At 39.9% G+C, this 121896-nt stretch overlaps 3 protein-coding genes across 7 annotated transcripts in view; 2 read left to right on the plus strand and 1 right to left on the minus strand.

Moving 5' to 3' along the window:
• Positions 1-23979, plus strand: part of pak1 (p21 protein (Cdc42/Rac)-activated kinase 1) — a 59221-nt gene extending 35242 nt beyond the window's left edge. The window contains exons 1-15 of one of the 4 annotated variants that reach the window (XM_070905223.1): positions 314-506; positions 4770-4864; positions 5756-5903; positions 6005-6042; positions 8020-8133; positions 11091-11325; positions 14673-14696; positions 15517-15580; positions 16514-16562; positions 18072-18184; positions 19985-20102; positions 20350-20449; positions 21266-21462; positions 22145-22282; positions 23893-23979. In XM_070905223.1, the coding sequence (XP_070761324.1) occupies positions 314-506; positions 4770-4864; positions 5756-5903; positions 6005-6042; positions 8020-8133; positions 11091-11325; positions 14673-14696; positions 15517-15580; positions 16514-16562; positions 18072-18184; positions 19985-20102; positions 20350-20449; positions 21266-21462; positions 22145-22282; positions 23893-23979 (1713 nt within the window). Of the gene's footprint in view, positions 1-286; positions 507-4769; positions 4880-5755; positions 5904-6004; positions 6043-8019; positions 8134-11090; positions 11326-14672; positions 14697-15516; positions 15581-16513; positions 16563-18071; positions 18185-19984; positions 20103-20349; positions 20450-21265; positions 21463-22144; positions 22283-23892 lie in introns of those variants that run through there. The other 3 variants (XM_070905226.1, XM_070905224.1, XM_070905225.1) reach the window with 3 other exon arrangements.
• Positions 23980-52126: 28147 nt separating this feature from the next.
• gdpd4a (glycerophosphodiester phosphodiesterase domain containing 4a) lies at positions 52127-69624 on the plus strand. Its single transcript, XM_070906335.1, has 16 exons — positions 52127-52188; positions 53459-53564; positions 54107-54210; positions 54465-54558; positions 55036-55095; positions 55199-55297; positions 55525-55618; positions 57700-57845; positions 58096-58178; positions 59974-60124; positions 60650-60868; positions 61574-61731; positions 64890-65037; positions 66540-66622; positions 67882-67961; positions 69518-69624. The coding sequence occupies exons 1-16, from the start codon at positions 52127-52129 to the stop codon at positions 69622-69624; spliced, it is 1794 nt and encodes a 597-aa protein (XP_070762436.1).
• An 8612-nt stretch (positions 69625-78236) lies between these two features.
• Positions 78237-119228, minus strand: myo7aa (myosin VIIAa). Of its 2 annotated transcripts, XM_070905219.1 has the most exons (51): positions 119124-119228; positions 115966-116079; positions 115632-115784; positions 114852-114869; positions 113781-113965; positions 113071-113192; positions 111408-111550; positions 110407-110520; positions 109918-109986; positions 109626-109710; positions 108480-108556; positions 108094-108213; positions 107423-107565; positions 106862-107072; positions 105991-106126; positions 105606-105712; positions 104984-105043; positions 102380-102517; positions 101183-101341; positions 100112-100204; positions 96744-96838; positions 96477-96561; positions 96034-96252; positions 95570-95677; positions 94204-94413; positions 93111-93317; positions 92621-92797; positions 92046-92135; positions 91814-91941; positions 91483-91609; positions 91073-91192; positions 90097-90270; positions 89633-89860; positions 88907-89074; positions 88037-88154; positions 87269-87395; positions 86506-86675; positions 86174-86364; positions 85354-85478; positions 84725-84882; positions 83859-84012; positions 83240-83395; positions 82218-82323; positions 82020-82133; positions 81418-81505; positions 80625-80731; positions 80283-80468; positions 79572-79688; positions 78961-79044; positions 78578-78697; positions 78237-78329 (listed from the first exon to the last, which is right to left on the minus strand). In XM_070905219.1, the coding sequence occupies exons 1-51, from the start codon at positions 119226-119228 to the stop codon at positions 78237-78239; spliced, it is 6702 nt and encodes a 2233-aa protein (XP_070761320.1). The 2 variants fall into 2 exon arrangements, with proteins under 2 accessions (XP_070761320.1, XP_070761321.1); XM_070905220.1 differs by lacking the exons at positions 104984-105043; positions 114852-114869.
• Between the last annotated feature and the right edge of the window lie 2668 nt (positions 119229-121896).

Raw genomic sequence — 121896 nt, forward strand, 5'->3', positions numbered from 1 at the left:
ACAGTTGTTGACAGGCATTTCATTTCATGCTGAGCTGGAGAATTAATAAATAGGCAGGTTTATTTGTACAGCACCTTTCAGCAGAGAGGCAATTTAAAGTGCTTTACATAAGACATAAAAGACATTAAGACAAGATATAAACGAAACGCAGGACAATATAAAAAGACACCATTAAATAGGATTTTACGAGTATCAATTTCAACTGCTGAATGCTCGTCTGTGATTGGTTGGTTTTGCTGGCGCTCACTCAGCCTGCCTCTTCTGTGATTGGTGTGTTTTTGTGTAGGAGCGGCCGGCCGCAGCCTAGCTGAAGATGTCTGATAATGGGGAGGTCGAGGACAAGCCCCCAGCTCCGCCCATGAGGAACACCAGCACCATGATTGGCTCCAGCAACAAGGATCCCGCCCCCCTCAACCACGGCTCCAAGCCCCTCCCACCGAACCCGGAAGACAAGAAGAAGAAAGACCGTTCGATCCGATTCATCCTGACCGGAGGAGGCGATAAGAGTGAGTACTGAGATCACGGTGTGAACTATGGGATTGTTTTCTCTTTTTGTTTTGGAATATGTTTAATGAAAAGACTGGATAGGAAACTTGGGGGAAACAAAATCAGCAAAATATCCCATAATGATGATTGTGAGATAATAAACTATTGTATCTCTTCTTTGTAAAGTATTTCTGGTATATTTAACATCTAGCTAGGAGGAATAAAATGTAATTCAGCTACAAAATAACCTTGAAAATCCCTCATTTTAGTGGAAACTCGGATTGCTCACATTTTTGCATTTTGTAGCAGAAGAAACTGAAACTGAAACCAGAACCTGAACTAGTGAACTCAGAAATGATGCAGGAGTTTTCAATGTCGAACTCTGTGGGCCCCCCTCAGAGACCTCACTACCTTATGAATGTTTCCTCAGTGGTGTGGGTCTGTCCTGCCTCTGGAACTTGGTATGAGGCCTCGGTTGCCTTCAGATTCACCTTACTGAGCTCCTCCACCACTCTCCTCTCTCCTTCAAACGCATATAATACCCGTGTGAAACAATCCGGAGATTTACATCCTGACTCGCACCTCACAGTTTTGCTCTAATGGTACTGTATAGTTACTATATAACTGATACATTGTTTTATCTTTTTAGTGCATATTAGCACCAACTTGTTGCCTCCTGAGCCATGAATAATGTTCTGAATTGCACAGAAACCTACACAAAGTTTAAAATATCAATTGTTGCATTAACTGTGAGGTGAGGTAAGGTGAGCAAAAGACAAAAAACTGAAGTTTTAATAGCAGCGTTAGATCAACAACAAGTACAGGCACACATGTGAACCCGAATCAAGCAAACCATTTTAGGCCAGCCATCCAAATGCGTCATCTTCATCACATTTCAGAATCGCACCAGCTACAACCTCTCATTTTTAAAACGGCACTAGAATTCATAATTTCTCCAGGTTTTATTAAAAATCACACCAGTGGCTGAGAAATGGTCATGTTTTTATTATCAGACAGCTCGATCAATCGTCAGTAAACACTTTCAAACCTCCTCAGTGTGTCTGCTTCCACTTCTCACAGCCTTCCCTGTGTGTGTTAGAGCAGTCTGGCCTTATTGTACCAAAGCTGCGATCCGACTTGGCAGCAGTATTCAGCTCAGTGCTCCTTCTCGGAGGCTCTTTGAAGTCTGTTTAGGAAACCACTGTCTACGTCAACCATTATAAGTATAGGGAAGTGCAGAAATCCTGTGTGCTGGTAAGAAATGAGGAGCCTGTTAATATGGCTATGTTAACAGTGAAGGTGTGTTAACAGACACGCCTTTGTTAGCATGCTAAAGTCAAAGTTCAGTTGAGTCTAAAGCCAAGGATGACAGAGTAGCCTGATGAAAACTGAGGCCAGTCAATGTAGATCTGAGCCTGAGATGTCCTAAACTGGCCACCGTACTAGCAGTAGTATAACAAAGAAAAGAAAAGCAGAACATAGTAAAAATTGTAACTGTGAAGCAGGACGAAGATGAGGAAGCGAGGGCCTGGATGAAATGAGGTAAAAGATAAATATCGTAATTGTAGGTTAAAGTGTGACATCTGCTCCCAGCTTCCCAGTGTATCCAGTGTGTTTCATCTCGGCCTTATTGTGTCAGTGCTGGTGGTAGACAAACTCTCTTCCACAATGTCTAATAATAATGAACAAAATGTATTTCAAATGCACAACCAAAGCCCCTGTGTAAACGTACAATAGCCTAGAATCTAGATTTCTTGATTTCTTTAACTGATTACAACCAAAATTTCTTTAAATGGAAGATATTTTTATAACTGAACCAACGCCCAAAAATGGGCGTGTCTGTACTTTTCCAGTTTGCTTGATGCTCCATTTTTGTCTTTATATATTTTAAAATATTGAACAATCTAATGCACACCTGTAAGACAAGTGCATAGGAGAATAAAATCCAAATGAATGAAAACGCTGTGAAGACCTGAACACTGTCACATAGAGGCCTCTGACGGAAACAGAGCTTTAGTTTAAGGAATGCTCTGTAAGCTGCTGCTTTTCCATGTGCATTGTTGTTTTGGTCCAGTGTTACAGAGGTGATTGGACACTTAAAGGAGGAGGTTGATGTATCACACCAACACTTTAAGATCACAAACATGTCAGTATCACTGAATTACAGTTATTAATAGGGGAAACAAAATCTCAATGTACAATTATTTACGCTTAAGGAGCAGACCGCTACAGACAACAAAGTATGTACCACTGATAGCAGGCCTCTAGTCTGCTATCAGCAAAGTGTTTAATGAGTAGAATTCAAATTAAATTATCAGTCCACTCAGTCCACTGGTCCAGTTGGAAAAGCCAGAACAGTCAACAAAGCGTGCAGTGTTTCCAGCAGACATTATATACAAAATCATAATCATGTTTACAGTTATTGTTATTCTGCTCATGGAGACAGATGAGTTGGCCTTGTTGTGTCAGTACTGAGAGCAGGTACACTCACTCATAATCTCCTAATAACCACAGCCACAGATGTCATGTTGTAAGTAACCACAATCTGATTTCCGGCTGCACACAACGCAAGTCGTTTTCCAGACAACGGCGGGACACAGTAAAAGGAGTTGTTGTGTTGCTGAGGAGCTGGAGGTGTGCAACCTGTCGCCTGCTGCTCCTCCTCTGACAGCTCACTGGGGCTGCTCCTCACTCCTCCTTACTCCCTGACGTATTTCAAAATGATGTTAAAAATGTCTGGTTTTGTAGACGCACTTTGGATGAAGGATGGCTGTCAGTGCTAACCTTATTGACAAATATATTTGTGTTTTCTGTGACTGCTTCACAATAAAAGCTATTTGGTGTTTTGCCCGTTGAATGTTTTTGTTGTGAAGCAGCAGCAGTAGGACATGTGGGGTTAGCATTAGCAGTAACTTAATGCAGCTCTGAAAGGGCTGAAGGAGAGTGAACAGCAAACAACGAGGCTGATATCAGTGAGATTTGATTACAAACAGTAACACTGATTACAGAAATGCGTGTGAAGGTAGGCAATCTGTGAACTCTACAAAATAAAACAGTGCTGGAGTGTTAATTCACCCGTGTGTTGTTAGTCTGTTTTAGCGGACCTTCGATCTGTTTTACATGTCTCACATCACATGGCTGGCCTACTTTAGACAAAACATACATGCATGTACTCACACACAGTTTCTATTGTCGAATAAACAAATTTCAAACTATCGCTTTAAGTATTTAATTTGTATAATTTACTAGTGTACTTTGTTTTATACTCCAAGGTTTTTTTCTCAGTGTTTTTTGTTGTTATATTTGTTCTTGTTCTGCTTTTATGTTTTGGTGACCTAAAGTGACTGGTGCTATATTTCATTCTATCTGAAATCAAAGATTCTGTCTGTTCTTAGTTAAAACCACTGAATCTTCTGAGCAGCTCTTGACCAGGACGCCGACACCTCCTACCAGCTGCAGGGAAACTCGCTCTTTATTAAAACATTCTTCAGTCTGTTCTGGAGGAACAAACAAAAGACACCCATTTTTGTTGACAAACTACCTCACTGTACGCTTCCACGCGCAGGAACAGATTACCCATGATGCTTTGCGAGAAGCTGGTGGTCCTGTATCGTTGTTAGTCTTCCCAGGGGAATCTGCTGTCTGTGATTCTCAGTGGAGTTATGATTTTCACAGAGGATAAGCTTGCATGGTTTCCAACATATGGTGTCTCCTCTGTCGTGTTTTCTCTGATTCTATCTCCTTCTTTTTCATCACTTTGTCTGTATTTTTCTATCCATTTTCTTTCCATTCTCATTTTCCTCTTTCTCACTTCTATTTCCTTGAGCTTTCCCTCTCTGTCTGCCTCTGTATTTCTTCCTCTTTTCCTTCGTACTATTTCTCTCTGGATTTAAGACCTTACCAGGAATTTTAATGAACCTGGATCTCATTGTACCTTCTCTTCAAGGGCTTTTTTAATTTTTTTTTAAAGATGTTGCATTTAGGAGTTTCTGTGAGTGTCAGTTTAATTATTGCAGTTGTGCAACAAACATCTCAGCTACTTGTTGCAACCAAGTTAGGACTCTAAATGTTATGCTCTTTTCCACTCACAAACCTTTAATATAAAGGGTCATTAATTATTGGATAATCCTGTGTCCTTATGGCTGAAAACTAGAAGTATAATTAAAGTAGTATAGGTACAGTATAGTAGTAGTATAGTAGTATAAGAAGTATAATCTGGTTTGTAAACACCACATCATGTTTGTTACCTTGTTCACTTTTCTCTTCTTTGTTTTTTCTTTCAGCCTATAAGAAGAAGGAGCGTCCAGAGATTTCTCTGCCGTCTGATTTTGAACACACCATCCATGTCGGCTTTGATGCTGTTACTGGAGAGTTTACTGTAAGTGTGTGTGGTGTTGTGTGTCTGTTCCCTTGTGAGTAGTAACAGTCCTATATTTACTGAAAGCAACCGCAGTGTGCATCTGTGGTGTGTATTTGTGTGTCTGGTACGTTTACATCACTTTTTAATTGCTTACCAAAGGACCAATGTTCATTGTTGCATGCAAGTGTGTATGTGTGTGTTTCGTACACACACACTTGGCAAATGAACCTTTTTAAATAATCACATTAGACAAAGACGCCTTGTTTAGCTGACTCACTTGATCCGCCTGACCAAGCTCTTTTAGCTGGGAGTTAAACTGTGTGTGTGTGTGTGTGTGTGTGTGTGTGTGTGTGTGTGCGCTCACTGAACGACTCCTTCCTTTTCTGTAATCTGGGACATACTTCCTGCTTCTCACTTATACACACATCTATATGCACATACACATTTGTCATTTTTGCTCAAATCAATACAACATAAATATAATTCAGTGAGTAAACGACAGTCAAGCAGCGTGATGTTAAACCATCATTTCATCCATCGTTTAACATCACGGCAAGATGAGAACTGAGTAGAGTGGATGGATGGAGTGATGGAGCAGGAAGTGGAGGAGTGTATGTGATGGACTGACCCAGACAGCTGAGTAGAGAGAGAGCTGGGAAACATTGGAGATGTGACCCAGTTATGTGGGTATAAATATGACAAGACTGGCTTGTTAGGACTCCCGTGTGTGTGTGTACAGTATGTATGTATCTCTTCCTTACTACCAGATCTTGTTGTCGTATTGTCTTAAACTTATTGTTCATCATAAAGCGATGGAAATTTGTCTTTGACACGGCCCATAAATAAAAAAAATTAATTCAAGATGCACATGAAAAAAGAAATGTGATGTGTGTGTGTGTGTGTGTGTAGGGCATGCCGGAGCAGTGGGCCCGTCTCCTGCAGACGTCCAACATCACCAAGCTTGAGCAGAAGAAGAATCCGCAGGCCGTCCTCGATGTTTTAAAGTTCTACGACTCAAAAGAAACGGCCAACAGCCAGAAATACATGAGCTTCACAGGTACACACACACACACACACACACACACACACACACACACACACATCTTGCTTTTCCTTCTTGTTTTTTCTTAGAATTTCTCATCTTGTTTGTCCCTGCAGATAAAAATACAGATGCCTACAGCTCCTCCACCACAACGGTAAGATGTGTTCCGTCAACACACAGTCTCAACTGCTTCAGTGTCCTCTGTCCCTCCATAGAGACGGACCTGTGATGTAGGCTTCATTACATATTTCTGATGCAATGATCAGCTGCAACCATCAGCCGTACTGAGAGTGATCAGACTTCAGTGGAACAAGCTAATTATACAATAGTTTCCCAAATTACATTTAGTTGTCTGTATATCTACTGCCCAAGATGGGAACAGTCTCCCTTAAATCAATGCCATATCATAATTTCTGGAAGGAGGAAATACTTTGCTGTGAGGTGCTGGATATTTCTCTTGATTATCAGACTGAATTGCATTTGCGTTTCACTTGAGTCACTCAGCCTTACATCGTACATCGAGAGAGCTTTTGGATTTTTCTCAAAGGACAAACTAAAAATGCAAGATTAAGATTCAAACATCTTAAAACTGAATCAACTCTAAAAGTGACAGTAATCAAATGATTAAAGTGTGACTAAATTGAACAGGAAATCATATCTGGAGCCTAGCAGGGGAATCATTGTTGCTGATGTTCACAGAGTGCTTCAAATAACAAGCATCAGTACTTCATCAACATGATAATGTTGGACAGGGCTGCATTTTCGGAGAAGAGGCCTAAAGGCAAGTTTGAGGGTAAACAAAGTCGAGGGGAGACTATCTTGAAGGGGACTGGAGCCTGGCTGTAGTCTGTCAGGGTAACAAGAAATGACAGGATTAAGAGAGGAAGGAGGGAGAGCTGCAGAGTGAGAAGAAGATGAGGAGATTAAAAGAAGGAGTGGAGATGAGGTTTAATCTTCCGTTTGACAAGACAGACCGGAGAGCACGAAAGGAGATGCAGTGTCGGCGGGGAGCGAGAGTAACTGATGGGGTGAGAGGAGAATACATTTGAAGGAGAGCAGAGTGTTAGTGGACGAGGTTGAAGACATTGTGTTGAGGTGCAGGATTGTGTTTCCTCTGAAATTGCTTTGCGTATGTGGTGATTTAGGGTCGATGCTGATGTTCTGTGTGTGTCAGACCTCTAATTTGATTGTAGCACAACTTGGCTCTGAATCATTACTTATTATTTGGGTGATTTATTAGAATATGATTACTATTTATTAACACTAGGTCATGCTCTTCAAAGGAAAAAACGACAAATACTAGGTTATACATGATGAAGGGGTATGTTTTATATCAACGAATATGTATGACGAATTAAATGGGAGAGTATTAAATAATAATTTATTTGCAAAACACCCTGTTTTCATTTAGATATTAATATTAAGGGAGTCCATATATGTACTTATACAGTAGCTAGCTTCAAAGGACACAGGTCCAGGTTTATTGCTGGAAGACTTGTAACACACACACACACACACACACAGACACACAGCTCCAAACTCATTAGCTCTTATTGAAATAGATGAAGAAGCTTTGTTTTGCTGCAGCGTTGTCTGAAAGGTGCCTTTTAAACAAAACTATGAAGGTGAGAATAAAGAGGAGGGAGGAGGAAGCGATGATGATGCCACTACTTGAGATGCCCTCCTCTTCCTCTCTCTCTCGCTCTCTCTGCATTGTGAATCAGCATCTTTTCCTCCGTTCACCATTTCCCTGTCTCTGCAGCTTGGCCACCAGCCGAGCATTGGGCTGTCAGAGAGAGATAGAGCAGAGAAGAAGAGAGGGATGGAGAGGAGGATGTGTGACTAGTGGCATCAGAAGCCAGACATGACCAGAGCTTTCAGATGCCAACAGTGATGACGAGAGGAGGGCGAGAGAAGGGAGAGAAAAGAGGGTGGAAAGATAGAGAGGGAAGCGAGAAGGAAAGAAGAGCTTAAGACGGGAAGGAGAACTTCTCTGCATGATGAGATGATGAAGCAGTAGAGGAAGTGACAGTAACAGAAGGAAGCAATGATGGGTCTGGTATCGCTGTTGGCTCATGTGACAATGATGTCACTGAAGCTCCGCCCTCTCTCCCCCTGTGACACCACGCAGATCTCCAAGGCCGTGTCGGAGACGCCCGCCATAGCAACTGTATCCGAGGACGACGATGAAGACGAGGCCGAGCCCCCGCCGGTGATCGCCCCCCGACCAGAACACACCAAATCAGTAAGGACACACACGCTCTTTCTATTCTTGTGAAGACCCTCATTGATAAACTGCACCCACTAACCCCAACCTTACCTGAACCTGAACCTTAAAACGTCTTAACCTTCAAACAGGCCTTTGAAGTAGTGAGGACCGGCCAAAATGTCCTCACAATGCTAAAATGTCCTCACTATGGTGGTTTAGAACTGAAATTGGTCACAAAGATAGCAATACAAGCTCACACACACACACTACAACTACTGACGCTTAGTATGAGGCTGAGACATTTGTCCATCAAGGTAAACACACTCTCCTGTTTGAGGCTTTATATAATTGTTGTGGAACAACTACAACAAATGAAATTTTGTGTGCTCACTTGAAAAACTACTTAATATGTATATGCATTTTTAAAAATAGAAACAGCTTATAAGTCTTACAGAGAATTGTTTGTTTATATGAGTTAAAGTTGAGGTTATAAAATATAGAGAAGTTGAAGTGGCGGCTGAAGTTGAAACAGTTAAACATTTTTTTCCTCCTCAAAAGTGTCACTTGAAGTGAAACTAAGTCTAATGAAATGTGAAACGTGAGGTGCACAGGAAGGACAGGCAGGAAACAATGGTGCTAATACATTTTAATAATCAGTCGAAGAAAAGAAGAATGAAAGAAGGTTACAAACAAAATTAAAGCAGAAAGAAGAAATATTGGATAAAGGAAAGAGACAAAGAGAAAGAAAGATCTAAAGCCCCATTCGGACTGGATTCATTTTTCTAGGGAAGGATGAGTGATTTCAACATTACCTCCACTAGCCAGTGATTTTAATCCTGTCTGGAGCTTATATGCCCCTGATCCCAGTAATAATAACAGCCCCATTTACCTAGTTTTTTAGCTGAATTGCTTGTCCTCCTGTAATTTAAGAGACCATTTGCAGTTTAAAAATGTATCTTTAATGTTTTATCTATAGGGCTCCATTTACATACTATAATCAGCTCAGCTCAGTGTGACAACTGAAGAAGTAGAAACCCGACCGAGACCTTGCAAGCTCATCAAATGGGCTGGAATGTTCCAGGTGTCTTTGCTGATGACAAACAAACTACTTTTGATATGTTTTCTGGATATATTGATTTTCAATGGTAGAGAAGAATTATCTTGCATCATGTTTAACATTAGAAATATCACAAACATTCAATCAAACAGACATGAAAAGACTTAATATATTAGATAAAACATAGTACAGTGACACTGTGACCCTCACACACACACACACACACACACACACACACACACACACACGTACACACTGTGTCGTTCTCTATACCCACTGTGCACTAAACGGTCCCAGATGAGTCATTTACTGATGTCCAGGTAGCAGTCATTCATTAGATTTCTCACACCTATTAATCTTTAAATGGACCTGTCTCCTGCCTCACTTCAACTCTCTAATAAGACCACGAGGACCTGTGTGTGTGTGTCTGTGTGTGTCTGTGTGTGTCTGTGTGTGTGTGTGAGACGGTCACAAGGGAAGCAGAGGTTTTTCATTTAGAAACTGTTTTTCAAAAGCTCTCTGTTCTCTGCTCCGTCAAGTCAGGAGAACACACACACACACACACACACACACAGATTTACTAATCTGACTAGAGGCCTCACTCTCTGCATCCACAGTGAACTTTTTTCTTCATAGATATACACTCAGCTACTGCAGTCTAATACAACAGACTGCTGAGTGTAATTGAAATTGCAGCATTCAATTCTTATGAAAAGAAATAAATTAGACTTCAGTCATACGATTGAAAACAAAACAAACATGTTCAGGTTTGCTACAAAATATTATTTTCATCATTGATTAATCTGGTGTTTTATTTTTTTCTCATAACTGATTAATTGTTCTGTCTACAAAATGTCAGAAGATAGTGCAAAAATGTCAAAGGTGGCATCTTCAAAGGTCGTTTTGTCCAGAATCCAAAGATATTCAGTTTACCGTCATACGAGACAAAGAAAAGCTGCAAAGCTGCAACTGTTTATCAAAATAGTCCTCACATGAAAAACAATTACAAAACAAAAGAACAAATGTTATATTACTGTTATTTAACTTTTAAACTAATATTTATGATAAACTGTTGTATTACTGTTCCTGATCTTCTCGTCTTTATGTCCTTCATCCCTTCCACACACACAGACTCACTCAAAACACACACACACACACACACACACACACACACACACACACCCACACACACACACACACACACACACACACACACACACAGTTTCTCACTTTAGCAAACAACTTCACAAATTCTTTTTTATGTCCTCTCTCTCACTCACACACACACACACACACACACACACACACACACACACACACACACACACAGTTTCTCACATTAGCAAACAACTCCACAAATTCCTTTTTTATGTCCTCTCTCTCACACACACACACACACACACACACACACACACATTGTTGCTCCTCTGTCAGACAGGTTGGCGGTTGAGAGGCTGCTTCCATGGCGCCATTGCCGTTTCCACGGTGATGAGTCTAGTGCACCTGACTGGAGCTCCCACCATCACATACATACACACACGCACGCACGCACGCACAGACACACACACACACACACACACACACACACACACACACACACACACACACACACACAATCCGGTCTCTCTGTTGTTTTTTGTCTTTTCATCCCGACAGTCTGAAAGCGGAGCCGGACTCAAATGTCTCACAGCTCAGTTACAACACTTACTTTTACTTAATCTGCACTTAAACATCAGCGTTTTCATTACTTACTGAATGCTGACAGGCTGTTCTTACAGTTAGAGCTGCAATTGAATAATTAATTATATATTAAGATAAGAATATATATACATATGTATTTATGACTGATTGTCAAGCAATTAATCAATTAATATCTCAGGTTTTGATTTTTACACATTGTCTTAATTTCACATAGTGTAATTTGTTATTCCTTCAGATATACACTCGCTCAGTGATCGAGCCTCTCCCTCCTCCTCCGACCAAAGATGCTGCGACCTCCCCCATCTCCCCACCGACGGCCGCAGCCGCAGCCATCACCCCCGCCCCCCCTGCAGAAGGAGCTCCCAGCAGCCCTCCCAGTGCAAGCCCAGCCCCTGGGCCTTCTGTCCCCCGCCCCCAAGACAAAACCAGGAAGAAGAAGATGTCGGACGAGGAGATCCTGGAGAAACTACGTAAGGCTCATTCGTACACTCAAATGCACACGCAAACATGAAAAACGAAACGAAAAGCTGACCATGTTCCTTTAACACACTCCAGATGATCTTTATATAGATAGGCTTTGTTGTTTTAATATCATTTATATTCTATATTGTACATATTTATATCACAGAAGTGATTGTTGAAGTCATTTGCCCTTCATAAAATCAATAGATTATATTACATACACGCACTGGCTAAACTGAGCAACAACCACACTATATGGCCGAAAGTATGCGGACACATCTTTGTGGACTCTGGGCAACAGTTTGTGTTAATCTCTTTCCTGTTTCAACATGACATCGTCCTCATGCACAAAGCCAGCTCCATAAAGAAATTGTTGTCCCAGCTTCGACTAGTCTGCACAGAGCCCTGACCTCAACCCCATGCAACACCTTTTGGATGAACTGGAACACTGACTGTGAGCCAGACCTGATCACCCAACATCACCGTTGGACCTCACTAGTGCTCTTGTGTCTGAATGGGAGCAAATCCCTGCAGCCAGGTTCAGAAATCTGGTGCAAAGCCTGATACCAGAAGAGATAAATGTGCAACTGTTGCATATGGATGTAATGTTTGGGTGTCCACATATTTTTGGCCATATAGTGTATGTAATGATGCATGAAACATACATACAGATTCATTCATAACAATGCGTGGTCAGCAGTGAGAATGAATGTGATGATGATCATCCATACTGGGGAATTAGTTAGCACCAGTTACCTTTTAGTTTCAGAGAACAATTCAGTGAGAGGCCGTGAAACTCCTTTTGTGAAACTATGCATGTGCTAAAAAAAAAAGGGGAAAGTGCTGTTCGGATTTTATTTATAGAAATAATATCTGCAAGTCCTCTCTGGAAAAAATCTGTGAAAGATCAGCAGAAGAGAAGCAGCGGCTCCACCTGGTTAAAGGTTAAACTGCCCTCTATAAGACTGAAGTCAATCAGTCCAAGATGCTCCACTGATTTGAAAGCCTTTCTGAGGACATGGGGAGATTACAATCAATGAGCTGCGACCACTTAGGAATCCATCAGGGTCGTTATGAAAGTGGTTTTAATCTTACAGGGTATTTTGTATTAATAAGACGGAGCCTTTTATTTTCTTTTAAAAGACGTCCTTTTCTTTAGCAAAGTGACGCACAAGTCTTAATTTCACAGGCCTAATGTTTATATATTGATATTATATAATATTGTATATCCTGTGATTTGTAATTATTTTGTCTATAAATAGAAATCGTTATCCCATGTACGTACTCTGTGAAGTGGAAATTCAGATGCCATTTTTACCTGCTGTAGTTCAGTGAGGACAGAGTCTCCGGGTGCTAATTTTAGTCTCATTTACACTCTTATTTTTGACAGGCTGTTTCATCACATTCTCTTTATATGCACACACAGTTTCTCTCACAGAGCAGTGTTAGTTTATTTTAGGCTTAAGTCAGGTCGTGGTGATTTCAATAGGTTCAGAAGTATTTTATTAATATTTTATTATATTTTTTAAGTACAACATTGTTCATAGTTGGCCGTGTATTTTACACGCCCATTATTACTTTAGGCTTCCATTTGATGAAAATAATGGTGATAATAATTATAGCCCACACAGGTCTATAGTGTGGTGTGTTTGCGAATGTTTGTGAGGCGCTATGAAAGACGTTACATAACTTTATCACTTCCCACTAACAAAAGAAGCTGCCTGCAGTGTCTCACTGTGTTCAAATGATCCTGTTAAAAAGTTTGTTTTAGTGAAGCGTTAATTGTGAGTGGCCTGACAGCTGCCCAGACCACTCAATGACAGAGCTGTGTTGACTTACACTGCCACAGCTAACAGATGCTAACAGGAAGGTGGATTTGTTTTCTCCACAAATATAAAAGTATTTGAATTGTCCTCAGTGGTTTGTTGCACAGACCTCCAGAAACCCACATCCCTTCTTCTTAAATCTTTCATCCACTAACTGTAGCAGTTAACATGAGCCAGTGTGAATATTTATAAGTCAAAGTTACACACACAGAGGTTTTGTGTTTGAAAGTAACCCTAACCCTTTTTGCCTTGATTTAATGCTTTCAGATCACCCGGGTAATACTCCTTATTTCAAATCATAATGAAGTAAAAACATTTATTGGTATGAAGTTGGACCGAATACAGAAAGCAGATGGGCATGAACACTAAAGAACTAAATTAAGTTAAACTGTGTTTTGTAGTCATCCAACGTGTCTTATAATGAAAGTATATATATATATATATATATATATATATATATATATATATATTAATACGTATGCTGTGAGGTTACATACAGAGCTGTAGTCTGTTATTGTACAAAATACATTTTACACTCTTTCTCCTGATGATGTTTAAAACAATGTAAAGTATGTGTAGTTTTAAACCATGCAACACATTTCACAACAACTCTATATTTAAACGTTAAGAGCGCAGTGATATCCAAATTTGTATTTCTAAAAGAAACCACAAAGAACTTTCATTTTGTGTTGTGATTTTGGCGGCCCCTGTGGACTAAAGGGGTAGTGTTTCACTGCCTTGTGTTTTGGCTTTGGAAGCGAGTGAAAGAAAGAAGCAACACAACCCTTGCGTTAGATTCTGCATGTCTACTTTACAACAGCAAAAATGCAATATCCAATCAATGTGAACGTAGAAATTAGTTGTTAATCAATATATATCAACAATCAATCAATATATCAAAAAGAAAAAAAAGATTTCTTAAGGCACTTTGTATGAGACACACAAGGACATGAGGGAGACATATATATATATACAATCAATCAAAATATATATACATACGCGTCTTGGAGGAAATGGGCCAGTTCAGGATCAGTTTTGAATCCTTTCAAATCTGTAACCCTCTCCATCTGTTGAATGAGCGACCGAGGTTGACTATCATGTTTGCGCCTGCCCCCAGTATCAGCCATAACCACAAAATAAAAAACTTGTATAAATAAGTCAATGATGACACATTACATCCATATTTTAAAACCAAACCCTCGACTAAAAAACTTTTTGTAGAAGAAATATCTACATAAATAAATCTTGAGACCCTTCAGATTTATCTTGTGACTTTTATTTTCCAAAACTGTTTTCCAAATCCTGTATTTTTAACTCAAATCAAGTAATCATTAATTCCCCATAATTAAAGCGTGATATTGTATTTTTAAACCTATGGTGTGTATAGTTTAAAAATCATGCCCCAGCTCTTCAGAATTAAAGCACATATTTAAAAAACATCCTCCCCATATTGAAATGTGTTGTTGTGTTTCTGTAACTGGTGAATAAAAGCCTGTATATTTTTTAAACCATGCCCCACGCCTGTCCAGATGTGCTCAGATCTCCCTCTGCTGGTAAGACCAGGATACTGCCTGTCTGTCTGTCTGTCTCTCTGATTGACAGACCTGATATCCACTGTCCCTGCCCCCACTGTCCAATCCTCACGTCTGATTGGTCGTCCTCTCTCTTTCCATCATCCAGTCTCCTGCGGTTACAGAGTGATTTCAAGTTTTGTCCTCTAATCACTTTCCTACTGTGGACTCTGATTACTGAACTGCAGACAGAGCTTTCTTTCTTTCTTTCTTTCTTTCTTTCTTTCTTTCTTTCTTTCTTTCTTTCTGTAGGTCTTTCGGTCTTTCTTTCTTTCTTTCATCCGTTCTTTCTTGATTCCTTCCCTCCATCATGTCTTTCTTTCTGTTCAGTCTTACTGTCCCAGCTATCTGTCAGTTTTTGGTTTTTTTTTTCTCATCTTTATCTTTTTCCTCACTGAATTGACTATTGTTTTTAAACATTTTCATGACTTCCTTTACACCTTCCATGTAGTTTTTTTTCCAACCTGTTTAGTTTTTGTCTCATCCTCGTTTCTTCTCTCCATCTTCTTATCTCTCTGTTGTTCCTCTCTTCTGTCTGCTCTTTCTCCCAGTCAGCATGCTGCATTGACCTGAGTGTGATGAACATAGAGTAGAATTTGGATGGATAGAAAGACACCTGACTATTCTATCCATTCAAATTCAGTGGTACTGTAAAATCTACTTAATGAATACCATTCGGCTGTGGATTATAGGGCCTGGTGTTCTTTTTCTTTCTCTCTTGCAGATCCGTATACGATGCTGTTTGTTTTCATCAATCATTAAGTGTGTTTTTGCTTCTTTTTCTTCTCTTTCTTTAACTCAGGGACGATCGTAAGTGTGGGAGACCCCAAGAAGAAATACACGCGCTTTGAGAAGATCGGACAGGGGTAAGTCATAAATCTACTGTGGCTGAGTTGACATGTTAAGTCTCCTGTGATTGGTTCACACAATCAACATGAATGTGCATTATTTAAGTGTTGCATCACATTACGTACGTACAATCTGGGGATTTCTTTTGTTCACACTAGCAAAGACAGAATTCAGGGAATCTCTCAAATAACATTTCTGAAATATTGACTCCAGACTCTTCTCGACATAAAAAGTGAAACCGCATGTGTGAAAACAACTGATGTCTGTGCAGGTCAGGCCTCCATGCATCACTGTCAAGTGTTTGTTTCATCCTACAAACAAAACATTAATATTCTACAATTCTGCTAAACCCACAAGTACATTTGCTTGTTTTTCACTGTTCACTCAAGTCTTTTAGATCAACGTCTAAAACAGTTCTTCTAGTCTATCAATGCTTAGCACAAGTAATTTAAGTTAATATTTATATATATTTTATGTTGCAAAAAAAAAACCCTGACGAGTTTCTATTTGTTTGAAACTGAATTGTAGAATTGTAGAGTTTCTATATATAACTACTGCTTGTGTAACGTGGGGCATCGTCCATATATGCAGAGTGCTCAATGAACCACTAACCCAAACTTAATCTAAAATTTCAGACAGGTACAGATTCAAAAGGATTTAGATGTACGAGGAGAGAAAGTAATATGAGACTTTGACTTTAGTGATTTGTTATTAATATAACAAAGATTAGTTTAAATCAGTGGGAACAGAGGGGGGGGGGGGTGTCACATAAAAATCCTTTAGGTAAAGAAAGCCCTGAAAGGCATCTTGTAATTGGTTGGATGCTCACACAGTCTCCTGGTTGTTTGAATACTTCTGACCAGGCTGGTGTGCTTCATTATTTTGTGAGAACGTTTTTGCTGCCACTTGAGGGTGTGAAACCTGCAAATATTCGTGCTGTTACCTTTCAGGGCGTCTGGGACGGTGTACACAGCTATAGACATCGCTACAGGACAGGAGGTCAGTTTCCATCGTCATCCATTTTTTTCACATTTTTCATCATCTTCCTACATCCCCCTGTTCTCTATCCTTCTTCAGCTTATAGCTAGCGGCACCCCTTGGTTACAAAGAGAACACTATGTTGGTAAAACTAGAGGATAATGGTTAATAACAAGAAAAGAGTCTGCTGCCATGCTAGCAGCTCTGTGAGGCTGTACTTACAGACATTCACGTCCTGTAATTTCATGGCAACAAAGAAAGTGGACCGGCCAACAGACAGACCGGCATCTCCAGAGCTTTGCTGCTAAAATGGCAAAAAAAATCCCACAAAAGGATACAGTTTTTGTAAAGACTAAAATTCAAAGATTCTTCTTAACATCCATGATGAATTTACCAACCCAGGAAAGCACTAATGTCTGTTTTTTTACTCAAACTTAAGGATCCCACACAGAAACACACACGTTATATTAACGTACACCACCCTGTCCCCCCTGCATTACATTAATGGACGCACCCCCTACTGGTCAATACTGGACACTTAACATGTACACTTTATTTTGGTCTCTGCACTGTTTGTTATTTATCTTATGTTATTCTTTTACCTTTATATTTTTACATGCTTATTGTCTGTCAGATTATATGTTATATGTTAAAAAAAAATTGTAGCACCATCAGACCACGGCAAATTCCTTGTAATGTATGTTACTTGGCAATAAATAGTTTCTGATTCTGATCTGATTCTGATTCTGATTCTGAAGTCAGTACCTGGACAATGAAGATGACTCTATAGAGACAAAACGTTCAGCCAGTTTAAATGTTAGCTGAAAGGCCTGAGTCTGTTCTGTTTAAAGTATGTCAGTGAAACCATGATGCTGAAGTGAGTTCAAATTAAGTAAAGGGTTTAAATTGCAAATTTATGGAGAAATTAAGTTCAAACTAAATACCTTTTTATTTAAAGTTAGCAGGGGTTAGTGAAGACACTAGATGTTAAAGGCTCAACAGGAAGTTTAAAGGAAACGTAGGTTCATCCAGAGTGTCAGCCTTTAATCAGGTAAAATAAAGCGAAGAAGAAGAGAAGAGACTTTAAAGGAAGAGAAAGGTACGTTCAGATGGAGTTTGCACAGTAGCACAATAGCTGTGACTTCCAGGTTAATTTTAAAGGAGCTCAGCTCGTCTGTCATGCTAATCCTCCTCAGTTTCACTTTCTGAGGATTAGTCTGTCTCGTTTTTAATGTCTATCAGGCTGCGCTGTCTAACAACCTTTTACTGCCTTTAGATTTAGACATTTCTCCCTCTTTAGTGTTTAGTTTCTTACTATTTTCCATTTCATCCTCTTTTCTTCTTTTATTCCCCGTCACATGATCTTTTTCTTTTAATAAACCTGTCCGTCTGTCTTTTATTGTACTCCTCCTCACGTTCTCCAACCTCTCTGCTCTCAGTTTGTCTTTTCATTTCCGTGTGATTTACTGACATGAATATGAGTCCTAACTGCAGTGAAAAGTCAAAGATTTGTATTATTGTATTTCTCAGGTTGCCATCAAACAGATGAACCTGCAGCAGCAGCCGAAGAAGGAACTGATCATCAATGAGATTCTGGTGATGAGGGAAAATAAGAACCCAAACATAGTCAACTACCTGGACAGGTTAGACACAACATCCCGCTCCATCGCTCCACAGCGTCTCCTTTAAATTCATTCACTATTTATCGGCTTTTATTTATTGATATGTAGGTGAGAAAACAGAAGATGACATTAGAATGAAACCCTTTTTCCCCTCCAAATTAATGTAATGTATAGCTGCTTTCTTGGCTTCGGTGTCAGTGTGTGTACGTAAAAGAAAACATCACATGTAAACAATGCACGTTTCTGTATTCTTGGTTGATTTGGCGACACCTGCAGTTCCTGGTGGTAACAGCTAGTGATGTTTAAAACTACAGCAACCATTAATCGACATTTTCATGACTGTTTATAACCACGTCATAGTGTTTTGGTGACCTAAAAACTGTTTTCAACCAATAAGTTGGAACGTCATGTTTTCACTTCTGTTGTTTTACTCAGTATATTGTATTAAGAAAATATTTATCAATACACAGGAATACACAGGCAAGGAACAAATTAATGGATGGATGGATAGATAGATAGATGGATGATAGATCCTGTAGCAGTCCTGCTGGCTGCTGAACAGCGCTATCAGCAGACAAACCTTTGTGGAGGCTGCTTTGAAAGTTGGAGGATTATATTTAGTTTTGGCAGGCTCACACTCGGCTGAGATCCTTCTGTTGCTGTTCTGACAAAAAAATATTGAATACAGCAGATAAAAACACAATCTGCTGTAAAATAAGGCAAATGTGAAGTTCCCCAACCCTTCCCTGGAAACCTGGAAAAGACCTCTGTGACGTTCCAGATGTTTCAGGAGCTGTGGAAACACCACTGAGCTGTGAAGACTGAGCCGTAATGAGGTTATTCAGTTCAGTGTTGCTGTCACCATGCCAACCCACTGGACATGTAGGAGGGTGTCTGGTTGCCATAGTTACCCGTTTGTCTTGAGAGACATTGAGAAGCACATGCAAGACTGGTGTTAATGCTGTCATCCCCATGGAAACAGCATTTCACTGTCGCTGATTTACTGTGTGTGTGTATGTGTGTGCGTGTTTTGTATCTGTTTATTTATTACATATTAGGTTCATTAGTCCAGAGTTAACTGGGAATTAAATGTCAGTTGGTACATGAAAGGATTGAAGAATAAAAACAGCCAGCAAAGGGTATTTTTCAGGTTTTCAGCCAATATATTTTACCAATGGTACCTCTACTACTACTAATAATAAACTTTGTTTAGAAAAGTCCTCTATAGATAAGGTTTACAACGTGTTTTTCAACATAAAATCAATAGCAATGTCAAGCTATATTAGAAGCAAAATTACAAAGTGTTTTACAGCATAAAGCCAAGAACAGTCAACGCCTGAACCAACAAAAAAAACACAAACCAAAACAAGAATACAAAAACGAAAAGGACATAAGACTGAATCAAATAAACTAAAATCAGAGTAAACTATACGATAAAAGTGTGACTTGACAAGTGATGTAAAGAGGAATCAGACTCAAATAAACGAATCCTCTCAGGCTGATTGTTCCAAATCTTCGGGGCTGACCAGTAAAACTGACTCAACTGTAGAAGAGAATAATTATATTAGAAAATCTGAGGACAAATTCAAAAATAGAAACATTACAATAGCAGAAATATTTTGGAACTTTCTGACCTCTTGAACCTAAATTTCCCTCCATTGAATTTCGAGCACAGCAGCTGTTTAAAATATCTTTAGAAGTTGAATATAGCGAGTCCCCTCTGTTTCTGGAACACATCCTACCTTTCTTAATGTCTGAGTTCGTTAAAACACAAGTCATATGGTTAATATAAATACCTGCATGTATTGATGTTTTCCCTAGTTACCTGGTGGGTGACGAGCTGTGGGTGGTGATGGAGTACCTGGCCGGAGGTTCGTTGACTGACGTCGTCACGGAAACCTGCATGGATGAAGCCCAGATAGCTGCTGTGTGCAGAGAGGTAAGGGACGTGAGACCCCACAAATGATGACGGCCCCTTTCTAATATTGAATATTATCCCTGAGCTTAAAGACTATTTGAAGGGTGTTAATAGAAGACAATAGGATACAATAAAACATTCTGTGGAGTTTGACGCTGAAACTATTCTCATCAGGATGGTGAAAGACTACAAGTTGATTACAATTATTATAGTTTGATTAATGATAAATCATCTGTCTCTCTCTCTGTCTGTCTGTCTGTCCCCCCAGTGTCTCCAGGCGTTGGAGTTCCTCCACTCGAACCAGGTCATCCATCGAGACATCAAGAGCGACAACATCCTGCTGGGCATGGACGGCTCCGTCAAACTCAGTCAGTCAACAGCTGACATTTTGTCATTTCATCCTTTCAGTTATTCATTCAGTGGATTTATCACTTTTTGATTTATACTGCTGTATGGCTTCTTGCTTTGTAGTTGTATCAACAGCACAACGCTGAGGATTGTTGTTGTAGTTGCTTGTTGTGACCAATGGGGGGGGCGCTCTGATTCACTCTGTACACCACTGTGGACAGAGTGACCGTAGAGGAAATGTTTACATCTGTCAAGCATCTACACTTCAACCATGTGCCAGTGTTTGTTCAGCGTTGTTCAGTGGGGGAGAAAACATTTTACGTGGGTGTTCGGTGTTGAACGACTGAAGATGTAATTGATAGGTTATCCGCACAATCACCTGCTTCATTTATGGCTGAGTGAAAGTACTAGTCTTGTTGCCTCATAAACAATGATCAGTTATTAGCGCTTCATTTCTGTTAGACTGCCACCTATTTGTGTTTAAGATCATTGATAGTAGATACGTAGGATTTGCCTGAGCTTCTCTGTAGTTCATGTCAACCTTTTATATTGGTATCTACAGTAGATTTCTGAAACTTCATGTAAAGGTTTGATGCAAACAATAACAGGAAAAACTTTAGCTTTTGTCAGGGGGCCAATTATTTCTGGTGGAGGGCCAGTTTTTCTATATTTAACTCTGTGTGGTCATTAATGCGCTGAAAAGTGAGCAGCCTTGTAAATAGATCACAGATTTTTACAGATTGATGATGTTGCTTGATTTACTTCTGTTCATCTGAAGAGAGAATTTCAAACGTTGTGAATACTTGGACTCATTTTGTCCTCTCTCCTCCTTCCAGCTGACTTTGGGTTCTGCGCCCAGATCACTCCGGAGCAGAGTAAACGCAGCACCATGGTCGGGACTCCGTACTGGATGGCTCCAGAGGTCGTGACCCGTAAAGCCTACGGCCCCAAAGTGGACATATGGTCCCTGGGCATCATGGCCATAGAGATGGTGGAGGGGGAGCCGCCGTACCTGAATGAAAATCCACTCAGGGTGAGACTGTAGGCCAAATGAGGGAGAGACACTTACTCTTTTGAACTTGATGTGAGGAGCTATAAAAGCTGATCAGCACAGCAAAAAGAATTGCTATTTTTTCTTATTTAATGTAAAAATAGTTTGACAGTAAATACAAACACAAGTGCATTTGTTAAATATTGTATTGACCCGAATCATTTTTTTGGTTTTATTTTTGAGGATCGGACAATTATGTATTCACAAAATCTGATTTTTAATGGAGAAAGTACAGCTGTAGCACCAGAACCTACAGAGAGTGCTGCATTATGGGTTCTCTGTAGCCTAATGTTGCTACACGGTTCTTTATTCTGCCATCTCTTTCTTGTAGCTTAAATCGATTGGACTTTCCCAACAGATCAAGTCTGAAAGTGTTTGTGATCTCTAAAAAGTATTTTCCACAAACAAATGGGAGTCTTATTATGAGGCTTGTGATATATTCGGGTCAGTATGGTACATATTATTATAGCAGTGTTTCTCTCTTAACGTCCACAGTACATTAAGTTGTAAGCACTGCTCATGGCTGCCTCAGTGTCATTTTTAAAACCACCACTGGATGGCACAAAAGTAAAGGACTTCTACACATAGTGGTTTTAAGCATGTGTTAGCACACTTACATGTGCACCATGGGAGGTAGACTATGTTGCTTGTGTATGTTGCCTAGGCGCTGTATCTCATAGCAACTAACGGGACGCCGGAGCTGCAGAACCCGGAGAAACTGTCGACTACATTCAGAGACTTCCTGAACCGATGTCTGGAGATGGACGTGGAGAAGAGAGGGTCAGCTAAAGAGCTACTGCAGGTACAGCAGCTGTGTGTGTGTGTGTGTGTGTGTGTGTGTGTGTGTGTGTGTGTGTGTGTGTGTGTGTGTGTGTGTGTGTGTGTGTGTGTGTGTGTGTGTGTGTGTGTGTGGTATTCTCATCTCCATACACATAATATATAACAAAATCAGAAGAGGGTGAAACTGACAGGGAGGTGAATCCAGAAAGAAATTGGGAAGTTCTTTAAATCTCTTTATTGAATTTTTCAAGTTATAGAAATTATTATTCAAATATACAATGAAGAAAACTATGAATATCATACACAGAATATTTCTACCTTTATTTATCTGGGAAATAACACACTTGGTCCATGCGTTTTCTTCACCTGTTTATTCATTTTAGCTGGATATTATGTATATCCTCTTTTAATCTTGTTTATGTTGTTTGTATTTATTGATGTAACAGTGTTTTCTCTTGGAAACGAGATTTTAATTATTAAGAAGACATTCACCTAAAAGAAAACATTAAAACAGATTAGCAGGCAAAATAATTGATATAATAATAATAATAATAATAATGACAATGGCAACATGAATTACTCAGAAGTACACATAAATAATATGCCAAGCTTCCTCACCAAACAGCAGCTAATAAAACAAAAGTCAAGTTATTCACTTCAAGAGAAATAACATTCTCATTTTAAACGACACCTTCTACCTTCTTGGCTGGGTTTTTAATAATACTCTGTACATACAGTACAGTATCTATCTAATACTGTAGTATAAAAATGCTCCTTTGAAAATAAAAGTCCTGCATAGCTAAGTAATATTAGCTAAATGTCCCCTTTAATTGTAATAGCAGTGTTTCTTTTGAGGTGCAGCTGCCCGCTCACAGACGGACAGACGGTTGTGTAGGAGTAGAGACAGGGAGGTGGAGGTGTAACTGAGCAGCAAAACGTGTTGTGTAACTGTTCGATGACTCAGAGCTCTGAGGTGAAACTGGGACTTTATAATGTTTCAGAAGGAGGTCTGTTAAACATGTAATTCAATTTAATGGCCCCTTTGTATGCGAGAGTAGAGAGTCCTTGTTCCCTAAGGTAACTGTTAAAAGGTTGATTCAGTTGTGTGTGTGTGTGTGTGTGTGTGTGTGTGAGCGAGCATTAAAAAAGAGGTCTTATCCGGGATTACTTAGGCCTGCGCATACTAAAAAGTTTTGATTCAGGCCTGTGTGTTATTAACAGAGTCTAGCGTAGCTGCATTAAAGGGGAGATCCACTGCTTTAAACCAGTTGTATCACGACTGAGTTCCACTATGTGATGAACTGCAGAGGGGACATAAACATACAGGAGAGAGGAGCAACAGTGATTGAAGGAAAGATACAGAGATACAATAATTATATTATAAAGGCATTCATATTAATAAATATGTATTTACACACTCGCATATATATACACACTCGTTTTAAAATCAACCTGTTTTTGTACAGTGAACTGAAATGTTTCTCTCTTTCTCTCCCTTTTCTCCTCCCTCCCTCTCCCACTCTTCCTTTCCTTCCCTTCCTCCTCCTCCCCGTTTCTCTCCCTCCTCCTCTTCCTTTCCCACCCTCTCATCTCCTCCCTGGACCTCTCCTCTCCCCTCTCTTCCTCTCTCAGCATCAGTTTCTGAAGATGGCGAAGCCTCTCTCCAGTCTGACCCCTCTCATTGTGGCTGCCAAGGAGGCTGCCAAGAACAACCGCTAGCTAGCTTTGCACTCACTATTCTCTCTGTACATCTCTCTCTCTCTCTCTCTCTCTCTCTCTCTCTCTCTCTCTCTCTCTCTCTCTCTCTCTGTGTACCATCCCTCCATCCTCTTCTTTCTTCTCTTCTTATTTTTTGCTTCAAACAGTCTCTCTCTCCCTTTTTCTTTTTTTCTTTTATAGCCTACACCGACTGCTCCCTCACTCCTTGACCTTTGACCCCAAGTTTGACCTCCCTAACCCCCCCCCCCCATCCCCCCCACCCTCACAGGGAGAAAGAAGGGTTTCTTCCTGTAACTTCTTACTTCTTTTTTGGCACTCCATTGGACTCGGACAGGAAGCCGGGGGCTGACTGAATGATCATTGGCCAAGCTGTGATCAAGTGATGTCATCGCTGACATCACTTCAGCCAGTACGAACAACCCAATATGAGAGAGAAAGTGTTTCAACAGAGCCCAAAGACTCATGGGAGGTTTTTTTTTTTTATCAATGTTTGTTTAGTTTTTTTTCTACCTTGTCTGTAAAAGCCCCGGACCACAACAGCCAACCAGCACCCTCTGCTGCAGACTGTGTGTGAGTGTGTGTTTGTGCGAGCAAGTGTGCGTGCGTGCATGTGTGTGTGTATCTGTGTGTGTGTGTGTGTTAGCTAAGGTCCTAGCTTCCTGTCATGCATCTATGGGTTTTTTAGTCGGACATATTTCATTTTTCAAAGTGCATTTGTTGGTTTTCATTTTATCACTGTTTTTTTTTAATCAACTTTTGTGTGTGTGTATGTATGTGTGTGTGTGTGTGTGTGTGTGTGTGTATTTTTAGTCACTGGGGGATGTTGGTATATTGATTAATTTGATTGTAGCATTACCTTCTGTAGTTTTTGACACGGAGCAGGTGAGCTTTGGTACTTGTTGTGTCTGCAGTGTGAGCTGTGAGTTAGAGATTATTAATATTAATTGTAATTAAGGAAATAATGGCACGCCCAGAGCCATCGATGGACTGAGTTTGGACATGAGAGTTTTCCCTTCAAAATATCCATGATATCTTTCCAGGTGGACCAGTGAACCAGTGAACTGTACTGTCATGTGACAAAGAAAACTTAGTTGCTTACCCATAATCCACTCTGCCAAACTCGCTCCATCTGCAGCTCTGGGACTTCACTGTCTGCGGGCTCGACGCTGAGACTGTGAGTGAGAGAAAGTGCATGTTAACAACCTTTTTTTATACGGTACATTTAAGATGGAGAGAAAAAGTGATAATAAATGAGTTGTGATACTGCTGAAACGTAAAGTGGCGATACATGAAGGATGCTTGTGTATGATAGGAAAGATCATATCTTAATCCTATTTTCAGAAGAATGAGACAAATACATGCTACAATGGTACAATGCTGTTTTTTTCTGCCTGGTGGACTGTTGGATCCCCAGGAACCCTCTGAACATAAGGTGTATATTTTATGTGCAAAAAGAAAAAAAAAAAAAAGCTGCGTTGACAAAAAAAAGATGACAACAATCTGTTTCAGCGTTTGTTTACAGACTCTGTTTTTTATAATTGACCAATGTCAGGAAATGAGTTCACCACCTGTTTTTCATTTGGATATCAAGATTTGAGTATTTGTTTTGGATTTTTTTTTCTGCTGAATTAAAGAAACGCAGTTTTCCTTGTCTGCAAAAAACAACGTCCTGTAACTGACGGGTCACAGGTTCAAATCCTGCAAGAGCCAAAGTTTCCATCAACAGCTGCGTTTGTTCGCTCTGCCTGCGAGCGTCAGATAAAGAAAACACCTGAAATGTAAAAATCCACCAAACATTTCCAAAACATCTATTCAAAACTTTCACTTTGATTTCAGCTCTCTCTTGTTTTTATTGTTTTTTTTATGTAGTGTTGATGTACCTCTGGCCTTAAACTGTTTCAAAGGTGCAAGACTATTTTAGTACCAGTCTCATGGCAACACACAACGGCAACATTTTGAGGCAACAGTGAATATTGTTGTCAACACCTGTTACTAATGATTATTTTGATTATTGATTAATCTGCTTTTTATTTTCTTTGTTAATCGCTTAATGTTCAAATTGGTGAAATATCAAAAAATTGTGAAAACATCTTCATCACAATTTCCCAGAGCCCAAGGTGATGTCTTCAATGTCCTGTTCTGTGCAACCAACACTCCAAAAACCCACACCCAATGGTCTGCATGTTTGTTTCAAAAGGTAATTAATTAATTGATTATAAAAGTATTTGCAGATTCATTTTCTAATCAACTAACAAAATCACATGTTCATGATCATTGTGGTCACAGATTTGAACTAGAAGCTGCAGCATTCAGTGTGAACAATGACTGCTGACGTGCCTTTGAGCAAGGCACTAAAGCACACAGCTGTTTGCACTGGCTGCAGTACGGAGGGTGAAAGCTGTAAAACTCCGAAACTGTTGCCACTGTGTGTTTGTGTGTCCTGGTCTGAACCCCCGGCACAGAGCTGGACTTAAAGGACTATTCTGTGGTTTTCCATTTGATTCTCTCTGAGGTCACTCTGTGGCACACTCATCAAAAGAAAAAAAGAACACTAAACAATCAGAGCTGTCTGTCAATGAAAAACCACAAGAATGCTACTTTAAATGATCCTTTAAACCTTGGGTCACTTTTACCAGTTTATGGTATTTTGATGGGGTCATATTAATCTGACCATGAAAATGTTGTCTACCTACCAAGATGGATCAGACCAAACAGCATTTCTGATTAATTCTCCTGCAGTGTACCAGAGTTTCACAATGTTATGTTGGATAAACTGTCAGTTAAATAAGGAATAACTAGGGAACTTTAGGAAACATCATAGAACAATCATATAGCATAAGATCGATCCATTTCACTATCATTGAATTCGATTCATTTCCTTATTTAATCCATATAAAGTCAGTTGTGTTCAGTGTATAAATCCATTAGCTTTTGGTTCGATGAGGAAATATTTTCAATACCGCAGAGTTTCAGAGTAGAGGCTGATCCATGATTAGCAGGAACATAATGATGAACATTGCATACTCAAGACTCTTGGTGCAAACAGCCGTCTTATGTTCAGCAATCCTCAGTTTTAGAGCTTGTGTAGTTTGGCCGACATACACATAAAATAATACATAAGAGTTCTGCCTCACCTGCAAAGTGTCACTGAAAGAGACACAAATTGACTACAAACAACATGTTTGGAGGTTGCTCTCATTAAAGAGGGGTGGGGTCCTGCATGTCTGGGACCACGGGCCCATTGTCTCATGATCCATCCATGATCATTTTTGTGACCATTTTATATCTACCAAGAGAAATTACTGTTCCCGAAATAATATCACAACAAAAATGTACTGACCATCACTTTCAGCCTGACCTGATGATATATAAATACCACTGGACCTTAGAACAAGTTGAATACTATCAATTACTTTGGTAAAAATAATAATTTTACTGTATGTAACCATCAGCAAGCAGGACACAGTTCTTTTAGCAGCTTAAAGGGGGATTCAGTACAGTCCAAGGTCTAAAGGGGGACTTGGTTCAGTCCAGGATGAGACGGTCAATGAAGTCTTCACTGCCCAGTGTATCAGAGCCATAATTTATCTGTTTATAAGTCATTTTGATGATTTCAAACAACTCTGAAAAATGAAAAAAATAAAACTGTACAAAAACTGGAAATCTGGTCGGGTCTTTGTTTTTTTCAACTTCAAATGAATGATACAGTCTCCATATTTGCTGGATGTGTAAATAAGCAGCTGTTTAATAGGTGGCCTTATCAACTTAAAAGGGATGATGTTTCATGAACTTTATCAGGCTCTCAGAGGTCTGAGACTTATGATTAATTTATTGATGACATTTTTGTCTTTATTGGATGGTGGACGGTATAGAAGCAGACAGGAAAGGAGGGGGCAGAGAGAGAGAGAGAGTGGTATAACATACAATAGACAATACAACAATCACACACATTCTATGTAATTTCTCTAATATATATATTCATAATTAGGCTTAGCCTTTCCTAAACAAAGCTAAGCTTTGTTAAAATGTCTCAGAGCAAAATCGGTGCTGAATGCACAGAACTGTTTCAGGGAATGGTGAATCCCATTACTCCATTCTGGCATTTGGGTCCAAGCGGGCACTGTAATGTTCAAAATATTTATTAAATCATGCCAAAACATGAATGATTCGTCTTCATTCAGAAGAAAGACGTTTGTTCTCTGGTATCTCAGGTGTCAGACTGCTCCGTTTGGGTTTGTCCAGCTACATGAGATCTTATCCACTGCTCAAAACTGCACAGATAAGTCCAAGTAGGACCGGTCACAGCTTTAAATGGTGAAGTATCAGTGCACTAGTACACATTCACTATTGCCTTGTTTATGAGCATTTGTCCTGAATTTATCGTCTTTTAAAGACCAGAGTGCTGTTAGCCGAGTAGACTGAATGACCACTGTTAAATAATAACACCACAGCATTTTTATTTATAACGAGATTTCCTAATACTCCTGAAAACTCTAAAGCCTTTCTGTAAATCAATTATGTAATCTACTGTTCTTTGCCTGAGTCTGGGGCAGAAATGAGCTTAAATCCGTCCGGCTGTGACTGCTGCCCGCAGCCTCCCTCCCGCCGTCCGTCTGGCTGTGAAATTGGATCCCACCTCTTTTTTTTTCTTTCTCTTTCTAATTAAAAGTGGTAATTACTGATTGCCTGCTTCCTAAGCTCCCCTTTCATCTGCAGGCTAATGGGGAATGAATTTTGTGGTGGAAGTGAGGTTGTATTGCAGAGTGTGAATCAGTGTAAAGGGGCACAGTTATAATGTATTGTATTTCACTCACATTTTTCTTATCCTCTTTCCTTGTGTCTGCATCCCTTTATCCTCTCATCTTCTGGCTTGTTCTTCAGATCTCCTCATCTCGCCTCCATCCCTTCGTCCCTTCAGCCAGATCCTTTCAGTTATATGTGAAATTTTTCCTATTAATAATTTTCTGTTTTGTGGCTCAAATTCACAGTTAAATTCAAACTATATCGAGCTAGCATGCACACCCTGACCTCACCCATCGTCTCTCCCTCACCTCTGCCCTCCATCTCCTAATGTCTCTATCTGGACAGTAAGTGGACAGGCTGTCTGTGGCAGTAATCCTCCTTAACTCCTTCACACACACACTGCTGTCCCCACCTAAATACTCGTTGTGACAAACCAATATGATGTGATGAACTTTGCTCTTCTTCTTTGCTCTTAAACCATTCATCTCTATTTTGATCAGATTTTAGAAATGTATTACTATGGTTCCAGGGTCTCAGGATTATTTGCAGTCTTAACTGTTGGATGCCAATGATTTTAGAAACTGAAGCATTGATTTGATAAAAAAAAAAAAAGAAAATAGGGTAATATGAAATATTAGAAAAATACTTTAATATTTGAAATTAGGGGTTGTTGCATCAATCACCACCAGGCTAATCCACAAAATGGGACTTCAGTGTGCATTTAGTGGATATCATGCTAACCTAGCACCGCAAGGGTAAAACATTAGTTGAAAGCATATATTTTTTCATGGCAAAAGTTAGTTAGTAACTATAGTGAGGAACTGTATTGTCCAGATTGTTGGAAATACTTTTTGGCTTAAAAATAAAACAGTACAATACATAATCTGTGGAGGAAAAAATATTATGTCTGTTGCACCGAAAGAATTGTTTAGGTAACCGGAAATTATAATTCTCCTCGCTCCTTTAAAACGCAAGAAAAATAGTGACTCATTATTTTGTATGAAATATAAAATTCTGGGGAGAAACATCTGTAAATACCAATATAACTGATGATAATATTTAAAAATTTTGGTTCAAGTCGAGCATGGAGACACTGCCTACCATCTTTGTTCAGCTCAGTCTCCATTGTTGCCATGGAGACTGAGCTCTCGTTTACCAACTCTAATTATCCTGCAGGGACTGAAACAGTGACGCAGGATTTCTGCTCGGTTTCTTTTTCATGGTAGAAACTCTCTCTTTCTCTCTGATCCACTCTGTCTCCCTGCTTCTGTCCTCAGCCTCTTCTCCCTTGTGCATGAAATATTTGGTCTCTCTCACACAAACTCCTCTATCTTCCTCTGCCGGTGAAGTGTGCAGAGTAATGAGGCTGGTTTCTGCTGAGGTGGCAGAGAGAGGAGGAGTGACAGAGTGTGACGCATCAATGACAAGGACAAACAACCACAGAGGACAAGACAGTGGAGAGAAAAGAGTGTGAAATGACAAAAAAGAGAAATTAGAGGGAGCAAAACAGGTTTAGAAAGGGCTGAGAGTGACGGGATGGAGGAAAGAAGTAAGTTAAACAGGCTGAAAAAAGACAGTAAGGCTGGGATTGACAGAAAGACAAGAAAATCATTTAATACATGAAACAATCGTAAATGTCATATTTCCATCACGTTTTCCACATTGTTTTTGTTTGTTTGAGGTTTAACTGTTTTTTTCAAGTAGGTCTATCTGCGGGTGCACAGTAGGAGGACAAGCCTACTTCATGACGTGTCCTCAAAACGGTCGCAGATTGGTTAGGTTTAGGCTATTGTTTTGGGTCAAAATAAGTACATTAATCCAGGAAGTTATCTCAGGGGGTGTGTCGTGTAGTGCAGTGTTTGTGTCGTGTAGTGACGTGGGTGTGTCGTGTAGTGTAGTGTTTGTGTCGTGTAGTGGTGTGGGTGTGTCGTGTAGTGCAGTGTTTGTGTCGTGTAGTGACGTGGGTGTGTCGTGTAGTGGTGTGGGTGTGTCGTGTAGTGCAGTGTTTGTGTCGTGTAGTGGTGTGGGTGTGTCGTGTAGTGTAGTGTTTGTGTCGTGTAGTGGTGTGGGTGTGTCGTGTAGTGCAGGGTTTGTGTCGTGTAGTGACGTGGGTGTGTCGTGTAGTGGTGTGGGTGTGTCGTGTAGTGCAGTGTTTGTGTCGTGTAGTGGTGTGGGTGTGTCGTGTAGTGGTGTGGGTGTGTCGTGTAGTGCAGTGTTTGTGTCGTGTAGTGACGTGGGTGTGTCGTGTAGTGCAGTGTTTGTGTCGTGTAGTGACGTGGGTGTGTCGTGTAGTGGTGTGGGTGTGTCGTGTAGTGCAGTGTTTGTGTCGTGTAGTGGTGTGGGTGTGTCGTGTAGTGTAGTGTTTGTGTCGTGTAGTGACGTGGGTGTGTCGTGTAGTGCAGTGTTTGTGTCGTGTAGTGACGTGGGTGTGTTGTGTAGTGCAGTGTGTGTGTCGTGTAGTGCAGTGTTTTTGTCGTGTAGTGAGGTGTTGTGTAGTTCTCCTTTATTTCTTTTAGTCACGTCATCTTGTTGCGGCCTCTTCTTCTGTAATGATTCAATGGCACCCAACTGGAGAATTAGCGCCGCCAACTGTTTAAATCTTAATGTGCCCAACTCCTGATATTTGCATAACAGCAGAAGATGAAAACACGCATTAATTTGCATTTTCTTTGGCAGCTTTTCTGGAATTTCGGTTCAAATGTTCACTAAATTTGGATGGAAACTTGACTTTTGTCATGTTGAAACAGGAAAAGAGCTACTAAAGAAAATTGACATCAGCTCAGAGATATTTCAAATGTTGACTTAAACTCTAAATTAGAGTGTTTTCTTTTCTGTGTTTTCTTCATTGTGTTATTATTATGTCTTGAACACAAACGTACATCCTGGCTTCTCAGGGGAGAGAGTGCGTTGTCTAGAAGCAAGAAACAAGAAACAAGAGAGACAGCAAAGGTTAGACTCAACATTAGGTGGTGATTGATTACCATGTTCTCTCTGTGTGTCTGTCTGTGTGTGTGTGTGTGTGAAGAGGGAGACATCGAGAGATGAACTGAAAGTGTGGGAAAGAAAGTGTGTGTGAATATGCATAAGTGAGCGAGTGTGTATGTGTGTGTGCAGTTAAAAAGTAATAATGGGTGTTATAGTCAGCCTGTCTGTTTTTGGATCTCCTTAAGTGTGTATGCGCGCGCGCGTGTGTGTGTGTGTGTGTGTGTGTGTTTGTGTGTGCATGCGTGTAAGTGTGTGTTTATGTGTGTTCACTGATGTCCTTTGGTGTTGCAGTGGAGCCCCCCCCCCCGCCCCCCCTTTCTTTATTGCTCCCTATTACATAACGTCCTCCACTGCAGAGGAAGAGCACTGCAGAGGATTCCTGACACACACACACACACACACACATACACATGCTCATTTTCACTCCTCGGGTAAGCATTTCAAATTTGTGTCTGTTTACATTTTAATAATTGATGCTTTGATCGTTGCAAAGAAAACATGGTGAGCTCTATTTCTTTAATATCACAATCAAACACTCTCAGTGTTCAGAGGATTACAGTGAATTCAGCTTATTCTTATTTACAGCTTGGGTTTTATTTTCATACTTTTGGTCAAATGCTTAGACACAGCAACAACCTTAGACACAGATTTGCAATGCAGAAAATGTCCATCTTAACATGTCGTTCACCACCTGGAGATTGGATAACAACTTAAACATTCAAGTTCAAAACTTGTCTCATCACTTGTAATTGTTGCTCTGTTGAATGTTGTTGTAAAGATGTTCCCTGTGTCCTTGGACGTCTAAAATGACCTCTGCAGTAAAATGTCATTATAACAGGTAGTGAGATCCAGGTTGTAAAAAGGTTCTTTGTTGTGATACACACAAAACACTCAACCATTCATTCCTCAATAGGAAAACAAATGTTTTCAGAACTGAATGAGAAGATGAAGCTCCTGCCAAGGTGCATCTTCATCTCAACCAAGTGTGACAGTGATACAGCAATAATGGGAAATTACTGTGTGATTGTGGAGTGTCTGTGTACAAAACAAATTCACCTTGAATAATCACTGAACCTCAGTAAACAGGAAAAGAAAGTTTTGCTCATTTTGGATGTGACTTTACTTAACAAGGCTTAATGATGAAGTGCACATTACTAAACCTAAATATACAAGATTAACATTTGAAGTGTCTCTGGTGGAAAATAACAGTATGAAGAATGATTCTGAGCCTGGTATTCCCAGTGAATTTGCCCTGGAGGTTTAAAGTAGTTTCCACATTACACTTGTTTAAGTTGCATACTGGACCGTGATATGATTGATTTTCAAAACTGGTTGTGATGACACAAAATCATCTTGTATGTACATGTGTTAAACAAGATGAGGTCCCCTTCAAACAGATGAATGTGAAAACAGACTTCTAGTGTCAACCTCTGCACAGACATCACTCTGCACAGAGAACCTGGAAAAATCTTTGGATCAAAAACAAAGCTGAAGGCAAAAGTCAAACAAAAGATCTGAACACTACTGATTATCAGCCCCCAGCTATTTTGATTTAATAGAGCAACATTTCCATCTAACAGAGGCCGTCATCAGGCATTGTCAAGTGCAGCGTCAAGGAACAATAACCAGAACACATTCCTGAGTGGCATTTTGAATGGTCTGAAATCACGTACTGTGAAATGCCCAGCACATGCATCTAAATCCCTGTGTAATGAACTGAACAGCTCATCCTAGCCTTCCTGTTCTTGTTGTGTATCTCATGTCATGTATCAAATATTTCTCATGAAAGATATGCATTAACTTCTCTAATTCTTTCATACAGCTCAAGGCAAAATAATACAAACTGAGGCTGAGGACTCCTAATCCCCCCCTAAGAATAAATAACACTGCAGTCTGTTACATGTGAGCTCGATTTAATTTAGTTTTCTGTGAGGAAATGTGTTGAGCAGCAGAGCACTGAGTGCTGCAGGCCAAACGTATGTATGTCTCAGCTTAATGCTCCTCATGTGGCCAGCAGGGATCCTAATGGGCTGTTCGATCACTCTGCATGACTGCGAGGGAGGGAGGTGAGGAAGCATGAAGACAGGGATTTAACAGAGGAGAAGGTTGGGGAGTGTGCAGAGAATAATAAACATGAGGATACAAAGAGATTTCACTTTTCGTTTGAACCTGTGGATGAAAGAAACCCTGACGAGTGGGGAGGTACTGAGAGATGAAGAGTTTTCAGTCCGCCTCTTCCTTTTTCTTCTGTGCACAGAATGAAGTATCATTTCATCTGAATGGTGGATTGAGAGCAAGAGAGGAATGTCATTTGATAGGGCACGACATTATGATCACTACATGCTGACTCACTGTAATCATCATGCATCAGTTGAAATCTAAAATGTCCAGAGCCCAGAAGTAGCTGCAGGAGGAAAACAGCACAAGTTGTGTCTTGCAGATTGTTCATATCCACTCTACAAAAGGCAATTAGCTCTATGGGTCTATGTTGGTCAGTCGGTCTACCTCTTTGGTCCAGACTGAAATATGAGTCTCCTCTCCTGAGTTCTTCTTCTCAATGATATTGTTTTTTTATGTTTCCCTAACATAAGAAATTGACAGTATCAAGCTGTTCTGACAGGCTCATTCTGGTTGGCAGGTAGAGTGAAATTGATGGCTAAAAACGTCAGTGTGGACACAATAACATGAACACCGTCACAGTCCAAATAATACAATCAAAATAATTACAACCAAAGTCTGAAACTGACAGGTGTTTCCTGGTGAGAGCTGGTGAGAGATGCAGGACGAGTTGGGCCCTGCTGTCATCAGTATACAGACTACAGGGAGGTTAGAGACTTGCTTAGGATGGATTATGATGCTCAACATTCAGAACTGTCCTGTTCAAAGTCTCTTATCTTTGTTGTTTAGTTTGAAGGAAATGTTTGTTACCTTTGGTCACGTATGAGATGAAGAGATGTAGAAGGTGATGGAAGTTTTGTGTGTGTCCATTATTCTCTTCGTTTGCTCAGTGAACAGATGTCTTTTACTGATTATCACTGTAATAAAGCTGTGTGTGTGTGTGTGTGTGTGTGTGTGTGTGTGTGTGTGTGTGTGTGTGTGTGTGTGTGTGGGGGGGGGGGGGGGCGTCTCCTTCATAAAGGTTGCTGTTGTAATGGTTCTGTTACCGTGGCGACCCATGCCTTGTTGACCAGATTCAACGCATTATGATTAAAGGTGCACCGAGTCACCATGGCAACGCTCTGCGTAGGAGTTACATAAGCAGAGAGAGGGGACCCCAGTGACTGTGTGTGTGTGTGTGTTACAGATTTGCGCTCTTGACCTGAAGCTAAAGGAGATTTTATTATTTCGTCATTTCTTTCTACTTTCGCTCTCTTGAGAAACATTTAACGAACACTTGAACTTGCTGTCTGCTACTCTTTTAACCTTTATTCATCTGGGGAAATTTAACAGAGTGAGTGTTTTCCGACAGAGCCCTGCTTCACATTCATACACTTACTCACATTTACAGCTGGGAGCTGCCCAGTTCATCCACTGTCTGCTGCTGTTGGGCTTTGAGCTGCTCAAATGGAGTTTTCCCAGTTGTTGTTCAGATTTCTATTTTATTGAGCACTTACAGGAAAGGACTTCTCATCCACGTTGGCTTCAAAAATGTGCTTTAAGTTCATTTTTGACCATAGAAACAACAGTTGATAAAACTGGATAAAACCTCAAGATCAGTTTTAAAGCTTACTTTCTTTCTGGACCAGTTTTGTTTACAAATTTTAACCAGTCCCAAGGCTCCTTCTATAATTAGGTAAACATTTGAATTTCTTAATTTAAAAAAATATATACTATAGACTTAGTTTTATGTAAAAACAAACCCATCCTCAAATTTTACATTATACAAGTGATTTTACAACAGAGCCTCCTGTCCCATGTCATTGAAAAGCAAGCAGACAGAGCATTCATCTTGCACATATCTGCAAAATCTTCAGTGCCAGCATTTTACAGTTGTTTTTGCAAACTACAGTATGGCTTAGGTCTGGTTAATGTAAACCAGGTTTTGAAATGATCGTGATCGTGGTTATACTTTACAAAGTTCAATACTGACTTCTGGTATCAGGCAGGCATTTGAAGGCAAAATCCACCTGTTCACTTTTTGATCCACTAAATGAATGTTGCTCTGCTCACTGAATTGGTGGTAAATGTTCCCATTAAACTTGTTGCACATAATAGACATCTGAGAAGAAGTCAACTTTCTATTGAGCTTGTTTTGTATTTCAGTTTGACACAATGATACTTAAAATTTGCCTTTCAAATATTTGATTTATATAAACAGAATAAACTGGATTGTTTGGTTCGACGGTTTGTTTAAAAATCATCTTGTATTGCTTCTCCTCGAGTCCTGTCTGTATAATGAAGCAGTATAGTACACAGTAATGTTATTAATAGCCAGGAAGAATGGTGACCCAAACTACTAAAATATGACTGGGATAGTGTTGATAGAAAAATGTATAATATATTATGCATTGAACTGTGTTATGAACATGTTTGTGTAATCTTGAGCCCTGTCAAGCCACAGGCCTCCCTCTTGTCCCTGTGTGCAGATGTGCTGTTTCATGCACAGGCCTCCGGATTTATATTATTTAAATAGCTCATTACTTTTGTTTTGTTTTGAGTCACTCCTTCCACTTACAAGTTGGAGATATTTCCTCCAGAAATAACTTCTATCTCTTATTGTCTGTGCTCCATATAATGTTCATGTTTGTATGGATGTGTGTACTCCCTCAAACAGATCTTCCAGATAAGTTGAGTTTGTGAGAGTGGTTGAAATTTGGGTCAGGTCGGGCCTGTCTGTGGTTATGTAATAACAACTGTAGCCTGACATTTCCCTGTGTTTGTTCTGTTGTAATAGATTTACTACCACAGCATCTCCACTGATGTAAAACAGAGACACACATATTCACCAGCACCCATTTAATGATGTTTGTTCATTCATTATGCACAGCTGTGTTGGTCTGTCTGTGGTTAAATCCTGTTTTGATGCTGTCTTGCATAGAAAGGGTTTGCCATTACATAACAGAACCGATGTCGAAGTGAGAGACAGCGAGAGATAAATAGAGGAAAGACAGACAGTCACACTGTAATTTATCTACAAGGAAAAATAGGTATTTTATTTAACTTTTCCTTGAGGTACAGTATTATATTTTAATATTATCTTGGCTACAGGCTACAATCTTTCTACAATACTTGCCACAGTTGGCTTCATTCCTGCAGCTTTTGATATGAAGAAACATTAAATCTAAAAAGAACAAGATATGTAGATCAGTGTGTCAGGAACATGTCAGCATAAATCTTTTGCATATTCAGGGATTTATTTTTCACCATCCGAAGTTAAATCAGTCATAAGAAGCATTTTCAACACAATATCAGAGCCTAAACCAGGAACGCATTTCATATCTTTTACACAGAGTTTTTTTTAGATTGACTATGTAATGTTAAAATATTTTCTGTAAACAGAAGTGTTTCAACTTTCTGTAAGCACAAGAAAATATAAAAATGTATCTTATATTATATCTTAACATGATATGCACTGGAACCTAAAAGCCTAAAAAAGAGAAAAGGAATGAAAGGAGAACTGTACCTGTTTTTCTTCATGTAGACTAAATATGAACAGATAAATCTTACTCTACATTAAGAACTGCCTTGGATAGACTACTACGACTTGGACTAGATGGACACTGAGATCCCAAAGATGTTTGAAACTCTGTTTTGTGAACACTTGTTTTCTATAAATAACAGAAAAGGGCGAATCAGAAGCCAACGAAGTTTTAAAACATCTTCATGGAAACTAATTGTAAACTTGAAATACAGTAGCATGTATGCATGTATAAAAACAAAAAAGAAAAATAGTGCCAGGAAATTAAAATAGAACTACTCAAACAAGCATTAGGTATAAGGTTCATTCAATAGAAATACATCAATATATATAGAGAGGAGAAAAGAGGTATGTACATTCAAGAAATTTCAGTTAATAATCTTATAGGTTAGATTTAATTTTTTTTTTAATTTGCAGAGTGACTTAAGAGTTGAGACATACCTGAATAACATTAAGAAAGTGAGTAAAGTTAGTTTTCAGTTATCTATTGTGTTATTTTCAAAATAAATTAAAATATCACTACTATACAGTGTGATCATTTGTTTTAGACATCATTGCAAAAATGCTTTCCAACAAAATTCCAAAAAAAAGTCCAACAAACCCATGACGCATAAACAATAAAAAAAATGAAAAGAAAAGAAAGGGGAGACATAAACATTTGAACTTAAAAAGAGGCTTGTTGAAAACCACATTCCTGATGGCTTTCTGATTTGTTTGTCCATGCAGTCCTTCAATGTAATACATCATCTCAGTTTGTATGCTGGGTTTTCTTTAGAGACCATCTGCATTTATGGATATAAAACTCGGCATTTAGAACAAGAATATTTAAAACACGTTTACTTCACTAACAACAATAGTTTTCATTACAAAATACATCTCTTTTCTGGAGATTAATCTTAGTCTCACACAACATATCGAAGAGATGTTCCACTAGCAATCAAAAATAAATTCAATACATTCATAAAAATAAATGTATAGTTGCGTCTTAGTTGGGTCATTTGAGTATAATTGAGAGAGTGTGCGCTGTGGTGACGTAAGCAACAGGTTGGTTGGAGCCCCTCGCGGACGCCTCGTGCCTGCAGTTCTCCTCCTCTCCTCACCCAGCCGGAGCGCGTGCTGGCACTGTGCATCCCCGTGTCCCCGCACAGGCAGCAACACACGGAGCTCGAGAGGCTGCACTGCTGCACGAGACTACTGCAGTGATTCGGCTCGTGCTCCAGAACGCATTTTAAAAATGAACGGTCGATAAAAGAAGTAAAGATAAAGAGACGGAGAAAACAGACAGTCGAGCAGCAAACAGACGTCCTTTAGGTAAGAAAATGTTCATTTCTCTCGTACATGATGGCTTTTCATTGTATATGGTCAGCACATGAACGACCTTTACATGGCATATTGTAAAGAGCAGTTAGTGTTGAATGGACTGAAGAGAATACTGTCGGTTTTAAAGGGAAATCAATCATTGTAAAACACTAGCAACGTCTCAGTCTCATGGAGCTACTTTAGGTTATAGCCATCTGAACGGCATTACGCTGATTCAGGACAATACAGAATGTGTTTTCTTCTTCTGGTTAACCCTAGTTTCCTTTAGCTAGACATTTCTTGTGCATTTGTGCTTTGTGCTCTGTCATAGAAATATCGTCAACGTCAGGTGTTATCAATGTCTCTCTAGACCTAGGAGTTGTGATTTGCATACTGGTGTTTATGTTTTACCTCTTGACTTAAGTTGCTGGTAGCTAACGTGTTTTTCCTCAAAGTACTGGGAAGTAAGTGTGACATTACAAATTAGAGTGAAACAAAACAATTCGCGCCAGAGTAGGCTGTGAGTTTTTAATTGTGGTAATTCGTGTACCTTGTTCGTTTATTTGTATTTGTATTTGAATTTGCATTGTTTGCCAGATTATAGTTCGCTGCTGTCAATATTACTGCACTTTCTGAGGGCTGGAGTCGCAAAACGTGTATTTGTTTATTAGGTTTTCAAGCAGTTTGTCTGTTTGATCACGACTGTCGGCTGGTCATTGACAGCATGTTTAGTCCTTCTCTTCCTACCACAGAGGCTGAGGCAGTAGTGGCTCAGCAGCTAATTTTTAATTGGTCTGTCAGTGTTGAGCTCAAATGGCATTTCTTCTGCAGATGGTTGATTTAGTGACAATGTTGTGATTGATTGCGTTAGCTGCGGCTGTTTAACCCTCGGCTGAACTGTGAATCATGTTTCTGTCGGGCTGCCTTATTGTTATCCCATAGGTTAATACAGGTCAATGCAAATCAATGCATGACACTCTAACAGAATCTCTGTCTAAGTTCAAGATGACCAGTTATTCTATAACCTACACATTTAAATATTTATCACCCAGCCAAGGTCAGTTCCTAGACCTACAGCTGTGTGAGGAATAATGGATGTGAATGGGGTATGACAAGGTACGCTCTTGTTTTTATCTTCACCATGGGGGGCAGAGATCAAGTAAAACTTGTTAGAAATCTCTGAAAATCCTATCTTCACATCAGGACAGATACTCACAGAAATACTGTACGTGATATCTATGCACATCCCACTCAGAATCTGCATATGCCACTAAAACAGAGCAGCACACCATCAGCCAGTTTTTGATCTCAACGCTGTTGTCTGCCTAAGCAACCATCAATCACAAAATGAAATGACAGATGAAAATGAAAAGAAGATATATAACATAACTAGCTTGATTTTGCATTTGATAAGAGATAAGAGGCACAGAGATGATACTTAAACCGCTACTAGGTAAAATCACAGGATGTAAGTGTTTGAAATATTTCTGAAATGATTTGTTTTGGATTTGCAACCTAGTCTGCCTCGTGATCCTCTTAAGTCCCAAAATTCTTAGGGTTTTGTAAATATTTTTGTGTTTGGTGCCTGGTTTTATGTTACCATTCACATTTATGACCATAAGCCACATAGTTCATGTTTCACTTGAGAGCAACCAACTGTGATATGTTTCAAACACACACATATACACAGAGAAGTACCATTCAGGAGCTGCACACCTGGAGCAGACGTCATGTAAACACTCACACAGACAGCAGGGAGGCAGAGAGCGTCATGATGCAACAGCTCCTCTAAAGCTCTCCAGCACAGCCGTCTGACTGACACTAGATCTCTTCAAAACTTGTCAGAGATAGTAGTGTTCACTTCTGCTGCGCCTCCCTGTGTTTCTGTATGACGTCATCACATGATTTAAGGGTACAGCACAGAAGACAGTGGTGTCCAGGGATGCTTAAGTTTCCTCCTTTTTAAAGACACCATCAGTAATCCAAATGTAGACAAAGGGGTCACCCTCACAATTAAAAAGAGAAATGCAGATTTAGTATATGCAGTCTAGTATAATTAAACTATCAATCATATTTGTAGTATCTGCTGTTTATATGTTCAGAAACTACAGATTGAGTCTTAAAATATGAGTCATCTGACATTGTTCTCATTGTCTGTATGTTTTAAAAAGAAGAAAAAGTCCTGACATTATTTTCATTTGCACCTGTCATTCGTGCTCACCACTAGAGCTGCACCCGAGTGAAACATTTCAACTCAGAGTCGCTGATGCTTCTGTGTACAATGACACAGTGGGATATGACTGACTGCAAGGGGTTTGAATCGGGGGCTCCTCGGCTGTCGCTGATTTGAATCATCAGCGTTTAGGTGAATCCTTTTGTTGCTCTTTGGTTTTATACGGTTATAGCAGACGTGGAAGGCAACAAGTACAGCAGTGACTTTAGACTCTATACACAAAGATTGTAAATCCTGCTAATGATGAACTGTCTGTATTAGTGTTGATGCTGTCTGGGTTTATTGCTTTGGGAAATATAGCATATAACCTTAATGTCATCAAACACATTCGAAAGAGAAAGATTAGCATCAGTTGGGTTTCTGTCTTTCTTGTGTGCAGCACATCAGCATGAGTTGATTGTCTTCCCTGAAGGCACCACACTTCCCAGCATGTCTGACCGCCTTCCAGGCCCAACCAACTCTCTGAACTTTCAGCTTCTGACATGTCTACAAAGGTTTAGTAGTACTAAAAGACAAGAGTAAGAAACAGTAAGAAACAAAAATAAACAAATCTTTAATACCACACTAATCATAGGCAGAGTTTGAGTCATACAGTTGGACTTAAAAGTTCTCAGAATCAGAATTACCATGTGCATTGTTTTTGTAAGGTGCTTACTAAGCCTTTTTTAAATTTTCTGTACAAGTTAATTAAATTGGTTTTATTACAGTGAATGAATATTCCCACAGGCTGACAGAGATCCCAGTCTAGCAGTAAAAGCAATTAAATCATCCTCTGATATGGGTTATTTCCTTTGCACTGAGGGTGTGACTATGACAACATGTAACGAGCAGTTTAATGAATAAATCAATATGTTGGTTGGCTTATCATTAATCTGCCATGACTCATTAACATCATTACTGATACATGCTTCTTCGTAACGTGTGTGTGTGTGTGTGTGTGTGTGTGTGTGTGTGTGTGTGTGGTCTCTGCTGTCTGGTTTGTGTTCAGACAGAGAATGTCTCAGTAATGAACAGCTTGTCCTCTTCTGGCATCTGTTTTTCAGACTGGGCTGTGAAAAGAAAAATATGAGAAGTCTGTGTGTCAATTCTGTTTTTAGTTGGGTTTCTGTTTTTTAGAGAGTAAATCAGCGCTATATCGAATTAGCCGATAACAGGCTGTCATTAATGCTGTTTGGATGTATGTTGAGATTTAGAAGCTAAGCAGCAGCCACCATGGCTCTGTGGTGAAGTCAGTGGGCAAGTGATTTAACCTGTAGTTCCTTGAATAACTGCTACATGCAACAAGGAAACTCAGAGTTGATGTCTATGCATACGCTCTTACCTTTCCTCTCAAAAAAGTCATTAATTCTTTTTCAGAAGCACTTAGGTTACTTTCATGTTTAACTTGTGTCCTGGTGGTCATTTTGCAACTCACTTACCAGAGAGAACATTAATATTCTGCATAGCCTGAATTATGTTCAGTGACAATGTTTTTGAAAAATCAATGCCAACATTGCATTAATTATTCCTGCAATTATAGCAATATCATGGCAACTTATAGTTTGATTAATCATGGTTAAGTTTAGCTATGTGCTTTTTATTATTACTTTCCACTTAAAATTGATTTCTCATATTTTTTTTAAGAGTAATTAGCACCATTGTGTACAGAAAGCATGATTGTACTACAGAACAACAAAAGCACATGCTTGGCAGTTGATGGTTTTGATGTGTTGTTGCGCTGTTAGCTAGGGTGTGATGTGTTTGGACAGTGAGTTAACAGCAAAGAGCTGATTGGACTGGATACAGAGGGCTACATTGTTTTATGCGTACTGTCTCCACTGCTCTCTATCCATCCATCGATCTATCTGTATCCATCCATCTATCTATCCATCTCTTTTGCCTCCATGTTGTCTGCACATTCAGTAGCAAAATCTTTTCTCCTCCAGTGTTGTGTGTTGTGCTGCATCATTTTTAAACTGAAAAACAGATGAACTTACACAGATGAAACCACGCGTGCACTGTACAGGCAGCCTCCAGCATTGTGTATTCAGTATTCAGCTCTGTGATTGCTTTTTTCGTCACCATCAGCCCTCTCCTACTTTTAGCCAGGCGGTCTGGGACCAATCACATTGAGCTCCAGGATCTGCTGCTGGGTATCTCAGGCAAAAAGAGCTGCATGTTGGGATCACAGTAACTCATTGTTTTGTCAACTTCTAGCTTGTGTCATTTCACATGCCAAGCAAATAAGCTGACGAGCTCTCTTGTGTTCATTTATCCTCTGTGGTCCTGCTAAGATGCCAGAATTTCCCTGTTTTCCATTCTAAACAATGTATTTTAAATGTTTTTGACATTCACATATATCATTCTCAGCTCAGACCTGCTTCACATTCATACATCTAATACTCCCCGAGGGGATCATTAAAGTTTAATCTAATCTTGTGCATAATCACATCCTGAAACCACAGTTGCGCAGCTCCACAGGAGCAGTGGAATTAAGTGCCTGGTTTAGAGGGCACTCCACAAACTCTCTGGGGGTTCAAACCTGCAGTTACAAGCTGCCGCTGTAAGAAAACCTGGTTTTCAGACCAAACAGAAGTTGCAAAAGGGCTTGTTAGCTGACGGACCGTATTGTGTTCTTTACATCAGACGTTTTCTGTCAGTCCGCTGCCAAGGTAATCTTGTTTGCTTGATTTACCTTGTGTTGTTTGTGTCAACATTGTTGTTGTCCTGAGATGAATGCAATGAGACTGAGGCAAACACATTAGATATGGCTATTGTTGTAACATTACTCTCATTCAAACACACAGGCACAGGCACATAAACACACATCACTGAAGACACATGCATTGTCATTGTCAGTTACTGTAATTTATTCCACATGGGCCAATTAAATTAAATAGACACAACTCTCTTTCTATTACACACACATAGACTTTTCCTTTCTTTGCCATCCATATTTACACACGAAACAGGCAGAATATTAGAAACACCTCTCAATATAATGCAGTCCAGTACAGCTCCATCACTAACTGTGACCTCTATACTAAAATATATAATTTAATAAACTCCATCTGTGACAGAATCAAAAGAAAAAAACTGAACATCATCATAACGGCATCATAAAAGTAGACTTTGTGGCATTTCATTCGACTGTAATGGTGTACCTAATAAAGAGGGCACTGAGTGTAGAATCGGCCACATACTTGTGTGCAGTGGCTGTCCTGGACGCTCATTTTGGGCACTGAGTTGGAGTGTTGTCATGGAGACGAATTAGATGTAGCCCCATTTCTTTAGCTTATTATTTCTTTACATTTTGGCAAATCTGCACCAGGAACCCTGCTAAATCCCCTGCTAACTATTTCTGTTTGCTCTGTAACCATAGATGTATGACTACAATCTCTGGATTACTTTTAATACTGAAAAAAACATCTAAACATGATGATTATGAGCTAGATTTGAAGTTATAAGGACGCCTTTTTTCTATGATTTCTAAGCGGTGAGATATCTCTTCTCTTACAGGTTTCAAGAGAAGATGAACATGTCTGAGTGTTACAATAATCTAACTCTGGGTTAACCTTTTGGGTCCCTGGATGCTGTAAGAGAACGGTTCGTGTGAATAGGTGCCATATTTCCAATTGTACTCAGTCCTGTCAGGTTATAATTTAATTCTTGGCGTGGACAAGAGGCAGTTGGAAATCCTGTCAGATGTAATGGAGCAGAGCAGGCGAGTGAAACATGACAGATTGCTAACCTGTTCTCTACCCGGCTGCCTCAGTTCCCCACATCAGCCAGAGATGAAGATGTAAGACTGCTCAGCTACAGCTCCCGTGACGTTTTGATGGCATGTGTATGGTGTTCAGACCCACAACAGCAGAGTTGTTTTGGTATGGCAGGGTTGCTACAGATACCATTTAGAAGACAAAATATATAAGTTTTTAATATTTAGATAAAAAATCTTGAAAAACTGACTTATCATGGGTTTGTGGTAGTCCTTATGATATCCCAGCCTGCAGTTGGTGTATTGCGGTTTTTGAATTGCTGAGTGGGCTGTCTGAGACCAAAAAGCTGCTTCTAATGTTAAAATATAAGCTGGCACTCAGGATCAGCTTTCAATATCTCAAAAGAAAAACCAATGATGGAAATTATTTCCAGACTGACTTAAAGTAGTGATAAATCAGGCCTCTTGAAAGGTTGAATGGTTCCTTACTTCATGATGAATTCTCCTTAACTGCTGCTGTCAAACGGTTTGTTAATCTACCGTGTGTGTGTGCGTGTGTGTGTGTGTGTGTGTGTGTGTGTGTGTGTGTGTGTGTGTGTCCTTAGAAAATGAACCAGGAGTCTCAGACCACAGTCCTCTGTTTAGCCTGAAGGAACCTTTAAGTGTCCTTACTGGCCCCACGTGTCAGCAGACCTCCCTACCTTTCCATGTTGTAGTGTGCTTTCTGCAGGGAGATGCCAGACCGACCTGTACAAGCAGAGCAGCACATTTGATGGCTTCAATGGCCATATCACACCTGGATAGAGCCAGAGTACCTGCAGAGAAACTCTTTATTCTCCATACTGATTCAAGATATCACCAACTACAGGTTTTCCATTTTTTGAAGGTTGAGTCAAATTTAAAGACACAGACAAGTCAGCAAAGCTCTGGAGTCGACTGAATGTGTGGAGTAATTTGTGTGCAGTATGTTTGACTCTGATCGGGCTTTGTTTAATTGCTTCCCATTATATATGATATGGCGATAATACTTAAAAGTTGAAACCTGAGTAAAAAGTCTGTTAACCTAACATGATAGATGGATAGATTGATCGGTTGAGTTGAGCGCTGAGTGTAGGATCCCACAATGATGAATTCCCTTTTTGTGTTTGACCTAAATGTTGTCAAGTCCTCTGTCTCAGCAGCAGAGAAAGGCATACTTTGTTCGCTGAACACTTTCTCAGTCCTTTAGGAAAAATAGAACAAGGCTTTTGGAAACTGGAGCAGTCATAAAAAACTCCCTTTTGTTGTTTTCCAAGGTCAGTAGCAGAAAATCTAGACCTATGTTGCACCATGTAACTAAAATATGCATCTACCAGTGATTATTTTGCATTTTGTTCGTTGTTGTGGACGATGCCACACTGTTGCTTCTGCAAGCCTTGCACACTGACTCTCCCTCAGAAAGATATAAGATTTTGTTTTGTCTTGTATTGATATTCTGCTCCACATTAAAGTTGTACTTGCAGTGATGAGATAAAAAATATGTTATTAATGAATTGGATTGAAGTCACAGGTTAGTTTGGCTTGTTAGTCCCTCAGAAAGATGCACATACTGTATGGCAGGGTTCCCACCTTTCCTTCTGTTTGTTTCCTGTCGGTGTGATGTACCAGAGGACATCCCACACTTGGATCAGAGCAGAGCTGCCTGTCTGACTCTGTGTCAAACATTGACTCTTACCTCCGTCATGTCCCTCCTGTGGTGCTGCAGTGGCTCAGTGGTTACAGCTTCAAGGACCTGCATTATGTTTCTCATGCTCTGGGTGTTTGCTTGAGTTTTCTCCCACCACTCAAACTGTGGTTATGCACAGTTGTGAATGTAATTGTCAGTCTGTCTGTTTTAGTTCTTTTATGCAGTTTCCCACAACGTATTATAGCAGAGGCAGGTCGCCTCGTTTGAAATAAAGACTACCACCACTAATTTTAAATAGATGATTACACTTTCATGAAATATAATGTTGACTTTCACAGAGAAAAGACATGAGTCCTTATATCACACAGCCAAGGCCACATATTTAAAGAGTGAGGTGTCATCTAGTTACCAAAACAACCACAAGATGAGATGCGTCAGGATCTTTCAGACAGACAGTTTAGCAGATTACAGTGAGGGATCGATCACAATGTCGGTCTACTTCACTGTTCATCATAGCAGCATGTTGCATTGTTGGGAAAAAGGTTTTTAGAAGTTGGGAGAAGTAGAGGCGAATGACTCAGTCAGTCATTATCATGAACTCTGTCCTGGTCTTTCCAGCACAGTGTTTACAGGCTGGCAGATAGTTTGCACTCTATTCTTCTGTGAATAAATGAAACTCTGCAGAGGCCTATTAGTTCAGAGGTAATGACATGTTAATGATTACTACAGAACAGAACAGAACATGAATACCGCTCTGCTGCCTCATTATACCATCTAACACTGTCCATCTGTAATGGATGGTGACGTGTTTTCTTGCCATCTCGTCATGCATAATGGGTTATGTTGCGGCCCCCAATCACTGTGAAAAATAAAATGTTGGTAAAAATAAATGGTGCTTGGTTAATGTCTGTCAGCAGGTATTCATAATTGATGCCCTTTCCATGGAGGTCAGAGGTAGCAGAGCAGGAGCTGATGGGGAGAACTGAAAAATTTGAATAAGCTGTTAGGTCACTCAGAACATACACCCATAGAAGAAGAAATGCAGCTGCAAGAGCTGCTGATGCTTCAAATCTGCTGCAATAGTTTTCACCATAGACTATCAACCTAGGAACATTAACTACTGCGAGACATTTAGCACATTCAGTAGGCAGCAAATGTCTTGATATGCAGCCAATACATAACAGCTGAAAAGTCTTTCTTTTAAATGTAGATAGATGGATAGACGGCTGGATAGATGTGAAACACTGCTTATTAATTACATTATTATGAACATTTATTTAGGTAATTCATTATTGAATAGGTCATCAAGTAAGTACTTACTTTCAGATTAGGTGACCAGTTTACAGGCTTGTGATTGACCTCTGGTGTAAATTAAATGTTTTAGCTGACTATGGAACATTTCTGCAGTGTCATTGTTGATTTAATGTTCAGTGTCTCCTATAAATACTCACATATATAAATGGAAAAGTGTGAGGACAGCTGACCTTAGCTGACTTGCTTTCTTTGTAAAGAGCTGGCTGAATCAAGTGCTGTCCAGTCATGTAGTTTGATGTCAAGCTGCTAAAGTACTGGACAGTGTCCAAAGGCTATTCAGAGAGAAAGAGGAACTCTGACAGATGGACAGGGGAGGAGGATGGAAGAAAAACTGAGGATAACACAGTTAGTTGAGAGAGACAAAGTGAAATAGTGAAAAGCGAAGTAGAGAAAATAGACAAATGGATGGAGAGAGAATGAGAGATAGAAGGACTTCTATAGCATCATAACACGTTTTAAACTTCAGCATGAGGTCCACCTCTTTTTCGGCGGTCTTCTCCTCTATTTCTCCTTTCCTGCCTTTCCTCCTTCCTCTCTGTGCTATCTTTGTCTATGTCCTCCCTTCATGGGCAGCAGGGGTTTTGAAACTTTCTCAACCTAAATTTAAGAAGTGTACTCTCCTGGTACCTCAGGAGCTCAGAGAGTCCTTAAAGTGTGTCACTGCTCTCTCGATGTCACCACCTGTCATACATCTGACCCATTTAGGGTCCAGACCCATACTTTGCAAGGCAGTGAAAGTGAAAAGGTACACTAGTATTGACAGGAAAAAACAAACGCTCTCATCAGCTGACCAGAAGTGGTCTGGCAGGTTGAGAGACATTTGAGTTTGGTGCTAAAACACATATTGGATCTGTTGTATAAAAACTGACTTCAGGGTGAAAGGAGACATTTACAATATCTACCACAATTATCACCATACACAAGACAAAGAACTTTGCACTTTCAGAGCTGAAATACTCTCATCCATAATTCAGAAGCCCCTTTTGTCCAGTTGTCCACCAACCAGCTTGGCATTTTGTCAACTTAAGCATCAATGAGGAAGTAAGTGTTAAAACATGCTAGAAAACAGTGCAAGGGTCTCTAACAGCCTGAGCTGACCTCCGATGACCTTGTCTATACACTTTATGACACCTGCACCTGCTCAGTGACAAAACGGTTGTCAAGATTAAAAATCAGGTAAACAACTTTCTCTGAGGTGACTTTTAATGTCGCATCGTGACACGCTCTATTTATTAAATGGTCAGAAGGAGCAGGTAGAAGATGTGTTCTGTAAATAGACTATTGGAAACTGGTAAATCAATTACAAATCATCCAAGTAGACAAAACACTGCGTTTTAACATCCAAGTAAATAGAATGGAGACTGTCATTCCAAAATGATATATCCACTAGATATATCCATTAGAGATTAAACAAACGCTGTTAACTTGAATGTCAGTATACGAGTGCTGATCTCACTCAGCCCATATCATTTTGTTTTTCTCTGTTTTTGTGTATTTCTCTCTTTCTGTAATCTATGTGTCTCTCATATTACTTTATTCTGCTGTGTGCTCACTCTAAGATGCATTATTCACTATGAGTGTGTGGTGGACAGTGTAAAGAGAGTGCTCTGCGTCTTACCCCGCAGAATATGAGTGGTTTTGTGTCTAGCACATAAAAGCTTTGATGACTCCTGATGGTAATATCTCTCTCACATTTTGATTCTGTCGTTTCCTTCGATCTCCCCCTTTTATTACTCCATCTGGTTCCTTCATGTTTACCCCACCTCCCTCCTTCCTTTTCACAGCAGTAATAATAACAGATCTGATGTCATAGTTGCCATGGCAGCCGTGTGATGACTTGGCTGGTTGAACCTGCCTGGTCGTCTAGTGCCCGACTTCAGTCGCAGAGACAAAATAGAACTAAATGGAACAAAAATGTATTGTACAGTATATATTAGACTAGAGTCAAATAGAATACAGTTAATACAAATTACATAGCATAGTGTAGAATTTAATTGAAACGAATAAATGGATTATTATATACCAGAATAGAAAAGAATGTTATTGATCTGAATAGATTATATTTACATCAATTTGAATCAAACTATAAGCTATGCAAACTACCCTAAAGCATGACAGTAAAGTTTTTCAAAACTAAATGTTAAGGTTACAGAATAATACATGCATAGTAGAGTTGTAGTGGTACTGTCAGTAGCAGAGTTGATGCTGTTAATGGGTGACATGTCATTACACTTCACGAATTGCCAACTTGATTATCTATCATATAAATGAGTCAGTTATAAATTAAACCACAATGTTTTTAGGGGTCTTCACTGGTTAAAAAAGACCTGTGAAAAGGACCTGTGACTGTCTTTCGTGACACAAGAACCATTATAAAAATAAGAATAAAAAACAAACAAACCTATTGACTCTAGAAAAGTATGAGTATGCTGATTCACTGCCTCTGATTTGTTTTGAGTCTTTGTTTTTAAAAAAAAAAAAAATTTCTTTATGTGAGGTGACCCAAAAAGCTACTTTCAGACACTGTGTGTGTCCCCACGGATCTGTCATCAATCTGTTCTTAGTTGTATATTATGTTCACAGAGAAGTTTCTATTGTAAACTGTGGTTATCAGGTTGTTGGTGATTAAAGAGACAAACAACATGCATCTATTATTCAGTCCTAATGTGCTGGAGCAACACAGCCAGTGTGTTTGGGATCAACACAACACTGTACTTACTATCTGTCAGCCTCAAACACCAGTTTGACCCATACAACTATATCTGGTCAATGGAGCATTTATAATGGAGAGTGTGTGTTAAGCTGTTAAGCTGACCTCTTGGTTCTTAACTCAGGCACACTGTTGTTGGACCTACATGAAGCAGATTTAGGGCACCTATTTGGGTCTTGAACACATCAGGATCACCATTAGTAGAACAACAGAAACGAGGAAGCTGTAATCTGGGATAAAGTGAAATTTTAATTTTAACAATTGAAACAATTAATTGATTGATCATTTAGTCGATCAACACAATTTGATTGGCATCCCTTTTGATTATGGATTAGTTGTTTTAAATCACGTATAAAGCAAAAGTGCCAAACATTATCTTGCCCCAACTTCTGATTTGCTGCTTCTCTCTGTGTTATATCATTTTAAATTGGATACTTTTGGGTTTTGGACTCTTGGTCGGACAAAACAAGCAATCTAAAGACGTCCTAGTCTAATTAATTTAACATTTCAATTTGTTTGTTAAACTCGTAAATTAGCTAAATTCTAATTTTATCAAACTTGTGATCATCTTGATGAGATGATAGTGAAAATGTTGAGTGTGACAGCTAAATTTGTTTGGGAATATATTTGTTGTACACATTACAAACTTACTGTTGGTTCTTGATGTGACGGGGTTAGGGTTAGGGGACCTGTAAGCCAAGGGGTCTGACTTAAATTGGATGAATGACTGATTGATTGGCCTGCTTCACTAGTTGGCTAATTGTTCATTGACATGTGGCTGTGGTATTTGGTTCAGTGGAGCAGGGGATGTAGAGCTGTTGCATAACTATTAAACCACACTGTTGTTGTTGTTCAGGTGTTAAAGGGACAAGAAAAGAAAAACAAGAAAACTACCTACATCCTTTTTGGAGAAATATTATTACCTCCTATATAAGTCTCTCTGTGTGTGATTAATCATTTGGTCCTTAAAATGTAAAATAATAGTGAAAAATGTCCATCACAATTTCCAAAAGTCAGTATAGGATTCAAATTGCTTGTTTAGTCCAACCAATATTCCTATTAGAATTGAATATTGAACAATGACTGGTTTGCTGGGTGACTTGCTTTGGGATTTGTTAAAACCCTCACTGACGGGTTTAATTATAGTATTACTGGAGTCAGTCAAAGGTCAGGCAGCTGTGGATGTGGAATGATGGATTAGTATAAATAAACAGGTCATGTAGGACAGGTAGCTGTGTGTGTGTGTGAATCTGACTTAGACTACTTTGGGGGGCACATTTCAAACTAAAGACCAGTTAATTTAGGATGTTTTGTCCAGTTGGGGACAAAATCAGATTTTTGGGTTAGTGGTTCAGGTTAGGGTTAGTTTAAGGTCAGTGTTAGGCATGTAGTGGTAAGAGTAAGTCTCCAGGAAATGAATGTAAGTCTATATAATGTCCCCAAAAGTGACTTAAGTCAACCTGTGTGTGTGTGTGTGCGCGCACACAGTCATAAATCACCTGAGCAGACATGTCAGACACAACTTGTGTATACACACTTATATCAGATACAGGTCAGTGTGTATTTCTGTGAGAGTATCTGTATCCTCTAGGTTAGTTTAAGCAGGCCACAGGAATAAAACCAGGACTCAAACACATACACAGTGTGAGCAGAGTCCTGCTGAGTCTAGTTTTCCTATAAATACATTTTAAATTGATTCAAACTTTCTTCTCTCCCTCTAGGTGAAGGTGGTTTGGTGGCCAACAGTCCTGCCTTTTTTTCCTCCATCCTCTCTCTCTCTCCTGTGCCTTTTTCATCTTCCTCATCTCTCTCTCTCTCTCTCTCTCTCTCTCTCTCTGTGATGCCGGGCTGTGGGTGAGTGTATGCCCGTGACCAGACTGAAGCTGGGGAAGCTAAAGGTGGTGCGGCGGCAGCTGCTGCAAAGGTACAGAACAACACACATCACCATCATCACCGACCAGTGATGACGCTTACACCTCAATGTAAAGAAAAGTTTATTCTCTAACATGTGTCTGATTTCTCTATAATACCCTTTAAAGCCATTTTGAACTCAAAATGAGTGACTTTGCTTGCATTATTGGTTGTTGTGGAAACTGTTGCAGTAACTATGGAGACAGGTAGCAGTCCTTAGTTTTTGTATGCATTCACAATGCTTTGAAGACAGCACTTGTGTTTAAAATGGTCTGCAATTTGTAGTAATAAGTGGAGTGACCATCTGTCACAAAATAAAACAAACAAACAAATGTTTTAGAGATCTTCTGCCAGCACCCTAATACAATGTAGCTGAATATAATTTCATTTTTTAAAGCACTAGAAAATGACAAACAAAACAAAAAAACAGTTGGCAGCAATATCTCTGTTACTCAGGATGATCTACAAACTTTGCTGTGTTCTCTTTTCATGGAGAACTGTCTGTGTCTGCACAGAAGGATGAGTCACAGTACTCCTTTCTGTACAGAGATAGCCTGAATGCATCATCTACAGAGGGCTATTTTTATGACAAATTGGTATGACTTCTGTATGTTTATGAAACACAGTGGTAGAGTTGGGTTTGGTACCATTTTGTTAAATCTGAATCCAGTATCAATCAGTATCTTTTGCACACTTTATTCTTCACAAGCTACTTGCTTGAAATACTGGAGGTCCTGATTCAGAACTCAATTGGCAGCTCAATTGGTTCACTAGTGAGGCATCTTTACTCTGTTGGCCTTGTTGAATGGCAAAAAACATTTCAGATCAAACCCAACCACACTCATCATTGATGCCTGACAGTCAGCACCTGCTAAAACTTAGAAAATGCTGTCTGAATGTTTTGCACATTGTAAATTAAAAAGCGTAAGGAGAGATGAAAGGTTTGATATGAGGTTCGTTAGCCTTAGAGCTTAGTGAATCTGGGTATTTTATCAACCCGGAACCAGATCCAAAATAGAACCTGCTATTGGAACAGAAATATTACACCCGGTTGCTCAGTTTCATCAGAATTTATTTTGTTTCCAGTGCTCCACAGCCAGCTTAAATAAAATAGGCTCCTCTAGAAGACAAATTGTTTTTCAGAATACTGTATCTTTAAAATATTTTTTAAAGTAATAATTTCATTAATCATGTAATATACTGCTCAGTGTCTTTTAAAATATACCACATTTTAGTCCTTATCTGGGTTAGTTCTTTGGTTAATTCCTAATTGACTTTACTAGGTATGAACACCAGCCATTTGTCTCCTGCCTGGCCGGCCTCTATGGGTGCCAATGGAGACGATACCAAAGAGCCCGGGCGCAGCCAGGAGAGTGCTGCTGCAGCAAGGTAAACACACAAAACCACACATGCACACACACATACACACACACACACACACACATACACACACACACACACACACACACACACAGCACCATCTATAAGCAGTGAGTTGAGTTTGGTTAGTTTGCTGATCATGCAGAGAGTATTGATTCCCCAGCCAGTTTTCCTCCGTCTGACTTGCTGACTCCTACAGTCAGTTACTGCTTTTCTGTGAAAAATTATCAGCACATATTTACTCTGTCAGCTTATAACAAAATATACTGCTTCCATATGCACTTGCTAATATGATTGACTTCCTCTGTATCTGCCAGATTGAGTAGCATCAGGGAGTTGCTGTTTTGCCTCCAATTATGATTATACATCCTGTTAACATGGGAAAGCCTTTGACCTTTTGAAACATTAAAGGGTTAAAAACTAAAACATTTGATCAAAGTGCACTTGAAAGATTTAGTAGTTAATCATTCAAATAACTGTTTCATGACTTTATTTAGGTAGAAGTTGGTAGTTTGATGAGACAAAAAATGACATCTGTGTGTGCGTTACAGGTGGAGTGTGGCAGTTTTGGCCTCCTGATCCTCACCTTCTTCCTGAGTTTTTTATTCCTCTATTTCTGGACTGAAGCTCAGAACGACTACATAGACTTTGACTGGTGGGTCACACAGCGCACATACTCTACATACTTGTTGGCAGGAGCACACACATTCATATTAGTTACAGTATGTTTTTTGTTATGATTTGTTGTCATCATGATGGGGTAAGGGTTAATTGTCTTGAATAAACAAATAACGTAAAAGAATGAGTGAATTGATCATCCTAATAATGAATAAACGAATGCATAAAAATCTTGAAAACATGAAGCACACTATCTCATATCTCTCAATGGTTTTTCTTGGGCCTCTTCAGGTTTAACTTTGGGACTCTGGGTTTCTGGTTTCCCTGGTCTCTGGTCCTGCTGGTCGTTGCTGCTGGTCTCTTCACGTACATCGCCCTACTGCTGGTACACACACTGATATTACTTCAACCTGTCTAGTTTAATCACTTGCACCAAGATGAAATATAGTATAGACTCAACAAATCAAAAAGAAGCAAACAAAAAACACCTAGTATTCAGAGGTCTGATTATACACTCTATGCACCTGTGTCGATTGAAGGTTTCCAGATCAAATCCCTCGATATGCTGAGAAAACCTTTGTGTAGATGGGAAAACCCATCCCTTTTACAGCTACTGTGGTGTTCTTGAGCAAGACATTTGACTTCACTGCTTCTATTCTATCCACAGATTAACAGTAGTGACCAGAACCTGAGTCACTTCATTTTATTTTTTTCTCACTGTCCAGAACCGACATGGTTTGAAACACATTGTTTCAAGCACTCTGGTTTAGTCAGTTTCAAAAGAAGCAAAACCCATGTAGGAGAGTGTTACCTGAAGCAGCTTTATGTAACAATTTTTAATAGATGTCTAAACATTGTTCAGGTGCTGGCGGTGTGTCTGCTTTCTGAGGGTCAGAGGCTGTACCTTCACTGGAGCCACAAGGTATCACACTCACAGAGAATAAATAAACACAAACACTGACAGACAGTTATTTGTATTTTTATTTTATACGTTGTGTTTTCTCGTCCTCCTGTGTTTGTGTCAGACTGGCATCGTGGTGTCATTGGCGTTCTCCGTCACAGCCACCGCCATCCTGTCTGACCTCTGGAGCAAAGAGTGGAAGACTCTCCTTCTCTCCCTGCAAGTTAGTCAATCCTGACACAACAGCCAATCAGTGGAGAGAATTTCATAATTTTAATTTTAAACATTTTATTAGTGACAGCAAATACTATTGCTATTTATATTGTGTTCATACAAACTGTCATTTGTGCTTTATATTTTGAGTGAAATATTTTAGACTGTGCTGACATCTTGGCCAATCCCTTAACTTTCTCTCTGTCTTCTGTCATTCTTTTCCTTTTTCATCTTTAGGTGACAGCACCTTTCCTCCATGTGGCTGCAGTCTCACTAATGGCGATTCTCTCCTGGCCAATAGCATTGCACTTCTTCCGCATGAACAAGAAAGGTAAGCAAGTGAGTCTTTGTGAGCTTTGAAGCTAACAGCGGAAGGTAAATAATTGTTGTAATGGGTAGCAACTTTAAATGTGCAGATCTGTATCAAAATGAAACAGTACAAAATGTAAACAGTGGTCAGCGGTTGCTGGAAAAATAAAAGTACTTTTTGGAGTAAATATTGTAACCTAAACACTTAAACTTGTTCACCCTCGCTGAGTATTTTAAACTGATTGATTTACTTTCCCCTTGCCTCAATTCAACCCCCCTAACAGCTTAGCCAGTCCCTTCGGGACCCTTTGTTCATCAAAATACTCAATGTTTGGCAATGTTACAGAGAAGGAGAGACAGAAGAGTAGAAATCTAGTGACAAGCACAACCAATCTCTCATCGACGTGACTGCAGTAACTGGAGGGAAGAAAGGGCTGAAGGACCTTGTTGAGATTACATATTGGCTGATCGCTGGCAGACAATGAACAGTTTTGGGTCTAAAAGCTTCAGTTGTTGTAGTACTGAGCTGCTCCGCCCGCCAGGAATAGAGCTATTCTGAAATCAAACATACCCTTCAGCATTGTGACGCACTTATCTGGCAGGTATTATACAGCTGTAAACCTCCCTGCCCTCCCCATCCCTCGTTCTCTCTCTCCACTTCCTTGTAACAGAAAATCAATGTCACAATTTTGCTCTCTTCACTTTGTCTCTCTGATGCTTTCTGTCTTTTTTCATTCATTCTTTCTCTTGTTTTTTGTTCTCTTGATCATTCTGACCTCCTTTCTTACCTGCTCTGCCCCTTTTGCTGCTATCTGTTTCTTTTTTACTTCTCTTTGGTTCACTCTGTCTGTCTTGCATTGTTTCTGACTGCCTTGTCCTCTCCACTGAATGGCTTTGACCTCTATGTCTCTCTGCGTCTCTCTTTGGTCTCCATGGGTACTGTCTCTGGTTGCCATGGTGAGTCAGCGGGTAGAGTGATGCTGAGTCATGTCGGGGGTCTCTCCTGGCAAAAGATAAGGGAGCCAAAGCACAGGATGTAATATAGCTCTCCCCTGTAATACGGTATTGAGATGAACACCCACCCAAGCTTGGATTTTAGTGAATTCAAGCACTAATGGAACTTTAGATGTGAGAAGGGAAGGATGCTGGGTTAAGCTGGAAGCAGACCTTTAAGATTATTAAAACTTGCAAAAACTAGACATGCCACATGCAGTGACTTATGTCCACCAACATAGAGATTGTTTGTAGTCTTGACAGCCAGAAAAAAGCACACATTGGAGCGAATACAGAGGAAAACACGCTGAATGACGATGACGCGGCTGTCGCAAGGCAATGTCAGATTTGCTTCCTAACCAGACGGCCGTCATTGTGCCTGTTGCCCATATGGCTGCTGCTCAGCACCAGACCACCATGTTGATCCTATCAGGAAAGATTTACTGTATATAATCCTGATTAAGTTCTAATTTCTACACCAGCACACTCCTATAACCCTTAATTGGACCATTTTTAAAGGCTTGAAAACAGATACACAGAATGGTTTTTGGTTTTGTTTGTGTGTGTATGGCACAGTGTACTGCAGATGGACTCCGTGTGTGTGTTTTTTTGCAGAGTTAATATCAACCATGATGTAATGTGCAGATTTCATATGAAGCCTTTGTGTAGCTAATAAATCAGTGTACTGGTACTTAAGAAATGACACTTTATGCTGACAAACTTTATACAAACACGCATATAAACAGACTCTCACTAATGTTGGCTGAAAACTGTGGGTCAGGACCCTAAATGCGTTTTTTGGTATACCTCCGGAGCGGTGGTTCCCAAAGTTAATCAATGGATTTTTTTCTCATGGCACCCAGAGCCACCCAACCCCCAATATAACATGCATATATATATACAGATACTTATCTGTCTGTTAGATTTAATATTATATTGTATATAAAAAAGTGGGCACCCACTTTGGGAACCCCTGTTCACTGTTCCAGAGATGACGACTTCTGTTTGAATTCATCTGCAATAAAGTAAACTAGTAGGAGTTCTGGATTTAACAAAAGATGAATACGTTTTTACATCAACAATATCTTTGTGTTGTTGTGTGTTCTTCAGTGCGTCAGGTGGCTGTCCTGGGACTCTACCTGTCTGTGCTGTTCTCTCTCTACCTGGTCCCTCTGGGAATGTACTCACCCTGCATTAAAGAGACAGGAACGCTAGGACCCGCCCCAACACTCATCGGACACAGAGGAGCTCCAATGGTGAGACTGAAGTGAACCATGAGAGCTGGATCTCTCGTAAAGTCTGTGTTTTACTGACTTTGTTTAGTTTAGTTTATTGAACGGGGGCCTTGCACAACACAACTGTTGAGCCAGATAGGCTATATATCTAACTTATATCTGCAGTCCCCAGGAATGTTTTTGTCTCATTGTATGTGTGTGTGTGTGTGTGTGTGTGTGTGTGTGTGTGTGTGTGTGTTGTGTGTGTGCGTGTGTGTGTGTGTGTGTGTAGCTTGCTCCAGAGAACACTGTGATGTCGTTTGAGAAGGCAGTGGAAGCTGGAGGAGACGGACTGGAGACTGACGTCACCATCAGGTATTACCTGCTCTCACCTGTGTGTGTGTGTGTGTGTGTGTGTGTGTGTGTGTGTGTGTGTGTGTGTGTGTGTGTGTGTGTGTGTGTGTGTGTGTGTGTGTGTGTGTGTGGAACATGTACTCTTGTGTTCTGTCCTGCATCTTTTCTGGATCAGTCTTGTAACAACACTGTTATCACTGCAGTGGCCATTGCGGCTTCTTCATTCGTCTGACGTCAAAACTGGAGAAGCCAACTTTCTCAGGTTTCCTGATCATTCCTTGTGCCGTGTGGGAATTGAAAACAAAAAACCCCGAAAACAAACACGAAACACTTTTGCTAACTTCACGGTGCTCTGTGGAGCTTCTGACCACTAGTAGGGCTATAGAACAATGTTTTGCTGAACAACTCGCTGTTTTATTTGTTTCTTGTTTTGGTGAGAAACTGAATGTTAATGTAACAAGAAAAGTGCACAGGGTGCCTTTTTAAAATGGTGCTGGTGGTGATTCTGGTTTTGTGTGCATGTATTCGAGAACCACCCGATAACAAGAAGTGGTTTGTCATCTTTAAGAAAAAGTCCATGAGTGGATCATCCTGCTTATACTGTACCACGTGCCATATGGCATGACAATAATAGCACCACTTTCATTTACTTAAATTATTTCTAATAATAACTTTCAATATCATTTCTTTATTCTAAAGATCATGAAATTTATTTACTGTCCCTATTAAGCAACATGTATTATAAAAGCCAAACAGCTAATCGCAGGAAAAGGTTTTTAGAAATACAGCTAAACTCAGATTACAGGAGTTTAAAACTCTAATATTGAAATTGGTGCAGCCTGTGACAATGAATGTCCATTGATTAGTGACTTCCTGATTAATTGAACAAATTATTAAAATGTACATTCATAATTGTGTCAAGGTGACACAATTATCTTTTTCAGTGCAATTATTAAATCATTAACAGTGTTTAATAACACAAAAGATCACAACATGTTTTCTTACTGCTAAAATTATCAGCGCTGTAGTCCCTCAACAGTGAACTGATGCTGAGTCTGTGCCTTGGTGGTAATTGCACAGATCAGATGCTAGCGTGCTACCCTCAGCGCTAAGGTGATTACTGCCATTCTAATCCAGTTAGCTGTTAGCCTTCCCATTTGCCCACGGCTGGTGGGTTACACACTATTTTACAGCCCGAAAACAGGAAGATTAGCAACACGGCATGACTCAGCGTTAGCGGGATAGCTTAATCCAATGCTGCTGTTGAGTCTGGTGAGTCTGGTATTTCCTGTGTGTGTACGAAGGATGTGTGTGGTCTGCATGAATGATTGTGGCTACTTGGCAATTCCTGTATTAAACTGTCAAGGGTTTCGTGAGGCAATCTATTAGTGTGTGTGTGTGTGTGTGTGTGTGTGAATCTGTCTGTCTGTCTGTATTTATGGGCATGTACATAACTGATATCACTTGTGGGATTAATTGAGATGAGAGGCTCACTGAGATTGCTTGTGTTTGTGGGTTCACGAAAGACAGATGGCTTTGTGAAAGCCAGACATAATGTGATTGCTGGTGTTTTGAACAGAGTTTAGGAGAATTAAATGCTTTTTGGTGAATTTAATCGTCCTCTTCTCCCCTTAATTCCTCTCCTTTCCTTGTTTCTTTTCCTTTCCTTTTCACTCCTCATCCCTGCTCTCCTTTACTTTTGTTCATATTCCCTTGTCACCACTTACCTCTCATTTTTGTGTCCTTCACTTTCCCTGTTTACATCCTGATTCTTCACTTTGTCACTCTTTATATTTCCATATATCCATCTCTGTAGTTATGATGGCGTTCCCTTCCTGATGCATGACTCCACTCTGAGGAGAACCACTAATGTCGCTGAGGTTTTCCCAAATCGAACACACCTCGATGCCTCCATGTTTACCTGGGCTGAGCTGCAGCAGCTGAATGCTGGCGACTGGTTCTTATCGGTGAGACTGAGACAGACTGTAAAAATACATCTCCAAATTTCATCTTTACAGCAACTTTGCAAATGTGGTCTTTATTTTATTTCATAAAAGTAAGAGGCTGAATTATTCACTGAGCCTTGAGAGAAGGAAATTCATGTAAAAACATGGAAATTTACCAAATTGGAGTCCAGATTTATATAAAAATGGCTACATGTGAATAACATGGATGTTGTGGCCTGTAATGTTGAAAACTGCAAAGAGTGAATTAGAAATAGAGCACATCCTTTCGGTGCACTGTACATTAGACAGAGTTTCCAAAGGTAATTTGAGGTCCCCCATGCATCTAAATATTGTATTTCCTGTTGGAAGGGAACACTGACCAGGTCCTAGTTAACCAGTAACCACTAGGACTTCTTATGATGAGCACAGTGCTAGTTCTATCGAGTAAATAAACCTGATTCTTATATTACTGGTATTTTTCCATCAATATTTTTTCTTGATGATGATCTTCTTTTCAACATAACTGCAACGCACTCTCTCTTACAGAGGGATCCCTTTGGTACCGTGTCGTCCCTATCTGAGGCGGACTGCTCCCAGGCCCAGAACCAATCTGTCCCCTCATTGGCCCAGTTCCTGGAGGTAGCGGCCGTTAGCAGCAGACTAGTGCTGTTTGACCTGCACAGGCCACCACACGGACATCCCTACAGTCAGTCATACATCAACACCACTTTGCAGGTGGTGCAGGCCCACATCAACTCCTCACAGGTAACTGTGGAGGGTGGATGTATGTAAAAGGTTTTTCACATCCAGTTGAAATCTGACTTAAAATTGTATTATGTAATATATTTGTTAGGTTTGTTTCTCTCTGGCTACCATTGCTCTGCAAACATATCCATAGCATGTACTTTAATTAGGGTCCCGATTAAGTTTTTTGGTCTCAAACAGAGTCCTTTAATATGGAATATCTGCTGATACTGAGTCCAATCTGATACTATATACTATATTTACATAGCAGCAGAATATGTAATGTTTATTAAATATGTATCTGGCGCACTGAAATAACAGGTGTAACCTACTGAATTTGGAAAACCTTATTTTTCGCAAGCTTCTTAATCCAAATACGGAAGGTCTTTGTTCAAAACTATTACTTTGATCATCTGAAAATTGTTGGTATGATGTGAATGAAAATTTAATTTGACAGGTTCCAACTCCTGAAATTGACGTGACGCAATCCGCTAGAGAGAAGATGTCTTACTGTCAGAGTTGTTGCAACTACAGAAACACAAAGTCCACTCTGATTGTACAGCAGTATTCCAGAGTGAAGGACATCTCTGATTTGAATATCTTCAAGAGTAGTTTTTCCTCTGTCATTTATTGATTGTTGCAAGTGGTGTCATCGTATTTTGTGCATTTGTGGATGTGTGTATGTTTATGTGCATCTGTACATTGTGCCTATGTGTTTGTGTGTAGGTGCTGTGGCTGCCATCTGAGGACAGGGAGCTGGTCCAGGCTGTGGACCCAGAGCTGCAGCAGACCTCTGGAGAAAAGGCTTCTATTCAGGAACTGACAGACGGCCACATCACCCGACTAAACCTGCACTACAGCACCATGTCACAACAACAGATCAGGTACACACTGCTGCAAGAAGACACTGATCAGCACCGTGTGCAGGAAACAAAGTCCTCTTGCAATGATCACCACTCCACAAATACAAATTCTAAAATACAATTTAAATGTGGATGTTTGCATTTATTTGCATTGTTAATTTCTGATGAATTCACAGATTTAAAATGAAAATAGATATACACATACATTACATTCAAGCACTCGATTATGTTACGCAATCGTATCCATCTACCCGTAAAACACCCCTGTGTGTGTGTGTGTGTGTGTGTGTGTGTGTGTGTGCGCGCGCACATGTGTCTAGTTATGTAACTCAAGGTACAGATGGCCACCACATCCTCAGTGACTCCATGTCATTGCTTGTTGAACAGCCTCAGGTGAGGGGGGGGGGGGGGGGGGGGGGGGGGGGGGGGGGGGTTGAAGGGTAGGTAGATGAGAAGTTCATGGCAGGAGTGAGAAGGAGAGATGGAAGAGAAATAGAGGAAAGGAAAACATGGGTAAAAAGGAGCTTATTCAGTAGAGGAGAGAATTGGTTGGAGTGATATGAAGGAGGAGGAGAAAGAGGTGAGGAGAAGCAGTGGAAGAGGTACAGGCAGGCTGGAGATGGGAGTTCAAATAAGAGGAGGTGGTTTAGAAGAGAACAGGGTAAGAGAGGCTGATAAGTAGTACAAGAGAAACAAGTGGGAGGTACTTTTACATAAACAGAAGCTGTGGGAGAACAATCTGGAAAGAAAGAGGCTAGAAAGATGGTTGAGTGACTCACACATTGATGGTTTTCAACACAACTCACCTGGTCCACTGAAATAGTTTTCCCTTGTTGCTGTTTATTCATCTTCACTGTAACATCTCATGGAAATATCAGCTTTGATGGCACCGTATTCGTCACCTACTAGAGATGCCTGATTGGATGAATCATTTTGCTACATTGTGTGGTAACAGTTGTCTCAAAGACATCGTAAGCATTTTGCATGTGTGATTATTATAATCAGAGCATCATTAAAAAGATATGGTCAAACCTTACATGCTGATTCTTTTATAGTGCAACTGTACAGGGATTTACTGATGATTAGAAGGGAATAAGAGTTCTTCTCCATCTCTAATGGACAAACTGTAGAATATCACTACCAGGATTGGGTCATTTTCCAAGTATAGTTAACAATACTTTCACTTAGATATCAGTTCATCAACAATACTTAATCTTTTTGGTATCTTTGTAATACAGAATGCCTCAAGTAAGTCCACCCACTCTTAATTAAAATGAAATGTTTAAATTGAAATTAGGGATGCACTGCCGATCTACATCCAATGCTGTTTCTTTGAAAATGTCATGATAAAATAAAAATTTTCCACTATCCGTTATCAGGTGCCAACTCAGTTTGTAGTGCCACTGTAGGCCCAGGCCTCATTACTTTACATAAAAAAAGATAAGTTCCACAGAGTTAGGCAAATAGATTTTAAGTAAGGAGAAATATAATGCACTGGTATTAATTAGGTACTCGGTACCCTCATGTCCCTCATGATGTTTCCCCCCATTGTGGAGTTGGTGACTTAATTAAAACAAATTTTAGTGACCGCAATGATTGTAAAGATCATATATCACATGTTCATATTTTTTTACTTTTCATAGCATTCACAAGCAGTCCGTGAAAGTGGATGGTAAAAGAAGTTCCACTTCAGTTTTTTCAGCACCAATGATTAAGCACAAAGTGTTCATTGATTGCAGTGCAAAACAGAGTTGGATTGTTTCTGTTGCGTACTGCTGGTTGTGTTACCTTTTAAATAAGAGGTGTTTAGTTTTAGGGTGAATTTTGCAGTCAGAAGTTATTAAGTGCTGATAAAGTATGAAGCTGGTACTCCTCACTGTTTCAACATCTTTTTAATAAGATGGAATCGCACCATCGGAACAAACTGTTTTGAACTGACCCTCCAGTGTGATGTCACAACCAGAAATAATAACGATATTATACAACTCCGGGACATTATACAACTCCAGGTTGTATAACCTGCCAACCTGGCAAAGAATAACTTCCTTTCAGCTCTGATCTTCCTCTTAATAGAAAATCTCTCTCTCTCTCTCTCTCTCTCTCTCTCTCTCTGTTCTCTCCCTCATCCTGTGTCTGTTTTTCTGTATTTCTGTTTACCTTACCAGATGATCATTAGACTTTCAAAGGACACTTTCATCCTAACAAACAGTCAGGGATAAGAGAGAGATACCTGTTTGTTTGTGTGTGAGTGAGAGAGAGGTGACTTTAATACCGCCATTGTGATAAATTACACCACTCTCTTCCTCCTTCTCCATCTTTCATTTCTTTCTAATCCAAACCCTCCTCCAAACACTCTCCTTCTCTGTCTGTCTGTACTTTCTTTCTGTCCTCTCATTAACCTCCCTTCATTCTTTCCCCTCCATCTTGTAAACACCAACCCCATCGTTCATGCCGTACTTCCTCCTCTCCTGTTACCTTCCCTTCTTTCTATCTCTCTTTTCTCTCAAGTCAAATCAAATCCAATAAGCTTTACTGGCATGAATGTTGATTGTTACATTATTGCCAATGCCAAATTATATGTAATTGAATAGTACATGTCAATAAGAAAACAAAATAAAGTAGATTAATAATCACAAGACAACAAAAATGTTAAAGTACAATCCTTGAATAGATAAATAAATATAAGGGTAGAGCAAGGGGGAATGAAGAAGGCGATTGTTTTATATTTGGTTACAGTAAGCAAATACATAGAAGATGTAAGGAAGGTTACCCTTGTGTTTGTGGTGATTTCTGGACATATGATGCTAGCTTTCTGATCAGTATATTTTGTGCTCTCATTGAGCAAGTGAAGCTCTGTCTTCACAGTGAGAAGGCAGCCTGTCGTCACTTGGTAGTCATGTTTGTCTGTGCTTCCTGTTTCCAAGGTTGTGGTCACTGAGTCTGTAAACCATCAGTGTTTTCTTCAGCTTTTTATTAGCTATAGTGGTGAGATATGGGCTATTGTGTTGGTGCATTTTAAGTTTTTGTAATTTCAGTTGTGTATAATTTGATTGGGTTGGATGATTTGTGCTAATGTATTGTTTTTGTAATCGTACAGGGTGTTGAGTCACTTGTGTCCCTCTTTGTGTTTCTCCTGGATTTTTTAAACAACAATTTTTCATTTCTCTCTCTCTCTACAGTAAGTACCAGTCAGTGAACATCAGTACTAACCTGTATGTGATCAGCCAGCCGTGGCTCTACACTCTGGCCTGGTGTGCCGGAGCTCAGTCCGTAACCACCAACTCCATCCACATCCTGTCCAACATCAACAAGCCACTCTTCCTCATGGTGAGCAGATTCAACTCTGTTATCAGATGTTATGATCTGTGATGTGAAGGTTAATTAAGGTTGGCCGTGAAGCAAAAGACAAATAGTTGAATTTGAACAAGTACTCCAGTGATTCAGTGTTGTACTTCCATGAAGTTTGGGGATCCACAAGAGACAGATTAAAAAAGAATGGGTGAAGTGCCAAAAACACTGGATCTTACATTTCCCATTAATCAACTCAATAATATCACTCATAACCCTGGGTTGTTTTTGCTTTAGAAAAGCCCCCTTCAGAGCCACAGAAGACATTATAACTGATGAAAACTGATCAATGGAGTGTCCCTTTGAACAATAACACTGCTACAGAGAGCTGAAGTCCCACTCCACTTGAGGTTATTTTCTGTAGTGCTCGCCGTCTGTACTCATTACCCACATAGTTTTGACAACATTTCTGTGATGAAGACTCATGAGATACATTGTTGATAAATGCTAACAAAGTAATTACTGTTCAATCGTTTTATTTTAGATTATGAGAATATTAAAATGACTGAAAACACAGTATGATGTTGCAACTTTTCAAAAAGACACAATAAGTGAAACAGGTTATCGTTTAAAAAGTGGCTCTACATGGTGACTATTATAAACTTTCAACATTTGCTGTCAGAAACAACAAAAAACAAAATATAGTAATGGCACATAGCTAGCCTACCAAAATGTTGAGGCACTTTGCATCTGTTTTTTGTGCTTTGAGTCCATGTTTGTGCTACTTAACAGATGGTCAGATTTGTCCAAGGTTTGTCTGCTAGAAATAGAAAGATATTCCAACAAATCTTTCTGATGGCAAGGCAGCTTTGTTTTGTCAACACATTTCATACACAGAAGCAATTCAATGCATTAGAGCAACATTTTAAAAACAAAAAAACAATAAAAAGTAAAATTTGTCAAATGTATTTTGGCTTCTCTGTGATTTATAAACCAACAGCAACATTTTCAAATCTATTGTTCTGCCTCTAACTTCTCACAGACTTAGGAGCTACTTGTAGTACTAAATGCTTTGTGAATTGCTCTTAGACCAAAAATTTAGGAGGTTTATGTTAAGACTGACACTGCCCTTATTTTTTCTTTCTCCTAACTTGGGCACTTAGGAGCTACTTTTAACCTTAGGCTGTTTTGGGACGATGGCTCCAGACTTGTACATTTATATTTTAGACATCTGGAATTTGCTCTTATCAACTGTGACTTTCACTGAGCAGGCAGGAGGTTCTGTTTGAAAATCTCTTCAGCAGGTATTGTGGATGTTTGAAGATTGAGCCTGTGACCTTTTGGTTACATAAACCTTTTCCCTCATTGCCTACAAGTCTGTGTAAAATCAAATGAGTTAGATTACGTTTTTAATACGAGTTTTCAATACTTTATGGTCACTAAATGAAATAATGATATTCATGTTCATGCTCCCAACAGATCTGAGGAGCATTTTGTTTCAGAAAATGTAATCAACGCTTCCTCTCTCTGTCTCTCTCCAGACTCCGGAGGAATATAGTTTAATGTGGATTATGACTGATGCTGTGTCTGCCTTCCTCATCATTGCAGTTTTCATATTCCATTGGTGCGTAGACACACACATACGCGCACACACTGCTAATATATAATATGTAATGATCCTCCTCTGCTAATTGGAACATCTTGTGTTGGGGTGGTGAAGCTGTGCAGGGCTGAGTCATCCTGTCTGCTGATGAGGTTTTATTATTAATATGTAATCTGAGATGTCAGTGTGGCCATATGATGTGAAGAGAATGAAGACAAATGTGTTTTTGATCAATGTAATGATGTGGAGAATGTGTGAGTGAAACATGACTACAGAGATGACACAGAGAGACAAGACAACACCAAAATGCTACCTGCGACATGCTGATTAATCTTGTATTGGCATCATTTATCATTTATATCAGTTATAATATTTGTTTTGCAATCTTAATACCAGAGATACTGTGGAGTCCATCACAACACAAGTGATCAGACAAGTTAAAAAGTACAGATTAACCCAAAAGAAGTGAACACATCCATCCTGCTCATTATATCATTCAGAGTCAGAAATATTGGTGTGAATCTTTTTTATTTAAACACTGTGTCTGATTTTTTTGTTGAGTTTGGTTTCCATTAAGTCAGCACATTGGGAATTCTTGTCAACAGCTGTCCCAGTGTGTAAGGAAATCGGATTAGATAATTTGGCTTGTGTAATGCCCAGATCCAGAATAAGACCTTAAACGAACATCAAATTTCAAACATTATTGTGCGTGTATACACACTATGAATGCCTTCCAAGAGAGATCATATTCAAGCAATTGTCGTGTCTCGCCTCTCTCTATGACACTTTTGCCCTCTGACATGGTTGGACAGCTTGTTGTACAAACTAGTTCCTTTTGAGCTTAGCCTGGCCCTTAGACTGAGGATATGAAAAGATTGGTGTGAGAATGTGAATGTCACTGAGATTCATCCCTTCCTGTCAGCCAGATGAGGCTCCTCACCACAAAGGGCTGGATATTTTTTCATGGCCTCTTTCATCATCATCAGACCCTCTCTTGCCCCTATTTATACCTGGGCTTTAGTCAACACTCACCTGGACCCCCTCACACACACACACACAGACACACACACACACACACACACACACACACACACACACACACGTCCTCATGCATGCTACACATCAAAGCAGTTACAGTGGTACATGTGGCAGTCTCAAAGCACTTTGGGAAACACAGAAACACACTTGGTTATTCTCTGCTGCTCTGATCTCTCTCTTTGGGGTGTTGTGTGTGTGTGTGTGTGTGTGTGTGTGTGTGTGTGTGTGTGTGTGTGTCACAGGTGGAGAGAGAGAGGCCTGCCCTTCTGGTCCGGCAGCCGTCAGACTCACGAGAATGGACAGTACAGCAAGTTCAGGACAGGCATGAAAACATTTTTCTTATTTCACTGTTTGATGAAGCTTGTGTTTCTACACTGTGTCAGTATGGATACATGTAGCTGTTCCATTTCTGTTTTTACTAATGTCTCCACCCTGGCTGATATTACCTGTGTTTACTATAATTTGAGGTCTTTACTGATGAGGCAGTTAGACAGACATCTTGTGTCATTGCTTGAATGAAAGAATGACAAAAGGGATATTAACTAACAATCATCAAAAGATTGACAATGGAGACTCACAGAGAGTGTCTTGGCCAGGCTGTTGTAGGAATACTCTGTTGATCAGTACAGAGTTAGGTTTACACTTTAATGGAGCAGCTAGTCTTCATTAAAAGAGGAAAAACACTTTTCAACACGTTTGAAGTCTTGATTACATGTTGTATCTCGTCATCGAGCAAACTAGCCACCAACACAAGAATCACCAGACTTTTATTCAGAGTCGCAAAAGACAAAGACAAACGTGCCCTTTAGCTAACCCTAATCCTCTGTACTGAACACACAGAGATGTAGTTGATATTGATCTTAGCAAACAATCATATTTCCCAAAATGTCAGAGTATTCATTTAAATGTAGGATGGCTCAAGCTGTTGCTCGTCCAGCAGAGACAAGACATTATTTTATGATTACTTTCACTGCATGCAGTGATCTCCTGCTGTGTGTGTTGTGTGTGTCGGTCTGTGTGTCTGTCTGTGTGTGTGTGTGTGTGTGTGTGTGTGTGTATTAGACTCTTCAGAGGTCATCTGTGTTCGTTGGAGCCCCCTCCACTCTGACCCCCCAGCAGGAGCCCTCGTCTCCCTCCCCTTGGTCTTCAACCCATGACCCCCTGCATGTCAGCCCTGCATGTCAGCCCTTCAGGAACCTTGTATGAACCCAGAACCCTGTTTGAACTGTACAAGCTTCTATGTTTCCTGTAGAGAAGAAAAGCATGAAGCCCATAGAGAGACATTTGTGTGATTTAAATTGATTTTTTAAAATTTTATTTGACAGGGACAGTGCATGTTAATAACATGACACCTAAAGCAAAAATGCTGTTAGTGTAGATTGCCCTTTACCTCAATGTTGTACCTATTATCAGACAAAATAAGGCTTCTCAAGTGTAGTTGACACAATGACACCTTATCTGAGTGCTGTACAAGCCTAATGTACAGAGAGTTGCAAGTGGCATCACAAACTCCATATACTGTAAATCCTTTGATAACCACCAATGACCTCTACTGCAGTATAGGAATCCTGTAGTCTTTATACAGCTTGTGTGTCCTTGCATTATGGATCAAACTCAGCAGTTTGTACTAGTACTTTTTTTTTAATCTCATCTTTGCATTTATGGATGCATGGCTGTCTTACACCTGTTTATATACTTTCAATTCTAACATTAACTTTGCTTGGATACCTGCCGGTACTTTCCCCACCCCCAACCCCCTCATATATGTTTCTGGTTCACCCTTGCCTTGAGCCCTTTCTCCTCCAGTATGGCCTCTGTAATTACCCACAATGCACCTTGACGTGAAGGTATAAACTCTAAACTGTTTGACCTTTGCAGAGCTGAGTGATGTGTGGTCCATCTCCAGCGTCAGCGTGCAGCCGGACCTACGGAGTACGCCCAGTTCACCCAGTATCCCTCACCTGCCCACCATCACAGAGGAGTGACTGGGGGAGAGACGGAGAGACAGAGACAGAGAAAGAGAGAGAGGCAAGATAGAGAGGTACAGATAATGAGAGCTGGAAAGCAAGTACTTGTTTAGAGAGACATGCCCCTGAAAGTATTTGCTGATAACATTGAATATTCATGGTTAAATAAGCAACAATCAAGTTGGATTAAAAGATGTGTTATCACATTTAAATTCAAATGTTGCACCCTTTTCCAATTAAGCCCCACCCCACTTCGAAGCAGTGAGAAAAGCTCAGAGGAACCCAGAAATCATTCATGTGAAATAATCAAAACTCATTTGTCTTTGATGAGGTCCTACATGAACACACAATTTTCTGCCACTCATAATAAGAAGTTGATTGAGAAAGTATGTGTTCAGGGCCTTTAAATAAAAGAGAAAAGATGATGGAGACAAGAACAAGTGACCAAGAACAGAACAGAGAAATATGTTCAGGTAAAGTAAGAGAAGAGGGCAAACTCTTGTCTTTCTCCACTTCGTCTCTCATCCTCTCTCAGTCTGTGGGCCGACTTCCTGCAGGAACTGAACTGCTGAACCAAACCTCATTGACGGATCTGCCATCAGGGACGGAGCAGAGGGACTCTGGACACGAGCCTAGGAGCACCAGTGTTCATTTCCATACTGTAATCTCATAGATGCCATTCAAACGCCTGGGCAGTGAGGAGCGTTAAACACTAACCCGGAGGCCGACATGCTTGAGAACATTTTCATCTCTGGTCATTCAACATCACCAGCCAAGCTCAACAACGCGAGACGTTAAAGAAACTAAACCTCATAAAAGAAAGAATATATACTGCTGTAGTAATACATCACTTTCACTGTCTCCGCCTTGTGTTTCTAGTGAAAACCAAATGTTTGTCAAAGGAAGAGCGGCAGAGTGAAGGTGAAGCTCTGAGTGAGTGAAAGGTGATGGTGATGAAAATTGAAACTTCGGAGCAGGAGACATGTGAACAATGATCAAATGGAGTATTTTCTGTAGGACCTATACTTTTTCATTTTCAGCTGTACAGATATCAGGTGCATTAGACCAAACCTTAAACCATGTCTTAAATTTTAATCTCTGTGTCTGTGAGTTGTTGGATGCGGTGTATGAACTGTACACTGTTGGACTGACAGAATGAATGTAAACCTGAGGCTTGAGAAGGTAATGTTAGTTACTATTTATGTTTTGTACTAAAGTGAATGTATTAGCGGGCCATGTTTCTCAAAAGCATATGAGGACTGTTTTGGCCGGGAGTCATTTCAGTTTGGCTACAGATTTGTGCCAAATGTAGTATCAGCTGCTCTAAATAAAGATGAAGATGCTTTTGAGAAACCAGACCATGTACTCTTTTTATGAGGCAGCGAATACAGCATCTGCCTTTTCCTCAAATATACAAACATATGCACACTATACCATATGACTATATAGTCCATCTTTGCTATGTTGTCCTAACTCAAACTGACTGATTTTAGATCTGAAATCCAGAGTGTTGTCTCAACTTTTCAGGTGTGAAATCCATGAGGTTGGGGGCCTTGATTGTCTGAGGGGTTTTGCCAGTGTGCTGCACAGTGTTGGAGGTGAAGCAGGACGTTCTGCAGTAAGTGCCATTAAAAAAGACATTATTGACACTATTCATCCAGCACTGTAATTTATATAAAAAAATATAGTTTCTGACAAATCTCCTTGGATGCACATCCTTGCGGGTGTCTGTTGCAAGGGATCAGTTTAACACAGCTGCTCATTTCATTTAAACTGCACTCTGAATCCATGTGCACATTTTATCCAACTAGCCTTTCATTTAACATTTTATCTCCCATTCTGAGACTTTGCTAAATGTCTGACCTTTTAAGTTAAAGATTTGGTTGGATTGAGGGTTGTCCTTGTGTGTCCTGTACCACCCTTCAGACTTATGTTGGACTCACACAGGCCTGGCTGTGGTCTGTCTGGCTGACGTGTTGCTGAAACATGTCTGAAGACAGACATATATGTTTGCCTGCAATCAGAAGTTAATAGACTATTTGTCTTGAAGAACTTTAAGGCAACATGAGGCCTCTGAATGAGATTGTTGTTGATGCATTCCTCAGTCCTGAAGTCAGAAACAATGCAAATACGATCTAGAACTAATAACTAAGTAAATTAATTACAGTGCAGAATCACATGACTGCAAATGCAACCAAGCAACTTAATGTACTGTATTGTATTGTAATATGAGTAAGTGGTTAGCACTTAGTTTAACTGTATTTGTGTTCCTGTTGAGAATATAGTAGCTGACCTGTTGGGTAGGCTAAGCATTTTAGCTATAGTTATCAATCACTGCACAGCCATATTTATTCTATTGAATATGATGTTTCCCACCATAAGACCGTTCGTTTGTGTGAGCGAGTCTGGTGACAATGCAGCACTGCATTGGATTTGCTTTGGAGATGCATTGCGTTTCAAGCCTTGCATGTGTTGGATTTATCCAACTTTTGTTTTATAGATGCTTTCTTAAAGTGATACTCACACAAAATATATCTTGGTAGTGTCAACCTCTCAGCTCATGTAGACTTTAATGGTGTCTATAAAGAGATTTCCAGTGGTGATTCAAGTGGTGACAAGTTTTCAGTTGAAAAGATATATCCCAACATCCATAGAGACTTGTGTATTTCACAGTCAGGCAAAATGGCAGCTCTCTAGTGGTCAAAAACAGCAGGCTCTGATGAAAGCTTCATGGCAGATTTGTCAGCATAGTGATTGTAAATATAATCCACCCAAAAGATCAACACACGAGGTGATTCTTGAGCTGTTTTTGACCTCCGGAGTGCTGCCTCTTGTCCTGATGAGGGAAACAGACATTACATTGCCCCCAACTGAAGTTCAGTGCAGGAGTTCACTGGCTTCCTCTTATATAGAACTTTCTCAAACTGCTCTAGTATAATCCACTTCTCCACTATTCAGCTGTACGGTGTTACAAACTCTTGCTGAATTGTAGATGAAGCTTAACAACAAAACATGTGTTTTAGTCATATTTTGACAAAACAATGAGTGACTGGCACATACTGAGCATGCAGATGAAAAGCAGAGAAGTGGACAAAAATACATTTCATTTGATCTCTGTCTGAGTCAGCTAGCTGACATACACATTTCCTTGGTACACGGCAACTCAACAAAGCAAACTTATCAAACTTATCTTTTAGCATTTAAATCTTTATATTTAAGATAAACATCCAGTTAAGTTATGGCTGTTTTACATTGTTTTCTCATGCAGGCAACCCTTGCATGCTGCTCTGCACGTTATTTCAGTAATACTAGTGCAAGCAAACTTAAATTAGTGGGTTCAAACCAAAAAGAAGACCTAAAAGAAAAAACAATTAAGTTAATGACACCAGATACACATTGTCAGGCCCACAGGCTGTTATTTAAACTCAGCTTCTCATTGTTTAATCTCAGCCACCTTCATGCCAGACTGGTGAACGCAATTATAACCAAAAAAGATTTTCTTGGTCGCAAAGGCTTTGTTGATGTCTTTCTCATTTTCTGACCCATTCATAATCAGTACAACGTACCTGCTTTGCTGTCTTGATGCTTACAAGAGTGCCATGTTTAATCATTCAGCAGGGTATGTTCAAGGTCAGTGCCCATGTAATGGAATTATTAAATGGAGTTATGAATTTAACTCCACTAGTAGAAGTCCTCCATATCAAAGCTGTGTTTTATATTTGGCTCCATCACTGGTGTTTGATACTGGAAAGGCGACTTGCCCTGGCTAATACTGAGACAAATTGTCATGCTTTTCCTTAAATGTCACTGATGATCCTGATTATGGATGCACAAAAACAGTAAAGTTGAAGAGATGCCTAATGTAAAGAGACATTTTCAGGCAAAGTGTGGACACAAAACATTGGATCTCTTAAAATCAGATCTTCTGAATTAGAAAATCACACTGAAATGAGGAGAGCAAGCATCAATTGTCAACATGTGCTCAACATTGTTTTTGAATAATGAACTGCAGCACTTGGTGCTGAGGAAAAGTAATCTAAGGTATGGAATAATGTTATAATATGGGTATAATAGTCAGGATGCCATTCTTTAAAATGGTTAAATCTCTGTAGCATTTTACATCTTGTGCTGTATTGAACGGCTGTTTTTATTTTATTTTATAGAAGCGTTCCAAATTTTTTTTTACTGTAACTTTTCTCTGGTTGTAAATGCTACTGTCATCTGGTATTAAAACATTAGACAAAAGTTTGGTTGTTGGTAGCTCCGTCTGTGGTGGTTCTCCATCATTTGAAGTTGTTTATGCCTGAAGTGTACCGACATTCTGAAAGCTTATAGTGTGCTCTTTAAAAAAACAACAAAAACTTTTCAGTGGACATTTCAGTGATTAAGCAAAACATGTATTATTAATTTTATTATCTACATTTTTGTGAAATGTCTAATATCTCTACTAGTAATTAGAGTATGAAATCACATATTTTCACAATATGAAAATAGGGATTAATAAATAGGGATGAAAACAGGAAATCTACTGAAATGGAAACGAAAACTAAACCGGAGCAGGAGAGAAATTCTTCTCAGGTACATCATATATTAAGAACTACTGTGCCACACTGACAGTTGCAGACAATGAAGACATATGGAAAGTGCTTGCAAACAAAATTAAAGGTACAAAATTACGTTAAAGGTAGGTACAGGAAACTCAAAATCATGAATTAGTAGGTTAATAGGTGTCACTTAGGTGTTAATATGCCTCTCAGCGCTTACAAATGTCACAAATGACTGTATATTGCTTGTGTTGCTTCTTTATGTAAATGTTATTATCTTTATTTCCTGCTTCAGACGCTGAGTTTGAGGCCTCTTTGGCTCCGTCCAGACAGGGAACCCTGCTCCACCTGGGCGTCTCCTTTGACGTATGATTGACAGTCATTAGTCTAATAAATGTTGACAGGACTTCTACAAGACTTCTGTGAAATATTGGACAGTGCAGGACTTTAACAAGTGGAACATGTACCATAAAACTTTATAATGAGTGACAAAGAAAAAGAGATTTGTGTTTGTTGCATCGGTAACTTGTCCTTCTCTATCTGCTGCAGCGTTTCACAGAATGCACTGCAGGGTCGTTGAGTGGATCTGTGTGTTGATATTTATTATTTATTTCCGTCAGTGTTCATTTGGTTTCTTGTTGGGTTGAACTTGAAGCTGCTCTATAGTGTTGTTAGTTGTGGTTGTTGGGGGCTCATCCCGGTCTAATACACAGTTTAAGACTGTGAGATTCCTCTGATACCTTTACACTGTGTGCCATGTGTGTTGCTAGCTGTAAAGTGCTTTGGGAACCGTGAAGGTTGAAACGCGCTATATAAGTGAGATCATTTGCCATTTATCATTTACAACATGTTTTGGCTTTGTTGTTTCTGCGGATGTCATTGATTTCTATTTGACCTGGGAAAAGAAATGGAGATTTTTAAACTTGAAATGCTTTGCACAGTGCAGACCATGTATTATTACTACGTATAGATATTATTCTTAGGTTTGCAAGAAGGAGTAAAAGTGAAACATTTTCCTTTTATCTTTCACTTAAGTCCAAATTGAGCTTTGAGCAGTTGCACCACGAAAAAGCAAAGTTAGATGTTTTGCAATGCCTGAATTAGTTATACGATATCCGTTAAGGTGTCAGGTGTTAATGTATCAGGATGCCCATGTTACTACCCAACAACATATTACTGAAATAGCATAACATAAACAAAGCTAACAAGTCAGCATGTAAATATACCATTATTGTAGTAACAAACATGTTGCAGGATCCTAATAAACATGATCAACATAACTTATTCAATCATTTATATCAGTCAAGTCAAAACATATTTAATATTTTATACAAATGTGATAGCACACATCACACAGACCATGAAACCACTTCAGGAACTCGAGATGAATGAGTTATACAGTCATAGACAAAACAAAAACTAACACCTAAACACCCAAAAAGCAACACAAGTTTGCATTAGTCCACAAAGAAAAACAACTGAACAACATAAAGGTATCGAATGGTTGGCACTGTTAAAATACCAGTGTATTTTTTCATCATACAAAACAAAACAAAACCAGTGCAGGTTAATGGATGAAGGGTTTTACACATCAATTAATAAATGTACAAATCTTCACAAAAACGAGGCAGAGTTTCACCAAAACAATGAAGGAAACAAACAACATAAGACAGAATTTGATTTTTGATGTGAATTAATCAACATGTTATTTCTCTTTTTTTGACAAACATGCAAAGTTCTGGGTCTTTTTTCTAGAGCCATAACACAATATTTTGTATTTTAAGAGTTACTTTCAAAATAAATTACTTCGAGTTTTGACTCACTTAAAAGTAACATTTTACTCTGAGCAGCTTTTCACACACCAGCCCAGGATACCACTCAGAATCCAGTAAGTGTCTTTAATGATTTCTTAACAATTCTCATGAACTACTGCACTTTTTGATTGGATTTGAATGTCATGATTGTTCATCATTGTGTGTATTTTGATGCAGGTTCCAGATGAAAAATGTCTTTACATTTTATATCACAGCTCAGCCATTGTGTGGTGGTATGAGCTCGCTTAGTATTTGTTATTTTGAATGCCAGTCTTGGGAGACCTGCAAAGTAATTTTTATTTGTATTGATTTGCTAATAATTGGGCATGTGAGTTTCTTAGTAAACAGGACAATATTAGGCAACTGTGCTGAAAAAAATGTAATGTGGAAAACAAAGCTGGAAAATCTTTGCATCAGCAAACTTCAGCATGTGTTAAGACAAATGACAATTGTAACGTCAGTAAAAAGCTACACGACTGCTGAGTGTGATAGAAGTAGACAAAATAGTCTTTGAGGTCCACTTACTAGCCTTTTCCAGTGCTTTTTGACTGCATCTTATGGTTTTCATCACTAAATAGAGTATTTGAATCATCTCCGTGACAAATGACCAAACTCCTTCCACCGATGAAGACTGTGAGATGAAAAAGTAAGTGGACCTTGAGCTAAGATTATTTGGTCAAACTACAGGAATGTTACAAAAGCCCTATAAGAACAGCAGCTGCACTCCACAGGAATGCTGGGTAATGCAGTCTCAACTGAAACAGAGAAACAAATAAGGCATGAAATGATAATAATAACCTGCAATGTTAAACAAAAGAGGTGTAAACATAAACCATGAATTAAGTATTAAAAAAAAACCCATACTAAAGTATAGGCCATCAATAGCAAACCTATGGGCTGGGACCCAAAGCACATTACAGGTTTCCAGTGTGTCACACATAAAAAAGTTTTAAATAAACTCAGGTCATTTAATGCTACTTCAGTTACAGTATTTGGATTTAAGGCCAGATAGATAAATGGAATCTTGGTGAATGTTATTCAAAGGATAAACACATAAAACCACAGCAGGTACTGGTCAATAAAAAAAGAACAGAAAACACAAAACCTTAACTGTTTCTGACCTCGTTTTCTGCGAGAAAATTACAGCCAATACTGTATCTGAGAAAGACTGTAAACTCAACAACTTGTTGCCTTCCTCAGTATTTCAAGATGCACAACGAGATTAAATGTCTATAGCTTCACTAAAGCTCCTGTGATGCTCTAATGCTCAGTACACACACACAATACTAAATAGTTGGATGGATGAAACCTTTGATATTTTTAGATCCTTATCCCTGGTGAGACAAAACATCTAGCCTGAGACTGGTGCCACAGGGACGGTCATGTAGTTACCTAAATCAAACATGTTTACCCTCTGAGTTATAGCTCTTTGTGTCAGACTCAGATCAACTTAACGTCTAACATGTTAACATGCATATTAACTCTTGGAGGTTAACCAGGGTTTCTGCAGTGTGAAAAAGGTATTACATTTAATTCTATGTGGTATTTGGCGAACAATCATATCGATCAAAGAAAGATAGTTCCTACTATCCTAATTATAATTCCTACTAATATAATGAATCAATTAACGTGACCTGGACACAGATAAAGGACATGAGCTTCACAGCTACTGTAGTCCACCAGTCTCACTTGTAGTTTATAGATATATAATGACAGCCAGCGGAAAAGTTACTGTTAAAGTTTACTAATGTCACAAGAACATTACTCTTTTTCTAGGTAGCAAAGTCCATTAAAATGTTCAAACATTCAGGCAGTGAACACCTGCTGCCACCTGGGGTCACTGCAACAGTAACTAACAGCTGAAAGGCTGAGGTGTCCTCAGTTGCATCTGAATCAGCCAAATAAAGTTAACATGACAGCAGTGCTGACTGTACACTGTATTTCTGTAAAAGCAGGTCTAACTGGTGAATCCTGAACAGAACTGGGGAGACCGACCTATTGGATTGACATTTTGGGGTTTTTAGAGGTAGTCATCCTCACTGGACTGCTCATCCTCGTCGTAGTTGTAGTGGTAATAGTTGCTGGGGCCTTCGCCGGGGTCGTCGCTGCTGGCAGCCGAACTTTCCTCAGTAAGCTTAGACCCTTCTGAGCTAACGGAAGGACTGCGGCTCATCCTCCACAGCTGGTGGGCAAAGGTCCGCCCCCAGCTGCAGTGCTGTCCAATAGGGCGCAAGAGCCGGATGAGCTCAGCGGCCTCCTGCCAGTAAGAAGTTCACTTGCTGTGGCCTCGCCCGGAGCGCTGCTTGTTCATGGTGGTCAGCATCTGACTGATGTAAGAGGTCAGCAGGTCGTCCATCTTGTAGCCCTGCAGGTGTCACAGAAACGTGTCCACACATTGAAAAGACACAGCTGACGGCTTTAGTTTAATGTTCGTAAAATGTTTTTTTTAGCTCGTTTCTTGATAGTTGCATGATTTATGTCAACAACAGGAATGTTTCAGATTTGTGCTGCAACTAATGTTCATTTTAATGACAATTAATCTGCAGATTATTTTATAGATAAAAGTTCAGTTTAAAAATGTTAGAAAAGCATGTGTGTGTTGCTGTCACCTACCAGCGAGGTCTCACACAGCAGTTTGCTTCCTCTGACCAGGTTGCCGATGGTGATGTGGAAGTAGGTGTTCCCACTACTCCAGTTGGAGATCTTGGTGAAGGGGTGGGTGGTCAGGATGTCCTGCATGAATACACAGAAGTGTATAAGTCTTCATTACCTTCAGGGCCTCTGACTGACTGCAATGCCTACTTAATGGTTAATGGTTGGAGCATCAAAGGGAAAAGAAACATAGCACAGTTAACGTAAAGATTTTGATTCCACCCCAACCGCCAGCAGGTGAATGTGTTTACATGAATGTGCACGTTAATCAGCAAGTCCAAACTGAGCATTAAAATGAATCCTTTAACAAGTGGAGCAATAATGATTTCTATACAAACACAAACCTTCGTCTTCGGGTCAATGAGACTGACTCCGTGCTTGTTGATGGCGATCAGCAGGATCTCTGGGAAGTTGGGCTCGGTGGTTTGCTAAAGACAAAAGACAGATTTATGTTGTTATGACGTCGAAATACCCATTGATCATCAATCATATCTTATATATCTAAATCATAATCTCATTTTTTACATGTGAAGCTGTAACGTGAGTGGTGCTGCTGAAACGTCCAGTTAGTTCAATCGACCTGTTCGGCTGTTACGGTGCTCAGAAATGGCTGAGCAGGACAGCTGCTGGCTGATATTTACTCGACAAGAATAGTTTTCAAGTGGGCTTTATGAGGAGGATACAGAAGGAAAGCAGCATTTATTAATTGATTTTATTTCCCTCGAAATCTGCCTACAGTGAAACCAGCAAGCTCATAGCGACACAATATAGATACCATTAATATGTTCACCGCAGGATATTTGTGATTTTAACAGCTCTGTGTGGAGATTCTACTTCATTGAGCACGTCAGAGAAAAACCAGGATGTTGAGGGAAACAGGAACACAACTAGACAACAACAAAGTGAGCCCCAGTAAGAGCTATAGACAGGAAGTGACAGACTCAGGTGTGTTTACCTTGACCTCAAAGAAGGCAGAACCAAAGGTCGCCCATTTGTAGATGATCTTGAGGAACATCAGTTTGGCCTCTTCCCTCGATTTTCCGGCCTGCTTGTTGAAGTATGCAACCACCGACTGTAATCAAAACACACACACACACACACACACACACACACACACACACAGTATATTAATTATTAAACTCAGTTTAATCCTTAATTACTTAATGTCAAATGTAGACTTGGGCTTTAGTATGTTACAGGTAAAAATGATTTTTCTAGCGTTAACATCTAGTTTATGATATATAATATATTTATAATATTTTTTTCTTTCGATGATCTAAACGTTGACAAATGACTTCACCTTTTAGTTGCCAGACTGTCCATTAGACTGATACTTGTCCCCCCAATACGAGTAATTTATCAAAACGCCTGTGCAACAAACAAACTCCAATCCACTGCCACAGGTGTTTGTACTCATTCAAAGATTGTTTCTGCAGTAGAAGAAGCATCACTCTGTCACACCACTGTACAGTTGTATGTTTTTGTAGTTCCAACAGAGTGATACGTCTTTTCTAGTAAACCAGTTGTCAATTAGTTGATGACTAATTATAATATATAAAATTTATTTGACAGCGAGGTAAAGGAAAAAAGTTAATTAAAAAGTGAATATTCAATATCAATATTACGACAGAAAGGCAGTTTTGTCAGTGGAGTTTTACAGGTTTACCCTTTTCCAGTCATCCGGTGACATCTGACGAATGAGATCCTGGGGAACCAGCTCCCGAAGCATCTTGGGAATTGTAGGAAAGTGGGATTTGTCATCCTCAAACTTGACACGGTAGATGAGCGCTGCAAGCTGGAAAACCTCTTCTCGTGAACACTTGTGGTAGCCACGCAAGTATTTAGGCAGCTCCTAATTAAAAAGGTGAGAACGAGGGGGTAGAAGTTTAGGAGTCGATAATCGTGTTTAATTTAAAATAAAAAAAACCTTGGATGAGTGTGTGTCAAGTAAAACAAAGATTAACTGAATGTAGGAGAGTGTTCTCACTATGAATCCCATAATACCGACCTGGTAGTAGTGAAAGATGGAGTCTGCAAAGGAGTCCTTCCCTGGAACTGTGTTGGTCCACAACTTCTTCATGAAGAACACCTGATAGGTCAAAGAGGGAACGATTCCTGCAAGGTGGGAGGGAAGACAGTGACACTCTGTTTCATGCTCCATATTTACAGGGAACCATCATCTGATGGTTGGGGTACATGATTACTTCTTTAAGACACACCAGATGGCTGACTTGCTGTTGAAGTGTTTGCGTTATACTGACCGGTGTTTCAGTGAGTGGGAAAAACACTGTCATTAAAGATGTGTTGTTCCTGTTTTAACAGTTGACTGTTAGTTTGTTCAATGCAGCTTTAGTTTAGTAAGAGATAATACCTGACATGGGTAACCTTACACAACTGTAATGGAAGACACAAAGAAACACTGAACGCCACGCAGAGGACGTCCGGATTCCCACAATTATCAAACAGGTTTCAAAGTCAATTGATGTGCTTTTTTTCTACGTGTTTATACAAACTGAATGTGTACATCTCGATCTCAGAGCTCTTTAGTTAGCTGTCCTTACTTACAGTTTAATCCTGATGGATTCATTTAGAACAGTGAAGACCTGCAGTCAGCTGAGAAGAGCATTTCTCGTTCATATTTCACCCTTTGATTTTCACAAATTGTCCAAACTTCAACTTTCTGTTCACATGCCAGATTTGTTTCAATGCAGTAAAAACAAAACTGACCCCAGATACTGATACGAAACTCAACCCGACAATATTTTCACTTCCACAGAGGTAAAACAGATGCAGGTACCAACCGTCTTTTGCTGGTCGAGATTTCTTGATCCAGTCTGTCAAATGTCTGACAAAGTCAAAGAAGAAATCTCCCTCAGGCACGCTGATCACCTGCAGAATACACACACATACTTATCAGCTTGGTGAAAGCTAATCAAGAAAGCAATAACAGTAAATCGAACAGTTCACTTTGTACAAAATGTGTATTTCATTATTTCTACCTTGACAAAAACCTATTGGACCTCATGATAATGTTATATATATCTTACAGAAATGAAATCTGAAATCTTCCTGTTTCCTAACTAGACATAGCAGCTTCACTGGTCAAGAATATGCTTTATAAAAGGAGATTATATATATATATATATATATATATATATATATCATTATAAAATTATTGGAGAGATAGTGAAACAACTTATAATGCCATTTTTCTAGAGGAATAAAACAAATAAAGTTTGGCGAGTGGATTGAGAAGATGATACTGGTTTAAAGGAAGGTAAATCCCACCTAACACCTCCTCCTCCTGTCATTCCCATGTCCTGACCTGCTTTAAAAACGGTGACCGAATTTGAACACTTTGTTTTGCTTCTGAACTTCGGAGAAACAATTGTTGCCCTCTGACCTTGTCTGAGATCTTGACAAAGAGGCTGAAGCCTTCAGGAGATTTGAGCAACAGTCTGGTTGAGATGTTTTGGCAGAAATCCTTCGCTTTGGTGCTGGACTCCACTTCAAACGCCTGCAGGTTTGAGACAAACAATCTCAACCTTCAAACGAGACTTCCCTGTTGACAAATCTATATGCTGATATGTGTGTGTCATACCTCGTCTGTATCGTCAGGGAAGTAGACTTTGTGGAAGATCTGGGTTGTCTTATGTTGGATGGCCTCCACTTCCACCAAATGAGGGGGGTACTTCCTGGATCCGTTACTGTTACCATGACAACAATGACAAAAAGACAGCAAAGGCTAAAGAGCATTTCTAATGCATCGCCAAAACCTTTTTCCCCCACTTCCTTTCAGTAATAAATGTAATAAAATATTTAAGATTCCCTCCAGACACGTTTTAAGATGTATAAAAATACTCTGCTTTGAATATTCATTTGCAAAAGTTCAATGAGCTACTTACAAATTCTTAAAAGCACATCTAGTCTTTCTCCCTTATTGAAAAAATCCAGACCCTTAACTGCTAGACGCAGGATGTCTTCTAATTCACGGAAAACTCTCCGAATATGTGCATTGTAGTATTCAAGTTTCCACGTCTCACACACGCACACACACACACACACACACACACACACACACACACACACACACACACACACACACACACACACACACACACACACACACACACAGGACCACGATTTGCTTCCAAATTTGGTGTGATGTCCTAGTTTATGCTTGTATGTACTTGTATGAGATTTAAGGTGAGTGCAGAGAAACTTTCCCCCTCCAGCAGGTGAATGTGAAAACAACCTCTTAGTGTTGAACTCTGCACAGGTGTAGTTCTGCACTGTGAAGCTCCAACATCCAAGTGAAGCAACAATAAGCAAAACACATTTTAGTGGAGGGGACACATTTGGAAAATCACTTTGACAATGACTTTTTACTCCTGTAATGTTTTTAGTTAGTTAGTTTAAAATACATCACTTTTGTCTTGGTTCTTTTTAAAACCAAATTTGGAAGCCATCCAGCCAGAAGTAACCATAAAACAACATCCAGTGTATATATAGTTAAAACACCTGTGTTTTATAACTATAAATGAAGTAGACAGGTGAGGCACATGTGTAGTAAATAACATTCAACAATAGTCAGTCAAAACTAATGAAAGTGTTAAGTTTTACCGTAGAGCTTTGTGTAGCCTCTGCATGCAGTCTCCAGACAGCGGGTGGTGTTTCTTGGACTGGAGGAAGCGCTGGATGTGTGGCAGCAGCACGTTACTGGGAGGAAACAGACCAGTACACAGCCACAGCAGCTCCCAGCCTTTCTCCTCACTGTACCTGCAGCAGCACAAGACTCATGTTCAGCTTCTGCTTCTAAACATCTGCTGGACTACTGCGGCCACAGTGATGATGGATTCATGTACGCTGAATACAACCAACACAATTCACACAACACCCCTTTCATAATTTGTATAGATTTTATAAAATATGTGAACATCTTTCCATAATATTTTGTGTATTCGTCTTTGCTGGTTCACTGTAAATACTGGCAAAGATTTACAATTCTTTGGGAACATTTGGAAAACTGGTTACCGTGGTAATATCTTTCCAATAAGTTAAAAGCCACATAGTTTTATACAAAGTTTATATTATACCTCAGTAGTAGGTTAATGAAAATCTGGTGTGACTTCATGGAAAAGTTTTGAGATGCAACTCTCAAAGAAAAGTGTGAACCTTGACTAAGCACCAAGATATTATCGCTCATACTGAAGCCCACGGATTATTGTGTCAGTTTACACACTTGACGTGGTTGTCAGTGAGCTGTTTGATGATCTGACAGTAGATCTCGTCTTTCAGAGGTTCGGCCTTCAGCGCTCCTTCAAAGATCTGGTCCGTCAACTCGTTGACTGAGCGCGTCCGTTTGGACGGGTAGTCGCCCATGTACTTCATCATAGGTGGGACAAATGTCAAGGAAGAAAACAACTTGATCAGCTTGAACACAAATGTAGCATGCACATGAATATCTGAATGTGTCTTTAATTAAATTCATATTCATCAACATTGAGAGTCCAAAATAGACAGATTTGTGATTATATATGTATGTAAGTAGACAATAATGGGGTTCAGGTTAAGATTTGTTTGTTTCTCTCGGGGGGGTTGCATGGTAAGCAGACGGAATCACCAGAGACTTTTAAGACTGATATATTGACAAAAGAAAAGGTTTGAGATATGGCTTCATTAACTTAACCAAAAGTATGTTACACGCACTGCACAATTCTTGAATCTCTGTGGTCATGAAAACATAAAAATGGGGCCAAGTTCATGTGTGTTGCCGTGGTAACCAACGCTGCAAGTCAAACCTGTCAAATTTGGTTTCAAGATTACAGATTAAAAAATGTGTATTAAAGCCCATAAAAATATATTCACTCAACTTGCTTCAACATGCTTGTGTTATTTGGCTTCTGTATTCTTTTCAGCTGCTTTTTATTTTGTAGTGCTGTGCTTAGTTTTTCTGGCTTTGACTTTACTTTTTTGGTTCTCTTTTCCTTTTTTCTGTTAAAGCTAAGATATATAGAAGGAACCTGAATAAGTTGAACTTGCTTTGTGAAACAGGCTGCAGAAAATGTTGAAATGGTTCAGATAGTCAGATAGCCGTTTAAAGGATATCTATGAAGGACATGCAGGCCTCCTGAGCCAGCTCCTCGTGGTTGACAACCTTCTTCAGCAGCGGCAGCTTGAGCGGCTCTCTGGTGCAGCTCCACATCTTGTCCTTCCCACGATTCTTAGTGACCATCACCCTGCTCAGGGTGTGTTTGGGAGGAGGCCTGGAAGAAGCAGGTCACATGAAAGCATGTCGATTAAAATTTTATTTGTAATCAAAAATGATGCCAGTGAGTGAAGAGTTCGGACCTTTGAGGATAACCTCTGAATTGAACTGAAGGAAGTTTCTAGATAGATTAACTCACTGAAGGCAGACCTGCAGTTCACTCATTTGTGTGATATTGCTAAAATCAATAAATCTGATGTTAACTGATGGTATGTCTGTGAATGATTTGACTAAGTGAAGAACACTAAAAGGCTGCAGACTGATCCCTGAGCTGCTCCATAACTGACATGACTTGAGGAAGATTTACACTCGCTTGTGTCCACACAGAGGAAAAGAATAAACTAGACACATTATTGTGCTTCTGTGTTTGTAAGCATGTGTACATACCTGTGTATATTGTATTTGTTTGTTTGTTTTTAATCCCACTGTGTGTGTGTGTGTGTGTGTGTGTGTGTGTGTGTGTGTGTACCTGAAGTAGTCGTAGGAGAACTCCTCCAGCGTGTAAGGTTTCATCCTGTCGTCGCTCTCCGGCATGACGAGCAGCGAAACACGAACAGACTCCTGCCGCTGGTCCGGTGTCATGGTTACCAGCGCCTGATTGGTTGGATTACGTCAGATTACGTTAGAGTACTTGCATGACTTTAGCTCACAGCAACAACTAAGTGTCTTCAAACAAAAGGAAGACCCAGATGTCGTCAGATTAAATCAGATCAGATTAAAGTGTTACAGCAACATGTTTCAATATTGATATGCTGACGTTTCAGAGGGCATAAAATTACTGTGGACAAACCAAGGACTCACAACACTTAAATCTTTGATGCCCACATTCGACTAAAGATAGACAGTAAATATACCTCCGGATGGAAAGGTCAGTCTAATTGGCTTTTGTTATTTGTTGTTACTGAATTCTGTCCTTATATGTTTTAAGAAGATAATGGAAAACAATTCCCACTAATAATAAGATATTTTTGGCTTTTTGCTGCTTGTTGGGAGATCAGAGGGACTACTGAACTTCTGGTTGAAGTGTGGCACATTTTACTTTCACTGAAAGTGCTTTTTGAATTAAAAACGCTGGAATGAAGTTTCAGCATCCTGCAGACTGAGCTGTGACACAGACGCTGCTGTCAGAACTGCCAATAACATGAAACAGCTTCCTCTCCATTAGAAATAAGGAGGAGAGGAGGAGGTCAGTCTCCTTCTGACAACAAAGAAACAGAAGTTCATGCCTGAGTGTTACATAAAAGCTCTTGGGTGTGTGTGTTTTTTTTGTTTGTTTTTTTAACTCTCACCACTATTTCTTGCTGAGGTCGGGTCATGGTGGGCAGGACATAGACACAGTCAGCTGGGAAATCGCCTCTCTGATTGGTTCGTTCATTGACGCCATGTGCCCAACCAGAGTTGAGGACCTGCTCGCCGGTGTCCTGGTCCAACAGAATCAGGTCTCCCTTCAGGAAGCTCAGGAACGTTGACTCCTCCCCAGCTGTGGAAGGAGGAGGCGTACTGAGGTGAGACGATTATTTCTACTTTAAACTTCTGACTTCTGTATGTTTAAGAATGTATAGTACAGAATATTATTGTTAACACATAAATAAAAATGGTGCCATCCCCGTTCAGGACTTACTGGGGTTGGGGTTGTCCTGCAGCGCGACCACAAACTTCGACCTCTTCCTCAGGCCTTCCAGGAAGGTCACCACCAGGTCGCGGATGTCCTCTGCGTTGTTGGAGGTGAAGGTGTAGTCGTCTCCTTTGATGGTTGCCAAAGTGAAACTCTGACTCTGCAACTTTCCTCCCCTGAAAGAACAACAAGTCCTCAAATGAAACAACATATTCACTGACTGTCACTCCAGAATGACAGTTATGAGCATTTTCTGATTCGATGTCCTAATCAACAGGACGACTTCATTTGCGAATGCCTTCCAAAACCGCAACAATAAAAGGTTCGGTTTAGGCACAAAGACGAACAGTTCAGGTTAGGGAATGATCATGGTTTGGGTTAAAATAACTACTAGGTTAAGCTTAAAGGGCCTTTGACATCATGGTTAAAAGAAACCAACGTTAACAGACTTTGTGGCTCCCCCTTTGTTTTAATTCACACAGCTGTAAAGGGCTTCGACACGAGAATGAAAACAAATGTCTGCTGAATGTTTGCTGAAATCACTAATGCTGTTGTTTTTCTTGGGAGAACACATCCGAAAGAAGGAGGAGAGATAAAGTCGAGGATGTGCTAAGAGAGGCAGGTTGTAAAGGAAAAGAAAAGTAAAATAATAAAAAAAAAATGCAGGAATGGAAACAACTAACAGAGGGACGGAAATGTAGAAGGAAGCAGGAAGTGGAAGAAGGTTTCAACTGTGACTATAGTGACTATAGCTCCCAGCATGCCTCACCTGCTGCTGGAAACTGCAGTGATTTCCGGGAAGGAGAGCTCTAACAGGACTTGCTCTTGCTCGTCTACAAAGTAAACTCCAGTCCAGTTGACGGCGACGATCAGGTCGTTTTTAGGCAGACTAGGTCCTGAGAGGCAGAGAAGAACAGAAGAAAGGTTCACTGTCACAGAACCAACAGAGAAAAACCTATGACAATATCTTCAGTAATTCTGTATTTTACAAGGTCCCGTAGTTTCCTGGAAAGGACTGTGTAATTTAATTGGCACTTTCACTTCAATCCAACATGTATGACAGTAGAAGCGTCCTTTACCAATGTAACCATCTTTAAATCAGTACACAGCAGCTCAGCTGAATATATAAAACTGTAAAATGTGTCATGCATAAAGGCAATACAAAAATATGAAGAATAAGGTTTCTGACAAATAAATGAATATTCACTTGGGTCTACGTTTTTGGTATAATGGTATAAAGATGTTTTTTGGAGGCTTAATGTTCTTAATGCTTTGTATAAATGTGTGAGGTTGGTTGACTTCAATATATTAACCCCCACCCCACCCTATCCAGTACTTGGAATGGATTTATGTGTGTGCAATTGCCTCTGCTGCGTCAGTTGTAAACTAAATACATGCGACAGTTATATAATAAATGTAAATGTATAAAATGTTATCAATTATAATCTCCAGAAGCGTTTTGGATGCCTGGATATCCAGTAGATCCTCAGTGCCTCTGATCACATGTTCAGGTGTACAAGAGGTCAGAGATGCTCACCTGAGAACTTGAAGGCTTCGTAGAAACGAGAGAAGAGCAGAGGCCACTTGTGGCGAGCGAAGTCCACCACTTCCTCTTTCACCTTCTGAGGGTCAAACCTCTTCTGTGTGTAGATGCCCTGTGCAGACCCAGAGAGAGACGTTTTATATTGTTTATATGCGAAAATAACTACGAGATGTCTTGGTGGCAGATGGTGTTACATGCAGTCAGTGTATTTGCAACATAGTTTTCTTTTTCCTAATTATTGCCCTCCAATATGAAAGCAAGCACAACATCCCCTGTAGATTTAAAGTCCATCAAAAACTGTTCACAGAATTGTAAAATACCATCAGGCTTAAGATTGATTCATTATTCAAGTTTAGATGGCAAGCTAAATTGATTGTATTACTATTCATATTGGATTTTACTTAGCTGTAACTGCCACCAGTTTGTGGATATTTCTTTAGTTCTTTATGATACTTTGCAGCTGTCAGACATTCTCTGCATCTCTGACTGAATTAAAACTAGGAGGTTGACATAAACGGCTTCTCCCACATCGTCTTTCAAAAGTCATTTTCAGTTAGCATACCACGCGAGGCTTCATTACATTAGCTTCTACCTTTCTTGCCTTTTCTTCTGACTTTAATCGAATGAAATTCAAGGTCAGAGCCAAACAAAAACAACAGAGGGTTAACTCTCACAGTTAGATGATTTGTCCCTTAGAGAAAGGTGTGCATAATGCAAAGTCCAATCTTATACTATAATAATGTACTTGAGACCACTTATAGAGACATTTTGAAGCAATCCAGAAGCCTGGCTAAAACCTGCATGTTCCCTTCTAGATAAATTCACTGGGAGGGCGTTGACACACTTTGTCCCAGTGACGAGCACCTTTTTGTGTGCAGCCATGATGAAATGAGCCCATTTCTCCACCGTCCTGGAGGTGCTGATCTCTCTGTCGGGGATGTAGGAGGGGATGAGGCTCAACAGGCGCTCCAGAAGGATCTCTGAACCGTAGTCGATGTAATACTGCTGAGAGGCCAGTTCTGCCAGGTCATCCTGGGGACACCGAGAGACACAGGTACGTTTGTTTCGACTCATGTTCTTAGAATGATGGTGCAATAAAACAAAAGCAAATGTAGTAGCAAGCGAAATGTAGGTAAAGAGATGCAGACAACTTTTTAAGATCTGAGACGACGAGAATTTCTGAAAAACATAAATATGAACTTTGTATTGTTTTGTCTTTCTTGATCAGTCCTTTGCAATCTCTTTCCTTGCATGTTTTTTCCTACTTGTCATTATTATTATTAGTATGGATTATACCTAAACACGTGTTACACTGTGGTATTACTATTGATGAAGGTGTACTGTACTCCAGCTTTATATGTGCAGACATGACAGTAGTATCAATCTTCTCATCTATTATCAATACATAAAAATCAATACTTTTTTCTGAAAAAGGAACAAAACTATAATTTCAGTGGTGGTTTCAATTTCAATTTTACACTGTACGTACAAAGATTTGCAACAAAAGATTTATCTAACAAGTTGTAACAATAATTTTCCAAAATCAATCATTTTCTTTAAAATAAAAAAAAAATAAAAAAACGTAGTCACCCTGTCGCAGCGGTATTCTCCAAACTTGACGCCCCTGACGGTTTGTTGGTAGATGAGGTTGGTGGCGACCTGGTCGTCGGCAGGGCTGTGCCAGGGCGTAAAGATCTCCTTCCTAAAGAACAGCCTCCAGGGGGCGTTCCTCTCCTGGGCTCCCTGCTCCTTTGCGTACTGCTCGCACTGTGACACGGCGTCCATCACATGGTCATTCCCGCTGCCTAAAGAGGAGACCTGCAGGAGGAGAGGATACATGTACTGCTACTACAGACAAACTCTGCACTTTTTAAACAAAACATAAGAAGGACAAAAAAAAAGAGGACATTTTGTCTTGAATGTGAAAACAAACTAATTCTGCACAGAGAAGATTGAACATCCAAGTCAAGTAACAATAAAAACAGAGCACACATTTTGACTGGAGGGGGGCTTTAAGGGTTCGGGGCTCGGCAGTGCCAATGATGTGTGCACACCTTGTCAAACAGCGCGATGTAGAGTGAGAACCCGAAGCGGTCCCGCAGGTTGATTTTGTCAGACAGGGCGCTGCAGAGCTCTTTGGCGGTTGTGGCCGAGTCGGTCAGCAGCGTTTTGGTCGTGCCGTCCATGAACGTCACCGGCAGCATGATGGGCTTCTTCGACTTGGTGGCCTGGAAACAGATTTCAGAGCTTCAGTAGAGTTGATTTCCAACTGAAAGGCCTGCTGCTTTAAGCTATAGAAATATTTTTAAAGTGTCTCATCGTTTTCAAATCACTTCACTGTCTTGCTCCACATCAGTGACCTCCTGACAGTTTGTTACTGGCAGATCACTGCGTTGTGCTCACACTCACTGGTCCTCAGTCCAGGTCATCTTTTTTTTTAATCATATTTGACCTCTCCCACAGTTTTGTAATTTATTTCCTGTTAATTCTATTCATTTGAAATCACTTCTATTTGTCTGCTATGTTTCTGATGTTCTGTTTCTTGCATCTGTCTTTTTATGTGTATTTTTCATCTTTTGTGAAGCACATTGTATTGCAGATTTTTATATGAAACATGCACTGAATATCTGGATATTGGAGTTTTCCAATGACTCCTAAACACAACATGAATGTCTTTGTTAGAAGAGATTCAATTGTCTGTAAATATACTAAAGCAAGGGTTGTTAAAAACCATAAGGGGATATTGCTACTGTAATCAGCCAAAATGTTTGTGTGTGTGAATGTGTGTGAGAGTGTGTGTGTGTGCGTGTGTGTGTGTGCGTGTGTGCGTGTGAGACAGGCATTTCAAGTTTATCACCACTGATTATATACAGGATCAAAATCAATGCAATATTGATCGGTGTGGATATCTAAGAACACAGTGAGGATTTAAAACACTGGAGCATTCAGGGAAAAAAAGATATACAGAAACCATTTAAAATTTCCTATGATTATTTTTCTTAAATCAATCAGATCTGTGTGTGTTTGCACCTGCAGCTCCAGCCAGGACGGAGGTTGTGTTCTCGTCCCGTTGACAAATGTTCGTCTTAGTCTCTCTTCACAGTACGGAGCGTAACCCGGCGGGCCGTTGCTGATGAAGTTCCTCAGGTACTTCAGGTACACAAGAAAATAACACATGTGTAAGTTCCTCATATACACATAACCTGAGTGACAGATAATTAATACATACTGTAGGATCAGGTTGTACACAAATTTAAACATCTAGCTTTCTCACAGAAACACTTCTGCTTCCTGCTGTAGATGTAGAGGATCAATTCAGGAAACAAACAAACCAACACAACTCAAGTTTGTGTGAGGATGTGTGTCATTATCTTAAATGGTGAGCATGTAATTTCAGACTTCTTCCTTTTGTGTATTTAAACATCAGTTTGGATCCTTACCTTGACAAACTTGTCTGAAGGGGCGAAGCAGCCGACACACAGAGAGATGAGGATCCAGCCGCGAGCGTGAGAGCTCTTCGACGGGTTCTGAGTCAGCTGCTTGCAGATCTGACAGTAAATCTCATCCCTAACACACACACACACACACACAGGTTAGATTATTTCATATACTTTGAGTTATAATTATTTTTATTGTTTTACAATAACAGCAAAGGTCAGATTTTCTTTGTTTCATAAATTGATGTATTGATGCATATAATGAATTAATGTCATTGATTCTGATGTAAGTTTAGGTGTGTGTGTGTGTGTGTGTGTGTGTGTGTGTGTGTACCTCAGTGCTGGTCTCAGGATCCCGTTGCCGATGATGAAGTGAAGTTTCTCCAGGTTGGACGTTGGCCGATCCTCCAGCATGCTGTTGCCGTGGAGACTGTACTCGCCATCGTTAAGGCGCTTGGTGACCTGAAACGCATCACACTGTAACTTTTCTAGTTCTGCAACGTGCCAGCTGGAGATGAATCAGAGAGGTAGTCAGCTTTTATAATCCTCCTTTCTCCGTCTCTCACCTCCTCAGTGATCTTGGACTTCTTCTTCAGGGTTAGGGACACCAGTTTGTGTCGGACGCTGTTCTTCTTCTGGCTGTCAGAGTGAGGCGTCTGGAGGCAGAACGACACAGGAAACAGCTCGTAGGCTAATCAGAGATGCTCCTGCTACATGATGCATAACAACTGGAACTCTCAGACTGAGGTCCAGGACCCAGCAGAGGTACAGTAGTCCACTAGTCCAATAGTTCACATGTTCCACGAAGTCCTGAGGATCACCTGAAAAACTGCTCACATTTGACTTGATTTAACATTTAACATAAAGGGAATAGGCATTCTGAAGATATTACAAGCAACTAGACAAGATGATTAGAATTTAAAGATCTGTCATATCCATGTTCAGATCAGCCAGCAGTCTTCTTTTTCACTGCTTTTGCTGGCACTTTGCTACGTTTCTCTGTGCATTACAGCTACTTACTGTCGATCTTTGGAGTGTAAAACGTTTTCAAGTTTGATGAATTTAAAAATGGATTTAAATTCCCAATCTCCAAAATCATTATTATGCTGCTCAAATTCAGTACACCTCTCCACTTCCTTACCTCCCCCTCCCCCTGCAGCGCCTGCAGTTCTCTCTTGTAGGTCTTCTTTCCCAGCGTTTCATAGATTTTGGTCATGACGGGGATCTTCTCGCTTCCGTCGCTGATGGCCGTGTGGTACTTGGGCTCCGGCAGATCTCCCATGAACCTCAGCACTGTGATCCACACCGCCAGAGCCGCCTGGGCCGGGACATGGAAGAAATATCTATTCATCAAGTTTATCAGGAGAGGTGCTGCATCTGACTAGCCTGGCTGACGAAGCTGTGTGCTACCTGTTTGCTCTGTCACAACAAGCACAGATTAAGCAGCTTCACCGGATGTGTGAGACGTTGACAGAAGATTGCAGTGCAGAGGAGGACATAACTCAAACTCACATATTTAATTATCAACAACCAGAACATTTTCAAAGCTGACTTTCCACCCAGACATGAGCTTTTCTCAGAGAAACAGTCTCGAGTCAGACTGTTGTGGTCAGAGGTCAAAGGTGACCTACCAGCTGGTCTCCCTCGTCGTCGTGGAACAGCAGAGGCTGTTTGAGAGGCCGTCGGACGTAGGTGTGTGTGGTGGTGCCCTGGAAGTAGGTGGCGGCAAACTTGGCAAACTTGTACTCCGATAAATCCTCCTCCTCATCATCCTCAGGCAGAGGAAGAGCCTCATCTAGATCCTCCTCCTCCAGCTCCTGATGGGTCCGCTCCAGGTCCTGCAGGGGAGACAGGGCTTCAGTCACTGCTGTCAGGTGAAAATCTCCAGACTGAAACTGGTGTTTTTTAATGTTTTTAAATGGGACTCTTCTGTAAGTGATGAGACAATTCTCTGACCTCTTTGGGCTCAAGAATCCCTCACAAAACGTTCTCGAACAATGTCAAAATAGCGCACTGTCGTGTCATGTTAATGCAATAAGGTTATTCAATCCTTTTCATACTCTCTCAAACTGTTTACAAGTCATACTTTCATTCATTCAGCTTTCTAATAACTGACATCTCTTTTCCTTCCTCCTCCTCCTCATCAGTAAAAATGAGTGAAAAAGAAAACAAACAATGCCTTGTCATCAAGCTGAAGACAGAACGTTTGCAACCAAAAGCGTGAATATGTAGAAACAATATGGAGTCCTTGGGTTGCACATTGTAATTATCCAAGAAAAAGACAGCACACTGTTCCTCCGAAAATAAGGAAAAATGACAGAATGACATTTTCATACTAAATCATTTTTGCCTGTGGTTCTCTTTGAAACACTTGTTAAACTGCATCTGTAGTGTCTGCAACTGATTTCTCTAGTGTTTCAAGGCAAGGTAAGTGTTTCTATGACTGGGAGCTGACAAATGTACAATACTGAAATACTACACTGGTTACTGTATAAATAAGGAACTCTTTTTTTGCATCAGTACAGCTCTGTCCAGACAGCATTAGTGCCACCTGTAGGGTTGGAGATGTCTGGTGTAATCAGTGATTTTCTAAAAGCTCCACTTTAGGCTTTTTGTTATACTACAAAAAACTGTGTGGGTTTAGAGTTTTTGTGGCTGTAATATCCAAGAGAAAATAGTAAATTTTAACTCATACAGAGAGAAGAAAACCTTTTTTCAGTTCACCTCAAAGCCGGCGGGGGCTTGTCCCTCCTGGCCCGGGAAAGAGCCGGTCGTTCCCAGGAAGCCGAACATCTTGTCCACCATGTCGGAGTCGTTGACGGGCTCCATACGGGCCTTCTCCATCTGCTCCACCATCTCCTTCTTCCTCCGAGCCTCCTCCTTCTCCTTCTTCTCTTGCTCAGCGTCCTCTTTGGCCAGCTGGGCCAGACGCTCCTAGAAAATAGAAATATCACATTCGTTTTGAAAGACAGTGTAGTTATAATAATAATAATAATAATAATAATATGTATAATATGTATAAACAAACCAGGCTTTTACTCTCTTATTTTACATTTCAAGCCACCTGGTTCCCTCTGCTGGAACCATTTACAGCACAAAACAGGAGGAGGCACTAAAGTTTTATAAAAGCTTACAATCAGTGTGATCACATGCAGTTAATTAATCAGGTTACAGTTGTCTTTCTCCATTAATCTTAAACATCATGTAAACAAGAAAAACTGTTTCCATAATAATCTGTGTAGGGGATAAGAGAAAGATAAGGATAATAGATTTCCCCAGCTAGATTTCTCCTGGAGAACACAGATTTCATGGCCACGTAACCAGCTGTATGTCTCATATATACAGTCTATAGTACGTTTACATGCGCTCAAGAAACCAGTTTACTCAGAGAAATCAGGTTGGACAGGTACAGAAATTGGACAACACATTTACATGCAATGTAGTAACCTGCTTACAGTAAATCTGCGTATACATGCAGCAGATCAGTTATGAGTTTTCTGGGATTGATTGGTGTGTTTGTGTGTCGGAGCAGACTGATGTTGCAGTGAGAGGACGGACAGACAGAAAGACAGTCCATGGTTTATCCTCACAACACTTTTTACAAATTGTCAAATGTTCAGGCTTCTTTGTGCTTCCCTGTCTTAAGTCTTTTGTCAAGCACATGTTCACACATAAGACAATTAGAAACCCTGTTGCTCGAATAAATGGCCAAGAAATTGGCATTCTCCATTACAAATCTAGCTCGGAAATCATGTTTCTCTAATCTCATAGACCAATCATGGAAACCAGGTTTCTCATTTACTGATGTTTTAGAAATCATCTTACTGTTTCTAATGTATGCGTGTTCTTCAGACAGAAAAAAAAGATCAGAACGCAGCGATGAATGCCGAATTGCCAAATTAAAATACAGACCTGCTGTCCGATTACCTGCGTAACCTGGTTTCTTCAGTGCATTTAAGCGTACTGAATAAGACCGGGGGAATATTCTACAAAACAAACTCAAGATATCCTGAACTTGAATAAGGTGTCACAGTTCATTTTAAGATGACGCATAAACCAAGGTTTTGAAAATGTCTTGCTGAACTCCCACCTGGTGTTTGCGCTCAGCCTCGGCCTTCGCTCTCTTTGCAGACATCTGATTCCTCAGTTTGGCCTCTTCAGCCAAACGCATCTTCTCCGCCTCCAGCCTCCTACGGTACTGAAGGGAAAGAGAAAGGAGTCCACTGTTAGTTGCCTGACTAGTTACCAAAACCACTCAAACTCAGTGGGCTGTTGGTCTTGTTACCACCTCTGTTCAAAATCAGAACAAAACTGTAGGCAGTTCAGTCTGTCACAAAGCATGTTTTGTATGTAAAATCTTAATCTGCAAAGTAACTTATCAAATAAATGTAGTGGAGTGAAAAATGCAATATTTCCCTCTGAAGGTCGAAAATGGAAATACTCCAGTAAATTACAAGTACCTCAAAATTGTACATTAGTACAGTACTTGGGTAAATGTACTTAGTACATTCCACTACTGTGTATGTGTGTGTGTGTGTGTGTGTGTGTGTCTACCTCTCCCTTCAGCCTCTTGTACAGCCGGCGAGCGATCATGCCTCTGGTGTGGGCCTGGATGGTGATGACGGCCCACAGCCGGTGTCTGAAGGCCCGGCGCACCAAAAAGCCCCGACAGCGACCCTGGAAGCATGTGATTCGCTGGCGGGCCACGTGATAGGACGCACACAACTTCCTGGAACGAACCAGAGCCTGGAGGCGAGAGAAGCCCGCTCGCATCTGAGGGGACACAGAGTAAAAAAAAAACATGGCAAGAGAAGAAGAAGACGAAAGATTTAGTTTCAACCTTTTCAAATAATTATGAATGAATTTCATCATGCTGATATAATCAAGAGCAAATCTTTGACTTGAATGATCATCTGCAATTTTGTTTACACTTCTCTATAGTTGAATTTGTTGTGTATGTGTGTGATGTGGGTGTAAAACACAGAGATGCTCCTCACAGCTCCATAGTTCTTCCTGCAGTGATAACCTCTCCACGTCTTCTGGATCAACACAGCCGACTTCCTCATCTTCAGGAAGTTAGATCTGATGGCAGGAAAGGAAATTACTTTTGTTTGTGTGAAAATTTCAGTTTTCCTGAATCTTTAAATGGCAAAACATTCTTTCACCACGAAAGAAAACTGCATTCTTCTATAAGACTTGGTTTTAGAGAGTTAACTCTTTTCATCAAATGATACAAAGACTGAAATCAGGTTTTTAAAGCCTACCTGTCCTTGAAACCTCGAACCACCTTCTGGATGAGGATGACCTTGTCCGTGATGGCCTTGTCTCTCTCGATCTCCAGCAGCATGTCGTGGTGATCCTACACAGCAGGAGAGAGAATATATATAATAATAATAATAATAATAATAATACGTAACAAACACAAAATGCACTTTCTGCTGCTCTGTTTCTCTGGTTCATTGTTTGAGATTTTAATAACAGAGTCTACAGCCAGCTAGCTGCTCTGTGACGCTGTACATGTTGTTGTACAATGTCTGAAACACATTTCACAGCAATACTTCAAGTAGTTGTCGAGATATTTCAGTCTGACCCAAAGTGTTAGACAGACCCAAATTAACAGCCACAGAGACACGCTGCTGCCTTGAAAACAACATGACAGACAGCATCAGTCGTTTGCTCAAACAACCTGTCATTACAGTCAGTGTCAAAGCAGGAAGTAGAGTGATGTTCTTATAGCACAGTAGTGCTGGGTTGTGGAGGTCAGGGCTGAATGGAGACACAAAGTGTAACACAACATCCCATCACTTACAGACTGTCAACCTCGTGACCACGTGTCTCCCATAACCTTTACCAAGACGTTTTAGCAGCATTAAACCTAACCAGACCTTAAAGAGGAAATGAGGAAAAGCATTCCTCATTTTGTCATATACATAAAGATACAATGTTGGATATTCATACTGCTCTGAACGCTCCGTTTCAAACTTTTTTTAACGGCTGTGTCTATCTGATGTCAGATAGGCACGGATGTCCTTATATGGTATCTCTGCTCCAGGCACAGACGAGATGTTTATGTTTATGTCAGTGTTGCTTAGTAACATTAGGTTTACAGCTTGCCTTTGGAAATTATTCCAAAGACTTCCGGAACTTGGCCGGCCAATCAGACGAAAGTGGGCGTTTAGAGAGCCTTAAAGCGACAGGAGCTCAAACGGCTTGTTTCAGACAGAGGGTGAACTGAGGGGCTGCATGAAGGGCCAGAATAAGATAAATCAGGACTTTTTTGAACTGTGAGTTATGCAAAGCTACTCCAGTGGAATCACAAAATGAAAATATAGAGCTAGAAATAAGCATAATAGGTCCCCTTTAAACACCTTGTTTTTGTGACTCGGTGTATCAATCCAGTGCATTGTGTTTGATATCATGGAACACAGATGAATGGTTTAAAAACTCTCAAACATTTTTATTGGCTAGGGACATGCAGGTCATCCTTGTTCACATGTTCAGTCCGCAATAAGGAAGCAGTAAAATCAAGCAGCATGGAAGCAGTAAAGCAGAATGACTTCACCCGCGTCACTTTATAAAAGGTTTATCTCCTTTTTGAGGAGGTTATTGTCAACTGAAATACAAATGTAAAGACTGTTTCTAAATATATTGATCAGATCATATAGATCATGTAACACTGACAGGAATCAAATCAGATTGTCTCAAAGTGACACACACCAATCATTTCCCAACTTTGATTCACTGTTTAAAAATAATATTGTATCTATACGAAACAGGAAAACAAAAAATCACACACCACAACTTTTCAAAGAAAAAATACTTCTGTTTCACATTTCAATCAGACAAATAATTGAAAATGACAGACAGCTGCCTAATTAGACACAGATCCAATAGCTGCTGAGATATTTCAGTCTGGACTAAAGTGTTGGACGGACTGACGGAGCAGCACGCCGCTAAACATTGGCTAAAAATATGAATATCTGCCTTCTCAAAATGTTGCAAGTGAACTTGGTTGGAGCGCCTTGGTAGCTGAATGGTCACACAGCCACAGAAGTGCAGTGTCACCACACCACTGCCTCTTCACTGTCAACTGTCCATCAAGGTGAAAATGACAAAGAAAAATAAATCTTTCAAAGTGAACTTTGTCATTGTCAAGTCAGGACACAGTAAACAAAAAGCTCCAGCTCCAGCACTTTTTACCAACACGCTTCAATTTGACAGCTTTCCAGTTTGCTAACACGACACTCAAAAGAACATAAACGCCTTAAACTTCTTCTCTTCCTCCTGTGATCTGTCCATCCGTCCTGTCGGGGGAAGTGTGGGTACTGCCCTGCCTTCACCCCCCTGCACTTTCTACTTCCTGTTATGCTTCCTGTCCAGCCGAGCAGTAAAGCCTGACAGAGGTTAGCCTTAACTGTACTGTACCAAGACACACAAAAACCTTAAACGTTAAACACATGAGAGAGCAACAGCCACAGAGAGTGAGACATTACACTACATGCTATCAGCCAACTGGAAGCCTAAATGAAAGCATTTTTGCTTTTATCTTCAAATTACTCTCAAAGTCTACAGAGTCTATGGACAACATGTAAACTCAGTTTATTGGAAAATACTGCCTGTCCATGCATCTAAAACTCATCCTCTCTGGTGTATAAACGTGTCATCGCTCGGTCAGAATATAAACAAAACCAGTGTAAACACAAAGGTTCAACAGGAGTCACACACTGAAAACAAACTGCTGAGCCTAAATCATCAGCAGCAGATATTTTCATTTAACCTCTGGGGACAAAAGTGACAGTGTCACCGGGGCAACCAGCCAAGAGAGAGCTTTACCAGTGACCTTTGACCTTTGGACAACATCTGTCCTCACTGGGCGGGAAACCAAAACACACACAATAGCAGTACATACTCATGTAAAGTCATATAAAACACACACACACGCACACACAGAAATGTAAACATGGCAACTAAAACACCTTTGGTCATTTTCTCACCGTCTGATTCTCTCTTGTACACACACACACACACACACACACACACACACACACACACACACACACACACACACAGAGCAGGAAACCTTTCCCGTCAGCATCATGTGAAATGGAAACACTGGGACAATCACTGGACAATTGATATATTTGTTTCAGATTTGATTTTGGATTTTTTGAGCTCATCTCCCTCCGAAATGTAGTAAGTCTCTTTTGAAGGTCATTTGCAGAATTGGGGGTGAATAAATCATTTAAAACAATTATAAATGACACATGGGAGGAACTGTATAAACATTTTCCACAGGCTGCACCAAAATGTCTTATTGCTTCATAAATGGCAGCACTAGCACTAATATAGCACTAACATCCAAAGCCCTTTACAATTAGCTGCTTCACTTCATTCACCCATTCACACACACACACACACACACACACACACACACACACACACACACACACACACACACACACACACACACACACAGACTGATAGCAGCAAGCAACCTTACAAGGTGCTGGTCTGACCATCAGGAGCAATTTGGAGTTCAGTGTCTTGCCCAACGATACTTCGACATGGGGACGGGACAAGCTGGGGTTTGAACCGCCAACCCTGTGATCAGTGCCCTTGAATGCAGGAGTACCTTGAGGAAGATCTTGGTCTTTCCCATCTGCCAGTCATCGTCTCTGCCGAGCACTGCCTCAGCGATCCTCTGACAGGTTCCCCTCAGGTCCTCCTGATGGGCAAATAGAGGAAATTATTGGACAAATTAAAACTTTGACCAGATGATGGCGCTACAAAAAAGTCAGAGGATCATCCAACATATTAAAATTCCTCCTCGGGAGAACGGATGCAAACATCCTCGGATGCAAACATGAGAATTTGCTTTTCTCCATTTAGTCTCTTTATAAATTTAACACTTGAATGTGTGATCGATAAATAATTGTGAGCTCAATTTGAGCAAAATAATTAGAATTCTCATTTTAGTCACAGTCATGCAGGCCGAACCACGACACACCTCAACAATGTCCCAAACTTTAACTTCAGAAGTCTAATTTTACAAAACACAAATGCTAACGCTAAACCGTTTTCAAAGACACTCACAGAGCAGAGGGAGGGAGGAAACCATAACATGTTGGAGTCCAAAGAAAACAGACTGCTGTTGGATTTTGGGGAAAAACTGCATGGTGACAAAACACAGTGTCACACATGTGGTGTCATCTAATCGCAGGCATCAGAAAACACTGCATCCTAACAAGCACACACAAAAACACACACTCTGTTTCCTGGCTGGTTTGGCCTCAGTCTGGTGTCCGATGTTAAATCCATTTAAATGATACTGGATTCAAATCGGATTTCTGTATTGACCCCGAATATCAGACAACTCTGATTAAAAGACCTTTTCCAACTCTGTCTTTTTGTCTTTGAGCTCCTCATCATCTGTGATGAAGGTGATTCTTGGCGGCTTGACAGATTCCGTCCACATCTTGACTCGTTCATGTTACAGGAACCCTCAGAAGCCCTTAAAGCGCCAAGCTAACCATAATGCAACACTCTCTGTTGTAGCCAGTGTGACAGCAGTACTCTCCCCGAAAACAATATCTGATGTTGTGAACAATAACTGATTCAAGCATAATTTCCAGGGGGAAAAAGGTATTTTATTTGGGCCAATTACACAACTGTCCACACACACACACCTGCAGTTACAGTGTACCTGTTTGTACGCCGGTTTGACTCCAGGCATGAGCACCCGGTAGCGGTCGACAAACTCCACGAAGGTGTAGCGGATGGGATATCCTGCGCGGCGGATACGAATGGTCTCCATCATCCCCGAGTACCTCAGCTGACGCACACACAGCTCCCTGTCAAACAACTACAGACACACACACGAGGGCTGAGACAGGAGGTGAGTTTCTGGTTAAAGTGCTGAGATTTGCCGTTTACTGACCGTCTGATTACTATCAGGTGATACGTCAGGTTGATTTTGGTCACGTGTTGAGACTATTCTCAAAGCTTTGCCTGATGAAGGAGGTTAAAGGCCACCATCTCAGACTCCTTGTTAGGGGTGTTTCAATGAAATTATTTTTCATGCATCTTGGTACCGATTGGTCCTCCATCACTTAAAACATCTTCAGGTGTTTTGATTAAGTTAAACAACATCAACAGACTCCAAGTAGTGTTTTTATCCCTGTTCATACTGAATTTGCAGTTTGTATAATTAGTAATGAACAATGTTCACAGAGGTTATTGGTGAGAAAACACTGTTTGTGGTACATTTGTCTTCATTTAACAGCGTATGATTAATCAAAGAGAAAAGTCTGAGAGGTTTAAGCTTAAAAATGTATTGAAACCGGCCATTATTTATTCAAATAGTGCTTTTATTTTTCATGGCGGAAGAGACTGACGTCAAAATAAACCGCATGTTAAACTTTTTGGATTTGTTTTATTCTGCAACCTCACAAAATTACAATTACTGACCTCCCCAGTTACAAATCTCTTCATTAACCCCATTACAAGATCAAACATCTGACTCATGTTCATGTTGTGCTTGTAAATAAATATTCATTTCCCATATTTTGTGAGACTGCAGCTTGAATTCAAAGCAGATAAAAGATTTTGCCATCTCTCTGCAGGGTTGGGCCAACCTAACATGACCCTCCTCTGTAGTGGAGTTGTCACTGAGCAGAATCAAGATTCTGTTTTTAGATGTTTACATTATTTACCCCACATAACTCAAAATTCATTTTTAACAATTATTAACCAAAGTTGCTGAGAAGTGCTTTGCTCTCCAGCGGCTGCAGAGTCTAGTAGTAACCAAGCAGCTTTTACTTCTATTGCACCGCTTATCGACCAAAAAATAAACGTCTTCTATTATATTATATTCTGTTAAATACAGAGTGCAGATACTCACCATGGGTTTCTTGTATTCGTTGGGTTTGATGCAGCGAACGAAGAAAGGCTGACAGACACTCAGAGTTCTCATCAGCAGCTCCAGAGATCTCTTAAACTGACTGCTGAGAGTGGGTGAACGCTTCCTGGTCTCTGCCCCCTGAACACACACAGACACAGAGAGAGAGAGAGAGTCACATGAACACACACAAAGTTAGACAGCACAGAAAGTGTCAGGGTCAGAAACAATGAGGGCTCCTTTTTTCTCTTCCTGAGCCCTGACACTAAACCTTTTCCTCTTTCTGTCTCTAAATATACAAGTCTTTGTCTTGACATCGCAGGTTCAGTTGCCAATCAAAAGTGAAGTCAGAGGAGAAACTATGTCAAGAGGATGGAGCTGCAATTATTAGACGATTCATCTATTAGTCAAACATTTGCTAACACCATCTTCTGAAATGAGTGGATTTTATGCTTTTATATAGTAAACTGAATATCTTTGGGCTTTGGGAGTGTTGGTCAAATAAACAATTTGAATAGGCTACATATGTATTATTATTATTATTATTATTATTATTATTATTATTATGATAATTGTTCACAATTTTCTGATATTTTATAGACAAATCTATGGTCCAGAAAATAATGGGCAGATCCATTTCTTTATCTGAAATATCTGCCTGTCAGTCCAAATACCTTCAAAGGGGACGTTTTAGGATTTATATCACATTATAAAGTTTAAAGGGTTTAGAAAAACACATTGGACATTAGTGAAATGTGTCAATCTTACCAGGAGTTAGATGAGAAGATGACCTTCTTTCATGCTGTCCTCGAAGCTAGTTAGACGAGTTTAGCACTCGAAACAGGGGACACAGCTAGCCTAGCGCCCTTATTTACGATATGTATATACGTACTTAACACGCAAAGAAAAGGGAAACCAGACATTGTTAGTTAACTTGGTACTGAAGCTAATTATTGACCAACTACAGCTGTGCCAGAGGACCGCTAACGTTAGCTTCATCTCGACCTCAAGGTGTTACACCGAATTCTGTTACCGTTAAATCCTGATACCTGATTGATTCCCCTCACCTGAACCTGACCCCAAGGACATTTTGTCAACACCAGAATTTATTATCAGGGACTGAATCTGTAAGTGTAACTTCGGCTATGAGGACTTTTTCAACCAGCTAACTAGCTAGCTAGATAACTAAGTAACTAACCTGAATGTAGACAAATATCAAGCCAACGGCGCAGTTAGTGTGTCAATACTTCACACTTGCCTGGTCTGTTTTTCTACTAAACAGTTTGAACCCCAGCACCAGTATAAAACGCCCCACTGTCGTTGTCGGTTGTTTTATTTTGAAAGTTTTTCCCGGAAATATTTGTGTGGTGTTGTGTCTGTCTTTACAATAGTGGAGCTGACGCTTGGCACGACTATATTCAGAAACATGTGTTTACTGTCCTCCAGTGGTCAGAGGAAGGAACTGCAATAGCACAATACATCCGTGGTGTTATTAATAATCGTTACTTATTTTTCATGTACAAGTCGCTATAAGTGTATTATTTCATATAACATAAGTAACATTAGTAAACGATTTATTTATAAACAGTTGTTTTAAATACAGCTTTCTGGTGTGAGGGTTATGCTACATGTCTGCCTTGATGCTGGAGCTGACTGTTGACATAATTCCTTGTAGAATCATGAGTACGTACTGCCCTCTAGTGGTCACAGTGGGAAACTACATCAAGGTGATACGTCAAGTTAGACATGATAACAAGACAACACTTCCGGTGTAACACCGTCATGTAGTTCCTCACTGTGACCACTTGAGGGCAGTAAATACTCATGATTCTACATTGAGCCATGTCAATAGTCGGTCAAAACTTTCAAAATGAATCAAAGTTTCTAAAGCAATATGAAACCATTAGAAACGAATAATATTCATATATATTTTCATATAAAGCTGATCTGAGTTTTGTCTTATATCGCAATCATTATGATAATAATAAACTTTATCTATACAGCACTTACACTCACCCACAGCATAAACCAGGACTAAAACATTTCAGGACTGTAATGAAGCAAATAAAATCAGATGATTAAAAATAATACAAAAATAAAATGGAATAAAATACCAATAACAATAATATATGATATAATATCATATATAAAATCTGTAATAAAACAGACAAGACATGTTGGAAATAAAACAGTGTGCTTTATCCGAACACCATGGGAAGAAAGAATGATATGACATTTGTTTTGGAGAAAAAGCATTAATATATGTAACAAGATTGATACAGTGTTGAGCAGTCTGCTTCTAGTGTAACATCACTAGACTTAGGGTATAAACCCTTCTTTTGGATGTGGTGTGTATGTGAACCTCATCCAAAGGGATCTTCTTGCCCCAGACCAGTACAGATTCAGGATTCAGATTCAGACATGGACTTTTATTTAGTTTACATTAAATCTGAGTTCATTTTAATCTGATCCTGATATGACAGTTGATATGGGTTGGACATGCAACACATGTCATTGTAATGTTAAAAAAAAATCAAGATGAGAAAGATGAAGAGTTGAATAGATGGAGAGTGTTTGGAGGGACTGCGATGTATTCTTTATTTTTACCTTGGGAAGAGTTCTGGCAGGGAGACCTACTGAACTACCAGGAGAATAACCACACAGAAACTGGCAAGCAGCAGCACACAGACATGAAAGTACACACACACACACACACACACACACACACTCTCGCACACCACACATACACAAACACACACAGAGGGAAGACAAAGAAGACGGTAATGTTAGCTTTAAGCTAGACATTACTGAGAAAAACTAAAAAAAGCTAGTAAAGCTTGAACAGGCGGAGTCTCCTGTGGCACCACTTTGATCCACAGCCATCTTTGTTTGTTCAGTTTATTCTCAGATAAACTCTGTCATCTCTTTTTGTTATAATCGAACACTTTGTTTAAACGTCAAATGTTGATTTTTAATGATAACGCTGCAGTATTTATCTTTCAATCATCTCTAGATATTGGAATGAAAATATATTTTTACTCTTTTGCACTGCTGCTTACTAAAAGAACAATTTTTCATTCATGTCAATGTCACTGAATTTATCACATTAGCCAAAATGTTGTTAACTCAGAATGAGACCCAGAAGAGGAGCGATATTTAACATCATGACCAGAATACTGTATATACAGATGTGTGTGTGTGTGTGTGTGTGTGTGTGTGTGTCCATTACCATAGCAACATCAGCCTGGAAGATTTGTTTGATGAACTTATTCTTGGAGGAGTGAACCAGCTGGATGATGTCACCGTATAAAGTGTCTCTGTTCTTCTCCAGGAAGCCTGCCGGACACACGCACATATAAACACCGTGTTGCAGCATGCACATAATAAACAAACACATCAACACACACTACAGACGCGTGAAGTTATTGACAAAAAATGTGATCATCAACATCAGCAGTCACAATAGAATTTTCTTTCCCACCCAGAAACAATTATATGCGCAGTGATAACAGGAGGAAACACATCAAACTGGCTTCATTAAATATCTTTGACCTCATATGTTAATACAGTAATAGAGGGACAATTTAATTCTGGTGTAATAAAGCAGTTCTGACCTCTTGTTTCGTAGTAAACCACTCCAGCAAAGTGCTGGATGCCAAACTGAGTCTCATGGTTGTTCTTTGGAGGGATGTAGTACGTGTTGAGTTTGTGCTGAAAGTTCAGCTTGTTCAGCATGGTGGTGTCTGTGCCCTGCAGGACACACAAAGACAGACGGAAACAAACAGACAAATGTGTTTGTTTGTTTATGGTTTCAAATCTTAAACCTGCAACAACTGATTTTTTTGTCCACTTGTTTTCAGCAGAAACAAGTTATGAACACAACACTGACATATCATCACCTTTTAAGTTGATGCAGTGAACATATTAGAAAAGTTTATTTACACATTGTCGTGTTTGTGTCCACCTGAGGAATATGAGTCCAATATTCACTGTTTTAGCTCTGTATTTGGTCTCCACCAACTCCTGAGGGAAATATCTGGCTCTCTAGCTGCTAAATGCTGCACTATGTTCACCAGCTAACTGTGTCTGTCTGCTGTTTGCTGCTGAGCAGGTAGTGTGCAGTGGGTTTTTACAGCTTTTTCTCTGAAAACAACACTATGAGAGCGGTGAGAGTGAACCAGAATAGTAAAGTTGAAGGCCAGACAGATAAACAACAAGTTGAAACTCACTATAAAGCTCAGTAAAGGTTCTTCATGAGTGACACCTTTCACATTGTTTCCACTTTGTCATTTCATACGTTGTTATTATTGTTATAAGTAAATATTCATGACTAAATAACAGTCAAAGCTAAAGTAACACTACCTGTCTGCTCGGTCACCAACAAGGTGATGCTGGATGATGATGGTTGACCAATTGCAAACCACAGTATGTTGACCGTGTTGACTTTTGAGCTATTTGAGACCAGGGGAGGGAAGTTGTATGTACCTTGGGGAACTTGCTCTCCTCGTCGATGAGCGAGATGATGTTCATGGGTTTGATGGCGATCATGTCCAGAGCGTCCTGGTTGTCAGTGAACTCAATGTGCTGCCAGTTGATGTTCTCCAGGTTGTACTCCTCCTGCTCCAGCTTGAAGACGTGACGGACGAAGAACTGCTGCAGGTTCTCGTTGGCGAAGTTGATGCACAGCTGCTCAAAGCTGCAGGACGGAGGGCGAGAAGTGAAAATAATGACAAAATAATTTCACTCTCAGTTCAAAAGTGACAGTTAAAGATGACATATATTCAATTGTACACTGTATATACAGTATAACAGTGTACAGTGTAATGTACACTGTATTTAATACACTGGCTACAGTGCATACAGTGTAAAGTGTATACTGTAGCCAGCAATAGCAATCGGAAATTAAAAGCCAAAACCATATATGGGACAGAAAAAGGGGTGGGCTGCATGAGGTTAATGAGAAAAACAAGTTGTAACAAATCCATCGGTGTGTGTGTGTGTGTGTGTGTGTGTGTGTGTGTGTGTGTGTGGATGTGTGTGTTGTACCTGTTGATGGTGAAGTTCTCAAAGCCGAAGATGTCCAGCAGTCCGATGGAGCGTCTGAGACCTTTCGGTATTGAGGACGCAGGCTTGTAAATGGCTGCATTGATCTTCTCCACGATCCACACAAACAAACGGCCGTAAATTCCCTGCATGCACACACACACACACGCGCACGCACGCACACACACACACACACACACACACACACACACACACACACACACACACATTGTCAACTCGCCATTCACTATTCAACACTTTGACCTCTAGAAGCATTTTGGAGCCCTTTTTTATGACTTTGGTTTCTTTGTCTTGTGAATGTGCACGAGGAAACGAGAGCACGTAGGTGACAGTTCACATTTCTACCAATGCTTTCACGCTATTCCACCAATCCACAGGTGGCGATAATGTGCTCAGAAACGCTGCAATATTCCAGCAAAGACAGGGAAGAAGATGACTGCCAGCTACTTAACATGGATGTAAACAAAGGGAGGATTTGTTTTGGTACCACTGAATGTAAACATAACTTTAGATTGTTTACAAAAAAACTCCAGAGGGCACCTTTAACTTCCTGTTATGGATCTTAGTTTTTGGTTGATATTTAAGGCCATACATCATAATGTGTTGAATAACAAAGATGAATAAAAGACAGTTTTAATAATTAAATGTTGCACCTTAACAAAAGCGTCCCGTACATCCAGAGCCTGTTCAATGCTGAGTGGGGTGGAGACGGTCTCTCCTCTGGTGATCAGAGTTCGACTGGTCAAACAGTTCATCAGATCTTTACCATCCACCTGAACACACAAACACACACAAAAATGAAAAATACAATACAAATACAAAACGGATTTTATCAAAAGGTTAGCTGTGAAAATACCTGACCTGAATGCTTTCTAAGTGGGAACCTTTTAATGCGTCTCTGCCCAATGGGGCCCATTGTGTCATAACACGTCCATTATCATACTGTTGCTCATATGGATGAACCTGCCGTCACTGAAACACATTAACAGCTGGTGTGTGTGTGTGTGTGTGTGTGTGTGTGTGTGTGTGTGTGTGTCACCTCCAGCAGCGTAGCAGCAGTGGTGAGGTGAGGGCTGCGGACAACCTCGCAGGCATCCAGGTTGTCGTAGGTTCGAGCTGCAGGGTCAAAGGTTAACAGAGTGTATATATGAATGAAACACAAATAAAAATACAACAATATTTTAAAAAGGTGTTAAATGTAAAAAACGTTGGAATGTGAAAAAGATTAAAAAAACAAACAGAATACAAAGCTTGTCAAGCGGCTCTCTCAGTGTCAGACACACAACATTACTGGCTACAGTGTAGGTTTGGTTTCAGAAGTGGGAGAAACACAATGCAATACAAACAAACAAACAAACAAAAACAACAACAAAACATTTAATTAAATTGAGCAAATAACAAATTATGCTAGAATTGGTTATTGTGTTTTCCATAATAATGACAAGAACTGCCTTGTAAACGTCTGTAACCCTTCTTAAAGTATTTTTTAGTTTCCTTCATAGATACCTGATACTTTCTGATAGATAATTGTTGCATCTTTACTGCAAAGACAACTGTGCTTTACTATTTTATTTTTGACGTCACTGTTCAGTTCTAGTGTCTTTTTAGGACAATATTACCTGTAAATTAAAATATAGATTAAATTATTAATCAAAACAAATTAATGAAATTAATTTATCACTCAAAAGCTTTTTTCAGTCCTCAATAGTGTCTGCAAAGTATTGATTTCAGGCTGCATACAATCTCCAGGTACAAGGTAGGCCAGCCTGTATGTAGTCTGAGGCAAGACCCGGGGCAAAAAAAAGTCCACGAAGCACTCGCTGCACCACTCGCTGCACCACTCGCTGCTGCTGAGCTTTGAGAGCCCGATAATAACAGAAGGCGACTCAGATGAGTGTATCAATGAGTGGCTGGACAGTAGGAACAATGTTCAGAGATGGTTTCGTTAGAAAATCAACCTGAAGCCATAAAAGTGAAGGGGATAAAAACAGAATTTTGGAAAGTGAGGGGGACAGGCCCCCCACATGCCCAGCGGAAAATTACACCCTTGTGTAAAAGACCTAGAAACAAGCACGGCTACAGGAAACTAAATACAGAGGAAGACTGAAGTGAGAAACATACCAGAGCAGCAGCAAACATTACGAGTAGTGTGTAAAATGGCTGAATTCAGCAGGGATTGTTTTACCTTCATATCTGAGGTTTCCCATGTGTAATATAGCAGCCAGCAGTTTAGAAATCTCCCAGTTCTCTTTGTCTGTGAACATTAGCACCTGCAGAACACAGCAAAGGAAAACTGTAAATCCTGTTTGGAAAAGAAAATGTATCACGTTCCAGTTTCTTTAAAATGCAAGAGGATCCACTTTTATTAGTATTAATCAGCTAAAGACTTCAAGTAGCTACACAGTGATACACCTACAAACTCCTGGAGCTGATCTCTCTTTGCTGTACTATAATCAGGGTGTGGTTTTAATCAGTACCTTCATTGCAGAGCGGATGTTGGAGTACTCTTTCATGTCGTCTCGGCCATCACATACTGTACACTTACCCTACAGAGAAACAGAGAGATGGATGGTTTTAAAAGAACAAGTATTAAATATCATCAAGACCAGTACATTCTAGGAAAATGTCCTTTCAGTGAAAGGAGCCCTCAACTGTTTGACTGTAAAGGATGAAACAAAACAAGTGACATTAACAGCTGATGTTTTACATCCCTGAAACCTTTTCTGTTATCAGACTTGTATTATACCTGGTGGAACTATCTCAAATGATCAGATCATCTCTGTTTTGTCATTTTTTAGGGCGAAGTTTCCCTTTAAAGCAGTTATCAGGTTTGTTATTGTGCAGTGACCGAGTGGCAGGATGTCCTAACAATTGTCCTGATTTAAGGGACCCTTCACCAACTGCAAAGGTCAAAGTCTCAACTGCTGACACAGCTTCCATGAGCGTGAAGGTGAAACAGTACTCACTATGGTCAGGTAGGTGTAGTCGGTGGCTTTGCTCAGCCCAAGTTTCTTCTTCTCATCTGCAGTCATGCCCTTCAGCATGCAATAGAAGATGTGGTAGTTCCTCTCATCGTGCGCCTGCGGAGAGAGAGGAAAGAAGAAATAAATAAATGTCGCATCGAATGAAACATTAAATTCACAACAGCACAGAGACAGAGGTAAGGAAACAGATAAATAACTATTTTAATGAAATAATTGAAAGATAAAATAAGAAATGAAAAAAATTGAGAGATGACATTTTAAAAAAGCAATATACAATATATACAATATAATACCTTACCTACCAGTAGTATGTAGGTATAGGTATGAATAAGTACAATATACATAATAAGATATTGAAGTATAAAGTGTTATGTATATGTGCAGAATATATCATACACACACACACACACACACACACACACACACACTATAATGCAATTATACTATGCTATGAAATACATATATATGGAATGAAAGAAATGGAAGAGAATACCATGATATAGCATATAATACAATAACATAAAAATACAACACAATGTAGTAGTAATATGGTATTATTATACAGTGATAGTATGGTGTATGATAGTGACAATATAGTGATATAAGCAATATAATACAATGTAAAACAAAACATCACATATCATATCTTTATTTGAACATTAAACAGCTAGAACTGCCTCCTTTACTATTTTATAGCCTGCAGAAAGATAATAGAAATCCTCAAAGTGTGCAAAGGTTAGCATGCTAACTTCAGCATGTTAACTTCAGCATGTTGACCATAGTACGTTAACTGTAGCATATTCTACATTTAAGCACAACAATCAGCTGGAAAAAGCCGTCTTGTCAGAATTTCTTGGTTATTCAAAAGCCAGACAACAAACCGAATCATAGTTTTTCAGTCACAATTAGTCGCTGAGAAAATCTTTTAAGCATTAAAGTTTAAGATGCAGCAGGTGGACAGGTGTTATCATTTTGTGCCATACCTGTCGACAGACTCTGGATTTCTCCAGCAGGTATTGCTCTATCTTGGCTCCCTCTATGGCTCCTCTCTTGTTGAAATGGATGTCGATGTATTTCCCAAAACGAGATGAGTTGTCATTGCGGATTGTTTTAGCGTTGCCAAAGGCTGGAAGAGAAACAATGGAAACAAGTGATAAGGATTTAATGTGGATGAGTGTATATGAACCCAGCTGTATGTGTGTACCTTTGTCCATATGTTTTCAGGAGGTTTCACATTTTCAAGAAAACCTAAATATTAATACCAGATGAAGACCTGCAAAAAATGTTGACATTTTGTGTTTCAGACACAGTTGAGGGTCAACACCCTGCCCAGGATTTTATTGACTGTTGTGGAACTGTCTGCTATTCTTTCTTACTTGTGTGCAAATGTGTAAGTTGTGTGCTTTCATCACGTTGCATGACGGAGACGAAGAGTATGAGAGGAGACTGAGACATTAGATGCATGTAGCGTGGTGTGACGATGGAGTGTTGTTTTTCTTTTAGGTGAGGGCTTTTTAGTAAATGTGTGAATGATGCCTGCATCTCTCATTTCCCATGCAGATTTGGATAGACAGGTAACTTTATCACCTGCTCAGACATAAAGTGTACCTGTAAATAAATTGTATGCACATTGGACCACTGGGAGACCAGAACATTTTACCATCTTGCCCCAGACTTGAAGCTTTAAGTTGAAGTCTTTTTAAAGGGAAATGTTTGTGTATTGTAATGTATTGAAGCCCTTTGAATGCACAGGGCAGAGCCACAAAGCAAGTCTTCAAAATCATGGCAGGATAGGGTGATAAATAAAACAACTATAAGAATTGAATGCCAATATATTAACATGAGACTAGATATATTACCAGAGATTGTGGTAATTGTAATATTAAAAATGCAGCTCGCTTTTTTGGACAAACAAGCACACTCCTTAACTCTTTAATGTTCAAAGTTACTTTTTAAATATAACAGTGCTTGGATCAATCCTAAAGTATTGTTTTATTAATCTGTTTGTCTCCTATTCAAAACCAGGACAAACTAATAGGTAACACTTTACAATAACATTAACTTTGAATTGAGGACTATATAGTAGATAATGATGAGTTAACATACTGGCAGATACTTTATTAAAGATTCATTTGCAAATAATTAGTTCATAAGTATCCATGAATTGCAATAACGACCACTTTCTTCATAAGTAGCTCTGAACTGGTAGCCACTCAGTCATTACTAATTACTTGATAATTAGTTACTCTGTTTGTGCACCCCCAAGTAAAGTGGTACATCATACTGAGTAGTTACAACATTGTCCTTTCATGACTATCTGACCATTACTTAATGGAGGTTTTGATTGGACTTTAATAGTTTAATAGTTTAAAGTCAGATCAAAACCACCTTGCTAATCTCCTCTTCTTGACCAAAATTCCACTTTTACAATATCATGTGTTTCTATTTATCAAATGAAGGATTTCTTGTCATTACAATGACAGAAGTCATAGAGTTTAAATCATTAACTAGAAAGTAATTCCTACTGGATTTCATTAGCTACTCCATACAGCACTTTCAATCCAGACTGTGGAGGTTGGACAGAAGCAGTCTTTAATTGTTTGTGTGTGTGTGTGTGTGTGTGTGTGTGTGTGTGTGTGTTCCTACCTTCTAGTATAGGGTTGGCCTCCAGGACCTGCTGCTCTATCCAGGAGTGTTGACCGCTGATGGCTGCCAGGAACTGAAGGATCAGTTTGGTGCTTTCTGTCTTCCCTGCTCCAGACTCACCACTATTAAGTCAGACACACACACACACACACACACACACACACACGCGCACACACACACACACACACACACACACACACACACACACACACACACACACAGTATATATGATATGCACCTTAATTTTAATTAACATATTTTCCTAACAAGAATGTGGTAAATATAGATATTAAAAAGGAAATATGTAGTCAGACCAAGCACCCTAGACCGACTTTCAGTACATGACTATTTTTGACATTTTGCACTTTTGGTTGGTTGGTACATAAAGAAACTTAGATGTTCGATACCCAGCCCAAGGTTTAATCAAATCCTCTCTGCTTCCTGACTAGTGTGTAAATGTATACACTACACTTCCAGTGTGTGTGATAATGTAATTTCCAATGTGACTGTTCAGACTGAGGTCATACTGCTGCAAATTAGTTTCAGTGGGATTTGTGTCCAATAGTTGTTGATATTTCACTCTGGACGAAAGAGATGGACTGACTGACTGACTGACCGACAGACATTGCCATCCTCGTGGCGAGATCTTTGTCACATGTTGGAGATTTTGGTTCGAGCCACTTTTACCTGCAGTCTGAACTCTCTCCTACCTGATGATACAGCACTGGTCGCGGTTGTTCCTCTGCATGTTGAAGTAACAGTTGTCAGCAATGGCAAAGATGTGGGGCGGCATTTCGCCAATCTTCTTGTTGGTGTAGAGGCGGATCTGGTCGGCTGTGTAAATGGGCAGCAGCTGGTAAGGATTGACGGCCACCAGGATGGAGCCAGTGTATGTCTGCACACAGAGGAAAAGGATTAGCAAATTAGCTTCAGCTAGATGCCCAGCATACATAACACCTGGTGCATAACTTCTCCTCGTGTAACAATGTTTATTTGTATCGTCCCTGTGGTTAAATAAAGTAATAAATAAATAAAGATAATTCAGGAAATTCTAGATATACTGTAGATCAAATCCTTTCCAGTTGATTCCTGCACCGGTCTGCCTGCCAACTAGTAGTATGAGTAGTGTGTACAGTTCTGTGCTGTTTTTATTATTTCATTGGAGTAAAAATCAAGTCAAATATAAAATCAAATACATGTTAAACACATCACATTCTGTGCTGTCTGCTCACACAGCAGCGTCGGGGGAGAGAGCAGCGAGCTGGGGCTGGTGGAGGGTAGATGAGGTAACACAAGTCTCAGATGGTGAAAGATGACAATGACAATGTATCAGTGTTCGCCACGAGAGAACAGACCGCCATGTTGGAAACAAATCAACATGCAGCGCTGAGCTTGGTTACCGCTTTACCATAAAGCATTTCGACTTGTCCTGCAGAAACATGACACCTCCAAAGCTTCAGCGTTTAAGAAAAGTAGCTCTTTTCCCCTCCAGGCCCGTTTAGTTTTGGCTTTGAGTCTTGACATACTGTGTTTTCTACAGTGTGTGTCACGATAGTTTAAAGTTTATGAGATAGAACAATGCTTACATGGAACATTCAAAACATGCAACATGCATGCAGTTTACAGACACAGTTGAATAGGAAGTATACTGCATGTTGCTGTTTCTGAGGATGTGATGTGTTACATTGAAGGTGTGCATTAAGTACATGTATTAAGTGCATTATTTTCAGCTGAGGTCGGATCTCTCTCCAGCCATGCTTGTCGCTCAGGAGGTGACTTACCCTGCCACCACAGTTAGTCTTCAGAGGAGACAGGAGGAGGGAGGGAGGAAGGAGGATAGTGAGTCGGACAAGAGACAGAATAAAAAAGCAAGAAATTGAGATGAGACGTTTGAGGTTAAAGACGATTCAAGCCCTGGATAAAGATGTAGAAGCAGTGTTGGTGTGATGATATTAAGAATGGACTAAGAAACCATCCAACAGTCAGCAATTTGGCAGCATTTTTACCTTTATCTTTATTGACATAATATCAATGGAAAGTTTGTCCTCATCTTGTGCTGCCTTCTAATCATTACAGAAATAGCAGAATTAGTAGTAGAGTGCAAATAGACAAGCCGACAAAGTGGGAAATAAAACTCATCAATGTGTGAATTTAACACTGTATGCTCAATTAAAATCTCCACATTGTGGTACTTCCTCTAGTGATATGAGCTCTCATTTACACCTGGCATTAACTTGTGGTCTGTACCTGGATGAGAGAAACTTGTCAACGCAGTTGCAATCTGCACAATTTGGACAGTTTTTAAGTTGAGAGGTCACCTAACTCTATGGGCTTTGCTAATGAGTAGTAGTCTGCCAGAATGTGGGTAGTATTGAGATAACGAGAATTATTAATGAATGGTGATCAGATGTCATTACTGAGATGAACACCTGGTGGGTTATGGTGTACTCACATATTTGAGTTTTCCTCTGTATCTGATGAACAGGTTGTAGTTGTACAGTACAGTATATCAGTGTCAGTAGGCAGCAGTAGTTAAAGAACAGTACTGCAGTAATACTCACATATATGAGTTTTTCTCTGTATCTGATGAGCAGGTTGCGGAGGATGCCAGCTTCGTTGAGGTCTCCCAGGCGGATCATGTCCTCCACACCGTGGATGGAGGTGGGATGCATTGGCTTGATGTTGGTGGCATTCTGGGGGGAGATCCAGTGCTCCTGGAGGGGGAGGGGAGGGGTTGTAAAGGAAAACAGAATCATACACCAACTACTGGAGTTTAGGGACAAAATAGCAAATAACACAACAGTTTTATCATTCCAAAATTCACTTTGCATTTATGTTGGATTACAGTTCTAATGAAATACTTAGTGTAACAAAACAAAGTGTGTCAGTACTTACATTTCCTTCATCATCCAACACCTGGATCTGTCCTGAGTCACAGAGTTTGACCACTGCGCCGATCGGCACCTCAAACTCCCGACCGGTCTTCAAGTCCAACCAGACATAGTCGCCCTGGAAAGAAATCAAGAATTAAAACCAAAAGCAGGATTGGGATTGGGATCACTGTCAGAGAAAGAATCACATTTTTAAATCAGGGGCAGAATAATAATGGTACGATCACATGAGAAATCAGAGTGAGAATCAGAACCAGAAAGGAATCATACCTTTATTACAGCATCTCCATAAATGTGATTGATAAGTTTAACAAGTTTTCCATTTGGTGTTTATATTTGTAAGTTGATCAGACCCATGATTAGAATCCATGTTTCTTTGTTTAAATAATTGAATCATAACCATTTTCACACTGCACCTACACCAGGATTAATGCAGTCTGGAGACATGTGAACCTTTATAACCCAAGTCAGACAGGGTTAAATAAGGCCTCATATCATCTTACTCTACAGTGGGCTGACCTTTACGTCCTTTACTACGTTTATGGAAGCTGTTACATTAAGACTTAACAGGGTTAGTAAATTAACTATAGTATTTGAATAAATGGTGCAGTCTGAAAAGGGTGAAATGAACCCCGGATGATCTCCTGGTCCAGCCTGGACTTGAAGTGTCTGGAAGGGAAAAAACACAAAATGTGTACCAGGAATTTGTCGAGGTGGACAGGGAGGACATCTAACCAGCAGACAGCCGTATGTAGGAGAGGAAAGAAGGGTTAATACAGAAGATGAATGAATGCCGCGAGCAGATATCTACAAATCAGAGGTATTTAAGGAATACTTTCCGGTCAACCCTTTGAATGTCAAACTTTCACCCCCTGTAGACCTGAAAGGTGTCTTTCAGCGTGTGTGTTTCTATCTTACTCCCTCCTGGATGCAGGTTGTTGGTTACAATGAATTCAAACAGTCACCACTAGCCCCAGTTGTGGTGATCTTTTTTTATGGATTAAACAGATGAGATATAATATGTTAATCAGTGAGGTTTGGTGAGCATTCAGTTAGAACAAAGGAAGTGTTTGTGGGGGCATGTTTCTTCAGTTACTGGTGAACAGTGGTGGAAGAAGTACTCAGATCTTTTTCTTAAGTGAAAGTACAAAAGTATTGGCATCAAACTTAAAGGTGCCATATGTAACAATATGCAACAATTTTGCATGTATTAATCTCTTTTTATTGCCGATGTGTGAACAGAGTGGAACGTCACTTGAGACCCTCCCCGACTTTCTCTGTTGACTATAACAGCCTGTGGACTGATTTCTATGTAAAGGACTCGGGATGGTTTTCCAAAGGAGGTGACGTTATGCGCGCTTCAGCTCCATGTTCAGCTCAGTCCGCAAAAAACTGGCAACAAAAGACCAGCACCCACCAAAACACAGAGCCCAACACAAAGTCCATGTAACTTGCTTGGTAACGTGGACAAATTGCTAGCTAGCTAATGTAGCAAAATGCTGTCTTGAGTGGATAACAGCTAATTCATCGAGACTCCCAGGGCTGATCTGGCTGATAACTTGCTCGCCATTCGGAAATCACTTTGTCAGCCCACGACACGAAGCAACCAACACCAGATCCATGCATCAGCTAAATTACAGGTAGCTGGCCAACATTAGCTTGCTCACTAACAATATGATTAGTAAAATATTACCTCACGATAACAGATCCACGATCCTAACCGATGTATTGATTTTAGCCAACAATAAATGATGTAACGGTACAAAGCAAATGTGTATTAGCATTGTAGGCTAGTCTCAGTCAGGTGGAAGAGAGAAACTTGAATTCAGAAGGTATGCGGTTGTATTTTTCTGTTGAATAAGGAAAGTAGTTTTGTTTAGAGTTTATTTATTAGACTAAAAAAAGCTGAGAGAGTTTGTGGGGCGTAGCAAACTTGCCTGGAAAAACTCTACATATCACCCAACCCATAACTAACGTTTGCTGTCTACCAGCCCAGAGTGATGCAAGGCAGTGGTGGACCACTCTAACTGTAACCTGAGCTTTGTTGATTATATTTTGTATTAAAATATGCAAACTAACTAGTATCTAAAATTATGAAATAAATGTAGTGGAGTAGAAAGTACAATATTTGTTTGTGAATTGTAGTGGAGAAGAAGTATAAAGTAGCAGAAAATGGAAATAATCATGTAAAGCACAAGAAAGTCGATCCAGGAAGTCCAGTTTGAATAACAGATCCATGACTTAGAGGGCTTATCTGATGCCAGAACACTGAACCGTAGTTTGTAATACTAATAAATATTTTGTCCTTCAGCACGATGATCGCAAGGCAAACAGCAGGAATATGCTGTTCATATTACAAAATAATCTTCTAGGAATGTGTGCTTGCACATATTTGATTGGCAAAAGCTGAGCCAGGTTCAAATGAATGAGGGCTGTTTTTTCACACAGAGCTGGGGTTGGTCTGAACGCAGCCTTGGAGGTGATGGTACATGGATTTAGTTACCTTTGTATAGAGCCAGGCAAGCTGTTTCTCCCTGTTTCCAGTCTTTCTGCTAAGCTAAGCTAAGCGACTGCTGGCTATAGCCTTATATTATATTATATTATATTATATTTCCCAAAAGACTTGGACTGTCTTTTGTTGTTCACAAACGTGGCCACAAATTGTTGCCTTTTGCCACGGTTTTTAACATGCGGCAAGGCAGACACACACACACACACACACACACACACACACACACACACACACACACAGGTACGTTAAAAACTTAAACACAGTTTTCAGATATACAATTATGATTCAAAACAGAAAACCACATTCTTGTGATTCATGCATAATTACTTTAACAAACAGCCTTACGCTCTCTCTCTCTCTCTCTCTCACACACACACACACACACACATATACTCACACATGCTCTCTCTCTTTCACACACAGACAAACAGACACACACACACACACACACACAGAGGTATCACTACAGAACACCACACAGAAATATAATTAATATTTGATGCATGACACAAGGGAAAACACGCACGTATCTTACGCAACACAAATCCAACAAAACGAGCACATACAATTATGACTCATGAAACTTAAAACACTCTCTCTCTCTCTCTCACACACACACACACACACACACACACTCACACACAGCGTACCGGCAGCAATGTGCTGTGTTTCATCACAGTGTTGACGTTGCGTAGCAGTGCCCATTTGGCCAGATCCTTCTCATAGAGTTCCACATAGTCCCGACGCCTGTACATCTTCACGTGCACAGCACAAATTCACATACAAACACACTTTGACAATGATATCCGATGGAGGCAGTCCTCTATTTCACACAGCCATGAAAAACATATCCACAAGTACAGGTGAAAATGTGTGTAAATTGATCTGATGTTTGTATAATTTCAGTTTCCTCTTTATATTCCTTACACACATGGATGTCCAAGTATCCACGTAAAATATCAAACTAAGACTCAGGTTAGGTCCACAGGACAACACAACAAGTTCGATTCATCACAAGTTAAATTCCAGCAGATCACGGTCACACGTCACCTCTGTTTCTCTCCCCTGGATTTATATCAAATTTTAAGGAATGCCAAAAAATGATGACAAGAAAAACAGGTCCAATATCAGACATGTTATAGTCCAATAGGGTCAAACATCCCGGTTTGTGACCTTCAGTCCCATCTCTCTGTATATTTCTTGTCCACTTTTAGGAAATGTATTTAAAAATATCTGAATCCAGCCTTCGGACACTTTACAGATCACCTTGAAGTTTCCACTGCAGTGACATTTTGGGACAATCCTCCTGCTCTCACCTCCTGATCACACTCACACTTTGTTAACCCAGACGCCCACAACCTCCCCTGTTGCCCGTAGCAACAAGATGTCACTTCCTCCTCAGGTGTGTCCTATGGTGTTGGATTTCTGTGCAGATAAATACACTACAGACTCTTACTGCAATGTAGATTCTGCAGGTTATGCAGGATAAACTGCGTGTTTCATCACTGTGAAACATTAAGGACAATTTTAGTATACTACTTATACTAACAATCATGGAAACATTTTACAATAGGTTACACAAAAATGAGTAGTTACAAAGGAACGAGTGAGGAATGATAATTAATTAAGCGAGCAGTTGAGCTAGATGATGATGAGTTACTAGAGAACAGACTGGGAGATACTATATTAATGAATCATTAGGTAATGCTTAGTTCATAAATGTCTGTGAATCAGAATAACCACTTTCTTCATGAGTCGCTCCTGATTAAATCTGAACCAGCAGCACAAACTAGTAAAGTCTCATTCATTACTCATTACCAAATCATTAGTTGCTATTTTTGTGCGTCCCCAAGTGATACATCATACTGAGTAGTGATTATCCGACCATTATTTACCCTGAGGAATAATTAAAAACAAAACAATCTAATAATACTAAAAGTGTAGAACCTTGTGTTTGCTTCAGAGCTAAATGTTGGAAATTGAAAGGGCTCATCCTCTGAGGGCCATGCACCTGTAACAAGTCCTCCAACAAAATGACAAAATATGTTTTTCCATCATTGCCTTCCAACACGACCCAAATGAGGGTTTTCTGGTCTGACGCCCCTCTTGGCAGGATGACATTGCTAAGGTGCTTTCAGACAGCAAGCGAAGTGTCAAGGTCAGTGGCAGTGGCAAAGAGACACGTGAACGTGAATTATTATTGTCCAATACTTTAGTTTATAATCAAATACCTGCAAAACATCATGATATTCTCATCAGCCTCAGCTGTGCTTTGTGTTCATCACCAATTAGCAAATGTTAGCATGCTAACGCACTAAACTAACACAGAGAACATGGTAACCATTATACCTGCTTAACATCAGCATGCTAGCATTGTCAGTCTTTGTTTCTTTCCTTCCTCCTCTGTAAGAAGAGAGAAAGATGGGAAGAATGCGAGCTGAGTGTAGCACGAGATGTGAGTTGGTGACTCTGGATTGTGTGTGTGAGTGTGATGAATGGTTGTTTGAGTGTGTGTTACATATATGTCTGTTTAATTAAGTAAATACTCCGTCTGGCAAACTGAGCCACCTGAACATAACACCACCAAGCATCTGTCACACACACACACACACACACACACACACACACACACACACACACACACACAGCCTGTGACAGAGTCAACAGGAGCGATAAGGGGCCAATGGCAAACTATCAGAAACCACATGTTAAATTATTTAACACAGAGGATCTGTTTGGTGTCTGTCTTTTTGTCTCCTCTTTTATATTTCTTCTTCTTTCTATCTTTCTATCTTTCTTTCCGTCGCCTCTTTCTCCCCCTTATCATCTATACATATCTCCTTTTTTTGCTCTCATTTCTTATCGGGCAGGTGTCTAGTACATGTACGGACATGCAGATGGATATAATTCAGATGAGCTTGGTACCTGTTCAGAGTACAGAGATAACACTGAAGTCAAAGCACTTTTCCATTGATGATTTTGGTTGGTTTGTTTTTTTTACATAACTAGAAGTCAAATTACAGAACTACAATATCATCTATAGGATGAATGAAAGTTAGTGACACAGTCAGATCTTATGTGAGGTAAGAAGACTTCAGCATAAATTATATTTCATGAGTTCACTATTTAACATAAAAACAAACATATTAGTAACAATTACTCAAAAAACAATTATGTAGCTACTGTTAGCTAATGTTAAAGGATAAGTCTGTTTTCTTGTCAATAAACATCCCATGAAAGACCAAAGTAAACAAGCAAGTATTGCCACAACCTAATATATCTTATTCCTCTGTGCTATAGAACTCCGTTGTTGTCCAAAAATTATCAAAAACACATCATCGAGTCACACTGTTGCACTGGATGACATGTTCCTTCATAACCATCAACGCATACACTGTAGTTTATTTTGACTCAATCCCACAT

Source organism: Enoplosus armatus, chromosome 5, assembly GCF_043641665.1.
Source record: "Enoplosus armatus isolate fEnoArm2 chromosome 5, fEnoArm2.hap1, whole genome shotgun sequence".
Classification (NCBI taxonomy): Eukaryota; Metazoa; Chordata; class Actinopteri; order Centrarchiformes; family Enoplosidae; genus Enoplosus; species Enoplosus armatus.

Excerpts from the sequence above, each read along its gene's own strand:
- gdpd4a (XM_070906335.1), top strand. The coding sequence starts at position 52,127 with ATGCCCGTGACCAGACTGAAGCTGGGGAAGCTAAAGGTGGTGCGGCGG. Across the intron at positions 53,565-54,106 it reads GAGAGTGCTGCTGCAGCAAG|GTGGAGTGTGGCAGTTTTGG; the intron begins GTAAACACACAA and ends TGTGCGTTACAG. Across the intron at positions 54,559-55,035 it reads CGTACATCGCCCTACTGCTG|GTGCTGGCGGTGTGTCTGCT; the intron begins GTACACACACTG and ends AACATTGTTCAG.
- myo7aa (XM_070905219.1), bottom strand. The coding sequence starts at position 119,228 with ATGTACAGGCGTCGGGACTATGTGGAACTCTATGAGAAGGATCTGGCC. Across the intron at positions 107,566-108,093 it reads TACGGGACGCTTTTGTTAAG|GGAATTTACGGCCGTTTGTT; the intron begins GTGCAACATTTA and ends GTGTGCATGCAG. Across the intron at positions 78,330-78,577 it reads TGCTGTGTGAGACCTCGCTG|GGCTACAAGATGGACGACCT; the intron begins GTAGGTGACAGC and ends TGACACCTGCAG.